The sequence below is a fragment of the Artemia sp. Qi Xiang Cuo genome, chromosome 7 (assembly GCF_049724085.1).
Source record: "Artemia sp. Qi Xiang Cuo chromosome 7, ASM4972408v1, whole genome shotgun sequence".
Taxonomy (NCBI): Eukaryota; Metazoa; Arthropoda; class Branchiopoda; order Anostraca; family Artemiidae; genus Artemia; species Artemia sp. Qi Xiang Cuo.
This window is the reverse complement of record NC_142800.1, coordinates 3,979,052-4,123,230: the sequence shown is the minus strand read 5'-3', so window position 1 is coordinate 4,123,230 and position 144,179 is coordinate 3,979,052. Positions and strand designations below refer to the sequence as shown.

General features: G+C 36.6%; 5 protein-coding genes across 6 annotated transcripts; all 5 read right to left on the bottom strand.

The window, feature by feature from the left end:
- Positions 1 to 30,395: 30,395 nt before the first annotated feature.
- LOC148949880 (uncharacterized) lies at positions 30,396 to 31,138 on the bottom strand. Its single transcript, XM_089091572.1, has 2 exons — positions 31,029 to 31,138; positions 30,396 to 30,909 (listed from the first exon to the last, which is right to left on the bottom strand). Exons 1-2 carry the CDS (start codon positions 31,136 to 31,138, stop codon positions 30,396 to 30,398), a joined length of 624 nt encoding a protein of 207 aa, XP_088947698.1.
- Positions 31,139 to 31,145: 7 nt separating this feature from the next.
- On the bottom strand, positions 31,146 to 31,928 carry LOC148949879 (uncharacterized). Its single transcript, XM_089091570.1, has one exon. The coding sequence runs from the start codon at positions 31,926 to 31,928 to the stop codon at positions 31,146 to 31,148; it is 783 nt and encodes a 260-aa protein (XP_088947696.1).
- A 339-nt stretch (positions 31,929 to 32,267) lies between these two features.
- On the bottom strand, positions 32,268 to 32,930 carry LOC148949878 (protein CFDP2-like). Its single transcript, XM_089091569.1, has one exon. It carries the CDS (start codon positions 32,928 to 32,930, stop codon positions 32,268 to 32,270), a length of 663 nt encoding a protein of 220 aa, XP_088947695.1.
- Positions 32,931 to 61,262: 28,332 nt separating this feature from the next.
- ICA69 (islet cell autoantigen 1-like protein) lies at positions 61,263 to 86,717 on the bottom strand. Of its 2 annotated transcripts, none has more exons than XM_089091350.1 (4): positions 86,699 to 86,717; positions 72,979 to 73,264; positions 64,120 to 64,299; positions 61,263 to 62,667 (listed from the first exon to the last, which is right to left on the bottom strand). In XM_089091350.1, exons 2-4 carry the CDS (start codon positions 73,250 to 73,252, stop codon positions 61,853 to 61,855), a joined length of 1,269 nt encoding a protein of 422 aa, XP_088947476.1. In that variant the 5' UTR covers positions 73,253 to 73,264; positions 86,699 to 86,717; the 3' UTR covers positions 61,263 to 61,852. The 2 variants fall into 2 exon arrangements, with proteins under 2 accessions (XP_088947476.1, XP_088947475.1); XM_089091349.1 differs by lacking the exon at positions 86,699 to 86,717 and adding an exon at positions 86,590 to 86,612.
- An 8,687-nt stretch (positions 86,718 to 95,404) lies between these two features.
- On the bottom strand, positions 95,405 to 130,527 carry Atf3 (Activating transcription factor 3). Its single transcript, XM_089091968.1, has 4 exons — positions 130,129 to 130,527; positions 125,321 to 125,511; positions 120,113 to 120,220; positions 95,405 to 99,852 (listed from the first exon to the last, which is right to left on the bottom strand). The coding sequence occupies exons 1-4, from the start codon at positions 130,352 to 130,354 to the stop codon at positions 99,454 to 99,456; spliced, it is 924 nt and encodes a 307-aa protein (XP_088948094.1). The 5' UTR covers positions 130,355 to 130,527; the 3' UTR covers positions 95,405 to 99,453.
- Positions 130,528 to 144,179: the final 13,652 nt, after the last annotated feature.

The following is a 144,179-nucleotide window of genomic DNA, read 5'->3' as shown; positions in this document are numbered from 1 at the left end:
TGTTTTTCCATTCTCACTGACACTGAACCATAAATTGATGTTGACATCCATCAAAGTGAGAAAGTTCCTGTTTTTTCATTCTCACTGACAAAAACCATAAAACAGACGTAAATTGTTGTTGAAATCCATGAAAAACATCAAATAAATTGACCAACACCCATAATCGTCCATGAAAACATCCATCAAAGTGAGAAAGTTCCTGTTTTTTCCATTCTCACTGACAAAAACCATAAAACATACATAAATTTCTGTCGACATACATAAAAGTGAGAAAGTTCCTGTTTTTCAAATTCTCACTGACAAAAACCATAAAACAGACATGAATTGATGTTGAAATCCATAAAAAACATCAAATAAATGGACCAACCCACATAACCGTCCAAGAAAACATCCATAAAAGTGAGAAAATTCATGTTTTTTTAAGTGAGAAAATTCCTGTTTTTTCATTCTCACTGAGAAAACCATAAACCACGTGGTGGGCGTGGGATCAATTGAGGCCTTTCTACTATCATATCACCTAAACTTCAAAAAAAAAAAATTAACCAGTCAATGTATTAGTGGACATGAAGGCACACTACCATTTAACTTTTTTCTTGCCAAATATCTATCGCTCCCCCCGTTCCAGGGTGTCCTTCCCCCTCTAGGAGACGCTTTTACGGTGGCATTTTTACTTCAATTTCTTAAAATTCATATCCTTCAATTTTCACTAATACGAATTCGAATTTTAAAGCTGGTCTTCCAAAAGGCTTACTCTTACAACTTGAAAATTTTTTAACACAAAACAAAAACTATTTGCTCTCCCGTAGACTGGGTGTCCTCCGTCCACAATAAACCCGTTCTTGCGTTGGCACTTTTTTCCTTATTTTTTTCTTTTTTTTCAGCCCTTTTTAAGACCAACCTTAATCAACAAAAAAAAACAAAATACAACCAACCCATCAACAAAAAAACAAAAATAACCTTAATAACGACATTGCATGAGGGCACAGAACTGAACAGAATCTTGAACCATGTCTCCTACGGACGAGGAGGCCACCCACGGCGGGACTGGTCCTTCCAGCTCAAGTGCGTGTACCCCTCGTCCCCCATTCGCTTGAGTTCTTGATATAATTTTATGAGTCTCGAATGCATTCCGAAATCTTGGGCAGCGGAAGCGATGAATATCATCGGAAAACTTGTTATGCTCAGTAGAAGACTTAGTGTTTATACTTGTGCTAACCGAGCTTAGTTTGATTTACTGAAGCTCATTTGTCCAGTTTCTTAGGGTTGTCATTTGAGCTGTGATTATCGAGATGATTACTGAAACGTACCAATAAATATCTGAGAAACCAGTTATTTTTTTAGTTGGTTAAATTACTTAGCGCTTTTTACTAATAACTCGGTAGTAACAGTTTTTCTGACTGTTGCTTTACAGTACACCCAAAGGCCTGGGTTTAATACCAAGAAAGTTGGATTCTAAGTACATTCGGGAAAAAGGGATCTGTGTTTCTTCTGGATTATTTCGTGTCAAAGCAGCAGATTCCATTTTTTTTAGTATAATTAAGAATCCAATATCCAAGGGTGAGTCTTGGCACAGCCACTAAACAGAAAAGCAGGTATGATAAAAGGGAAAGGGACGTTTGAAGACGTGATAAAAGGCAACTTTTACCACTGGCCAAGCCATATTGAATAGGGCTGAGAAGCGTGACGTCAATTCTTGGGTGGGAAATTCAAATAACGATGAAACGTGGATGCGTAGACACGTTTTTTCGGAACTTTGGCGAATTTTTTTGACCTAAAATACTTGTCATAGAACCTACTAGTCCACCAGAACGTTTTCACATCGAAATAATACTAGGAATATTGACAATCAGTTGTTAGTTGCAACCAGAAACCACGTTTTACGGTACTTTGAATTTTGCACCTTGATTTTTACGTCATCACCGCGCAGCCCTATGTTGTATAGCTTAAAAACCGTGTTCCGGGATTTTTTTTGAAATTTCAGGATTTTTTTTTTTGAAGAAAAATCGGAATTTTATTTTTGAGCTGCTGGCAACGCTACATGTGTGATAGGAAGAAGTGACACCATCAGTGCCATCGTAGGGTGACCTAGTTTTTGCATGGATATCAACAACTTGCAGTCCTCCGTTCTTCTTCTTTAGGTACATATCAGTTGTTTTCAGTCGGGGGCTCTTTTCCTTGCCAAATAAACCCGTAAATGATTTTTTCCAAGTTTTAAAAGATCGCTTTTGAAGATGCTGAAATATTTGACAGATACCGAATAACAGGCAAGCTGTATATATTTACATATTGTGCCCTTTGGAATATGCCTCCAGCGTGCCTCCGGAGGCATGCCTCCGGTGTGCCTCCGTGCCTCAATCCTCCAGGTGTCCATCAAAATGCCCAGTTGTTAACCCCTCGTATAATCCACATAGTATAATCCATCTAGCTTCAAGGCTTTTATATGAAGATTATACTATGTGTATTACTATGTGGATTACTATGATTACTACATAGGTTACTATATGGATTATACTTTCGTATAATCCACATAGTATAACTCATGTAGCTTCAAGGCTTTTATATGAAGACATAAAGACATTTTCTTCGAGAAAAGCACATAAAGTTAATTTTTATTCTACAAGATAAGATTGATTATGGTTAATCTAAATTGTATGTGTGCTATGTCACTAATAAAATGTTGTTACATGGAATCTTAGAGTTTTTCTTGAACCTTATTTTACATGTTAGGGTAACATAAAAAATATATTAATGATTGAAAATCAATTATATAAATATGCAATGCGTATATTCTTTAGAGAAGTAATATTACCATAATCTGATATATATAATGGGTTTGTTGACCGTGGAGCACCAAATGCCATCAATGCCCCGACCGTTGCAGGTCTAGATCCGTCCCTGGAACAATGTAATCACGACTTACTACAATTAGGTTCACTTGATGCTGGGTTACGTTTGATACTTTACATAAAATCTCGTCTTCGTTATTACTCTTTATTGGTGTTGCGTAAATTGATTAGCGGTTACGATACAATCCAGACACATATTGATGTGGATTGGGGGATTAGAGGTGAGTTCCAACCCTCCAGATAATGTCGCTTCAGACTTTGGATTTTACGGATTTTTGACAAATAAGTAATGCCTTTTTGTCAAGGATGAACTTGCAGCCTTCATCGTTTTAAGTCGACGCCGTCAAAAATAAAATATAAATTGACCCTGCGCCTATGCCTGCTGCATCTCTTCATAGGCCTGCTTTTAGCAAAAAGGTCTGTTTACAGAGGTTTGACGTTCCAAGTTTGTATTTGATATACAATCAATATAGAAGGAATTAGTGATCAGATTAAAGAGATTCGTAGGACTTATAGGATTTCTTATCAATCCTATGATAATCATAGGATTATCTATGATTATCATAGGATTATCATAGGACTTATGAATCAAGTTTTAAGAAGTTAATCTTCATCTTAGGTGATTTACATTCCAGTTAGTTATTAAATTTTGTTTCATTGTGCTCCCTGTAAATAATTTTATATACCTTTGCCTAAATGGTTTCAATTTAAACAAAAAAAGTTTTTTTTCTATTTCTTTCTTTTTCCTGTTTTCTATATCTCTATTTTTTCAATTTCTTTTTTTATACTTTCTATATCTCTATTTTTTCTTTTTTTATTCTATTTTCTTTTTTTTTCAAAGTCATGTTTTTCATTCCGCCCAAAACCTCCTACGCTATTGATGTTAATTAAGAATATATGTTCGGGAAGCGTGTATATCCAAAAATTAAAGATAAGGTAAGATTTGTTAATATTTAATTAATCATACAATGAATACATTGTGATAATCCCCGAAGTCTTCTAGGCCTGTAAAAGAGGGGTACTTGTAATGTACAATTATGATTTTTGTAAGCACAAATTATTTCCTCATTGAGTTACATTTGTAAATTATTGGACCTTAGAGGGGTAAGCCCCCAATCCTCTTCTAAATGATATCCCCGTCTGTGCTTTCCCTTGTGGCTACATATTTTATGTCTTTTTTTCTTTTTTTAATTTTTTGAAAAAAATTCTTTTTTTACAGAGATGAAAAATAATGAAGAATCTGGTCAGTACGCATTGACAAGCATGATTCAGTCAGTGTCAGTCAAGATGTAAAATTGGCGTTTATATCAAGTGGAAAATTTAACCTAATCGACTCTAGTCACTAGTAATGTTTCTGTTATTTCTGTGCTGGGGACTTCTCAAAAAGGAAAAATGTATATTGTATGTGGTATCAGTGGCGCCAATCGGGAGAGATCAGAGGCAGTTTTCCCCTAATTTTTTTTCTCCCCTCTTCTATGTTTTTGAAAATAGCTTTTTTATGTTTTAATTGAAAAAATTCGAAAAACAACAAAATTGCCCCTCTCTACATATTGAAAAACTTTTTTATATTCTCATTTAAAAATTATAAATGTCCCTCCTCCCTAATTTTTTTGTGAATTGGTGCCCCTGCATGGTATGTATATAATGTATATTATATTGTTGACATCCTTACTTTCAATTAAACATGTTGGCTTTTTCACTATTGAATCTCCGGCTTATTTAGGAAACGCCGCCTTTTTTTCGATATTCCCATAAGAAAAACTATCTTTTTTAATGGTATTGGTATGTAATAGATAATAGGCGAAGAATACATATTCTGAAGAAGACGAAGAATCATACAATTCTGTACGATTAAATTGTTTACTGAGCCGTGATTTTTTTTTTTCCTACAAAAAAGTAAATCATAAAAAGAAAAGATGAAAAGAAAAGAAAGTTTTTTAAGAGTATTTGTCGGATTTAACCTAGAAAAGCCCTTGTTGAGTCCATTTGTATTTTTTATGGTCTTAATAAATTAAACGATTATAGATAGAAAAACAGCACAGATCGATAAATGTAACTACATTCTTAGACCACACTGGCTATACATGACAAATGAAACTCAGAGAGGAAAGAAAATAACAAAATAAAAAATAAAGAAAAGAAAAAGAAACCAACGAAAATCAAACCTTAAACTTCGAAACTTCGAAAAGTTTGATTTTCGTTGGTTTCTTTTTCTTTTCTTTCTTTTTTGTTTAGCCCTGAGGTCGATTTGGCGGAGGTCCGATTCAGAATATACGTTTTTTTTTCTTTTACCATGGATCGCAAACGGCAGACAAAATCTTAGTTTTTCACCTTTTTTTTATTTTATTTTTCATTTTGTTACTGTCTTTCCTCTCTGAGTTTCATTTAGCGATAAATGTAAAGAGAACAAATAGAAATCTAGAAAGATAGAAATAAAGAGAAAACTGTGTAGAGAAGGGGTGACAAAACAAATGCAAAACTTGGGAATAAAATTCACTGAGATAAAGTATAAGAAAAAAAATCATAAGAAAAGTGCATAAACACTCTTTGTGACTTCAAGCTTTTCTAATCAAACCACTCCATTTAATAAAACGAGTTTTTAAATGAAAGTAAAGACCCACATTATAATTTAAAATGAACAGAAGCTATTCTATATGGGACCCTATGTGCTAACTGAACTAGGGCTTAACTGAAGGCATTTTACAGTTCGAAAATGTAGCCACTCCGTAATTGTAGATATTTTATTCTACGACTACCTTTCAAAACACTTCAACTGAGACTGTTGTTGTTCTAAGCAAATGCAAATATATAGGCCCTTCGATTAGCGAGGCACTGTAAAAAAAACAAAAAAAAAACAGCTTGTTATTACATTCCTTTTTTTTTATTTACTCTTCACATCGATAGGGAAAAAAAACAACAAAAAACAGACAGCATAAAGCAGAGGTTCTCAAACTTATTTAGACACTATACCCATTTTTACACACAAAACATTTTAGGTACCCCTTCTCTGTTACCAGTACTAAGTAAACTATAGCTAAAATATAAATAAAATTGCCAGTCCTAGAGTTAAGGTGCTCTTTTATTTTTTTCTTGACCGGCCGCCTACCCACTAAAGATTTTTGCGTACCACCAAGGGGTACGCGTACCACTGACAGTTTGAGAACCTCTGGCATAATGGTTGGGGATCAAAGGAAGGGCAGCCCTCCTCATATGCAGAATAATATCTCTTCATTTTGAGTTTTAATGTTGTTCTCTATTTTCATTTGAGTAACTTCTTTCTTTTTCTAGGATATCTGTTGTTTTTTTGTATTAGATTTGGTGTAATATAGATATGAGGGAAGTTCCCATTCCAACCCCCCTGGCCTTTAAGTAGAAGGCGAAAAATATTTGACTTTTGCCTGACAATGCTTCAAAAAATGAAAATTGCTCCTGATAAAGGCAGCACCTTAAGAGATTTTTTAACACATGGTCTAAAATGCAAAAGTGATTTATCACGAAATTAATTTGATATTGCTAGGAGACTATATCGTTGAAAAAAATATTACTCTTCGAGAATTGTCCCCCTCCATTTGACTTTATGCAAGTAAGCACATGAAAGATATTTTTTTGTTCTATTTTCAGGAAAACTTAGCCTACTACTTAATATGAAGAGTCTAATCTAATCGCCTAATTTTACCATGTAAATACAATTTAATTTTATAAATATAATTTTATATTCCACAATAAAAATATTTCTACAATGATAGGTGAGCCATTCATTCCTTAGCATCCATATTAAAGAGTTCGTGGTAACGGACTGTTAGTAATTAATAAAAAAAAAAACAAGCTTTTTTAGCTGAAAGTAAGGAGCGACATTAAAACTTAAAACGAACAGAAATTATTCCGTATATAAAAGGGGCTGTCCCCTCCTCAACGCCTCGCTCTTTACGCTATTTTTTTTATTGTTTTAAAAAATAAAGTTGTGTGACAGAGTCAAACTTTAGCGTAATTTTAGCGCGTATCCATTTAATAAATAAATGGATACAAAGAATAAGACAATGCAAAAAAACTGAAGAAACAAAAATTCAAATGCGGAGACTGGGAGGTTTTGGAATTGCAATAATTGTGCAAAATTGCAATCAGTCCAAAAAGGGACATAAATTGTCTGAGATATTATCGCAATAGAAAAAAGACTGAGCTTCCTTAGGAACGTATAGGGACAAAGAGGCAAAGAGGCCTAGGGGAGAGCTATAGCAACAAACAGCGCCAATGAGCGCAGAGACTGGACCTTGGAGGTATGTCTTTTGATTCCCTCTCTTCCCATTGCGCCTTTAAAAAATAGAGATTTGAAGTCTGATGTTTGCATTAAAAGAGTCATTTGCCCCCTTGAGTAGCCCCCCAGGTTGCCCCCTTGATTTTGTCCTCTTGCTTCCTTACCTCTTTCTCGGGAGCCTCGGCTACCAGAGTAAATACAAAAAATATAATTAGAAAACTTGCACCAAATTTCTAGAAGAGCTATGATTTCGTCAAATCGTCCATTTTCATAATAAAACGACAGGGCTTGGTATGAAATTCATCCCAAAAAAGGGTAAAATTTATTCCACAAAAAAGAGGTAAATTCATTTATCAGTTTCTTTAGTTTACTTTTTAGTCTTAAATATTTTTTGTTGAAAACCAAGGTAGTTTCCATGGTAGTCAAATGGAATTTTTTGCCAAGATTTTGATAGGTCCCTAGACTTAGGGATAATAATAACAACTCTTAACTTATGTGGAATCGCGGATCGAGACCCTGCCTTGAATCTATTGCCCCTTCCCCCATAGAAAGAATCCTCCAAATTTTATTATTTTGGCAAAACATCCCTAAGCTTCTCACTTTCAAAGCCAATTGATGTTCTGCCACGGTGTTTGTTTTTCTATCAAATAAACATATGCTTTCTTTCTCCAGCTTGTTTCAGCTAATTTATGCGTGTTTTCTGCTCTCCGCTAGCTATAAAAATGTCTAAACTAAGTATTTATTATCAGTCCACCCCTCTTAGATAAAACAAATGCCTTAGATAAGGCAAATGCCGGATCAAGTCCAGGCCTAGGTTCTCAAAAAATGTAAAACGCAAGAAACCTGGGATAGAGTTATCGTTCTGGGATCCATATTGTTCGTGTGATTCATTGAAGTTCCTTTTTTAACAGCTTTCCATTACATAGCCCATTGATTTCACTCGCTGTATGACGCTTGATTCATGCCCGCTGTATGACGGTGCTCCGAGAATGTCGTTGGCACCACTTCTGAAGATCCAGAATAGGGCAGGTTCACTGGTTCAGTCGTTCTCCATAACTTTCTTCAGTCTGTTAGCGAAAGGTTTGATGAAGCATCGGTGGCTGTTTCATACAAGTACATAAATTCATCTGCTTCTCTAGAATTTTCTCGTATTGTCCCCCCCCCCCCAACTGTCCAATTGGCAAGACCGAAGATAAGAACTTGAAGAAGAGCTCAGTTTGATGTTGCGCTTCAATTTGGAATGATCTTCTTGGGTACGTTATCCCTAAGAATTTCTCTGCCAACTTCTTAAAAAGAAGGTTCAACGGTCATCTAAAACCTCGTGATGGAGCGATGTAAAATACTAGTGGCAAATCTTATGTTTAAATGTATATTGCCCGCGCTTTTAGGAATAGGAATGACGAGATACTAGCTCTATTACATTCAGGTAATTATTACTTTGGATTTTCAGGGTCACTTAAAGTTCAATACTGCATCAAAGCCCCCCCCCCCCTTATGCCCCTAATACCTGGATATAAGCCCTGTGCCAAAAGCTACGTCAGCTTACTGATCATTTGTATTCTGCTTTGCACATCTTTCGATAACAGTGCAGTTCATCTCCTCTCCCAAATGAAACGCTACGGCAGCAAAATTCTTACTTCCTTACATTTAGAAAAAGTCTATTGATTGAATATCAAAAGTTGTTTGCGGCTTAACCGCATCCCAGCCCCCATTCACAGCTTCCTCCCCTAATTCCTAAATACAGCTCAAGGTTATATACCATTCCGAGTCTGCTGGTTGGAATTAGGACTTATTTCTCATCAATTATTCGCTAATAATGCAAAATAATTACAATTTAACAAAGAAAACTACAAAAAAGAAACTTTTATCCAATAATAAGGGATATATACTATATATATATATATATATATATATATATATATATATATATATATATATATATATATATATATATATATATATATATATATATATATATATATATATATATATATATATATATTAATTTAGTGAAGTAAGAATGTTTATTATTGTAGTGTTTACTTCAGAAAAGAGGATGATCGACATAATTTTTTCGAGAAGCATTACTAACGAATATTACCAAAGCGCTTTTTTTTGTATTTCTTATAAATAATTTTTTCGACTTGAGGATTCTGTACAGGAGAGGGGAGAAGAAGTAAAATATCCTGGACCCATTTATGACTTTAATCTAAAATTAAAGTTAAGAAATAGTGTTCCTCTTAAAAAAGATTTAAATTTTCAGTATTTCTGCTGATTCTGTATAATGTTGTCTGTCAGTTTCAGTGGCAGATCCAGAGGGGGCAAGGGGGGGGGGGTGCCCCCCCTAGCGTAGTCTAAAGTAGTGTAATTTACTTAATTAACTTGAGTTTGCGTTAATTAAACTTGCTCCTAACGCAAGTTTATCGGATCAACCTATTTTGCGCCCCCCCCTAAATTTTTTTTTTCAGATCAACCTATTTTGCCTCCTCCCCCCCTCTTCTAAAAAAAAATCCTGGATCCGCCCCTGGTCAGTTCGACCTAAACCAAAATAGCAACTATATTCAGGATGTTTTCCAAAAATCTATTGAAAGAAACATAAATAAGAAAACCAAAATTTACAGCTTTGACAATTATTTTGACATTACACTTGCATTTATATTGTTGCAACTGTAATTAAAATAACTATAGCTTCCTCAACTCTGTTATGTTTTATGTGTTGAAAGTTCAACATAGAATTGAATTACGGTTAAAACTATAATAATAACCTAGCAAAAACAAAATTCGTGATTCCATACTTAGTGGAAGTTTAACCTTAATTTTAGGGGAATTTTAAAACGTTAAAAGAGCTTAGCTTGGGCAATGATTCAGGATAGTAAATGATGAATTCAAAAACATTAATTACTTTCTAGGGACTTTTTGCAGATAATGTGTTTTATAAGGACTGAAAAAAATCTCGAAAATATTAGCACCCACAAGATGAGAGGAAATAAGAGGCTTGAGACCCCAGGGAGGGGGAGGGGTCCCCAGGTCTTCTCTCCCTTCCCCAAATCCAAAATTTTCCTGGCATTTTTAAAATCAAATCATCGAAAAAAGTTTTTATCATTATTGCCCCCCGCCAGAGTCGCCTACGTGTCTGGGTGGAGACATTTGGATCCAAGTGTTTCTTTCCCCTTCCAAGAAAAAATGAACCAATTTTTATGAATTTCCTAAGCTGTGATGGCTTGTAACAGTGCCGTATCCAGTATTTTTTTTAGGGGTGGAATTTTTCTGAGGGTGTTTTAAACAAAGAAACTAAAAAAACGCATTGAAAATTTTTTTATATGTGTTTTTTTTTTGTTTCTACGAGTCGGACAAACATTTTTTTTTGGGGGGGGAGGGTTAAAACCAAACTACCCCCCCCCCCCCCTAGGATACGGCTCAGCTTGGCAAAAATACTAGCTTCTCTGTATCAACTGCTCATCATTGCCTGAAGGCCTTGATTTTCGAAGATTTTTTCGTTGGGTTGTATCAAAATTATGAAGTTTTTTTAGGCCGATGCAACATTTCCATACTACCACGTCGAATCATGAAAATACACGAGGCAAAGTAATTAGTCAAATTTGAGAGCACTTTTTGTCCGTAGAGATTCCAAAATTAACAATTTGTTGATTTCAAAAGACAATTACACCTTCACAGGAAAGCTAGAACTACTTAAGCTATTTGGTACCATATGTTTTAAGCTTACCTTTTGCTAGTCCTTTACCCACGTTTCTTTTCTTCAAATTTGTATCCGCTATAGCCAAAAACTCCAGAGCTGCATATGGAAGTGTTCTTCATTAATAATTGATGACTGTGTCTCATTGTCAATGTCATTGGTACTTCAAGAGTAAAATAAGAGCTGGATACGCTAAGTGGTCCCTAGTGGTGGGTGACTTTATCGACCACGATCGTAATACCCAACCCCCGACCTATCAAATCTGTGGTCTTCTTTCCCCATCTAACGATCCATGATACTTTCCAGCCAATTGGACAACTGACAACAAATATTCCCCCCTTTTTCCGCTATAAAACCAATCTGTCATTAGTTGGTAATTAACATAATCTATGGCCCCCGTCCCAGGGTATAGAGGGGTCGTGTCATCTATGGAGGTATGTTTGTTGAATTTTCAAGTATTCTGAACAAAATTGCTATCCAAAAGTTTTTATTTGATATCATGAAGAGCACGGGAGAAGCCAAGAAGCAAGAAAGGGCACGTCAAGTAACTATTTACCTCCCAATCACTTTCCAATCTCAAAAAGCACACCGAAACTTTCAATTCCCGCTCGAATGAGCCTCTCTCCAATGTCTACGACCATCACTTCCATATAAAGTGTCCGGGAAAAAGGGAAAGAAGTCAATTATCAGACAGTTTTTTTTGTACCAAACTGCTAGTAAAGATCGAAATTTGTCTGTGGAACTGAAGCTCTAAAAACCAAAATTTGATAGCAATAAATACATCAAAAGAGGTTCCTTTTTACACTCATTCAATACATAAAAAACTAGTTGAATTTAAAATTCCGTATATTTGTTATCAGTGGGATCAATTTCACAGTAAAGTCTTTCAAACGGCGTGAAATGGAGTTGTCAACGAGGTAACATCTTTTTTGGTAGACAGCCTGCTCGTGTGCCTCTGCTTGTCCACTCATTTTTGGATTGTAGTGTTTTGCTCTGGCAAACCACCCAGCGGTTGATGTTCCTCTCCGTCAGAGCTTGAGAATGGTAGGTTTCACAAGGAGCCAAATCCTACCCCTTTTGGGGTCACCACCACCCCTGCTGAGGTTAAGTATGAGGTTTGTAACCACTTCTTATCATATGAAGCAAAGCATGCCAAAGGAATTCTTATCTCTGATGTTTAGGCTAAACATACATACAGGTTACAGTCACCAAGTTTTCAAACCAAAGAAAAAATTGCCTGGGACTGGACTTCCTTCCAATAGAGGACCAAATGCGCGTCTTATGTCCATTGTTACGAATAAGTTTACTATAGCCAACTGCAATAAGCGTGGTCTCCGATCCAAGTTGGATCACCTTCAGTATTTGATGAATGAGCTATCCCCTTCTTCTAAATTCGAGACCAACCTAAACTCTGGCGTCATTGATATTGAATTCAATATTCCTGGTTTCCTTTGCTAAAGCCTGATAAAAAAAAAAAAAAAAAAAAAAAAAAAAAAAAATCCAAAAACCCCGACTTTATGTGTAGGCAAAATTGCGGTGAACCTAGAAAATAATTTCTACTTTACACCGCTACAGATTCCTAGCAAAAAGGGGCCCTTTGGGTGAATATAAACATACCAAACAAATATTTTGTCATCGTACAATCAGGGGCGCCATTTGGGGGGGGGGGGCAGGGGGGGCCATTGCCCACCCTAATTTTTCTGGGGGGCCCAAGCTTCCTCCCAAAAAGGCCTTTTTTTTCAAAATATACAGGAACAAAATTACAATTAGCAATTAGTCAAAATTTTGAAACTGCTACATTTATATGCAGATTAACTTAGATAATAGTGAGATTAATAGTACAACTGGGTCGTGCACAGGGTTGCAAACTGGACATATTTTATGTCCAAAGAACATATTTCTATGTGCCTGGACATAATAACATAATAGGGCAAAAATTGGACACGTTTTGACATCTGGGACATAAAGTGGACACATTTTCAAAAATTATTACGTAAAACAAATTACTTTCATAAAAAAATATCATTCATCACCAAATGAGTGCTAAGACTTATATCTACTTATTTAGAAGATGGAAGGACATCTCAAGCGTTCTAGAAGAGCATGCGAAAAGTGACCGCCACAGGGACGGTGCAGTTTCGTGGACGAAGTTCAAAGCTATACAAGCCAAGGAGATGCAACCCATCGCATCTGTCTTGTCAACGGACAGGAATAAGGAGATGAATGAACACCGGGAACACATAAAGGCTTTACTGAAAGTAACGGCCCTACAGGGGCGACTGGGTACAGCCTTTCACGGCCACGATGAGACTGAATCTTCGGCAAACAAAAAACATTTCGTCGAAACTTGCAATCTTCTCGCCGAGTATTCTCCCAGGCTTTTTAACAGGATACAAGGACGATACGGCCATTATACGTCCAACGAATACCAGAACGATCTAATTTCAGTGGTCGGATCAAGGCTTCAGTCTACAATAGTGCAAGAAGTTAAGCGTGCCAAATACATTGCTGTTCTTGTCGACGAGACAAAAGATAATTTGAAGAAAGAACAGCTCGCCATTCTTCTGAGGTAATTCGACGAGGGAAAAGTACTAGAAAGACCAATAGGATGCTACCAAATGAAAAGCCTGGATGCTGTGAGTTTAGCCAGCTTCATTCACGACACAGTGGCGAAACTTGGTCTTGACTGGAACTATTGTGTTGCTCAGTGCTACGACGGAGCAAACGGGATAAGCGGGCCCTTCTCTTGTGTTCAAGCGCGACTGAGAGCGAAAGTGCCACAAGCAACATACATTCATTGCCATGCGCATAGACTAAATTTGGTCATTGCAAACTGCGTTGAAGGTGTTGGGACTGTTGCCTAATTTTTTTCGTGAGTCCAAAATCCACAAACCTTCATTTCGTACATCAACACCAGACATCAGCTTTTAGTTGAATCCCAAAAGGCTAATCAAATGCCAGTCCTGGACTTAGAAAGGAGTGCTGTGACAAGATGGTCATACTGGTACCGATAAATATCGAAGATAAGGCTCCGATATGAATGTGTTCTGGCTGTACTGTCTGCAGTCAGCGAGGGAGCTGATAGTGAAGCTCGAGCAGAAGCAACTGGGCTCCAGAGAAAAATGGAATCTTACACAGTTATATTCCAGTTGCTCTATATGGAAGCAATTCTGAGGACGACAAACTCCCTTTCTGAGCAGCTTCAGGCAGTTGATCTGGTAATATCTAAGTCCCACACCTTGATTCAAGCAATAAGGAAGGAAATAGCTGAACTGCGCTCTGACACTTCATTTGCATCGCTTTTGGAGAAGGCAAAAGTGTTTGCTGAGGGCCTTGAAATTGAAGTACCTGACATGAATGGAACCGCGACAAGATCCTCCTCTGTCGGTCAGAAGGGACGACCTAGAAGAATCCAAAAAATTATCAAACACCTGAAAGAATTCATGACCACTTCGACTTTAGGAAAACACTTTGTTGGATCCGACAATAGAGCTCCAACTCTAGCGGAAAAACTGAAAAGAGAATACCTGGAGATTGTAGATCGTTTGACTTTGGAATCCGACACATAGTTTACAGAAAACCTTCCAGTGCTCAGTACACTCGAAGCTCTGTTCCCCAGCTCTACCAAGTTCATGGATGCAGGGCTCCTCAAGCAATTCTCTGAACTTTATTCTGAAATGCCAAGCGGTTTTTGCTCGAGGAGGAGGCAAAGCCGAAGAACTTCATGGACATCATCGATAATATCGAGAAATTTCCAGTGGCCTATTCAGAAATTATCAAAGTTCTTCATATTGCTGCCTTACTTCCTGTCACGACAGCCAGCAATGAACGCTTGTTTTCTGGGCTGGAAATAGTGAGGAACTATCTGCGCTCGACCACAGGAGACGATCGTCTTAGTCACCTGCTTTTGATCTTTGCGGAGAAGGATTTAGTTAAAAACTCGGATTTCGACCAGCTTGTTGACGACTTTGCGAAGATGAAATCACGGCGGTTCCCCTTGTTGCCTTGAGTGTTCACTGATCTGTTTCAAAATTTTGTTGTATTTTTTGATTTTGTAAATATACTTGATCGAGCAAAGTTTTGCATCGTCATAGCCGGAGCGTGACTCCGACTTAGACTAACGTATGAAGCGAGAAGCGAGCTGAAGAATTCGGCTACAGAACATACTTTAGTCAAAGCGTGAGTTTTTACAGAGGTTCGGCTTTCGTCAAGTTATAGGTTCGGAAAAGTGGAAGATTCCCAAACGGCTGTTTTTTTAAGATCGCACATACCGCTTCCGCTTTCTTCAGATATCTGGGCTTTTCCGAACCTATGGTATAAGAGCGAAAGAAGGAAAGGCAAAGCAATTGAGACCATTTCCTTAATTTTTACGGTAACTCCCACGGAAGGCAGTTTTTTTTCGGATAAAGCTAGAGGCAATTTTTTTTTTATACAAGCCTGCTTCGGGGCCCATGTCGATTGCTTGCCCACCATAAGGTTTGGCTGAAATGGCGCCTCTGCGTAAAATGTACAAGCCACCAAAGACAAGAATCACTGAAGATTCTGAGGATTGCTCGGAATTTTTGAAGCGAAAATTACCAAAAGCAGGAATAATTATCCAAAGGAACTTTAACATCTATCATCGTCAGTGGTTGAAAAAACATAAGACTGACATGGAAGACAAAGCTCAGATAGACCCAAGCCTTACATATGTTCTAGATCAGCTTGCTGAATTCGACGATTACATTGACTCTCTTGCATCATCTCGGCTCAATCTTTTCTTGACAGTTCATTCGGATTCTTTTGTTGTTGAAAATTATTCCTTTGTCAGTGATCATGTGGAAGCTTTAGCTTGTCCCCCTGTCAGAGATAACGCTGTAGCGTTGCCTATAGTAAAGGCCATACGGCTCCAATGTTTTATTATTTACTATTTATCTATATTTTTTTCCCAGAGGCACTTCATCAGGAAGGGGTCGTCGTAGAAGCTTCAAAGGGGGCTCATTGGATTGGAAATCAAGAGTTCTAGTGCCCTTTTTAATAGTCGAAAATGATTGGAGGGCAACTAGCCCCCCCCCACGCCCATCATTCCCCCAAACACATCCAATCAAAATTTTGAGATAGCCATTTTTGTTCAGTGCAGTTGATTTTTAGATTGAAAATATATTTTTGAGGAGGACACTCCCCCAAATCCCTCAGGGCAAGGGTTTTAAGTTACGTCCTGGGGGCATATAAGGTTCTTATAGAAAGCGTTGTCATAGAAACTTCAAAACAGGCTCATTCGATTGGAAATTAAAGGGCTAGTGCCCTTTTTAATAGTCGAAAGTGGTTGGAGGGCAACTAGCCCCCCTCCCCCACGCCAATCATTTCCCCAAACACATCCAATCAAAATTTTGAGATAGCCATTTTGTTCAGTGTAGTTGATTTCCAGATAGAAAATAAATTTTTGAGGGGGATACTCCCCCACAACCCTCAGGGCAAGGGTTTTAAGTTATGCCCTGGGGGCATATAAGGTTTTTATAGAAGGCGGTGTTGTAGAAAATTCAAAAAAGGGTCATTTGATTTGAAATTCCGAGAGATAGTGCCATTTGTAATAGTCGAAAGTGATTTGAGGCAACTAACCCCCTCTCCCGCCCACCTTTTCCCCAAACACATCCAATCAAAATTTTAAGATAGCTATTTTATTAAATGTAGTCTTAAGTTCTGTAAATTAGGTCTTTGAGGATTACAACTCCCCCAAAGCCCTCACGGCAAGGGTTTTAATTTAAGGATTTACTCACTCCTTCATATTAATTCTTATGGAAGGGATGCTCGTATAAACTTTAGAGAGGGCTCATTTGATTGAAAATTGAAAGTTCTTCTTCACTTTTTAAGAGTCAAAAGAGATTAAAGGGCAACTAGCCCCTCTCCCTCCTCCACGCCCTAAATGCATCAGATAAAAATTTTGAGATAGACATTTTGTGAAAATAGTTCAAAGTTCTGATAACAAAAAACTCCGGTGTCGACACAGCCCACCAGGGCCCAGGGGTTGGCGTTGTAAGTTATGCCCTGAAACTTCAAAACAGGCATAATCAATTCAAAATTCTGAAGGCTAGTGCCCTTTGTAATAGTCGAAAGTGATTTGAGGGCAACTAACCCCCCTTTGACGCCCAACGTTTTCCCAAACATATCCAATCAAAATTTTAAGACAGCCAGTGTATTAAACGTAGTTTTAATTTCTGGAAGTTAGGTCTTTGAGGATTAAAACTCCCCCAAAGCCCTCAGGGCAAGGGTTGTAATTTAAGGATTCTCCGAATCCTTCACATTATTTCTTATGGAAGGGATGCTCGTATAAACTGTAGAGAGGGCTCATTTGATTGAAAATTGAAAGTTCTTGTTCACTTTTTAAGAGTCAAAAGAGATTGAAGGGCAACTAGCCCCTCTCCCTCCTCCACGCCGTAAATGCACCAGATAAAAATTTTGAGATAGACATTTTGTTAAAATAGTTCAAAGTTCTTATAACAAAAAACTCCGGTGTCGAGACAGCCCACCAGGGCCCAGGGGTAGGCGTTGTAAGTTATGCTCTGGGGCATAACTTATTAAGGGGGGTTCATAAATTATGGGAAGGGGTTTTGAATGGGGAGAACACATAGGAAATCTATTATAATTATCCAATTATAAGGTTAAAATACTTACTCTGTGATAGATGCAAACTTCTATTAAGGTCAATTCCAAACAGTCATGATCCCTTTGTGTCAGCAAGTGAAATGGTCTAAACTCCCTTATTGGAGCTATTTTTTCAGTCCATTCATTGTTGTCGATCGCTGTCCACAAGTTATGCAAGCTGTCTATTGTTCATATATAAGGTTTTTATCAAAGAGGTAATCGTATAGACTTTGGAAAAAGCCTCATTCGATTTAAATTGAAAGTTCTAGATCCGTTTTTTTAAGACAAGAATAATCGGACAGTATGCACCCCCCCCCCCCCCCATGGCAAAAAAAACTTGAAACTTTTTGCAATAAAAAAATAACAAAAATTAATTCAAAAAAAACTTTCTGAAAAATAATTTTTAAAAAGAAAATTAAAGTCCATTTTAAAATTGAGATATTGAGATACAAAAAAATGTTATATTACAAAAAAAACACGACATTAAATTACTGCTAAAGCATACATGAAATCCAACACGAATGGAAACTCAGTAAGCAAATGTAGCAAAAAACATACGACAAACAATGACATAAATATCTTACCAGAAATTAAGTCGATTAATGATTCGATTGAACATGAAAATCAAGCTTAAAACGAAAATGAATATTCTTCTATTAAAGAATAAATGAAACTTAAAACGAATAGAAATTAAATAAACAATCAATGCGAACAAACATTCAGTATATATTAATGTAAATGAATAAATAAATCTTATAACGAGTGAAACTAAGATTGAATATGCAAATCACGTTTGAATCGAATTAAAATAACTACAAAAAAGAGTTTGGGTATCGTCTCACTACAGGAGCCTAAAACCTAGTGCGTCATTGGCGCTTTACTGAAAACAATTCTTTGAAATATTTTCACTTTTGTAACTTTAAGAAATCAAAAATTAATTAAGATTTTAGGGAATAAATCTCAGCATATGTATATTAAATTGACAATGCATATTTTTTTTCAGCAAACTCATTTGAATTTTTTTTTCAGTAAAGTACAAATTATATTCTGGTTTTTAGAAAGCATAGGGGTTTTGAACCCTACTCACATTAATTTATGCTCGTTTTGAGTTTGACTCTAATATTTATTTTAATTTTTTTTCGTTTTGGGTTTCATTTATATATTGATACTGATTTGGGGTAGTTGTATGCTTGGTAAATTATATGATAGTCCGGACGCCAGGTGTTGAAAATATGAACCACACAACGACGGAATGGGGCTGCTACGAGAATTAGCCTACCCTCCACCCCCTAAATTGACCATGTGGATTCAAAAATACCAATGGCACTTGCTTGCGAGTGGTGGAACACTCCGAAACTTGACATTTTATTATATTTTGGTGTTTCATGCAAGAAAATGCATGTTCCACAAAGTTTGAGGTGCAGTTTTCCGCTCAAATAGAAAGGCCTAGAAGACATAGAATGTTTTAATAACAAAATAACAAGATTAGTTACAAAAAATGGCAGAGTTAAAAAAATGGCAAAACTATATGAGTCTTGAACAGTCTTGGAAAGTATAAACAAAATCAAATTGAATATTAGATATATAATAATAGTAATTGTTGAAAGATCCATCAGTTCAAGATTTTTTTTCACTGTAATTTTTTTTTTCACGCGCAGACTGGGATGAACTTCAAAACTACTTATTGGTAAAGCCATGGAGTAAATTTACAAGACTTAAGTTCCAACTAAAGCAGCGGCACTTTAAGAAAAAGCGATAACAGATAATATTGACCATTTGTCACATCTAAGACAGTAAAAGTCTCTTTTCGACATTTAAAAAGGTAACTAGGGTCAAAAAGACAGCCCACAAGAAATGGTGGTTGAAAACAAGCCTTACCACTTTGCTGATGATATGTCGATAAAGACCTCCGCTGCAAGGTAAAGCAAAAAAAAGGTAAAGAAAAAAAAGGTAAAGCATACGGCATTGGGGTCCCTACCGACGGCGTTGATCTCCGTTTCATGTTTTTTCATCCAGAAAGTGTAATGGGAGGGCTGGGGGCAAGCCCTCTGGTGCTTTTACACCCCCTGCCTGTTTACCTTTCCAGATTTCTCCAGGTACCCATTTAGAGCAGGGTCAACTCTGACTGAGCCTACGGAGTCACGCCACTGACCCCTGTTTCAAACCAAATAACCAGTGATACCAGGACTCGAACCCTCTTCTTCAGAGAAGAAGAAGAATTTTAAGTCTATTATTCCAACAACTTGACAAGGACGGCTCAGATTTGGCTGATTCAAGCTGACTTGGCAAAAATTGAGGTGTAGGTGGATGTGCGGCTCGTTAGGGTCAATGCGTCAAAGGCAAAAGAACCCTGAATTTTGAAAGTATGAAATGTGAAGGCTCACCCTGTTTTCATCTGTAAAGGAGAGCCAGTAACAAGAGTATATACACAAAGCACCCTTGGAGTTCGTTTCTCGTCAGATCTCTCGTGGGCTGAACACTTGTGCAAATTGATATCCTCCTCCTCAATGAAGCTAGAAGCAATCCTAAGATGGAGAATCTTTCTTCCGACGAGTCTGTTTTGACACTATTCATGTCATACAGCAGACCAGTCATAGAGTATGCTTGTCCTCTCTTTTCTGACCCAACTAGCCATACCGTTCCTCTTCAACGTATTCAAAATCGAGCAGTTCACGCAGCAACCTCCAGCAACTCTGATGCCAAACCCCTTGCTATCGATTATGGGTCATCTTGACGTGCCGATACGTCAATTAATTTCCATCAGAGGAATTTTCAAAACTCGTTTCAGAAAGAGCAAGGCGTTTGTGATCATCGCGTCTAAATATAGTTCATCAGGACTATCTTGTGATGGTATATCCAGCCAGGAATATTTAGAAATTAGTTTCGCCCAACGATCTGTCGCAACGTGGATTGTCCTCCCAGCAAAAAAACAAACAGGAAAATCCTTTTCTCAAGGTGTTCAAAAGAGGGAATAACAAACACCTCAAAAATAAAAAGTGAGGTAACTACTAGGACGGACTAGCGGCAGGTCCTGATTTTTTTCAGTCCTGACTATTGGCTCATACGTGGTGCAACACCGCACATCATTACTTGGCAATTTTCAGCGATAGCAAAGCTCGGCACCAAAAGCTGGTTTTTATTATTATAATTTTTTTAAATTTATAGTGCGGATCTTTGAGCTTATTCAAGTTATTTTTCCCTTTAATCTTATTTTAACTAAATTGAAAAAAATTAATAATTTTCTGCGCTGAATTTTATGGACAGATTAAATTAAAGTCCCGCACTGAACTTTATCTTCATGTTCCAATAAAGCTGAATATTTTTAGACTTGTTCAAGATATTAAATAAATAAACCAGTTTTTTTTTTCAACTAAAAGTAGGGAGCAACAATAAAACTTATAACAGAAATTATTCCGTAAATTAGGGGAGCCACCCCTTCCTCAACTCTCACTCTTTACACTAAAATATTAAAGTTCTTTAGAAATCCTTCGCATTCAAAATCAACGGGCCTTGTGTTTGAGCAGTCTTTCTTGAGGAATTGTGACAGAAAGTCAAATTTTAGCGCAAAAAGCGATTGTTGAGGAAGGAGCAGCCCCCTCACGTGCTGAATAGTTTCTGTTCATTTAAGTTTTAATGCTATTCCTTCTTTCGATTGAAAAAACTCGTTTTTTATTTAATTTCTGACCGTTTCTTAAATCATACCAGAAAATCCCCTCCCCCACCTGTGTAAAATTTCCCTGGAAAACCAGCCCCAGAAACTTTCCTCTCCACGTAAAATTTTTCTGTGGAAAATCCTCCCGCAAAAAATACCCCTGCCCCAATAAAAAATATTGTATTTCCCAATAACAAATACTATATGTGATAACGAGCAAACTGTGTAACTTACAACCCTTCCCCAAGGGATTATAGAGGGTCATGTCATACTTAAAGACATAGCTACTGAACCTTTCAACTATGCTGAATCAAATGTCTATCTCAAATTTTGTTCTGGTATCTTTGGGTGAAAAAGAGGGGTAGGAGGGGGTCAATTGTCCTCCAATATTTTTGATCACTTTAAATGGCACTAGAACTTCTGATTTCCGATCAAATGAACTCTCTCCCGATTTTCTAGGTTCACTGGTTTGATATGATCAGCCCTGGAGAATTTAGAAGTTTGTAAACAGGAGCTTGAAACCTCTTTATTAGGATTTTCTGATATACTGAATCTGATGGGGTGATATTCATTAAGATTGCTTGACATTTCGGGGATGTTCCCCTTTTTTGAAAATTGGACAAATGTTCTCAGTCTCGTGGCTTTTGATTCGAAATACTAAACTTGATGAATCTTATATATTTGGAGTCAGCAAAAAAAGCCAACTTTTTTTACTTATACTTTATACATCAAACTTCCGTTTTTATAGTTTTGGTTACTATTGAGCTGAGTCGCTCCTTACTTACAGTTCGTTACCACGAACTATTTGATAGCTCCTGTTCTGGACTTACTGGTTTTTTAAGTATATTTTGCGGCTTTGAATTATTTGATTAATTTTGATGTGTACAACTGGAGAAAACTATGTTTTTAGTGTCAAAATTTCCTCAGCTTTAGAATTCAGCTGGTATTCAGTTTTCAATATTCCACTTGAAAATATATACATGATCTTTTGTTTATGTAGAAGATAAACCTTGTTGGATGGTCTCATATTTGTTTAAAATGAAATACAAGATACTTAGTAAGCAACCATATTTACAGATAAATCTTTGAATAGTTAAAGTATAGTTCTAAACTTCCCCCCACCCTAAGATAAATATAGGCGTAGCTAGGCGTTTAGAAAAGTGAAAGGAACTTATTGTTTTCTATTTAAATGTGGCCTTACACTCGCTTTTGAGGATTTTTCTTAGGGGGGAGGGGGGAGGAATTTTCTAAATAGGGTTCAAAGATCTTTTCAAGAGAAGAGAGGAGGTGTTTGCCCGTCCTTTTCCCTCCTAGCTATACCCATGCCAATACATACAAAGTAGACACACCCAGAAACATTTTACGAGAGGAATGTCAAACAGACCGTGATAACAAACTATATGTGAAAATCAACCTATGCTAGTACTAACCAAAACTCTAAAATAAAATAATTCTGATAAAAAAAAAGTCACTCCTGCTGTTTCTGGTCACACCGAATATGTAAAGCTCATTAAGTTATAACTACGCAAAAAAAATAAATATAAAATTTAGGACATCCCCTAAAAAAACAAAATCTGAAGAGCCGCTACAAAAGTGAAAACAATCATCCTAGGATTCGTTTTTGACATTTTATATAGACAAATATAGACTTTATACGAGGGAGGCCTCCCGTCAACCACCGCTCTTTACAGTACAACTGAATTTCAGAGTACAACTAATATAGCCAGTTAGAACGAAGGCAGAATGTAATTATTGACCAATGCTGTTTACCAATCGCCTTTCAATAAATTTAACCTAAAAATTGTATTCGTTACAGCAAAGACGAATAAACAAACATTTTATTCCCTAGATATTCTGATAAAACAATTAAACTTTTCATCAAATTCCTCTTACCTTAGAATTTTTTTTGAGCAATGAAAAAAGTTGAACCTTACCCTAAAGAGCGGGAGGGGAGTAAACCAATAAAAAGAAGGATAATTTTAGCTTTTAATGGCGTTCTTGGTGCTTGTCTGTTGCACCAAATTGGTGTAACAGACTTGTTTTGGTGCTTGGTGCTTGTACACACTCAAGAATTGCGCTGTCTAAGATCTAACAATAACCGGTTTGCCTCATCGGAATCGGTTATGATTTGCTTATTTTGAATGAGTAAAACTACGATGTAGCCATATTTTAATTAAATATTTAATATATAGAGTTGGTTAGGGGTTAAGTTAGGTTGGGTTTGGTATTTGATATAATGTGTTCTACGCGGCCTGCTTTCCATAATTCTTTGTCGGAGTTTCCTTAATTTTGTTTCTAAAGTATTATATCCTTATCATGTTTTGGTATATTTCATTAGGATTAACCTTGGGTGTGTTTCGTTTAACGGATAAGTACCGTGATCTTTACTTTCATTAAAAAAAATTTATTCGAGAGCCTAATAAAACGACTATTGAAATCCATTATTTTTTACGAAAAGAAAATATTGATCAATAGGAATTAAATCAATTTTTTGAAGGTAAATGCGTCGTAATACACATCTGCATAATTGAAACCGACTTTGCAATAATCAATTGTTCATGGTATTTTCATTTCATGGTTATTTTAGCATCCGCCACTTTGTCAGAAACTTTATGATGCATATCATGTTCCAATTCATGTAATCTTTTAATTTCACACTCGTGAAACTAGCCGTAAAGCATTGTTTGCTTTGTCACGGGCTTAACAAGCATTTTCGAATAAAGCCTGAAAAAAGAACTTCCTGTTCAAGAAATGTCCAGTCCTCTACCCTCAACAGTTGACGTTACAAAATTCTGTATCCGTTGTTTTTTAAAGGCTTTCAAAATTCCACCCCCCCCCCCCCCAGGTTCACACAGATAACAATTAACAGGATACAAAATGGGGGAATTGCTTTAATGAGCAATTGAAGTTCCCACCTTTAGTACTGTAAGGGAAAATGGTTCTGAACCAGAGGTGGTTTTAACTTACCCGGGGCGCAGAAATTTTACGGGCACGAAATTTCAAATAAATAGCCTAACGGTTATAATCATTTTGTATTTTCTGAAATTTTAATTTTAGTGAAGTAAGCCAGAGGGCACAATTCTTTAATGCAAATTATAAATAAATTATAAATTAATCAATAAAATAAAGACAAACCATGAAATGGAAAATGATAATAATTAAAAAATTAGACAAAGATAAATAGAATAATTAATATTAATTAAATAATTAAGTAGGTAATTTTGAAAGCCACACTGCCTTTCCATGACGATAAGTAACAGTTCAAATAGAGATAAATCCTTTTATTAGACAGTGAAAGGAACAATAAAAAAAATATACTGAATATTTCGGTAACACTTTCAGCGATCGTCATCAGCAGAAATACTGCTGATGATATTTCTGCTGATGACGATCACAGTACATGGTACCGAAACATTCAGTGTATATATATATATATATATATATATATATATATATATATATATATATATATATATATATATATATATATATATATATATATATATATATATATATATATATATATATATATATATATATATATATATATATATATATATATATATATATATATATATATATATATATATATATATATATATATATATATATATATTATTGTTTTTCCACTGTCTAATAAAGGGATATATCCCTATTCGAACTGTTATTTATCCTAAATAACTTAAATAATGAACTAAAAAATACATTATTAATTAACTGATAATAATTTCTTTAATAAATGACAATTTTGTTGAAATTTGGCCTGAAAAATTAGTGGGTGACAGGGGGAGGCTAATCAAGATTTTGCCCCGGGTACAAGCAAGGCCAGAACCATCACTGGTCTGAACCGCAGGGAAATTGGGAGGGATGCAACAATAACAGGATGTATTTTCAGACCTATATTTTGAAAAAATTGTCAGAGGCCCTATTTCCCCTTAACGTAAAGGAGAAATTCATCAGTTTGCAAAACGTTCACACAGAAAACACTACTGTTATAAGCAATTATTTGAAAAAAACTACGTTTTCTAGAGAGTTAAAGAGGCTCAGTCACAAGTTCGAACCTTAAAACGTACAGGGATTAGGAGGTACAGTTGGAGGGCTGCCACCCCCAAACCCCCCGCTTTTGCAACCTTAAAATAAAAAAAAAGTTTTTTAAACTGTAAGTAAGGAGCGACATTAAAACTTAAAACGAACAGAAATTATTCCGTATATGAAAGGAGCTGTCCCCTCCTCAACGCCTCGCTCTTTACGCTAAAGTTTTTTATTGTTTAACAAAAATAGAGTTGTGAGAAAGTAAAGAAAGTCACTTTAGCGTAAAGAGCGAGGCGTTGAGGAGGGGACAGCCTTTTTCATATACGGAATAATTTCTGTTCGTTTTAAGTTTTAATGTCGCTCCTTACTTTCAGTTTAAAAAGCTTGTTTTTTTTTATTTAAAGGCTGCAAAAGCGGGGTATTTGGGGGGCGGCAGCCCCCCAACTTTACCTCCTAATCCCTGTACGTTTTAAGGTTCGAACTTGTGACTTGTGAACTTGTTAAGGCTTTTAATTCCTGAATACTCAAATCAAATGCCTTCTCTTTGAAGAGAGAGCTGTGTCAGATTATTTGAGAAAAGACCAGTTATTTCATTTGTTTATTCTTTTGTAAGTATCACACCTAAAGAAAATTTCTTGTGTTAGTCTAGCCTAAACATAGCTTCAAGACTATTGTCTTCTCAAAGTGTTCTCTCTGGGAGCTTTATCTTCAGGATTTGCAGTCAAAACTCTATCCACAGTAAATCCACATTGATTTGTTTTGTTATCGACTTGCGTCATTAAAATCTCTTGACATTCCTCAATCAGCTTTTGGCGGCATGCCTAAATTAACATGAAAACGAGGTTTTTCGTAAATGTAAATTCGGGGGATAATTTTTTCGGTCTGAAAATATCAAAAGGCCCTAACAGGTCGAATTCCGGTTTGAATGAGTCCTCATTCACCCGGATCCGTTGCCAACTGTGGCCTGCAGGCGTGTCAGATAAAAAAAAAATAGTTTGATGAACATTAAGTGGCTATGTTTGGTTTTTGGAAAACAGGGAAGGAGTGATCGGATTGAGCTGAAATTTTGAGGATACGCTCCCAGGCCCTAGGAAAGCTTATCCTCTAAATTTCAGCCTGATCGGACAACGTTAAAGGGGGGCTGTGGTAGGAGGGTCGAAATTTCCGGTACACTTTCCCCCATGAAGATAAAGTCGGAGGGGGATGAAATTTTGCACGTTTCTTAGTTTGAGCTTAGGCTATAAAATTCAATTATCGCCGTCACTCTGCGGCCACTTGGACCGGAAATCGCTTAACATTGTGGTGGGTCGCCTCTTTCAAGAGGCACAAGTGTGCCTCCTTGATATTCTAACAATTGTCATTTTTTTTATTGGAATTGTCATTCACAATTCACATTATTCACAAAGGATTGTCTGTTTTAAGTCTGCTGATGTTGTTAAGAATAAAAAGTCAAAGCATTTATTGACCTGGCTGTTGCTTGTGTAGAAGAAATTTCCTAGTTGCCAGATAAAAGCTGAATTTTTTCATCGCAAAAGATTGCTTACAAAGCAACTAAAATTGCTTCTTTTTTTTTTATTCAGTTTCAAACTACAAGCAAAAATGGAAGGGTCTGAGGGACACTTTTATGAGAGAGACCAAGCTTCAAAAGTTGTCAAAAAGTGGAGCTAAGGTGGAAAGAAAAGGCCATGGGCTTGGTTCCACATCATGAACTTTATTCTACCATAGGTAGGCTGTGGAGACACTTCAACAAATTTTGAAAGTGTTCCTCAAGCAGAGCATGAGTCTTCATCAGAGATCATAGAAGAAGAAACTTCATATGACGACTTATTTGTCATTGAGAATGAAGAAGAAGCCCATGAGTTAAGTGGAAGTGACAATACTCATAAGAGTGAAGAAAAAAAGAAAAAATAGTAGTGCATTTGAAAGTGAAATAATGGACAGAATGGACAATGTGCTTCAAATTACAAATCCACCAGACATTGAAGATAGTGATATGCTATTTTTAAAAAGCATGCATGAGCCTATGAAAAGGTTGAGTGATCAGAAAAAAGCTCTCCTGAAAATAAAATCCAAGAGCTCATGTATAAAGCAGAATTTCGAGAAATATAAGTTTTATTTTTAACAAACAAGTACAATTTATCTGACTGATTACAAGCAACTAATTTCTTCTTCCTGTGTTTGTCACTTGATCATTCTACCAGGGAATAGAGCCTTTTGTACTGTTTAAATAGCATTTTTACAGCTCCCTAACTTTGACAGCAGCATGTGAAGATCTGGTGCAACTTTGTCTATTTGAGGGGTTGAGATTTTCTGTACCAACAATATGTCGCCAATCCCCTAGCTGAATTGTCCCTTTTCTGTCCTCTGTATCTGCAAATGCTTGGGGGCAGTACCGAATCTGACCATCATCTGGTGCAGATGACATCAAAAAATTTGGAGACAAATGCTTGGGGGAAGTACTGAATCTGGCCACCATCTGGGGCAGATGACATTAACAAATTTGGAGACAAATGCTTGGGGGAAGTACCGAATCTGGCCACCATCTGGGGCAGTTGACATTAACAAATTATGGAGACAAATATTTGGGGGAAGTGCCGAATCTGACCATCATCTGGTGCACATGACATTAACAAATTTGGAGACAAATGCTTGAGGGAAGTACCGAATCTGGCCACCATCTGGGGCAGATGACATTTACAAATTATAGAGACAAATGCTTGGGGCAGTACCGATTCTGACCACCATCTGGTGCAGATGGCATTAACACATTATTGAGACAAATGCTTGGGGACGGTACCGATTCTGACCACCATCTGGTGCAGATGACATTAACAAATTATTGAGACAAATGCTTGGGGGCAGTACCGATTCTGACCACCATCTGGTACAGATGACATTAACAAATTATGGAGACATAAATTTCAGTTCTGAAAATCCTCCACCTTGCCACTAAAATTCCAAAGGCATTTTCAATTGTTCTTCTGGCTCTGCTTACTCTGTAATTAAAAATCTTTTTTTCGGTTGTCAATTGCTGTCCAGGAAAAGGTCTTATTATATTAGTTTGAAGAGGGAAAGCCTCGTCTGCTACAATCACAGGACGAAATTTAATATTGGTTTGAGGTAAGTTTGAATCCGGGGGGCATCTCCTTTCTGCATAGCTCTTCTAAATAAAGAATGTCCAAATACACCACCATCACTACTTCTTGGTTCAGACCTTACATCAACCACAATAAACTTATACTCAGGATCGCACATAGCCATTAAGTTCAAACTGAAGTGGTTCTTATAGCAGTAGTATTCCGATCTTGTGTTTGGTGGGCACGGAATTTTTATGAAGCACCAATACAGTTTGGGAAGTTCCATTTTTTCATAGAACCCTTTGGAAGATTGCTTCAAAAGTTCCAGAGTAGGACGAGGTAAGTAATAAGGCTGGAGGGCATAATATATTGCTTTGCAAATGTCTGAAATAATCGAAATCAATGTGGACCGGACAATTCTATATTGAAATGAAAGAGACCTTTTGCTATCTCCTGTAGCTAGATATCTCAAAGTTACTGCCAAACGTTCTTCTGTTGAGATTGGCTGTTTCCAGTTTGTTTTGTTTTTTTGTATTTGAGGTTTGATGAGATTATGAATCATTTTAAACTGATCAGGATACATCCTGAAGTAATCAAAATAAAATCAGCGTCTTTTTTCTGAAGTTCTTTGATACGTAAATTAGACGCACCATTAGCCGATCGCCGCGGAAAAATAGGTCTCACCCACAGTTTTTTCCTTTTTCGTTTGTTTTCAAGAGCAAGCAAAGTAAGGGCGCAAGCAGAAGCACAAAGTAATCTAATTTTTTTCTTCATTTCTAGAAGTGAAAAAAAATTGCATTCAGTGCGAATTGTCAAGATACGTTTTTTTCGCGGACAATTTTTGTCGCGCTCTGTGAGAACTAAGCTTCACTTGGGAACTAAATTGCCGTGACAAATCTATATTTCTCCTATATGAACAACTACGTGAAACTTGGTTGTTTTTCTCTGGGAAGGTTTGGTTTTCATAATCTCTGGCTATCAGAATGTTATGTTTAATACATTTTTGTTTTCTTGTAGCAGTGGTACGCGCAACTTAAGAAAAGGGGGCGTATACCCTTTAAACAATTCTGTTCGTTTTAAGTTTCAATGTTGCTCCTTACTTTCAGTTGAAAAAACTTGTTTTTGTTTTAATAATAAATAATGAATGAACAGAAAATGCCTTTGACAATATTGTATTTGTGTACTTTGCCATCAATTACACAACAAAAATGAAAATTCTGGTTTTTAAAAATTTTAAGGAGCATATTTTATACCAATCGTGTTCATACTAGGTCATTCTGTTTACGCAAGAAGGAATCTGGATGGCACAGAAACTAAACCAATAAGTTGAGCCGGAAACAGTCGCTTATGTAGGAAGCCGTCGATGTCCATAAACCTTTGGTTTTAAGTAAGAATTAAATAAAAAAAAAAGACAAGTTTTTGAAACTGGAAGTAAGGAGCAACATTAAAATTTAAGCGAACAGATATTATAAAGGGGCTGCCCCCTCTTCAACACCTTGCTCTTTACGCTTAAGTTTTTTAGTACTTTTAAAAAAGCTTTTTTATTGTTCTAATTAAGCGACCCTTGTGCTTCAGGAGTCGTTCTGAAATAATTGGGACAAAATACAAACTTTAGCGTCCCAATGTCATGCGTTCCTCCTTCCAATGTCATGGAAGGGTGAAACATTCCTTCTTTAACTGAGTAATTTCCCTGTAAAAATTCATATTTCTTTTGTAGGTGCCTCGAGATGATTTGGATCAACAGAGGATGGGAAGTATCAAGTCGTTCACTTGACTTACTTTGACTTAACGCTCTTACTCAGGAGGGTCGCCAGCGTAGAGGGAACTGGTTGACAGAGCTGTCAGTCTTCTCCAAGCAGCCCTCTCCAGGGCTAAGGATGGGTCCTCATTTGGGTCGATGTTGTGGTTAAAGAGGTGTTGATTTATAACATCAGCCCATCTGATGCGCGGCCTCCCTCGAGGATGTTTCCAAACAATCGAGGGATTGAAGTCCGATATGATCCTTGCAGGGGTAGTTGGTGAGAGTTGGAGTAAGTGGCTGAACCCTCTTAGAGAACGAGCTTCTACTTGGGTGGAGAGGTTTGCTAACTTGAAGGTCCTCAGGACCTTAGTATTACGGATATTGTCATACCATTTGAAGCCTTTAACTCGACACATGTGTGTAGTTTGGATGGCAGACCTTTCTTAGCTGGGTTTGGGTTATCGGCCACGTCTCAGAAGATTAAAACATGATGCTTGAGACTGTGGCGTTGTAGATACAGACTTTTGTAAGGCGACTAATTTGCGGTTTGTGGAAGACTGCTCTCAGGAGCCATCCGAATACAGAGTTTGCCTTGGCTGATCTGGCTGAGATTTTGGCGTCAAGTGTGCCATTTGATGATATAATTGATCCGAGATAAGTGAACTGCCTTACCACGTCAACAGCTTGGCCATTGATTGCAAAAGTTAAGGATGATGCCGATGGGGTCTTTTCTATGGGAATGATCTTCGTTTTCTTCCAGTTGATTTGCAGCCAAACTCCGGAGGCAGTGGAGGTGAGAGTCTCGAGTGCAGACTTAATTTGGTATAGATTTTCACTGAGGACGGCTACATCGTCGGCAAAGTCAACATCAGACAAAGTCCTCCCGGCATAACTTATGCCAAAAGGGTGGACACGGTGTGTCTCGCTCAAAATGTGGTCGATGACGCAGTTAAACAGCTCAGGTGGAGCAGCGCATCCTTGCCGTACACCATTTCTGTTGGGGAAGGAAGAAGAAAGCTTCCCTTTAACAAGGACGGCGCTTTATGTGCTGCTGTAGAGTTATTTAAAGTGGCTGACTATCTTTGTTAGTAGGCCCGCAGCTTACAGGATTACCCAAAGGGTCTGACTGTCAACAGTGTCAAAGGCCGAACGAAAGTCAATGAAAGCTGTATAAGCTTTCTTATTGAATTCCAGTGTCTTCTCAACGATCTGTCTGATCGCATGAATCAGTTAAGTTGTCGATATTCCTGGCATGAATCCGGCTTGTTGGGGGCGGCGCAAAGCACGTAGGAAACTTATGGCACGTTTCAACAGTAGCATTCCAAATAGCTTCCCGGGAATAGAGAGTAGAGTGATGGCACGGTAGTTGCTGAAATCCCTCTTGCTGCCCCTGCGCTCAAACACTGGCACGATGATTCCTTTCTTCCAGTCTGACAGTATAACTTTGGTGCGCCAGATTACGCTGAACACCATCCGCGGCCAAATTATCATTGCAGGGCCGCCCGTAGTGAGTAGCTCTAAAGCGATGCCACAGGTGCCAGCAGCTGTTTTCAGTTTTCTCACTGCTGATTTAATCTCCTCAGGAGAAAATTCGGCGCCGTCGGAGGCAGAGATAGCTTCTTCAGCAGCGGCAACTAGACCTGGGTCAATACAGTCGTGCCGATCTGAGTTTAGCAGCTTATTCAAGTGTTTCTCCCAGAGACCAACCGATGGAGACTGATCGTATATAGTTTCCCCATTCACTGCTTTCAGGCTTGTGGACGCCATGGCATGTTGACCAGACAGCTCGCGCAGGATCTTGAATGTTGCGCCTATGTCTTTCTTTTGGGCAGCTTGCTCGAGCTCAGCGGCTTTACCCGCAATGAAGTCTTTCTTGTCCTTGTGAAGCAAGGAGTTGCGTTGCTTTTCGAGCTGTCTGTAGAGTGTCATATCTTCTCGTAACCTCGCTCGCCGTCTCTGCGCAATTATTTCAAACGTCTGGTTGCTAATCCACTCTTTCTTCTTCCGCGGCATCGAGTCTACAACTTCGGTAGCTGCTCTGAGAATATTATCTTTGAAATTGGTTCATGCTGACTCGCTTTCTGAACACAGCTGGAGAGCCTCGAAGTATTTAGAGACTCGACCAAATACCGCTCGTGAACCAAGTTATCTTGCTTCAGTCGAGAGGTGTCTATGTTCTTGGTGGATGAGGAGTTACTCTTACTGGCCCTCATCCGGAGTTTTATCCTTGTAGAGACGAGACGATGGTTGGCATTGCCGAGCTCGGCACCTCTGTATGAGCGGTAGTTCTGGACAGACCAAAGCCAGCGTCTTTGAAAAATTATGTAGTCAATCATCTTTTTTGTCCTGCCATCATTGCTGTACCATCTTTGCAATGTCTTTTCTCACAAACCAAGTATTTGTGACTGATAGAGCGTGGGTAATGTAGCAATTGAGCTGTGGCTCACCATTATCATTCAGAACGTCAACTGTCACAGGTCCTACAGCAGCATCGTACGGAACAGACCTGTTAGCCACAGCAGCGTTAAAATCTCCTAGGACTAGGAGGTAGTCGTGTGGAGGTACGGAGGAGAGCTCAGAGGACAGTACCGCATAGGAGTCGCCCTTATCTTCATCTTTGGCCTCGTTTGTCGGTGCAGAGCAGGTAAGAACAGTTAACTTCCCGTGCTTGTCGTCGATTCTCGCTCTCAGTAGACGTGGTGAGATAGGCGTAAATGACAATAGGGCTTTCAGAGCGATACTGTTGAGAACAAGGCTGACTCCCTTTCTTCTTTGGGGTCCACCAGACCAAAGAAGTGTCCGCCCTTCTCCAATATCTCCTTCGTCGCTTCCTGTAAGGTGAGTTTCTGTTATTCCTGTGACCGTCACTTTGTATCTTCTTAGTTCATTTGCTAAAAGAAGCTTATAACCAGGCTGGTTCAGCGTCAGGACATTCCAGGTGGCGACATTAATGCTACCTTGGTCAACGATATTCAAAGGGGTATCTCCTTGGGCAGGCAAGGGTTCAATTGGCATATTAGGTGGGGTATCTGAGGCTGTATATCCATTTCCTATCGTAGCAAGTAATTTCAGGTGGAGGTTTGCTACCCCAACGGGCCCTTGGAGCAAGTTGTTTTCGGGGGGCTAGCCGGATATCCAGAGGCTCGTGAAGTCAGCTCTGCATGCACCATGTTGCATGGGAGCAGACTTTGGACGAGCACTATTACCTCCAAGTCATCCACGTTGCCCCTTTTGCCTGAAGTTGATGTTTGTTTTCCCATTCTTCTTCTGCTTAGGTTTTTGGACACTGGGAAGCATAAGGAGGCTTCACAATTATCTGGTAAGCTTTTTCTTTGTCTTTTCAAATATTGTAAGACTGAATAGTTTTTTAAAGGAATATTTTAAACATAATTATTGTAATTAAACATAATTTTGTTGAATAAGTACTTGAAATAGTTTGGATGTTTTTTTTTATTGACAAAGGGATTTCTATTTCCTCAGTAAATTCATTTTTTTATCATCCTTTTTCTATCCTTCTTCTTTTTCTGTTGGATACTTTCTATTCTGTTTTATAGATTGTGTCTTTCTCTTGACTTACTTGACTTAAGGCTCCTGCCGAGGGTTCGGCGTAGAGAACGATGAGACTAGGCGCCTCCAGGTTGACCTATCGCTTGCCAGGATTGCGGATTCTTTCACCGGGATGTGGGCTTGGGTGAGGAATTCATCGGCTCTGTCTTTCCACCTAGTGTGTGGGCGTCCCCTGGGTCGTTTCTATCCGTGTAGGGTGGGATCAAAGTCAAATGCGACCTGTGCCGGGGCGTCTCGTGGCATGCGAAGGAGGTGGCCGTACCACCCAACAGTACGCTGGGAAAGCTGCGTTGAGAAAGGAGTTTGAGCCGTACGTGATAGGAGAGTCTGGTTGCTAACGAAGTGAGTCCAGTGAAGTCTTTCGATTCTTCAGAGATGTTTCGTCTGAGTGACATCGACGGCCCTGAGGATAGATTTGGCAGCTGGTCACGTCTCCGCTCCATACAGCAGGATGGTGCTGACTGACACATTGTAGATGCGCATTTTGGTAAAGCGGCTTATGTTTGGCTTTCGCCATATGCTGCTAAGCCTCCCAACAAGTGCTGAAGCCTTGGCAATTCGAGATGTAAGCTTTTTTGTGATCAAGCCATCATTCGACAGAATAGATCCCAGGTAAGTGAAGTCTTCAACCACATCTACTCGGTTGCTTCTGATATTGACTTCCTTTACATTAGAACAGGACATGGGGGATTCAAGGAGCATAACTTTGGTTTTCTGCCAGTTGATTTTCAGTCCAACTGTCGAGGCTTTTTCTGAGAGCACATGAAGAGCTTTGGTGATCTTTTTGACGGTGCTCGCACCTAGCGCTATGTTATCAGTAAAGTCAGCATCAGAGAGTACCCGGTCTCCAAACTGAAGACTGAATTGAAAGCGATTCATCGTGCTGGCCATAACATGGTCTATGACGCAGTTGAAAAGCTCGGGAGCGGCGGCACAACCTTGCCGGACGCCAGTCTTCACCGGGAATGTGGGACTGAGTCTTCCATTGACCTGCACGTAGCTTTCTGTATCCTCATACAGCTTTTCAAAAAGTGAGCAATATTTATTGCGTAGACCCATAGTTCTTAGTATCTGCCAAAGTGAACAGCGATCAACAGAATCAAAGGCAGCCTTAAAGTCCACGAATGCGATGTACGCTTTTTGATGGAGCTCCCGCGTCTTCTCGATCAACTGGCGCATAGTAAACATTTGCTCCGTCATCAACCAGCCGGGCATGAATCCGGCTTGCTGGACTCTTCTCTTTCTATGCACAAAGGTGGAACACCTGTCCAGGAGTGACATGGCGAAGAGTTTACCAGAAACGGAGAGAAGCGTGATCCCACGATAGTTAGAGCAGATTTGACGGCTGCCCTTACGTTTCCAGAGCGGCAATATGATGCCAGCACGCCAGTCATTCGGTATGCTTTCCGTCGTCCATACAGCAGAGAAGATTATCTGGAGCCACAGAATCATCGCTGCACCCCCATACTTGAGGAGTTCTGCAGAAATACCTCAGACGCCGGGGGCTCGATTATTATTTAACCGTTTTACAGCATTTTGGATCTCAAAGGTGGTAAACGGTTGCGATACGAGGTAGGAAGTAGCCTCGGGTGTGGTCATTGCTGCTTCAATCAGATCAGGGTCGGGATGAGCAACTGCCTCGGCATTCAGAAGCTTTGAGAAGTGACTGCTCCAGGCAGAGAGTTGGCCTGCATCGTCATCCGGCGTGCTTCCGTCAGCAGAAAAAACACGGCTCACGGTGGAAGTCTTCCCTTCCGTCAGCTCGCGGAGGTGTTTGTAGAGGGAGCAGGTGTCTCCTTTTCTCGAGGCATCTTCAAGATCGCTGGCTTTCTTGTCGACAAAGGTCTTCCTATTACTGTGCAGTAGGCTATTGCGCAGGCCAGTGAGTCGTCTGTTCTCTGGCATATTCTTTGCTAAACGGGCCTTCCGGCGCAGCTTGATTACAGACAGAGTTTCCTGGGATACCCAGGGTTTATTCTTGCGTCTGCTGCGGCCAATGGTACTGCCAGCAGAATCGAGTATGTTATCTTTGAAAGACTTCCAGGCTACTTCAGGGTCGTCCAGAACTTGGAGGCAGCTAAACCGGTTAGAGATATCGAGAGCATACTTTTGTTGCATCTGAGATGCAGCCAGACTACTCAGATCGAGCTTGGGAGGCCGTCTTTCTTGTCCCTTTGCTCTCAGGCGTAGCCTGAGTGTGGCGACTACCATCCTATGGTCTGTGTTTCCAAGCTCGGCCGACCTATAAGTCCGGCAAATTGTTATCGACGAGCGCCAGCGACCCGAGATCATAACATAATCGATCATCTTCTTTGTCTGGCCGTCATTACTATACCAAGTGTATTTGTGTATATCTCGTCTCTGAAAGAGCGTGTTTGATATGACCTGATTATGCATATTGCAGAGCTCGAGTAGTCTTTGTCCGTTGTCATTCAGTGGATCGGGAGTCACTGGCCCGAGAACACTTCTCCACACGCCCTCCCTGTCATTTACCGTCGTGGTAAGGTTTCCCAGTAGAATGCCAATGTCGTGGGGTGGGACTCTAGACAGGATCACTGAGAGCTCCGCATAGAACCGATCCTTCACTTCTGCAGGGCTAGGATTGGTGGGAGCATAGCATACAATAATTGTCCACTTTCCATGCTTGTGCTGGAGCTGAGCCATCAGTATTCTATCTGAAATTTGTTTATAGGAGAGAAGGCATCTCTTGGCTCTAGCATTCAGCGCGAGGCCTACACCATTTGTCTTGCTTTTTGGGTCACCAGACCAGATCAGGTGATATCCTTCACCAATATCCTTGGACTCTCTTCCGACAAGGCGGGTTTCCGTTAGGCCAGCCACAGCTATATTGAAGCGTTTTAGCTCATAGGCAAGCATTGACTTAGCTCCAGGAAAGTTGAGTGTGAGTGCGTTCCAGGTGGCGAGTCGTATTCCACCTTGGTCAATAAGGTTCATTCAATGGTCCGAAATCGGTCCAGGGACATGCTGGAGTCGTGGAAGGCAAAGGGGGGGTAGGCCATCCGAGCCAGCATCATTGTTTTTAGTTGCGGTAAAAATTTTCAGGTGGAGGGTTGAAAGCCCAACCGAGCCTAGGCCAGGAATCTAATTAGAGCTAGGACTTGCGTAGATACTGAAAGTCCCTGGGGTGGGCTCCACCCACCTCATAAGGTTGAGGCTGCCCATTAACATGGAGCGTTTAGTTAGGGAAAACCCCATATCCAGAGGCACGTGGTCAGCAGACATAGTCTGCCTCATTCCGGACGTGAATGAAAAAATTCCGGACGTGGACTTCTAAATTGAGAAGAAGACTAACTCAAGTTGCACCTCCCCAACAAAACTACCCAACAAAATTCTAAGGCTAGTTTTCCACCCCTAAATAAAAAAAATACTAGTTCTATTGAGTCAATTGGTCGATTTTAAAAATTTGTGTGGGAGACAGGGGGCACTAGTCAAGATTTTTCCCCGGGTAGAGAGGCCCAAACTGCCGCTGACGTAAGCGCTGTATTGGGTGCAAAATAGAGACCATTAGACTAGTCATTTTTACCCTGTTACAGAATAAGACGAGTTTATTATGAAGACGAGTTAATTTTGACGAGTTTAATAACATGGACTTTAAATCACACTATTGAATCGAGATCATTTATGCCGAGTTCACCGTACGCGCGAATTTCGATCGAAAAGTTAACTGGAAATCAGTCTTTAAAGTTTCAAGTTTCTTAAATTCTTATTTGTGATTTTTTAATTGTGTCTTTACATTTTTATTTTGCTCCCCTTTAAAATTAGGAAAATTGGGCTTAGGCCCTTTTTGCAAAAGACCACTGGAGTTCGCAATAGCTTAGGTAGGCTAAAAAAGGAAACTTTCCAGGAGTAAAACGCCTGGACAGATTTTGGATACGAGTAAATAGTTGTAAAATTCCTCAAATTAAATCCATATAATTTCTAACTGCTGAAATTCAAAAATTAATTGATAAGATAATAATTTAAATTTTTTTTAAACTGGGTTCACCGTCAGCACTAATAAAGAAAAGAACAACCGGTGCCAGTGTTAGAACGCAAATTATGAAATATTTCCCTTTGTGGGGCAAAACAGAAACTTTCAAAAATCGTGCTATTTCATAGGCTTGCGATAAAGGCAGAAAACAGAAAACCAAATAATTTTGTATTCAGAAGTAGACTTTCAAGTGTATAAAACCTCAGGTGTTATAGAAACCATTTATTGGGTTACGAACGATGCCAATTACGAGCCGTACCAGCTGATTGGTTGACGCGCAAGGGCAGTGGTTCGAGTTCTCATGCCGCTGATTCGTTTGGTTTGAAATGGGAGTCACTGGTGTGAATCTGTAAACTCAGCCAAGACGATATGGCTCCAAACGGGTACCTGCAGAAATCGGGGGGTGGGGTGGGGGGGGGGCGGGGTCCCCCCTAGAGGGACTCTGGGTGGGAAGAGGGCTTAGGCCCATCTTCTTTTAGTTAACAAAATTTTGAAATACAAATATTAAACATCGGTTTTTGATATTACCAACTTTTTTTCGGGGGTTTCGACCCCTTTGGTAGCATCTGAGAAGTAGCTTTGGATCCCAGGCTTCCCAAAAGTTAAAGCTTACGAGAATAATCAAACAGTGTCAATAAAGTCGTTCATCCGGTATGATTTACCTCGAGACAGTAAGTCGTAACTACGACTTCCACAGTACCTCGAGAATGAAAAGGTTTACTTATTCGCATTTGCTTTTAACAATAGAATTTGCAGTTCAAGTGTTTTGAAAGACAATATGTAAATAAAGCACTAGCAAATGCAAACTGGTTGGATTTTTTGCACAGTAGAATATGCTCAGCTCAGCTCTAGTTCAAACTTAGCATAAAGACGGGGGATGTTGAGGGAGCAGTAGCCTCCTTCATATGCAAGATAATTTTCGTTCTTGTTAAGTTATGATGTTGTTCTCTACTTTCATTTAAAATACTTATTTTTTAATTCAATCCAACATAAAATAATAAAAAAATTACAATGAAGAATGAAGCCGAACATAAACCAACAAAAAAAAAACACAAATAAGCAGGGCTGTCACTTTGTGCCACGATTTTTACGATGCCATTAAAATTCTTTGTTCGTTTCAATAAAGACCACGAAAACACTGAAATGTCTTCTACAGAAATTTTGAACTTGGTCGGTAAACGCAGCAGTTTTACCGACTCCTGCCGTGATTTTATAGATGGTGCCATAACTTTCCATTTGGTTAAATAAACAACATTAAAATAGTCACATGATATGTAGCGAAATCTAAATCTTAGCTGGTAAATACAGCTGTTTTACCGACTCGTGCAGTGATTTTACGTATTGTATTCGAAACGGACATTACTCTAATTCATGACAAAAACAGTCGGTAAAAATGACCAGCCAGTCGGTAAATATCTTGCCCCCCGCCTCCCACTAACATTTTGGCTTTTAACGACACTGCAAATAAGGGGGTTTGGCGCTCTCCTTAAGCCCCAAAAGACGAGTGTCACTGTACTCTATTTAAAATTAATTTTAATTTTTATAATTTGAATCTTATATATATTTCTTTATATAAATTTTAATTTCAATAAAAAACTTTATATAATTTATTTATATAGTTTATTTTATGATAATAGTAAAACCCAAATACGACCCAAACATCCAGATACTCTTTTTTCCACAAATCAGTCTATTTGTGTTAGTCAATCTATTTTTGTTAGTCTATTATCCAATAAATTTCCGTCAATGTTTTCTCCTTTTTTATCTGTTCCTTCTACAATTTTTATAGATTTTCCAATTTATGGAAAATCAATTGGCTAAAATAATCTTTCGATTTAAATTATTTATTTAATTTCAGCAAAGCGTAAAACCACTCTAGACTTTCCAATGGTTTGAGGGATGACATCATCACACTTACAGCAGTACCTGTGGTTATTTTCGTAAAACCACTCTAGACTTTCCAAGGGTTTGAGGGATGACATCATCACACTTACATCAGTACCTGTGGTAATTTTCGTAAAACCCCTCTAGAATTTCCAAGGGTTTGAGGGATGACATCATCACACTTACAGCAGTACCTGTGGTAATTTTCGTAAAACCACTCTAGACTTTCTAAGGGTTTGAGGGATGACATCATCTCACTTACAGCATACCTGTGGTAATTTTCGTAATTCTCGTAAAACCACTTTAGACTTTACAAGGGTTCGAGGGATGACATCATCACACTTACAGCAGTACCTGTGGTAATTTTCGTAAAACCACTCTAGAATTTCCAATGGTTTGAGGGATGACATCATCACACTTACAGCAGTACCTGTGGTTATTTTCGTAAAACCACTCTAGAATTTCCAAGGGTTTGAGGGATGACATCATCACACTTACATCAGTACCTGTGGTAATTTTCGTAAAACCACTCTAGAATTTCCAAGGGTTTGAGGGATGACATCATCACACTTACAGCAGTACCTGTAGTAATTTTCGTAAAACCACTCTAGACTTTCCAAGGGTTTGAGGGATGACATCATCACACTTACAGCAGTACCTGTGGTAATTTTCGTCTTATTTTGAAACACCTTTCTTTAGAACGTATAGAAAACATTAGGCAGTGTGGCATTGTGGTCATGGAAAAAATACTTTTACTTTAATCAATCGATTTAGTTTTTAGTCACCAGGAAAGAGGAGCAAAAACTGTCACAGCCCCCGGATACAAAAAAAAACCTTATGCCTCTCTCAACTGCCCTTGTATTATAGAAGTGAAAAACAATCGATTGTTTTACTTTTATGCGTCGTATGTTGTTAACATGGGCAACAAGTATAAGTAAAGTTGATCCTATATCTGTTTTTTTTTTACAATCTTTGTGTCTCAATTAACAATGATGGATATGTTGTTAGTCCTAGTAATTTCCTCATTTTATTTTCAGCTTTGACGTATTTGCTGTACCTTAAATGCTTCAAGCGAGGGATATTCAGGGATTACCTCTGCTTGGAGGCTATTCCAAGGGGCGACAGATCGTCGGGCGAAGCTCATTTTAGGTATTTCTGACGTAATGTACCCTCCTCAATGTTGTCCTGTCTGGCTGTGTAGTGGCAAGTTGCCCTTAAAGACTTTGCTCTTTCAGGAACGAGCTTCAATAATCCTTCACATGCGGGGGGGGGGGGCATGTATATATGTAAATGATAGACATACTTATCACACCAAAAGAACATTATATCAACCGCAGGGGTTCACCATCAGGGTTTCCCGGAGTTGCTGCCAAGCTGCGCTCCATATTGAGCAAGTTGGTGACGAGTGACATGGCTTTTTGGAGACCGGCAAAAAGAAGGTATGTGAATTACATGACTGGTCCGATGCACACATGAACAGAGGCAAGATAAACTCGTTATGGAGAAGGATTTTGCATCTTCTAGCTTTCAGGAGCAAGAGGATCTCATTTAGCTGAGGTACTCAGCTTACATGGGATCTAAAGAAAAGTGGAGTCCAAAAAGTCGTAGTGTATCTAATTTTTTTATTGCCATTCCTTTGAATATTTTTACGGATGAGTCTTCACGTTTTGCGCCATGGTAATGTATTACTGAGGTTAAAGATACACTGAAGCTGATAAGCTACACATCCACCCACCCACATCTCAGTAATTTCGAATCGGCTTGAATTTTTTCTGGGGTTCTCTGGGTTCTTCGTCCTTTGTTATGGAGATCATTGTCGTTGCATCATTAACAAAGTGGCGGGGTCTTTTAACATGGTGATCACCTAGGTCGTTGATGAACACAAGGAAAAGAGCTGGCCTAAACATACTTCCTTGGGGTACTCCTGGATTTTCTTTTGAAACGAAACCGAAAAGAACAAATCATAATAAATGTTGACAAAGAAAGTCAGCAAGCACCTCAAGTAGCCGACCATCGACTCCATATGCTTTTCTAGTAGTACTTCATAATATTCCACTTTTCCAGTAGTATTCCATTGTGCTACTACTACTACTTCTGATACCGTCATCACGACTATCCCTATCAAGACTATTACTCCCACGAATACTCCAACTACTACAAACACTCTTACCATAACTGCTTCAGGAGCAACACTTCTACTACATCAACTTATTTCTGAGCTACTCCCACCATGACTTCTCCTTTTGTTTTTAGAGTAGCAAATATGATGTTCTTGCCTTCAGGAGAGCTTAAGGTTGGCAGCAACGCCAAAATTATTTGTGGTAATTTATGTTCGTTTTATTTTCGTTTTGGGTTTCATTTATATTACTTTTTTTCCTTTCACGTACTACTTCTTCAACGAATTGCTCTCTGCTCTTTTTCATTTTGTAGCCTAAATATAAAAAAAAAGACTTTCCGAAAAAGAAGTTTCTCAAAGAAAAGTAAACGCCATATTAAACTTAAGATCAGAAGAAATAGAAACCTACAATAACTGAAACTAAAAAAAAACAGAAATTACTATTAAGGAATAAATAATTCCAAAACGAACATAAATTAAATAAACAATCATAGAAAAAAAAACATACAACAGGTACCAACATAAATGAATAAACAAGTATCAATTTGAACGAGTAAAGCCTAAATTTAATATGCAATTCAAGCTTTAAACCAACAAAATTCTTTTGCTATTGAAGTATAAATGAAACCCAAAACGAACAGAAATTGAATACACAAGTCTTAGCAAACAAACATACAATAGGTAGGCTACTAATATAAATGAATAAATAAATCTTAAAACGAGTAAAACATAAAATGAATATGTAAATCAAGCTTGAAACGAACAAAAATCACTACAAACCAGAGTTTGGGTATTGTCTCCTTCTCTCACTGTAAAAGTCTAAAACCTACTGCGTCATTGGCCCTTTACTGAAAACTATCTGTGTCTTGAACAGTCTTGGAAAATACAAATAAAATCAAACTGAATATTTGATATATAATTATAACAATCCTTGAAAGATCATCAGTTCCAAATTTATTTCGCTGTAATTTATGCTCATTTTCAATGCTGTAATAACTGGAAAAGAAAGTATTTGTAATGTAATTCGTTTTCAATGAAGCGACAATGACGCAGTAGGCTTTAGACTTTTCCAGTTAGGGAAGGGGGCAGTATCCAAACTCTTTTTTTGTAGTGAAACACATACTTCATTTATACTTCATTTCAATCAATCAATCAATCATCAACCAATCAATCAATTTATTAATGCTAAAAAAAACAATTACAAACGTAAGGTTTTTACACGCCCAAGAAGCTCAGCTTGTAAAGGGCCAGTAAAACAAAATAAGACACTATTATAAAGCACATAAAAAAAAAACAAAAAAGACATACATATACAAAAAAAAAAAAAAAAAAAAAAAAAAAAAAAAAAAAAAAAAAACAACACTGGAGCAAGACAAAGACATTTATGAAATAGGGGATTTAGAAGGAAACATAACATATAACTGAAAATAAAAGGAATACTTAAACGAAGAAAAGAGACTAAAAATTAGGATTCAATAAAAAAAAAATTAAATCAGAAAAATATATTAAATGAAGAAAGAGAGACATATAAATTAGGATGGAATCCAAAAAAAAAAGGAAAAGGGGAAAAAAATTACTAAACTGGAACGACCCGGTGATAAACTGCCTTTGTAGAAAGAGATAGAGGGACATCAGGAGGGATGGAGTTCCATAGTAGAATTGATTGATAAACAGGAGACCTCTGCTGTTGATGATCGTTTAGGTAAAATAAATCTGCGATAAAAGCTACGTAAAAAAAAAGAGTACCTACTTGAGCCTGACAGAAAGAAAAACTGCTGCAGAGACGGTGGAAGTGTACCTAGAAAAGCAGAATGCGCTAAATAAAGGTAACTTTTACCCACAATAAGATCCAGCGGAGCTATTCCGGTATCATTATAAAGATCAGAGGAAGGGTAAAAACGGGGTAGAAGAAAAGTAGCCTTCACTGCCCTATTTTGGGCTCTTTGAAGTGAGCAGAGAAGAGATCTATTAGTACTACCCCAGACAGAACAGCAATAAGAAAGGTAAGGAAAAATAAAAGCATAATAAAGAGAAAGCATAACGTCTGGGGAAAGAAATGAGTTAACCCTGTATAACATTGAAGATTGGCGGAGGACAAGGGAACGGGTATGAGTTATAAGGGGTTTAAAAGAAAGAAAACAGTCAAGATACACACCAAGAAATTTCACTATAGTAGCTTGTGGTATAATATCATTCCCACAAGTTTCCCATAATTTAAATAAATACTTCATTTATACTTCAGTAGCAAAATATTTTTGCTCGTTTTAAGCTCGCTTTATATTCAAATTAAGCTTTAATCGTTTTAAGATTCATTTAATCATACATTTTAGTACCTGTTGTATGTTTTTTTCCTATGATGTTTATTTAATTTCTGTTAGTTTTTGGTTTCATTTAGGTCTATTCTTTAGTAGTAATTTCTGGTCGTTTTAAGTTTGAGTTATTGTAGGTTTCTATTTCTTCTTATCTGAGGTTTAATATGGCCTTTGCTTTTCTTTGCAAAACTTCTTTTTAAGAAAGTTTTTTTTTATTAATTTTTGTTCGTTTTGATTGCTAAAGTTTGAAGTTTTTCAAATTCCCTATTTCAAAATAATTTTATATTCCAGAATAAAACTATATGTGTCTGGAAACGGTCTTGGCAAGACCTAATAAAATTAAACTACATAGTTGATATATAATGATATTCATTGCTGAAAGCTCATTAGCTCAAGATTTAATTTCACTGAAATTTTCAGCTTATTTTAAATGTTGTAACAATTAAAGAATAAAATATCTGTAAAATAATTCGTTTATTAAAGCGCCAAATACGGAGTTGACTTTATGTTTTTCCGTTAGGAAAACAGGCAATAGACAAACTTTTGTTTGTAGCGAAAACTATAGATGTCTTGATAAATCTAGGAAACAACTAATAAAATGAAACTTCCCACAATTCACATGATTTCCCTATGAATTCCCATGATTTTTGGAATAATATATCGTTAATAAGTTTTTTGGGGGGGAGGAGGGAGCCGGTTCAATGAGGGAGGTCCAGGAGTCAGATCCCATGATTATCGGAATAAAATTGGTTTAATAAGTTGTTTTTCTTGGGCAGGGAGGGGTTGGGACATGGAGGGAGGGCCGGGGGTCAGCTCCCATGATTTTTGGAATAAAATAACGCTATTAAGATTATTTTTTTCCGGGGGGGGGGGGGGAGGTCGGGGTTGGGCCATGAAGAGAGGGCCGGGGGTCAGTTACCATAATTTTTGGAATAAAATATCGTTAATGAGTTTTTTGGCGGAGGGGGAGGTCGGCCCATGGGCCAGGAGCAGCTCCCATAGTTTTTGGAATAAAATATCATTGGTAAATGGGCTTTTGGAGGGGTATTGAGCCATGAAGGGAGGACCATAATTTTTGGAATAATAAATCGTTAATGTTTTTTGCGGGGGGAGGGGAGATTGGGCCAGGAGGTCAGCTGACCTCAGCTCCCATATTTTTGGAGTAAAATATCGTTAATAAGTTTTTGTTTGTTTTTTTTGGCGAGAGGGGTGGGGGGGGTTCGGGCCATGGAGGTAGGACCGGAGATCAGCTCCAATGATTTATCATTGATAAGTTTTATAGGGGAGGAAGGAGGAGGATTCAGCTGGAATCAGCAGGGGCCCCTTCCTGAAGCCCCTGCTGATTCCAGGTGGGAATCAAAGGTCAAGCTAAGCTTGTATACCTCCATGGCAGTGATGGTAGTTACAGGCAATGAGGCTCAATCTTCCGTTCCTGGGCAGCAGAGGAAATCCGTCAGCGCACCTCAAAGCGGTGGAAGGGTGTAAACACCACTGAGCTCCACGCCGAACGATTTGGTGGCCTACGCGCTCCGGGTGACCCGCAAGACTGGGGACCTTGCGGTCAACTCTATTCCCAAGAAACATCGATGGATCTGAGACCTAGATAAAAAGTTGTAACGGCTACGGCGTCCCCGGCAAGCGACGCGGCCCCCGTATTGGCGCGGGTGTCAAGAAGTAAACAAGCCAATCATACTACGGCGTTCCCGGCAGGCGACGCGACTTCGAATATGGCGGTGAAGTCGAAAAATCCTTTTCACGCCATAAATCTAGGAAAACCTGCTACAGTCTTTAAACAGGCAAAATCTAGAATAAATGTGGGATGCTGGAATGTAAGATCCGTCAAACTAGAAACCACGCAAGTTTTTCTTGTCCATGAGATGGAGAAGTACAACATAGACATACTTTGCATATCCGAGACCAGAATTTCCGGTTCTGGCTCCATAGTTATTACGGCTCCTGAAACGCTACATCCGTTCCATTTTTTCTAGTCCGGAGTAGAGGATAATTCGGGACTCCACGGAGTTGGTTTCATCATGAACCAAAGAACCAGAAATGCTCTCCTAGAATGGGAACCAGTCTCCTGTAGACTTGCCAGAATCAGACTAAAAGGAAACTCCGCAAATGTATCGATAATTTCTACCTATGCCCCCACCCGTGACGCTGCTGATACGACCAAGGATGATTTCTACGGTGAGCTGCAGCAACTGTCTTCTTCTGTTGCCGCACGTGATTACTTGATTGTTGCTGGGGACTTCAACGCAAGAGTTGGTCCGTCTGACCAAACCACGAGAATGTCCTGGGAAAATTTGGACAAGGTCACAGATGCGAGAATGGGCAAAGGTTGGGAAACTACGCCTTGATGAACCACCTTGTTGTCACCAATACCATATTTCAGCACAAACCTAGCCACCTTTTAACTTGGCATTCAAATGACGGTGTCACTAAGGCTCAAATAGACTTCATTCTCGTACGCCAGCGCTGGAGAAGCTCCGTACAGGACTCTCGCTCTTACAACGGCGCGGACACAGGCTCGCAGTCTGGGTCTGACAACAGGCTTGTTGCTGCAAAAATGTTGCTAAGTCTTGCAACTCGGAGAAAAAACAAGCCCAAGGCCGGATTCGACATTGGCAAGCTCCAAGACAAAGAAGTTTGGCAGGCCCTCAATTTGGAACTGACTAACCAATTTAACGCCCTCAGTTCTGATGAAAACCCAACCCCCGAGAAGAGATGGGAGACCTTTAAAACGGTAATGACAGAGACTGCCGATGAGATCCTCGGCCGACCAAAAATAAAACGACAGCACTGGATTACCGCTAGGACCCTGTCAATAGTCGGTGAGCGAAGACAAAAGATGAGCGGCCCTAAAGAAGAAACAAAAGAGCTGCGCAGACAGGTAAAACGCTCTGTTCGTCTGGACTGCCACCAAATGTGGGAAGATGCTGCCGTGTCGTTAGAGAAAGCAGCACGCTCACATGATACCCGCAAGCTTTACCAGATCCTGAAAGAATCCGTTGGTAAGAAAGTTGCTGTCTCAGAAATAGTCAAAGACAGATCAGGAAAAATCATCAGTTGTCAGAAGGAGCGCTTAGCAAGATGAAAGGATCACTTTCAGATCCTACTAAATCCATCCCCATCATCTGCTCCTGATGCTTTCCCACCTGCCGTTTCTAAAGAACCCTACGATGTCAAGCTGGATACACCAACCAGAGCCGAAATACTAAAAGCGATCAAGACCCTGAAGAACCACAAAGCCCTAGGTGAAGACGGCCTCCCCCCGGAAGTGTACAAACAATGCCCTGAGGTCACTGCTGAACAGCTCCATGGCATTCTCGAAGAAGTGTGGAGGACCAATTCTTTCCCAAAAGATTGGAAGACATCATTCATTCTCCCTTTCTATAAGAAAGGAGATAGAACCAAATGCAAAAATTACCGCGGAATAAGTCTTATAGACATTGCGGTCAAAATATTCAGGATCATACTCTTGAACCGCTTCAAAGGGGCAAGGGAGGAAAGAACCTGAGGAAATCAAGCCGGTTTTCGAACGGGTAGAGGCTGTACTGACAATATCTTCGTTTTTCGCCTCATTATCTAGCAGTTTGAAAGGAACAATCTACCCCTGATTTTGATGTTCCTGGACTTCATGGCCGCCTTTGACTCTGTCACTCGCCAGAAACTTTGGAAGATCCTAGAGAATGACGGAATGCCGTTGAAGTTTGTTGAACTGATGAAGGTATACTATGACGCGTCAGTGAGCCGAGTTCGAGTCTATGGCGAAGAAACAAAAGAATTCCTGGTTGAGTTCGGAGTAAAACAAGTTTGCGTCCTTTCTCCGACTCTGTTCAATTATTGGGTCAATTGGGTGCTTGAAAATGCACTGTCATCCTATCCAAGAGTTCAGACCGGACAGAATCTTTCACTGACTGACCTCGATTATGCGGATGATGTTGGCCTCCTGTCAGACCCCGTAGAAGCTCAAAACATGCTTGATAACGTGGTGGCCTGGGGAGACCTGATCGGCTTGAAAGTCAGCACAGAGAAAACGAAATTCATGGCTATTAACCACGACACAGGACCATTCACACTAACTGTCAATCAAGTTCAGCTGGAAAAAGTCAACCGTTTCACATACCTAGGCTCCCAGATCTGTATTGACGGATCTTCCGACGCTGATATCCAACAGAGAATACAGAAAGTGCAGACAGTCTTTGCCTCCCTTCGGAAACCCTTATGGAATCGCCGCGAAGTCAGTGTCCGAACGAAAGTTCGAATCTACATGGCACTAGTCCGCACCGTTCTCCTTTACGGATGCGAAACATGGTCGGTAAAACTACAGCATCAGAACACACTGAAGGTGTTTGAGCATACCTGTCTGCTAAGAATTCTCAGAATACAGCTGCGTGACCGTATCTCCAACGTGGATCTACGTTGAATGTGCAATATTCAGAAAGATGTTGCGCTCACTATTAAAAAACACGGTTTGAAATGGTTGGGCCATGTATTACGGAAGCTGCCAGAGTACCTGCCTCGCCAAATACTTCTAGTCGAGCCTAATAGCTCCTGGAAGAGACGCCAAGGAGGACAGAGGAAGAACTGGTGGAACCTGGCCAAATCAGACCTTGAACCTATTGGGGGATTCAGAAAGTTCGGACACAGATGGTCAACTCAGTGGCTCACTTTTGCAGAGCAGCTGGCAGAAGATCGCTCAACATGGTCCAAGAAGGTCTCCAAGATCATCAATGCCGGGCGAGGTGGAAACGCCTGATTCCCGCCACAAGTACAAGTACAAGTAAGGAGGAGGATCAGGATATGGAGGGACAAGGGTAAGCTTCCATAAGTTTTGGAATAAAATGGCATTTCTAGGTTATTATTGAGTGAGAGTGAGGGTTCGGCATATCTGATCTTTGAACTATTTAAAAAAAAACCTCCTATATAAACCTTATATGCCCCTAGGGTACAACTTAAAACACTTGCCCCGGCTTTTGGGGGTTGTGTCGACCCTGGAGTTTTTGTTATCTGATTTTGAACTTATTAAAAAAAAATAGCTATCTCAAAAACTCAATCGGATAGATTTGGGGGAAAGAGGGCAGTGGGGCTAGTTCCTCTCCAGTTCCTTTTGACTCTTAAAGCAGGAATTAGAACTTTCAATTTCCAATCGAATGAGTCACCTCCGAAGTTTATACGACCACCCAATCCATAAAAACCTAATTTGCCTCCGGAGCATGATTTACACCCCCTGCCCCCGGGTTCTGGGGGGTTGTGCAAACCTCGGAATTTTTGTTATATGATGTTTGGTCTATTTTAAAAAAATGACTATCTCAAAATTTTTATCAGAAGCATTTAGGGAAAAGAAGGTAAGTGAGGGGGGGGCGGCTAGTTGCCATACATCACTTTTGACCTTAAAAAGGGAACTGAAACTTTCAATTTTCAATCATTTGAGCCCCCTTCGGAGCTTATACGACCACCTCTTCCATAAAAACCTTATATGCCCCCAGTGCATAAGTTACAACCGTTCCCCGGAGCTCTGGGGGTTATCTCTGGGGGCTGGGATGTATTTGGGGAAAAGAGAGTGGGTTGGGGGTAAATGCCCTCCGATCACTTTCGACTCTCAAGAAGGGAACTAGAACTTTCAATTTTTAATCAAATGAGCCCTCTCTGAAGTTTATACGACCACCCCTTCCAAAAAACTTCATATGCCCCCGGGGCATAACTTACAACACATTCCCCCGGGCTATGGGGGAGGGGGCTGTGTAAATACCGGAGTTTTTGTTATCTGATATTTGAACTAGTTTTGACAAAATAGCTATCTCAAAATTTTTATCTGATGCTGTTGGGGAAAAAAAGGCTTGGGGGGATAGTTGTCGTCTGATATTTGACTCTTAAAAAGGAACTCCAATTTCCAATCAAATGAATCCCCTCTGAAGTTTGTACGAGCAGCCCTTCCATAAGAGCCATATATGCCTCCAGGGTAGAACTTACAATGCCTGTTACCGGGCTCTGGATGGTTGGTTGTGTTGACTTCAGAGTTTTTGATGTTCGATCTTTGAGCTATCTTTAAAATAATGGCTATCTCAAAATTTTTATCAGATACATTTGGGAAAAAGGGCGTGGGGGGGGGGGGGGCTATTGTCCCTTCGATCACTGTTGACTCTTAAAAGGGGCACTAGAACTTCCAATTTCCGTTCGAATGAGTCCCCTCCAAAACTCATACGACCACCCCTTCCATATGAAGTGCCTCTGGGAAAAAAACAAGATAAAATATTGGATCCTTACGGCCTTTACGACAGGCAACGCTTTAGCGTCGCCTCTGATCAGGAACATACACATGCCTTTTTTTGTCTTTTTTTTTGGGGGGGGGGACAAATCCTTCAAATCCCTTATTCTGTGAGAAGTATCAGAAAAGTATGGAAAAGTAAACAAAATAGTGAGACTTTTTTTTTGGGGGGGGGGGGTCCCAGGGGCCACCCCCCACGCGTACGTGCCAGCCTCTGATCATTACTTTTTTTCAAAAGCTTTGAAATTTAACAACAGTAAAACCTCAATATTCAATAAAAAATAAAAAAATATGTTTCAGCAGCTCAAAGCTCTGGAATGCATTGTTCTTTTGTCACTTTGAAGCATGAGCGATTTTATTTTAGAGATCGAAATGATCACAGTTAATTTACCCTGAAACTGTCATTTTCAGTAACCTGAAAATGAAATTAGACTGTTTGACTTGTTAAGCGGAAACTTCCGCAACCATCTATATCTTTAAAAATTGAGAATAATCAGGAGTTCAATATTTGATGGAAAAAATTTCCGAATGTTGCAGTTTTTGGTTCTCGGGGGAGCCAAACTAAAAAAAAGTTAAACCTGAATTTTACTCCACATCAAATATGACACAAAAGCTAAAAAAAAATATGGCGCTAAAAGATTGTAACTTCCCTGAAACTCAAATTGTTTCTTAATGTTTAAAATCTTACGGACCAAAGGCGTTGTCAAATTTAACTAGTTAATTGTGCTTAGGAATGTTGATGTCCTTAGTACTTCAAATATTTGAACACTAGCTCACCAATTTAAGTTTTTGATGAAGTGATGGAAAGACAGCGATTTCGTTTTCTTTTCGTTCGCGTATAGTTTCCGACGTTAAGTTTAAGCTCCAGATTGGGTATTCAAAAATCGTTCCTAACAGGAGTAAACATAACCGTAAAGCACTCGTGAAACTGCACTCCAGACTGGGTATTCAAAAGCTCCAGATTGGGTATATTACTCGACCTACTGCGACCACTCCGTCCTACCTTTATCTGGTTTGTTTCAAATTTTTCCTCAAAAAAGACATCCCAGCTCTCCGCTCAGTCTGTTTTTGGTATTTGAAATTTTTACTTTATTTACCACATTGTTATAAGAATAGAAAAATTGAGCAGAATTTTAATGCTCCACAAATAACGGCAAAACTGGCTCTGTTGCATGAGAAGTGTTTCGAGTCTGCTATTTCAAAGTTTGAGCCATTTCATGGTCTTTTGCCATGTTTTGTTCTAGTGGATTGTTTTTTGTTTTGATTTTTTTCTCTGTTTTTCTTGTAATTCACTACTACACTTTTGTCTTCCTGTTTATAGTTGGTTAAAAATAAACTACAATTAAAGTTGAACCAGAGCGAAAGGTTTATATTACTTTGAAATAGGTACAATTGAAAAAGACAAGGATTAAAAAAAAAAATACAGGTATAAAATTTTACAGGAAATTTTACTGAAAATTTTACTTATTCAAGCAAGTTTAACTGAAATAGCTATTTTGTGTTCAACATTAATACATTATTCTTAAGTTCGTCAGATAAAAGGAACATCTGTAGGATATACTACAACAGACATTTGAAGGTCACAAGAACATTATCACGTAATAGAGCGGAAAAACCCATACCACCTCTTGTTTACCTACACTGACTACCACTCAATTCCTCACTCTTTACACTAAATTTTGACTTTTTGTTCCAATTCTTAAAGAACAGCTGCTCAATAAGAGGGCCATTGGAATGGGACAAGATTTATTTTAAACCCCGATAAAATGATCTAGATTCAGTGACGATAGACAATAGAGGTTTGGCCGACAAGTAGAAATTTTCAGAGCAAAAAAACAGAACATTTCAAACTAGAGAGAAAAATTGCAGAGCTAGAAAATTCATATCTAAATTAAAAAGAAAAATATTGTTGCAGAGCCTGGTCAAAAACAAGAAAAGAAATTTTGAGATTAAAAAAAAAACAGAAAATAATTTTGATTGCCGTCACAGTTCTTTGTAAACCCGTCAAAAAGTTTGTCAACTCAGAGATATATAGAAAATAACAATTCTTCCTGAGAATGAACGTAAACAAAGAAAGCTAGGCAATAGTGATGTGCCAAAGACAAATCAAACAGTTCGCGTAAGTAAGGAGCGACTCGGCCCAATAGTGCCCGAAACTCTGAGAAACGAAATTCTGATAACGACTGATAAATTAAAAGAATTGACTTTTTATGCTGGTTCCTGTTATATACAGTTCTTTAAGTTTGATATTGTCCATTAAAAGCTACGAGCCGTATCCAGGATTTTTTTTCGGGGGTGTTTTACACAAAGATTTTCTTAGGGGGAGGGTAAACAATCTGAAACGAAATGCTAAAAAACGGACTTTTGATAGCAGTAGGTACATCAAAAGGATTAGCTTGTAATGTTGATTTCAAATACATAGGATTCATTAATTTTAATATTACCCATTAAAAGTTATGAGCCTGAGAAAGATTCCCTTATTTTCGAAAAAGGGGGGAAACATCTTCGAAAGAAATTTTCAGAGAAGAAAACAGAACATTTCAAACTAGAAAAAAAAATGCAGAGCTAGAAAATTCATATCTAAATTAAAAACAAAAATATAGTTGCAGAGCTTGGTCAAAAACAAGAAAAGAAATTTTGAGATTAAAAAAAAGGAAAATAATTTTGACGAGCTAAAATAATTTTTAACGGCGTCACAGTTCTGGGTAAAAGTTTGTCAACTGAGAAAGAAATAGAAAATGACAACTGTTCCTGAGAATGCGATAGGCACGTGCCAAAGACAAATCAAACAGTTCGCGTAAGTAAGGAGTGACTCGGCCCAATAGTACCGAAACTTGAGAAACGAAATTCTGATAACAACTGATACATTAAAAGAATTGGCTTTTTATGCTGGTTCCTGTTATATTATGCCTTAGAAGATTTGCCTGATTTTCGAAAAGAGGGGAAGCACCCCCAAAAGTCAAGCAATCTTAATAAAAGTCAGAACATCAAATTCAGTATATCAGAGAACTCTACTTTAAAGGTTTCAAGCTTATATCTATAAAATTGATATTTTGTATTTTTTTTTTCAGAAGAATAATCACTGATGCGTGTTTTTACTTGTTTTTGTTTTTTTCCTTAGAGGTGATCGCATCAAATCGTTAGTCCTAGAAGATCGGCAGAGGGCTCATTCGAGGGGATATCAAAAGTTTTAGCAGCATTTTTGAATTACCAACAGATTGGAAGGCAACTACCTCCCCTCCCGCACCCTTCACTACCCCCAAAGACATCCGATCAAAATTGCAAGATAACTAATTGATTTAACATAGTTGAACGGTCCAATAACTACACCTTTGCGGATGACATGCCCCTCACATCCCCTCGGGAAAGGGTTGTAAGTTACGCAATTTGTAATTTGAAAAAAAAACTGTTTTTCAACTGAACTTAAGGAGTAAAATTAAAACTTAAAAACAACAGAAATTTTTCCATATACGAGGGGGGCTGCCACTTTCTCGACCCTCACTCTTCACGCTAAAATTTAACTTTTTGTCACAATTCTTTAAGTAAGACAGCTTAAACACAAGGGCCGTTTAATTTGAACGAGAAGTATTTTAAAGAACTTTAAGACTTTAGCGAAAAAAGCGAGGGTTGAGGAAGGGGCTGCCCCCTCACATACGGAATAATTTTTGTTCGTTGTATGTTTTAATATTACTCCTTACTTCCAGTTGAAAACTTGTTTTTTTTTTATTTAATAAAGAATCTTAACGTGAATAGGAAACTTGAAAAGACAGTGAAACAGGAGATAAAGAGAAACCAACTAACGGACTACAGTATCCGCATAAAGGAGAGGTAAGAGATGCAGTGGATAGACTACTACAAAAACTATACAGGCTTTAGTGACAACAACACATGGAGGGCTGTGTAATACCTCAGTATGTGTCAGTATAGATTTTTAACTAGAAAGTTTATTTTTCCAATTAAAAATTCAGTTGCAAAGCAAAACAAAAGATTATTCTAACTAGACAAAAGTTAGAGACCTAAATGCGCGAATTTCCTAAAATATATTGTAACCAGGTCTCTGCTACTCCTATGCCTAGAAATTCCCAGAGGTGACCCCATCTAATCAATAGTCCTAGAAGATCGACAGAGTTCATTCGAATGGATATAAAAAGTCCTAGTACCATTTTTGAGTAACCAAAAAGATCGGTAGGCAACTAGCCCTCCTCCCAAGCCCCTATTTTCCCCAAGACATCCGATCAAAAATTTGACTACCGTATCCGCAAAAACATGGACGTAAGAGGTGTAGTTGATATTACAGAAACCATACAAGTTGAAACGACAACAAACCATGGTGGGCTAGTTACTACACCAGTACCTGTCAGTATAAATTTTGAACTAGAAAGTTTATTTTTTCAATTCAAAATTTATTTGTAAAGCAAAAAATGGGAGCTAAGCGGGTCAATACCCTAAAATATATTATAATCGGGTCTCTGCTGCTCCTATGCCCAGAAATTCAGCAGAAAGTTCAACTAGTATTATTAGTCGAGAAACGATGTTATTCTATAAACAAACGAAAAATTTTGCTACTCTTAAAAAACTTACTGGACGGTAAATTTATGACTTTTATTTAGGCCAAATCCGTTATACGTATATTTCTACACGAAATAAAATAAATATAAAACTAGGTAAACTTTCAATTTTGACAGTGAATTAAAAAAAAAAAAAAAATGCTAACGAATTGCTGAATATTTCGGTTTCACATCTGAAAGCCTTTGTGAACGAAAAAAGACAGAGAAAAAAAAAAAATAATTAACTAATTAACTAAATAATTAATAATTAACTAAATAATTAACATGCTATAAAATCATACGGGAAGATGAGAAGAGGAGGAGAATTTGGAGCATTTGGAGCATTGTCTGAGTCGTTGTCAAGGTCTTTTGGGGGTACGGGAAAATTTATTTGGGAATGATAAAGTGCTGCTTCCTGATGCCGTGAAAAGTACATCGTCACAATTTATTTGTCTAGAGGGAAGATATCTTGATGAGTATTTTGCAAATAGAAGAGAGTAGTTTTTATTTTTTCTTTATTATTGTGAGGAGTGCTGTAATTTGTTAATCTTGTATGTTATTTATGTACATGGCCACATTTTTGCTTGAAATACATGTTATTTTATCTTATTGCCTCCCTTTTTTCTTTAAGCAATGAATGGTTTATTAGAAATTCAAAGATATGGCAAATACGACTGTTTAATATATCTTTAAAACTGATGTATGTTGTCAGGGGTTTTCGCAAAGAACTCTGTCCTCAAATAATACCTTAAAGCAGCGGTATTTTGCATCCCACGCTCTCAACAAAAGCGCAAACCTTGAGTCATCATATCCTGAAAAGCAGCTTGCAACTCAAATACCTGTAAGTTCCAATTTCTAGTCATTTAGAAGAGATAATCTAAGGTGGTGGAACTCCTTCCTAACCGTAATTTTTGAGAATTTCTCTCCTTTGAGAGAATTTCTCTCCTTTTTGAGAACCAGAGAACAAAATCCTGGTCTTGGTGTAAAGAAATGGGTCATATCCATGAAATGTTTACAAAAATAGCTCTTAATAGGACTTTTTACAATTTTTCAGGTTCATAGCTTTTCATGGGTAAAATTAAATTTAATACATTTTGTTCACAGAATCAGGATTTAAAGGGTTTTAGAACTCAAATTGAGAATCTCGAGGATTGAATCATTCGAATTGAAACAAAGCTGGATGAATTTTGATCAGGAGTCCCTATTCGACAGCCTTGTGTTTCATGGGGCCAAACAGTTACCCAGTGTGGAAAGTCGCACGGCAATACTTCAAATTCTGAACAGCAAAATGTCTCTGACTGAACTCTCGCCTTCTGATCTAATCAATGTGTACCGTTTCTGCCTGAATAATCAGGCCCCACAGACTGAAGAAAGTTCTACTAGAGCTGCTTCGATCATTGTTAAATTTCGAAGCAAAGATGTAGCCCGAAAAGTGTTGAAAGCTAAAGCTAGACTTGCATCTACTGGTATTTTTATATCGGAGTCCCTAACAAAGCGTCACTGGGACATTTTGAATGCGGCTGAAGACATGTACGGTCAGCGTAATGCGTGGTCAGATCAGGGTCAGATATTGGCAAAGTCTAGTGTAGGGTCAGCAATAAGGAAACTAAGGTCTATTGCTGATTGCATTTAGTATTAGAAGTTATGATTTTTTTTTTATTCTTCTGTCTCTATTTAATTTTCATTTTTTGTCCCTTTGTGTTCCTGCTTTTTTTTTTTTTTGGTTTGTGTTTGTTATTAGTAAGGAATGACTGAGTTTGAAGTCGGGAAAATTAACATCGAGGATTATCTATCTAGAGGAGTTGGCCATGATGATGATTTCCCGGTAACCCAGTTGAAGCCGAAAAGAAATAGTATTTATCTGCGTGCGCCTTATGAATTGCCGCCATTTCCGGAAAACCAATGTCTGCGTTTAAGCTTGTGGAATGTCCATGATACATCAAGCTACTTAGATATTCTTCAATTATTAGAAGATTTGTCTTCCCATTTTGAGGTTGTAGGGCTATGTGAAACGTTTTTGTGCGAAAACCAGTCTCTTTCGCTTTATGCATTTCCAGGGTACAACCTACATGTGAAGAATCCTGCTTCGTTGGGCCGTGGTGGCATTGCGCTCTTGTTGAAGGATGGGATGAGGAGTGGCATAAGGGATGATCTTAGTATATGGAGAGAAGGCAAGGTGGAATTTTTTCAGTAGAAGTAGACTTTAATAATAAAAAAAATATAATTAATATGTTGTATAGGCCGCCCAGCACTCACTTGTGTAAGTTTACAGATGGATTTAATGAGCTCCTAGAAAAAGTCCTAAATGGTGTTAGTCATATAATGAGTAATTTTAACTTTAACTCGTTGAATCCTTTAATTAAAAATGACGATTTTTCAAATTGGATGATACCAAATGATTTATATCCGCTTGTGAATATTCCGACGAGAATTACAAGTCAATCTGCAACGATCATCGAAATGTCTTTGTTCGTTCAGTTGATTTGAACCGAAGTTTTTCTGATGTGATGTTTCCTGGGTATGATCATCTTCCACTGTCAGTCGCTATTAGTTGTGATGTAAACGAATCTGAAAAAAGAAACTAAATATTTGGCTTATGAAAAAAGAAATTCTTCAAAGGTTCTCAGAAGAAGTAAGTGCAATAGACTGGAGCCCAGTGTTCGATTAGAAGGAATGCCCTATGGAATCCTTGAATCACCTTATGGAAGTTATTACCCCTTATCTATGACAGAACATATCTAGTAAAAGGCATTGAATATAATAATTCTGTTCGCCATAGACCACTGATTTTAGTGGCTATAATTGTGCTAAAAGAATTAAGAAATCGGCTCTATGAATAATATGTCTGATTCATAAAGTGATGAATCATTTATTTTATTTACACAGCAAAGGGGTCTGGCGAATAAAATAAGGAGAAACGCAATGTCCAATTATTACGGCAATAAGCTGGAGGAAAGTAAAGAAAATATGAGAAAAACATGAAATGTTTTAAATGAGATCATGGGTGGCAAGGGAAAAGATACCACGGCAAATATTCATTTGGATGGTTGCAACCGTGATGATACAACTGGAATTGTAAACAAGTTTGCAAGTTGTTTGTTGAATTTTGGTTCTAAAGTTTAAACTAGTTTTACTGACAAGTTTAATTAAATACAGTGCAATACTATCAGTGATGTCCGTGGTAAAACATTAAACATGGAATTCCAGCCGTGCACGTATGAAGAAGTAGAGAAAGCGGTACAGTCACTTAAGTCTAATTATGCTGGTGTTAATGGTTTGTCCCTGTGAGCTCTTAAAGTGATTTTAGGATATATTCTTAACTGTCTAATGTTTATCATCAACCTTTCTCTAGGAAAGGGAAGTTTCCCGGAGCAGCTTAAGGTAGTGATGGTCATTCTCCTACATAAAGGCAGTCGCAAAGCAGATATTTAAAACTGAAGACCCATATCAATTCTACCTATATTTTCAAAGATACTGGAGAATGTGGTGAATAAACGACTCTATGATTTCCTTCAGACTAATAGTCCAGACTACAGACTACTAGTCCTTCAGACTAGTAGTCTGTTGAGCCAGACACAGTTGGGGTTCCGTAACGGTCACTCCACGACACACGCCTTGCAGCACCTGGTTCAAAGTGTAAACTGTTCACTAGACTCAGGTGTCATACCTGTGTGTATTTTCATTGACATCAGAAAAGCCTTTGACACGGTTGATTTGAAAGTCCTGGTTTACTGAGTGAGAAATCTTGGATTCAAAGGAATTTGTCTAAGACTACGTGAGAGTTATTTTTATTATTGGTCTCTCAAAATGTTGTTAAAATGAGGTAGTATCTTTTTCTTTTCCTGTGAAATGTGGTGTGCCACAGGGTTTTTTACTCGACCCCTTATTTTGTCTAGTATATGTGGAAACGATCCATTTTTCTCTGCAAGATGTATTACTTCCTTTGTTGATGACACTGCGCTAATAGTATTTACAAAATCAGTTGACGATTTAATAGAAAAAGCTAATAATGCCCTGAAAAGACTGGAGGTATTTATGAGTTTAAGTATGCTATGTGTTAATGTAAAGAAGACGTTTTTACTGAAGTTCTGTAGAGTGGGTGAGTCTATTGATGTAAGCGGTAAAGTCTTAATGAGTAGAAAGCCTGTTGTTCAAGTAAATTCACTGCGGTATCTTGGTTTCTTCATTGATTCTAATCTTACGTGGAAACTTCACAGTGATATCATTTCAGCAAAATTTGCACGTGGAGTAGGATTACTTAGAAGAGTGAAGCATGTTCTGCCTCAGAGTACTCTTCGTACGATATATTATGCAATCATTCACCCGTAGGCCTGTATATCATATGGATGTGTCGTGAGGAGCAGCAACTTTGATATGAACTGCAAGCGTGTGCAAGTGTTACAGAATAAAGCAGCAAAAATAATTGGGAAGAATACACAAAATGTGAAAGACAACAGTGCATGTTTTAAATATCTAAGGCTGCTTAATGTTGGGCAGATAAGAGACTACCCAGCCGCGATATTTGTTTATAATTGTGTGAATAATCTAGTCCCGCTAATTTTTAAGGAGTTCTACCGTTTCAACAGTGATTTTCGTGATTACGATTTGAAAAGCTGTTATAATTTGGTTGTGGAGCTTAAAAATAGTGTGAGATCAGATTTTACTTTAAAGTATCCTGATCCTTCTGTTTAGAATTCACTTCCTGTGAGCATTAGGGCGGCTGAACAACTTCCTCAATTTAAAAATAGATTAAATGAGTATTTTTGGGTGAATTAGTTGTTAATTGTTTTTATTAGTTGTTTAAGGTTTTTTTTTTGGGGGGGGGGAGTGAGTGGAAAGGCTGTGGGAAGGAGTGGGTGGATGGGCTGGGGGGCGGCTGGGAGTTGTATTTGGTGATAGTTATTGCTCTGGAAGTGTGTGAGTGAAGGGGTTTGTTTTTTTTCTGTCTTTTCGTTTTATTTGTTTTTCCTTATTTTTGTTTGTGGAATTGATTTATTAATTTAGGTTGATTTAGGAAGAGTTATGTATGTAATCACTACGCGTTAGGACAATTTTTTTTTCCCCTAGTGTAGTGTTTTCTAATTACACTGGCTTGATTTTTTGTTTATTTGATGAAATAAAACCTAACCTAACCTATTAAAAACAATTTACAGAGGTTAATTAGTGTCAGATGGTAGTCCTAATTTCCATCCAGAATGTCTTGCTCTCCAAAAAGCTCTGAACTTTGTGCTCGCTCTGGTGCGTTTACGGTCAAGGGCAATATCCAGCCTTACTAAGGGCAGGGGTTCCAGATCAAAAATGAAATTTTTGACCTGGTACCCCTATTGACCTGGAATTTTATGACTGAAATTTTCGAAATTTTTAAAAAAATTCACCTTATATGAAAAAAAAAAAAAAAAAAAAAAAAAAAAAAAAAAAAACACAGATAGCACAATGCTATTTTGAAAAACGTAGCAAGAAAATACTCATATAATGATTTAATGAAACAAAGATATAGTAAACACATTCACACAAGGCTGACTAATAATATTATAATAAAATAAAGTTCAGATCAGACGTAGAATGACTAGCAAAATAAATCATACATTTAAAAGGCAGAGAATAAAAATAATAAAACTGAAGTTCTATAATCGAATGTACTATAACACCACAAAAAAGGCTTGTTGACTTAGTCAACCAATTGGCAAAATTGAGGAGATGAGTGAAAAAAAAAAATTCGCTTATATTAATATAATATATTTCAAACCAAACAAAGCATTCCTATTTTTCTGAGAAGTAGCACCAATGCAAAAAAGTGACTAGAAAACTGATCCAAAGTAAAATGAACAAGAAAATATATATAACAGGAGAAAATACAGATCAAATGTAGAATAACTAGCAAAATAAATCATACACTGAAAAAGCAAAAGAAAAAAAAAAGATAAAATGGAAGTCTATAATATGTGTTAGAGTCTAATAATATGTGTTAGAGGACCAAAATACATTAGAAGAATTTTGTTGAGAATTCAAAAGACGAAAATATGGCTTTAATTTTTACTATATTTCAAACAAAAAATTTATTCTTAGTTTTTTTTACAATCAGAATATCCATTATAAACAAAACTGACTAGAAAACCAATCAAAAACAAAATAAAAAGCAGAATATTTATAAAAATAAACAAATAGTGGAATGATGTAATCATAATTGTTGGTGCACAAGTACAAATAATAAAAAATACATTTTATATTATATTAGTAAGTTAAAAGGCTATTTGCAGTTTAGTAATCCCTTCCCCTTTATTAATTGACAAATGAATATAGCCATGTCAATACATGGGTGGCAAAATAATAATTTCAGTAGTAACATTCAAATCCATATACGCAATACATAAAGGCATTATACTTTTTCCAAATACGACATTTTATCCACTTACGGAAATAACTAGTTACTCTGTAAATTTTTTCGCATCAATTTGCATCGACTACGGCAAAACGCCAACACGACTGCAGTAGTTTAAAAGGCGGTAGCTGGCATTATTTAACAAAGGGGTGTTCGCCCCCCCCCCCAGCAGGGGCAAATCCACAATATTTTCATTGAGGGGGGCAAGAGGGGTCTACTTTCGTATATTCAAGGGTATGGGCTTTATAATAATTTTTTCTCCACATTACTGGGGGGGGGGGGGCAACCACCCCCCCCCCCTTTCCCCTCCCAAACTACACCCCTGCCCCCCAGGGAAACAAAATATTTCAATCGAGTGGTGTAATCCGCGTTCCTATACCTAATTTGCGGTTTGAGACTATAAGGAGTCTCAAAAATGCGTTACATCAATTCAGAATATTTCTTTTTTCAAAATATATTATATCTCTTTTTCTGAAACGCACAAATAGTTGGAATTTTGAGTTTTTGATATTAAGATTGCATTTATTTTATCTTGAATGTTACATAAAGAGTCATCGTAGTACAAAAATTTCACCACAACAATTGAAAAACTGAAAATGTATCATTCGGTAATTTTACTCTAATGAAAATTTAAGAGAAAGGACTATTTTTTCACATTACTACTAATTTTTAGCATTTGGCATCAAAATTCTCTCTCTTATTCTGAATGCTTTTTATTGCCTTGTTGCATAAACAACTATTTGTCAATAACAACTTAAAACCCCAAATTAAACTTTTCAGTTTTTTCACTCGCCTTTAAAACTTATAAAATGCAACATACTGCCTTTTGAATCACCACAGTTGGAGGAATCAGTAGCTTATAGTGCTCGTTCAACAGTCACCAAGACCATTTGGGCGCTTTGCAAGTGGATCTAATTCAGAAAACAGGTCAAACCATTTTACATGACTCTTAGTCTCTGTCTTCTGTGTTGGATTAATTTCTTGATTTTTAACACTTGAAGAGCCATAAATTCCAGGAATACTTTTCAAATCCAACATTTGAGCTAAATCACTTGGTAAGCCATCTACTAATAAAGGGGAATAGACGTCAGTATAATCAAAATCAACCTCTTTGGGATTTTTCTTTGAGTTTTGTCCGATTTGACTTAGACCTAAATCAAGTAAATCAGTTGTTTCCGGTTCAACAGCCTTAAAACCATCGAGAGCATCATTTAGTTCAGCTAAGAGCTGACTGGTATCAATAAGGTCACCATCACCTTCATCTACAGATCTGGTACTTTCATCACTCGGTTTTTGGTCGCTATAATCGAAGTCAAAAAGCAATTTATCATTTGATGATTCTTCATCCCCTTCTTCATTGAGACTCTCAAGAGTGCCTAACTCTTTTAAAACCGAAAACTGGAACTTAACCGGTTCCTTAAGTCTTTTCGCTGCTGTTTCTAAACATTGGCTAGAACTTGTCAAAAATTCTATGAACATTTTCTGATAGTTGGCAATACTGTGTGAAAAAAGGTTACTTCGAGCAGCTGCGAGAAGATCAATTTTCTGTATGGCAATAAGCTTCATTCCGTCATAGGTCTTTTTAGAATCTTTTACTTGTCCTTGAACTTTTCTAAACTTCATCATCTGACGAGTGGCATCAGGATCCAAAGTTTGGGACACATTCGCCATCCACATTAAAGAGCCTAGAAGCAAAATTTGCTATGAGCTTCCAGCCATACGAAAAATAAATACATGAATAATTTTTTTTTTTTTTGCACCTGACAGGTGGCATCAGTATCTGAGTTTTGACAGATATTCGCCATTCGCATTAAAGAGCCTATAAGAAACATTTCTATTTGCTTACAGCCATACAAAAGATATTATATCCTCTTATTGCTTATATTTAATGCTTCGCATGAAAGATAACAAGAGTGAAAGACGAAGAAAAAAAGGGAAGGGTGAGAAAGAGAGATAAAGACAGAAAGAATGAAAAAGAGAGAAATACTAGCAACGAAATGTTAAAATAGAGAAAATCTAGCATATCTTATGGAAAATTACTTTGCCCAGATACCTTAGGTCAATGAAATTAAGATATAGGTCTACATGGCGACAATAAAACTCTCACTTTAGGCCAAATTAATAAAAAAACAAGAAAACGAAAAAATTGAGTTAAGAGAGAAAAAGAAAGGGAAGCCAGTTACGAAAAAGTATAAAAATACGTACGAAAGAGGAAAAAGTACGAAAAGAGAAAATTTACAGGTATGAAAAAAATATACAAATTAGAAAATTTAGCATATTTTTTGAAAAATTCTTTTTGTCAGCTAATGTAGATAAATAAAAATAAGATATATAAGGCGCTTATAAAATGATCAATGTAAGTCAAAACAAAAAAAAGAGAAGAATAAAGCATTAAGTCAAGAGAAAGAGAGAGAAAAGGATAGAGAGAGGGAGAGATTCCAGGAACGAAAAATATAAAAAATAGAGAAAAATTAGCATTTTTATTAAATTCCTTCTTCCATCTAACTTAGGTAAATAAAACAAGATAAAAAAAAACTAACACAGAAGTATTTGTCCAAAAAGAGAGTCATACTTACTCCCTCCATTAAACCGCGCCATTTAAACATTTGACTCTCAATAACTTGGACTATCTGTCTTGGCTTTTCCTACAAATAGCCATGTCTTAATGCCTACTGCAAAATACTTGATTTTCAATTCAGTTAAAATTCCGTTTATTTTGAAAGTCAAGTATTTTGCAGTAGGTATCAAGACATGGCTATTTGCAGAAAAAGCCAAGACAGATAGTCCAAGTAATTGAGAGGCAAATGTTTGAATGACACGGGAAAATGGCGGGAGTAAGTATCATTGAGTCTCTTATTGGAAATGCTCATCAAAATACTCAATGTGGGCAATTTTTTTTGGGAGTTTTTGGGATTCAATAGTTCTTAAAAACCAAACGTTTAAATTTCTGATAACGAAAATAAAGAGTGTTCTGATCATTTTAGCAAAGTACATAATAAATCGTCCCTGATTACGGTACTCAAATTATTGTCATTCATCTAAATTTTACAAAATTAAACGCCAATTTACAAGTCCCCCCCTCCCAAAAGAAAACTTTGGAAAAATCCCGTTAAAATGTATCCAGACAATTACTTTACCTTTATAATCGTCTCTCTTTTTTTCACATGTTGTAACAGTTTTTGCGGAATCAGCTATGGCTCGCTTCTTAAATGTGACAACTTCCTGAAGAAGCCTCATAATGGGATGCCTCAAGGCTGCTCTTTGCTGAGCAACCTCTGCCATAGCTTTTGCAGCAGTGCCCATGACTTTCCCAGCACCTGGAAAAGTAAATAAACGTCAAGACTCATCATGGCTGCCCTATCTAATCCAAGGCCTCCTAACAAAAGGCAAAAGCATAATTCGCTTGGCTAAAAGGTAGTTTTTGAAAAAAACTACCTTTCTTTTTTTCTGCTATATATGAAATATACACGACGAAAAAGTTCGTTACGTTTTTGCTTGGAGATGGCGTTTCAGAGCGCTCAAATGGCAGCCTGGGCGTCGTCCAAGTATAGCTTGATTTGTGAATTTCTCGTGGTTTTTCTGCTGTGAGGGTGCTTATAATCGAAAATTTTACTGTCCTAGTTTTCATTAGTGCCTTAACGATGGCATTAAAGTACGCAAAAGCTGACTTACACGAACTGAATTCATCTCGTCTGGCAGTGGCGCCATCTATATTCGTTAACTTACGAATCTATAGACTGTTGAGAAAGTGCCACTACAAGTCAACGGCGATCCAACCGCAGCCACAGAGGGAAAAGAGGAGGCCAGAGAAATAAAAATTGTGTTATCCCTGTTCTCATTTCTAACACGAGAGCAAGGTCTCTCAGAACGGCAAGGGAACGTATTCTGACAGTAGTTAAATGCATTCCTCCTACGCTCCGTCCGTGGTATGATGACCCAGTATCGTCGCTGTCAAGTACCCCACCTCCCCTACCACCTGAGTTTTTCTTGGCGAAGTGCAGAGTGCCCAATATCTTAGCATGTAATGCCCGATCGTTAAACAACAAAACCAACCAACTTGAAGTAGTTCTCAAACAGACGAGTTCCCCCATTGCTGTGATCACAGAATGTTGATATTAACGATGAAAACGGGCATATCAAAGGGTACAAGTGTTTTTTTAATACGAGACGCGACCGAGAGATTAACCAATAAGGCGGCGAAGTCGGCCTGTACTTTCGGGAAGACTTACCTTGTAAATTACTAAGTCAGCCCAGTGACTCATGCCATGAAGTAATATGGGTCGAATGTAAACCAAAGCGCCTATCAAAGTGATATTCGTGCTTGGTTGTAGCCGCAGTTTACTACCCCAACAGTGCAAAGAACAGGAAAAAACTGATCCAGTATATCCAAAACTGTACGGATGACCTACGCCGCAAACACGCAGCGCCTGCTTTTGTAGTCGCTGGAGCTTTCAATCAGACTAATAAGGCATGGGTGTCCAGCATGCTTGACCTCGAGCAAGTTGTCTCAATCCCAACGCACGTCAGTGGTAGGATATTAGACCTTATTTTCACAAACATTCCCGATTTTTACGAAGTACCCTGTTCTCTCGGTCCGTTGCATAACTCTGACCATAACACACTTCTTTGGAAGGCCAAAGTTGATCTTCCAGCACCAAGTGTAAAAATTGCCACTCGACCTATGACTAAAGAGGCAATTCGTTCCTTCGGACAGTGGATTGAGACGTTTGAGTTTGATGAGATTTGCTCTTTGACAGATATCGACCACAAAGTTGATACTTTTAACTCTTTGCTGTTATGTAAATATCATGAACATTTCTCAACTGTTACGAGCAGCGCAGAAACGGTACGTTCATGATAAAGTCTCGCCTCTCCTTCAAGGTGAGCTCCTTCACGCTGATAAAATCAGCTGAAGTGAACGCCTTTTTCACTTCAATCTGTATACCCGTCCTTCACCGAAGCCGAAATCGAAGCCCTCATTGCTGACGTCTCTGAAGATACAATCGTTGAGGTATCCGAGTTCGCGGTGTATAAAGAACTTCAAAAGTTGAAAAGCAACTGTGCTTCTTATCCAGGAGAATTGCCAGTTAAACTTTTAAGAGAATATTCTATGTTTCTAGCAAAACCACTCATCAGTGATCAATCAGTCGTTCAAGTAGCACACATTCCCGAGTGCTTGGAAAAAAAGCCTACGTGCGCGTCTTACCCAAAGTCAAAGACCCGAAATCCTGTAATCAGCTTCGTCCGATTTCTATTACGCCTAATATGGCTAAAGTGACCGAATCCTTTATATGGTAAGGCATTTGACGTGATCCGCCATTATATCAGCAAATAACCTAAAAAAGATGGGCGCTAGGAAGCACATTTTGCTCTTAGTTGTTGACTTTCTGCGTAACCGCTACCAGTGTCTATGCCCTCTACCCAAGTGACTTAAACTCTGAGTGGGCTGAACTGACGTGTGGCGCACCACAAGGCACTAAGCTGGCAGCTCTTTTGTTTTCAGAGGTAATTAACTACATTATCCTCGAGTTTGAAGACAGATTCAAATACGTGGACGGTATCTCCCTACTTCTGAAACATCTTGCTGAAAAGTCAGACGTGTATCCCCAGTTCAGCAGTGAGATCAGTAAATCCTTTCTCGAGCAGTGTAGCATTAATGACCTCCAGCTTAATGTGAATAAAACAAAAGTCATGAGGTTTAATCCGCTAAAGCGTGACCTCTTATGCCCGGATCCGTGGTACCCTACCTCCTCAACCTCAGTGATTCTCGGGGTTACTTTCAGTATCGACTATTCATTTAGCGGGCACATCGCCGGTCTGGTGAAAAAAGGTAGTTGTGCACTACGGTCGCTAATTACCTTGCGCCGACTGGGTTTCTCACAAAGTCAGCTGAAAACGGTTTACGTCACATATGTGCGCCCTATCCTAGAATATGCGAGTCCTGTGTGGGGCCCTCAGGCTCATAATATTGAGCACCTAAGTGAAGATCTGCAGGTCATTCAAATACGGGCGAAAGTGATACTAGAACCTGAAATACAACTCTTATGATGCTGCCCTTAGTACCTTACGACTGCCAACGTTGCGTGATCGGCGCTTGCAGTTGATGTGCAATTTTGGGCAGTCCTTTCTTTCGTCCCAGAAACACCGTTCGTTGCTTCCCCCAACTGCACCTATCACCGCCAACACCCGCAATAAAAACCAACTAGTGCCTCCAAAGTGTCGAACAACCCGTCACAGCAATTCATTCGTGCCTTTTTTGTCAGTTATTTAAACCGGCAGTGACCAGTTTTATGCATTGTACTAAACATCACCATTTAGTCACGGCTTCGGCCACGGCTACGATAGTTGTTTATAAAATAAATGAGTCTATCTATATATCTATATATTTTTATTCACTTCACCCAAAAAATAGCATAACTGCATTATATAAAAAAACTAAGCAACCACATAAAAGGCATAGGTCCTATGGGTGGCTGTACCTTCTAACCACCCTTTAACCTAAAATTAGCAAACCCCGAGAAAAATAATTTGCTATATAAAAAAAACTAATTAAAAAGAAAATAAATGCAACTAACTAAAATGAAATTTAGTCAAGAAGAAAGACCATTATTAGGGTTTGTCAAATGTCTTTAAAATATTGAGCATGAATGAAGGTGAATCCCTAATTTTATTGGCCCTCAATTTTTGAAAAAGATCCGACAAATCATAATCATGCTAATTTATATTCAATGTTGAAGTAAACAAAAAGTTCAACAAATTCACTTCTTCAACAAAGTTCAAAAAGTTTACTGATGGCGATTGGCCACAAAAGGTCACTCAAGTATCCTAAACGCACATGAGAATATGCCACAGAAAGAATCCCGGTTTTTCTAATTCAAAATTAAATCAAGGAAAAATTAATTGTTGAAAACGAAATAAATTTTTTTTTTATTTCTTAAGGCAAATAGTGCTTATATACAAACTTATAGGCTAAATAATCATCATTCATTACAAAGTACCATTGTTCTCTTTTTGCATGGACCTTTAATGGACCACAATACTCTGACATCCCTTAGCTCCTCCCATACGAATATCCCATATGGTTATCCTCCTCCCATATATCGCTCCTCCCATATGAATATCGCTCCTCCCATACGAAAATTATGTAATTTGTCATATAATGTCTCGAGAGCTTGACTTTTCTCATTAAAGTTTTAGTTAGAAGCGAACAGGCACTGAGACAAATTAAATGGATGGGTAACATTTTACTTTTGGCCATCTCTGGAACCGCATATAGATTTTTTGTTTTTCAGATTCCAGAGACATCTACGTTTACCATGTGCACAGCCTCTCATAATGTTTTTAGGGTGAAATTATTTTTGTCAAAGTCTGCTGAGAGACAAGGCGGGGTGTTTATTAACTGGCACTTGCATGTACTGAGGTGCACATTGAAAATAAATTTCATTAAAAATTTTTTAGGGAGGGGTGGGGGGTTACATTAAAAACCTCAAAAAACGCATACACAATTTATTTATGTCAGGATGGCTTTAGCCCTATGAAAGGTTGAAAATTTGCATATTTTCAATCAGCTTGAATAATATTCTCGCTCCCCATCCATCCATACTCCACTGTAAAACTATTATTATAGTATTTTGCAAAATTTTGTCCAAAATATATATAGTAAGCTCTTAATTCTTAAGCAGGATAACCCAAGAAATACTTCCTTTTTATTCAGGAATAAAATTCCTTTTATTAACGAGTAAAAGGAAAAGTGAATTAGAAACGAACAAAATTGTGGATTTTTTGCCAGAAATCTTGGAACCTTGTTTAGGTAATTTTGTTTAGAAATTGTTTAGAAATCTTGTTTAGAAATTAAGAAATCTTGTTTAAATAACACACCTTACTGATCACTCCACGAAACTATAAAAAACAAGTGATGCTGTCTGTCAATTATCAAATTATAGCCGATTATAGAACATCATTGCATCCACCGTCTAATAACTAATTATACTGAGAAGGTAAGTAAAACTATCCACTTGATCGGTCATCTTGTTACCAACATAATCTCCTCACCTTCATTGATTCCTACTCTAAGCAACAGAGTCTTCCTAACAATAATTTGACACCCTAATCATGCACCCTAAACTCTCAAAACTTCTGAAAATTCATTCATTTTGCTAACATCTTTATCTAGGACACCCAAATCCTCTTCATAATCAAAGTCTAGGAGAGTTTCAAACAGTTTGTGGCAACAAACTGTAAGTAAGGAGCGACCCGGCTCAATAGTAACCGAAACTCTAAAAGGCAGAATAATGATACCAATAGAAATGTCAAAAGAATCAGCTTTTTATGCTGATTTCAAAAATATATAAATTTCACAAGGTTTAGTCATATCTATCAACGGCAACGAGCCTGAGAAAAGTCTCCGAGTTTTTAGAGAAAAGAGAAGAAACCACTTGAAAGTCAAGTGATCTCAATGAAAATCACATCATTAGATTCACTGTATCATAGAACTACTGCATATGTTTCTAGCTCCTATCTGGAAAAATGTGGTATTTTGTATTTTTTGCCAGAAGAAAGATCACGGATTCGTGTTTATTTTTTTTAATTTTTTTTTTCCCCAGGGGTGATCGTATCGACCCAGTGGTCCTGGAATATCGGGAGATGGCTCATTCAAACAAAAATTAAAAGTTCTAATGCCTTTTTTAAGAAACCAAAAAACTGGAGGACAACTAGGCCCCCTCCCCAGCCTCTTTTTTCCCAAAATCGTCCGATCAAAATTCTTATATAGCTATCTTGTTTAGCACAGTGTAAAGGTCAAATAACAATGCCATTGGACATAACTTTACCCCCCCCCCCTCCAGCCCCAGAGGAAAGGTCTTTAAGTTGTAAAATTTGCCTATTGTTTGCGCATAGTATTTGTTATTGGGATGTAGGCATACACTTTCGGGTGGGGGGAGGACAAATTTTCTGCTGGGGGTTTTCCCCGGGGAATTTTCCATGGGGATGGAAGTTTCCAGGGAGTTAACTTGTAAGGGGAAATTATGCACCGGGGGAATTTGCTAGAATTCTTATACAAAATTCTCTTTATATGTCTTGCTTTCTCTTTTCCGTCTCAATTTTACGCGCAGTGGTTAGGAGTAATTGTCCGGGGTAAATTTTTAACAGGATTGAACTGTCTAGAGGATATTTACGTGAGGAGGGGGTTTCTCGGCGGAGGTGGAGCCATATTTCCTGGTATTATTTAAAAAGACGATCAAAAATTAAATAAGAAAAAAATTCTCAACAGAACGTAAGCAATATTAAAACTTCAAACGAACAGAAATTATTATGTATATAAAGGGGGTTGCCCCTCCTCAACTTCTCGCTCTTTACACTAAAGTTTGAATTTGTCCCAATTTTTTAATAATGACTCCTAAAACACAAGGGCCGTTTAATTAGAACAATAAGACGCTCTTTTAAAAGTTACTAAAAAACTTTGGTAAATCTAGCTCACCCTTCATGAAATATACCGACCCTCACAAAAACTCCTCCTTAGTAATTTCATCCAATGTAGAGTGCATCCCCCCCCCGGCAAATTACCTCCAGACAGTTCCACCCTCGTTGAAAATCCCCTCCCTATAAAATTGCTTGTGGGCAATTCAGCCTGAAAAATTCTCTTTAGCATTCTTTCATTTCAATAAGACTTTAATCTCAAGTCGGTTTCTCGATAACTCCAGAAATGACCCTTTCCGTGGAAATTATTTCCCGGAAATCAAAACACGCGGAAAATAGCCCCCAGATAATTCCCCCGGAACATCTCCATATGCAAAATTTGGCAAGGAGAATGTAAGACAATTAAAAATAATTTCGTATAGTAATTATGTCAAATCCCCCCCCCCCCGTGTAACATTTCACCTGGAATACTTAGACCCCGCCTCGGAAATTTTCCACCTAAAGAAAATTCTATCTGAAGAAATCCACCCCAATTACCCCCCCCCCCCACCGAAAAATGTCTATACTTTTCAATAGCAAATACTATACATAAACAAAGGACAAATTCCATAACGTTCATAACTGCCTCTCCCCACGACTATGGGGGGTCATTTTATACCTAAAGACATAGTTATTTGATCTTTTAACTAAACTGAAAACAAAATGGCTATCTCAAAATTTTGATCAGATAACTTCGGAAAAAAGGGCGTGGGAGAGGGGCCATTTGCCCTCCAATCTTTTTGGTCACTTAAAAAGGGCACTAGAACTTTTAATTTCCATTCAAATGAACCCTCTCCCAATCTTCTATGCCATTATTTCAATACAATCACCCCTGGAAAAAAAGATGAAATAAAACAAACATGCACCTGCAATCTGTCTTCTGACAAAAATAGCAAAATTCCACATTTTTGTATATAGGAGCTTGAAACTTCTACAGTTGGGGTCTCTGGCACGCTGAATATGATGGTGTGATTTCGATTAAGATTCCTTGAATTTTAGGGGGTGTTTCCTCCCCCCTATTTCAAAAATCAGGCACATTTTCTCAAGCTTGTAACTTTTGAAGAGTAGACCCAAACTTGATGGATCTTATATATTTGGAATCAACATAATAAGCTGGTTCTTTTGATGTATCTACTGATATTAAAATTCCATTTTTTGAGTTTTGGTTACTATTGAGCCGAGTCGCTCCTTACTAGTCGCTCGAACTTACAGTTCGCTACCAGGAACTGTTTAAAAAAGGCAATAACATAAACCTTCCAGCAAAGACATAAAAAAGGTATTAATGAACTGGGTAAAGGATTATCAGCATGTACCCCACACATCAAGATTTGAAATAAAAAAAGGGGATGATTTCCTGAAAACAGAGTGAAAACATAATTATTCTGCCATTTTTGACCCCCCCCCCCCCTGTCAAGTACAAATTGAAATAGCATAAAGCAATGTACCTGCTATCACCAACTAAAAAGGGATTTTGATGTTTTGATTGTTTGATAGACATTCTACTAAAACTTAGTTGATAAATTAACAACTTCCATATGAACAATATTGCCATCTAATTTCAATTTCCCCAGATTGTATGTCATTAGTGAGCATGCCACCTTTTCAGTGGCACTACCTTATGAGTATGCTTCAAATGAATAAAAAATACTGCTGATAACATATCAGCTAGCTAATAAATGCTAAGAAAATCATAGAAATCTGGTGGTAGGTAGCCACTGTAATACCACTGAAAATATGGAATAGAAGTAACGGGTACATTACCAACAAAAACCTTGTTTGGAGCTGTACCAGTAAAGAGCCAGCCACAGCCCATAGTTACCAAAAACTTAAAAAAACGTTTTAAAAAAAAATGTCAAGTGAAACAATTTTTCATCTAAAAATAATTCAGAAACAAAAAGTATTACATAGATTTATCTAATAATACAAGTTCATGGAAAAACCTTTTTTTTTAATTTTGAATAAGAGCTTAGAACTCATCAAACAAGACTGTGGGTCAAAATTATGCATGTACCATTGAAATAATTATGTTTGAAAACCCTGAGCTGAAGGTTTAGTGCCCCACAGCTTGAAAAACAAGGAATGCCTTTTTTTTTGCATGGGTAGCAGTAACTTTTCCCCTTTTTGATTTTTCATTTTTTCACTAACACTAGCAGGCAATCAGAAAACTGTAAAAAAGTTTGTAATGGCTTGTTTAAAAGCTACTGATCATATCTACATGCCTTTTATCAACTCGTTCTGATAGCACTAAAATAAGACACAATTTTTTATAAAAACTGCATTTTTTGTAATACAACCATTATTTAAACCAACAGTTCTTTCATTTGTGTAAAAAAAAAAAATAATCGATGATACAGCACACATGAAGAGTAATATCACTAAAAGGTAGCACGCTGGTAAAGGGTGCATTATCAACCCAAATTCAACCCAGAGCCCCTTTTAAGGTGTAGACAAAATATGTTCAACAAAATACAACATATGTTCAACAAAATATGAAATATGTTCGACAAAATATAAAATATGTTCAACACAATATGTATTCATACCTGTTTTGTCAGCTTTACCAACATCCCTCAGAAAATTTGCCAGTGCTGCTTCTTCTGATGCTAAAAGGCAGAGTCTATCTTTGTAAATTTTCATTATTATTTCAGTTTGTGTGGTTGTCTCATCAATTGAAGAAAACAATTCAAGTCTTGATTCTAGTTCTAGGTCACTTGGAGCCACTAAGGTTTCTTCAGATTTTTTAATCTTCCTTGTGACAATAGATTTAGTTGTCCAAAGAGTCTGCTCAAGCTTATTGATGGCTTCCTCAACTTCCATCTTTTTAGGCACCTACAAGGTCATAAAAAGATTACCATAATTTAAAGGTTGGCCGGTGTTTATCCCCCCGAAAAATAACCCACCTTGGAAAATAACCACCGCGGAAAATACCCCCTGCGGAAAATATCCCCCCGGTACATAACCAGGAAAGAGAGTTTTCAAAATTTCAAAGGACATAAAAAATATGAACGAAGAACAATTAGATTTACAAGTGGCTGAAATTATGCAAAATGCAACAGTGGGCCATGACAAAAAAAAAATATATAATCCGCCTTTATAAATTTTACAACGAATCTATAACTTCTGTAGTTTTAACTGTGTTGTTAGATCGAATAAGTGACGGTGACAAAATAAACATTTAAAATGTGCCAATAGGCATTAACATCTTCATTAAAGTAAAATGACTTGGTCCAAATAAAGCCCCCAACAGGGGGACGGAAAAAAGAGACAAATACACAGAAGTCAAGGTCTTGAAGGGAGAAGAAATAACCAATGACAGCCGAAAACCAGTTTTTTTAATGTGCTATACTACTTATTACATCTAATGATAATTTGAGGAACTTGTCAGAGGCCACAAAATACTATTTTTCCTGGGATTTTGTTTTGCTTTTGGCCACCCTTATTGGATATGCAAAAATAAAAATCTTTTTATATATACCTTGCAAGTTTTGAAGGTAAATTTTGCAAGTTTACGACCTAACTGAGAAATTCCAAAATTATTTTGTAATAAGACATAATGGATGACTAATATGAGGATGTAATCTCATCCAAATGCAGAATATTTTTGAGGCGTGGGGGGGGGGCAGCATCATTGAGAACAATAAAAACAAATAGGCGAATTACATGAAAAATGTAAGAAATTAAGGTAAAGATATTGAAATCTCAGAGAAGAGGGGGATTGGCACTGACCCTAGGTCCCTCCCCAAGTTACCTACCAGATTATTGTAAATTTCTATCAACAGACCACTTATTTTTCTTCCAAAAGATAGGTGCCCAACTTTAAGCACCACAATTATTCTTGAATCTGAGTCATCTTCTCAGTAGAGGCCTCCCAAAGACCACTCAGCGCGTCCCGAGGTGACGGATAGGGGAATGTCCGACAGATATGTTGGGTACCTCCACAAGGAGGCGCAGAACAGGGGGGAACCTAGTCTCTGGGGGTCCATAAACAGAAACTGGGGCATCCTCACCCGGGGGTCGTAAATAAAGGCGGAGGAGGAAGAATACCCCTTGAATGTACACTCAGCAGGGCCCACCGGTGTGTAGACACGTACCGTTAGTTACAAACCTTCTCCCAGCAATGGGTTAAATTGCATGGTGAAGTAGAATTCCATCGTGGGAGGTTCCCCTATAGGAGGACAACTGCAGAAGGGCTGAAGATCTGGATTACGAACAACAGCCTCTGCAAGGTGGTGGAGAGGAGTGGCTTGCCGCCACCACCCATTTAGCCAAGAAACCACCTCTCTTGAAATCATGAAAAAAGGGCTCAATATTATGCAAACATCTGCTACTGCGTCCGGGGTAACTAACAAACAACCAATTTTAAATGATGATAATGCGATTTTACATGCTACTGCGTACGGGGTAACCGACGAAACTACCGCGTCCGAGGCAACCGACGATCCTAGGCCTAGGACGACCCCCACCACCACCCAGGGCGAAACCCAAACGGTTGTTCCATTCTGACAAAAACCACCCTACACTTTGGCACATTAAACAGCCAAACACTTGCCAAACAGGGAAAACTAGATCTTGCCCTTCGAGAACTACAGAGGAACAATAGAGATGTTATTGGCCTCTCTGAGACTCACCTCCCCCGAACAAGTGAGGAAAACCTCTCTGGATCCTCCCTCTTGTTGTCTGGATGCAAGGACAGAGTTCATTGACAAGGTGGAGGATTTGCTGTATCACCAAATGTCAAAAAATCTCCAATCTCTTTCACCCCAGTCTCAGAAAGAAAAGCCATCTTATGACTGAAGGGAGCTGCCAAGAGTATATCTTTCATCCAAGTCTATGCCCCAGACTCCACCAGAAGTGAGGAAGAATGCAATGAATTATATTTTACACTACAAAGCGTCATCGACCAAATCCATAAGGAAGACGTACTGATTGTTATGGGGGACTTTAACGCTATAGTAGGTACGGATAATATCGGTTGGTCCAATATAATGGGGACTTTTGGTCAAGGAAAACTCAATGCGAGAGGCGAACGATTGCTCGACTTCTGTCCAGACAACGAGTTATTCGTAACAAACACAATGTTCAAACACCACCACCGACATAAAGTGACCTGGAAATCCCCAGACGGTAAAACCGAGAACATGATTGATGCTGATATCAAAGCGCTGGAAGTCCTCTGTACTAGACACAGTAGCTTTACCTGGAGCAGACTTCAACTCTGACCAAACTCTCCTGATGTCAAGGTTCAAGCTAAGAATGAGAAAATTGCAAAAAACAACAAAAATCCCAAGACACTGGGTGGATCTGCAGCAGGATCCCGAAAAAAGGCAGACCTACACTTGCACTCTATCTGAAAAATTCCGAGAGATTCTGGAAAATCATTCTCCCTTGGTCACCGCTAATGAGATAGACTCCCTGACTAAGTAAGCCACATCAGCAATCATATAGTCAGCAAAGGACGTCTTTGGACAAAAAACTCCCAATGAAAAACCATGGATCATAGATGAGATCATTGCACTATGCGAGGATAAGCGACTTTTTTGCAAAAAATCTGACTGCCACAGCTGGGATACTTACAAGCTCCTCAAAAAAAGAGTAGAGCGAGAGATCAGACAGGCAGTGCGTAACCACCTGCGGAAGAAATGCAAAGGCTCCGAAGTACTGTTCAAGAAGGGGAACCTCAGAGCAGTTTTCAGAATGGTACGAAAGTTAAGCTGAAAAAAAAAGAGCCGCAAACGTCAGTGATCCTGGACAGAGACGGAAATGAGATTAGCAATTCAAAGATGAAACTTGAAAGATGGAAAGAATACTGTAACAATAAATTGAATCCCCCTGTAGCTGTGAATCCTGAAATACTAACCCACTTCCCCATACCTGACCAAGAACTCAAACGACCACCACCACTCAAGTCAGAAACCGAGTCAACAATCAAGTTGCTGAAGCATGGAAAAGCCCCTTGTCCAGACGGAGTCACCGCTGAACTCATTATTGTCAGATTGGATGATGTAACTGATCTGTACCTTGTGATTGTATCTGTGGTGTGGGAAATCGGCCACGTACCCCGTCAATGGTGCAAGGCTGCCATTATACCCATTCACAAAAAGGGGTCAAAGAAAGAGTGTAGAACTACCGTCTGATCAGCCTCACAAGCCAACAGTCATGTGTCCTGACAAAAGTCCTACTCCAACGCATACAAGCAACAACAGCCTTTGCCATTAGAGAATAGCAGGCCGGCTTTTGCAATGGGAGATCAACGATCAATCAGATATTTGTTGTTTGACAACTCATGGAACAATACATTGAATTCAACCAACAACTCTACCAACTATTTGTTGATTCCTGTCAGGCATTTCACCTGATATGGCGCAAAGGAATCTGGCATATGCTCCTTCACTACAGGATCCCTTTTGAGGTAGTCCAAATAATCAAGAGTCTGTACAACCAATTCCAAGGCCATTGCCTTGGAAACATTGACTTGCACTTGCTAGCTCTAGCTTCCAAAGACTAGCCAACCTCTGGAAAAGTGTCCACCTATCCAACAAACTCAAGTTGTGCCTATTCAACAGTGTAGTAATCCTTATAGTTATTTATGGATGCAAAACATTGACCCTGAAACAAAAGACGAGAGAAAACTACTAACTTTTGAGATGAGATGCCTCCAGTGCATTGATAGAATCAAATACACTGACTGAATCACAAATGTGGAAGTATGTCAAAGGCTCCAGTCCACTGAAACCATTATCAGTAAAATCAAGAAACAACAACTGCACTGGTTTGACCATGTCAAGTGAATGGAGCCAAGCCACCTCCCGAAAATCGCCCTCGAAGGATCCCTTCATGGCCTTCATCCATGAGGCAGACCACAAAAACAATGGATGGAGAGGTCCACTTTGACAACGTCAAGATAGCCCAGTTATCACATCACACCAGACAGAGCAATGCACCAAGCCCTTACGCATGAGCTAGCAGGAGGAGTGGCCCCAAAATGTCCCACAAGGATGGCTGGGACCTAAGTAAATATCACTCTTGAAAATATCCCACAAATCCTGCATATATGAATGGCCAGAATCTTTTCACCCATACCACACAAAAAAAGAGCTGTATGTTTAAAATATATCACCATGTATAATCACAATTTTCATTAAAATTAATCTGTGAACAAGGGAGGTTTAAGCTACTTTCCAAATGCACACAATCTGTATATATGTCTTACAAGATACAAAAAAAGAGGCAAAATCATCAAATTTTGAATAGCTGTAAAATCAAGACTAAAAAAGACAAGCATTTTTTTGTATGGCAAATTACATCAATGAAAAAAATACATCTACCAGTTGTTGTCAAAATCTGATACACAATGGCCCCATTTTTGGCCCTCTCATCATACTCAAAACATGACTGATGTCAACAAAATGTGGCATGTTTAATGTATGAAAAATCTAGGAACTTTTTTTTCATATTGGAACTTTTTTTCATGATCAACATTACAGTATAACTCTCAGATTTTCTATTGGTAAGCTAACAAATCCTTAAACACTGACTTTGGTAATAACCAGACCATCCAAGTGAAATATGTACTTTGTAGGTTTTGATTTTAGATGGTCATTTCAATCTTAATGACTTTTAATGATCAACACTTCATTATTTAGAATCATCCCTTGGATAATTCCCAAACGATCATGAGTTGGAAGAGATAAAACCTGTATATTTGTGTGAAATTAAGGGTGGGAGAGTTAGGGGAGCACAGACCTAATGGTCTCAGTTTGACCCCAGATTGAATTCAGGATTCTAGACCAAAGTATGACTATTATTCCAACAGGGTATAATATGTACATCTTTCTATTAAAGTCTATTCACAAAGCCCCTGATTAAAATGGACACTTTGGGTAATTTGGGACTTTTTCCCCTGGGAATGCATACATCAGGTTGCTCCTACGGGCAATTTTTTCATCTTTGATGCACAACTCCAAATTTTTGTCTATAGGAGCTTGAAAACTCTACAGAAGGGTTCTCTGATACTACTAAATTTGATGGTGTGGTTTTCATTAAGATCACTTGATATTTTGTGGTTGTTTCCTCCTTTTTTCAAATTTGAGCCATTTTTTTTTTCAGGCTTGTAACTTTTTATGGGTAACATTAAACTTGATGAATTTTATATATTTTGAATTAGCATCACAATTTGATGCTTTTGATGCATCTATTGTTATCAAGATTCTGTTTCTTAGAGTTTTGGTTACTATTGAGCTGCATAGCCCTTTACTTACAGTTTGCTTCCAAAAACTCTTCAATATGTAGAATGTTTCTATTAATCATATTATCAAGTTCTATTCAATTGTTGCCCACTTTTAAAACCTTTTCAAATAATATTTTGGTAAATATTCCAAACAAAGGTTGAGTTGTGACTTCAAAAGCCCATTTCAACAAAGACCTTATTACAGATCATGAGAACAGTTAAAGGAGAAATATGTTTATCTTAAAAAACTTTTGTCCAACATTGAAATTCAGACATAATTCGCCCCTACAGCCTAGCTCATTCAAATATAATTATCCTGCTTCACAACACTTGTCTTAAATTAACTATCCAAAATTGGGTCTGTCTATGATTTAAAAACTGTGTTTTAACTTCAAATCCCTGTGTCTATGATTAGGCAGCATTCCCAATGACATAGTTTATCCTCTAAATTTGATCCTGATGTTTTATTTTTCTGTCTCTAAGCACTTTAGAAATATTTAGTGTTTAACTAGAATTTCAGAAATTTTCGAGTTGGGGGGAGGGGGAATCAAAAACATTTTCCCATGACATAATTTATCCTCTAATTCAATCCCAATGTTTTTATTTTCTATCTCTATGCACTTTAAAAATATTTAAAAAGTGTTTTGCTAAAATTTTGAAAGTTGTTGAGTTGGGGGGGGGGGATTCAAAAATGTCTTCCAGTGCAGGACCCTTTCAAACATGGAGTCCAATCACCTTTAATCAAGCCCTGGGAGGGCAATTCAAGACATTTTTCCCATGACATAATTTAACTTATAATTTTGGAAATTTTTGAGTTGGGGGGAGGGGGGAGGAATTTTAAAACAATTTCCCCATAACAGAATTCTTCCCTTGAGATAATTCATGATCTAAATCCGTTTCTGAACGAATTTAGATCATGGGGGGATTCAAAAATGTCTTCCAGTGCAGGGCCCTTTCAAACATGGAGTCCAATCACCTTTAATCAAGCCCTGGGAGGGCAATTCAAGACATTTTTCCCATGACATAATTTAACTTATAATTTTGGAAATTTTTGAGTTGGGGGAGGGGGGAGGAATGTTAAAACATTTTCCCCATAACAGAATTCTTCCCTTGAGATAATTCATGATCTAAATTCGTTTCTGAAGTGTTCTTTATTTCAACTCTTGTCAAATCCTAGAACTACTTAAGAAGGTTTAAACAGCAGCCAATTAGATATAGCTGTCACTTAAAAAATAATCCTTCATTTCAACAAGCAATACCCTTAAGCAGTTATGTTTCACAACCAAAGAACAAGGGGTACCTGTTTTCTGACATCACAAAATGTAGGTATTTTTATACCATAAGCAAGGTGTATAAGCAGTTAAAGGGAATTACTATAAAATAAAATTATTGAATACACTTTAATAAACAAGGTTGAAAGCTGAAGTTTCTTAAGTTAAGCACAGATTTATGTTTATAACAGTGATATAGGATAAAATGTGACCAAACAATAAGCAGTAATGTGTAATAATCTGCATTATATAGAGGAGAAGGCAAGGGCATAGCTACAGTATTTTTACTGGGGGCAAGAGGGAGTGCCATTGAAGTAGGTGCTATTCAAGCAGTAGTTAAGAAACTATTTAACAAACATGCTACTTAGTGAACTTAAACACATTATGCACTACATTATAAACAATAAATACACATTGAACAATCATAAATATTAGTGCTGGTGCTTGGTTTTTACAAGAATGTCAGAAATGAGCTGCTGTGAATGACAGTAGTATAGTGTAAACAAGCTTTTGGGTGGGCAAAGGTGAATGTTGTATACACTCAGCTTTTTTCAGCCAGATTCACCACTAATGCTGCAGAACATATCCCCCTCCACTTCCCCCAACCCCCATGCCCAGCACAAGAAGTTCAATCTCATAATTGAACCAAGCTCTTTTCTAATAGCCCAGGGTATTGTGCTCTTCATTTGCTTGTAATTTTGATTGGAATTTGATTATGTAAGATTTCATTTATTGTGTATTAAACTTATAATATACATGATTTATTGAAATATTATTTAAGATTTCTTATTAAATTGATTTGTTTGTGGGTTTGCCAATTTACATTAATAAATAGCATTGATATCAGTGGGCCAAAGCCGAAACAAAAAATCACAGGCAGCACAATAGTGCTGTCTAAGTAAAGTGACAGATAAGTCAAAGTATTACTACTTACTGTGCAACATTACATTGTGACATATTCCCCCCATTTAAATAACAACCATATTTTAAATTTGAAAGCATTAAAATAAGTTAGAATTCTTAAATTATCCATTGGGCATAATTTGACAAAGAATATCCAGAGAATTTGAACAATTCTTGGCATCATTGCACCAGAAACCTTAAATTAATGAAAAATTACCAGGGATGCCAAATGGAAGGGAAAACTGACTCCTAGTGTTTGACAATTACTTTCTTTTTTGTATCTCTGTTTTAAAAAAATGAATTCTATAAAAATTAAACAAAATTTTTTCTTTTGTAAATCAGGAAATGTAATATTTTCTTGTGATGCACAAATAAATTTCCCATGATTAGTACTGGCATTGTGTAAAATGCAAATAATTTCAGTCATAATTCTTAGCACATTTATGTCAGTTGTTTCTTTGGAGCTGGTTAAAAGAAATATTTAGAAAAGCAAAAATAGCAAGAATTCAGCATGTTGTTGTACATAGAGGTGAATTTTAATTTGTGTGGTAATTGCAATAGCCATGAAAAGCACTGATACAATGCCTGACCCTGTATATTCTCCAGTGCTGAATTTCATTCAAAGCAATTTGCTAAGCAGAATTGACGAGGATATTATCAAAGGACATGGTATGGAGTTTTTTGACGTAACCATAGTCAAAGAAGCTAAAAGTTTACTGTGGCAAATAAGTGCACCTGAATCGGATTTCCCAGTAATTAAGGGGAACAATGCACTTTCTAGTCATTTTAGTGACATTATTTCTCTGTTAAGATCTCTTGACAGTAGTGACACTTTTGTACCTATGTTTGTGATAAAGTGACCTACTGAGGTGCCATGTCTCCCTGCAAATGCTTACACTTCTTTACTCTCTAAGTTTAATGAGCTACAACAAGTGGTTGTTGAAATGTCAGGGAGACTTGACAATTATCAGTTGAATTTTCCTCAACTACCCAAACCTACCCCAGCAATTGACACTCATACAACAGTTATTGTCTTTAAAGTGCCTTCAGATCTGTCTGATCTGATTAAATGCAAATCTGTTCTTGATCAAATAGCTGGGCATGAATTAGTTTGTAGTGTAAACCTGCTAATGACAGATGGTATGTCAATATTGATAAATCTGCAACTGAAAATGTTTGTACATCAGTTCAGAACTTACCAGAGCAACAGTTAAAGTACAATCCAAGTGCTTTTTTGGGATTTTTAGAGGTTTCCCAGTTGATGTCGACCTCTCAGTTATTAATAGACTCCAAGGTATAAAAAGCGAAAATCGATTGGGCCAGACTATGTCTGTCACGCTTGAATGTGAAGATTCCTTCACTCATTCCGCTTTTTTCAAAGAGGGAATTAAAGTTGGATATGATTTTTTCGAATTCACGAATTTAAGGAAATACCTAAATGCTGGTCATATGATCACTTTCAAAATGCTTGCACCAGCAATGTCCCGAAATGTACCAGATGTACTGGGCCACATCTTTCTACTAAGGATAGTCCTTGTAGTGCTGTTCCCAAGTGTGCTAACTGTGGTAAAAATCATGCTTCTTATAGTCTGTCCTGCCCAGTATCTAAGGAACTAATATTGCGCTCCCCCATTTTGCAATGACTTTGGAGTTTTCAATAATATCGTTTAATATTAATGGTACAAAGGATAAGGAGTTCGTTATTGATGAGCTCTACAATGATTTTGACTTGGTCTGTCTACAGGAGCATCTTCTTACAGACTTTAGCATTAATGTTTTGCATCAGAGCCCTCATCATGATGTATTTTTTACTACTGCCAGAGCCACAAGAGGCCACCCATCCAGTGGGCTAGCTTGTGTTTTTAAGCGCAATCCTAATTTGGTTGTGCTGGTGATTTTTTACTCAGATGAGTTTTTTTTTGGCTGTTCATATGGGCACTACAGTTTTCACCAATTCTTATCTGCCTTATCATGATTGTTCTGCCTTAGCATGATTATTCGTCCTATCGCTAGCAAGTGCGATTTAAGGTAATTTAAGGTAATCAATGACTAGATATGCTAAAGCTTGTAACACATTGAAGTTTTTAGTGGAAAAAATTCTTTCTATTTCTCTAGATTATATGATCATTGGTGACCTCAATATACATATAAATCATTCATCAGTGAGAAGTGATTCACTGTTAGATTGCCTTCCATCTTATCATATTATACCCCAAACTCATCGGTTTTTTTACATTCACTATTCAGGCAGTAAGAGCAATATTGATCACATTATTTGCTCTCCTAGTATTACTACATCAATAGTGTTTGTACATGCTGAAGAATAAGACTTAGACCATCTCCCTATTTCACTTACTCTTATTCTTAATATAAACCTTGCAAATATTTGTGAAGTATCCTGGTCTTCAAAATGGTTTGAAAAAAGTAATTGGAAGAGAGCTGATGTCCCTCTCTATGCATTTACACTAACAGATCTGTTGTCTGCTATACAAGTTAACTATCATCTGCTCTAGTGCTCTATACCAGTGAATTGCAAAAAGGATCTGGATTGCTATTATAATCAAATAATTAAATGTCTAAAAGATGCCAAGGCAGTTGCAGTGCCACTGCAATGTGTTAGATTTTGTATGCAAAAACCTGTTTGGTCTTTAGATCCTAATTTAAAAACTTTGAAAAATAAAGTAAAGTTTTGATTAAAAGTTTGGAATGAATGTGATAGACTGCCTTGTGGAATTTTATCTGACTTTAAGCATAAAATGCACAGTGAATATATAAAATATCTTAAGTCATTGCATTATTGTGGAATGGATTTTCCAGTATCAAAGAGGGAATGGCAAAAAGTTATTAATTCTGAGTTGATTAGAAGTGATATGCTAAGTAGTGATTGTCTTCCTGCATCTACTTGGCATGGCCATTACTTGTCTATTTTTTCTAATGTTAATTACCATGTGCATTCTTTGTATACTCATTCTCTTTCTGCTATTTTTAGTACCCTCCCCCCTCCCTATCTCAGCGTCTTTGTATTCCCATTTCTCTTTCATCTGTAGTTGAAGCAGTTGAGAAACTTAAATCAGATAATGTTGATAATGATGGTATACCTAGATTCCACCTTTTATAAGGTTGCTCCCCTCTTATTGACCATATACACCTACTTCTCCAGATGTGTATTTGTACTTCTAGTGTACTGGAGAGTTTTTTGTGTGGTACTGTCTCTTCAATTTTAAAGAGGGGAAATTCTTCTTTAAATTGAATTTTAATTTATTTTTAATTTTAATCTAAAGAAAAAAAATCTTCTTTAAAAAACCGACCTATTACTGTCTCTTGCACTTTTAGTAAAGTTCTTGAGCATGTATTACTACCTTTTGTGACTAATAATATGCTTGAGAGAAATAACTAGTTTGGATTTAAGCCCAGAGTAGATTGTCAGCATGCACATTGTGTATTATCTTCTTTGCTCCTTGAGAATTCTTCTAAGGTAAAGAGTATATATCTTTGTGCTTTAGATCAATCAAAAGCTATTGATAGTGAGTCATAGTCAGATTTTTTCTGCTCTTTGTGGTTGCAGTGCCAATCTAACAGTTATTTTGCTTCTTTTGTATTGGTACTCTAATTCTTTTCTTTGGCTGAAATCTGTGCCAGCTTCTATTATTAAAGTGAAAAGAGGTTTAGGGCAGGGTGGAGTGTTATCTCTGACCCTATTTAAATTATGTATTTCAGGAGTTCTGGCAAAGATATCGGCAACCTATCTCTCTGGTTTTTCTGATGTTTCATACCTTGCCTATGCTGATGATCTGCTTCTTATAACCTATACTAAAACTGTAGATAAATGTAAATTTCTTTCTTTTAACAGCAATTCTAGCACTCCCCTTTGTTGTAGTGGCTTTACTATCCCTCTTGTAGATTGTATTCAATGGCTAGGTATTTCTATTACTAATAGTCTTCCAAGCTTGCACCAGCACACAGTATCAGATATCAACCTCAAGCTTCAAGAGGAAAGGTCACAAAAGGACATTGGCTGTTGGGCATTCAAGAACCAAGTAACAGAATACTAGAACAAGCTCCACTTTGAAGTCATCAATGCCAACTCATTAAACTCGCTGAAGCAGGAACTGGACAAATACTAGAGTGAAATTGCCTATAATTTTTTTCAATTAAAAAATTTTTTGTAGATGCCCTGTAGCCTATTTGTTTTGCATTATATTATTATTATCAATATGAAAATTCAATTAGGATATGCTAAGATTGTTGTGAATAGAGGTAAATATAATAAACTTGCGTTGGCCAAGCTCTACTCAACTTTTTGTGACCATTTAATTTTTTTTACTTCTGGAATTTTTTCCCTTTTTAAGAAAAGTGAGTTAAAAAGAATCCAGATTAATTATTTTAGATTTTATAAATTTTTGTTGTTTCTTCCACCTTGGACTAAAAACCAGGTGATTATTAACAAATTTCTTTTTCCTGATATTACTGTAAAACTGGAAGCAATACACAGAAAACTTTCAAATAGGCCTACCGCTTGTATCTGTTTTTCTCTGCACCATCACCTTATCAGGTTTTTTCAGTCATAAGTTATTTTCCTTAATTTGTTTGTTTGTTTTTCTCTCTTTGGTCACTCCACATTTTTTAGTATTGTAGAGAGTGAGTAAAAATCAAATAATGATAATAATAATGACAGCTTGTGTCCATATTTCTGTATGTTACTGCTTATTAGATTCTGCAAGTTGTGAGTTTTTTTCTCTTCTTCTTTTCTCCTTCCTTTCATGTTATTTCTCTTTTGTTTTAGTTTCTTTTAAATTTTATGTGTTACTCTGAAACTGGTAATCTTTGAATTCTATATTGATTTGTGTTGCATTTTTATGCAATTTTCTTCATGATACTCCATGTATTGTACCTCTGTATAGTATGGGTTAGAAATAAATAATAATAATAAGCTGCCCCTCCCCTTCTCAATGATGCCACTGGGAGAAGTAGGGAAGTTAGGGACTCCCCTTCTCTCCAAGATATAGCCTACTATAGTCTGTAGATCCATCCCTGAGAGTTTCATTTTCTTATCCTAACCCCTTTCCATGATAGCTAAACCAGAATTTTACCTGATAGAATTATGTTTTGGAAAATCAAAGCCAATAGGCTAATAAAGAGATTGAAAACAGCAAATTAATGCATGTTTTTGTCAGAATTTAGATATAGCCTAACCTAAGTCTTCTAAATCCTAGAAATAAAAAAAAGGTAGAAAAAGAAGCTTGGCATTACCTTTGCAGGTTATATTCTAAGCCCTGGATTGATTTGTGAAGTCTTATTCACCAAACTCAAATAGGCCTAAACTCAAATCTTATTGAGCAAGATGTTTAAACAATAGACAGAATGTAGTCTAGTGTAGATATATTCAATCTAATCAAAGATAGCCTATGTGTTATGAAATTAATTAGGCTAATTCTGTTTAGATAGCCTAGGCCCTAACCCTAGGCTAAAATTTGTTTAAGTTTAAATATTAAAGAAAATAATCTTAGATTTAAATCAACCAATAATATCCCACCTAGTCCCAACCATCAGTCAATCCTATCTACATTATGTTAAGATTAGGAACCTAGCCTACTGTCCATGATTAGGCTAGCCTAGTCATAAATACAAACTTAAACTGAACTCAATAATCTACTAAATAGGTCTATAATTTTAATGAATAATTCCTATTTTTAGGAATTATTATATAGTTTAAGTTGCTTAACATATATCTTACAAAAGCATTAAATGCTCACTTTAGTCTAGCATCAAATCAAAATAAGAATTTTGTTGTGTTGTTTGCCATCTAATTTTAAAATTCAAACTGTTTTAGATGGTGCTATTTCATTTTTGTAAAGGTCTCACTTTAAGCCAATCTCCTTTTTGCAATTTCAGCAAATCTGCGAACATATTTTTTCTGAAACCAACTCTTCTCTATTCCTCCGTTTTCTGCATTATTGTTGAAAACCTGAATTTCTTAGTATTTTTTCTGACAAATTCTAAGCTAAAGATGGGGCACTAGTCTCTATTTAGTAAATAAATGGCATTTTTCAGTTTCAGTTTTGTGGAAGTTACAAAAATGGGGATTCACCTTCGGACTACGTCAAGATTTAGCATTTTCTGGAAAAAAGGCCAGAAATCTTGGAAACTTTGCTCATGCAGTTGTATCAAAACAAGGTGGTTATATCAAACCCTATGCATGCGTTTATTGATTGGTTTAAAATACAAATAACAAAAAACTGAATTTAATCAAGTTCTATTACAAAGAATTCAATCGCCATTTATTATTCCATAAGGAATCACGATGATAGTACAAGGAAAGAGGACAACGAATGAATGAACCTTCTAACTTGGTAAATGCATCTTTAAAGACATAAAGCGGAGTATCGTAAAAAAGAGAAGGACAAATAGGCCCTAACTAAAAATTTAGTGCCTAGCATTATTTAAATATTTAAACAAATAGAACCTTCAACCGGACTTTTTGTAAAATGTAAATGATATTTTTTGTTGATAAAGAAATTAGTGCATGCAAGGCCAATGAAGAGTAATATAAAAAGAAAAATTTCAAATACGGAAAAAATATAAGGAAAAAAATTCACAAGGCAATTTTAAATCTCGTGTTAGGAGAGGGAGGGGCAATTGTTCTCCAACCGTTAAAAATTTTATGCACCAGGCTCTTTTGTTATGTTTGTCGTTCGACAGGCCATTTGCTAATTTCAAATATAGAATCACTATATGAATTTTTTTTTCTCTGGTTTAAGGCTTTACTGATAAACTCTTCTATTTGAATCAAAGGATAAATGGCGATAAATAGCTTGGAAAAGAATACCCTAAAAAAGAACCTTAGAATAACATGGTAAAAGGAGGCTTACGAAAATGTCTGAGGCAGAGCTGGGGAGTTGATAAATTAAAATTAATTTGAAACGTTACCCTAGTCGAAAAGACTGTATATTGCAAATAAAAAGATGGAAAGAAAATTTAAAAATAACAAGTAAGGCTTTTAGTTAAAGCAGTAAAAAAACATAATTTATCAAATGTCCGAATGTTCTGGCTTTACGTCCGAAAGCCTTTTGCAGACCAAAAAATAATGCAAACCATTAACAAATTCAAGACAGCAAGATAAAGAGATAAAACACGCCATGCTAAAAAAGGATAAAAAAAGAAGAAAAACGTAAAGACTAGCAGTTGAAAAATAATAGCCACCGTTTTTTAATTTTTTTTTTTTAAAGCTCTAATAGGGTGACAAGATACAAGACAGGTCTAGTAGATTTAAAAACGTGTAGATTAGATGTTTAATATTGTCTTTCGTTATGAAAGTTAATAATAAAGTTGGGCTCCTGCCTCTTATCCATTCCTGAGTTTTTTACAGTTAACTTTTGTAAGGACTTTCCTGAAAGTATTTTAGAATTAATTAAACATTGCTGGATGGTAATTGCAAATTTTTATTTAGTGATTATCATTAAAAAATTCGAACTATAAATCCTTAGGAAATATAATCGTGGAATAATTAGAACAGAGGTATATTTTCTATAGAATTCGAGTTAGGAATCCGTCATATATTCTAGTTTTCTATGAAAAACTTATTGCGTTTCACTAGCAAAAACCAAATATAAATCTGAGCCCCGTGAATTATTGCTTTCTTTAGGTTCTCTTGGTGGGTAGAATTTTATCTCTAATCCCCGCTCATTCCGAGGAATAAATTTTGACTAAGCCTTTGTTGCTCACCAAATGTTTTTAGCAAATGAACATTTGCAAGATCTTAGAAAAATGGGTGTTAAACTCCCCCAAAAAGTGGCATTAACATCAATTATACAATAAGATTAAATTTGTCTAAGATCCCTAGAGCCAATGTTATGGCGTTTTATAAGGGTTGGTAATATTGAAAACTAAGTGCGAATAAGATAGATAAGATAAGATAACGTGTATTTCAAGCCAAAATGGGGCCATGTACACAAATAACATACAAGATTAACAAATTACAGCACTCGTCACAATAATAAAGAAAAAAATAAAAATAAAATAAAAACTATTCTCTTCTTTTTGCAAAATAGTCATCAAGATATCTTCCCACTAGACAAATAAATTGTGACGACATACTTTTCAATATGCTATTTTACCCAAAGAAATCTGAGGTTTATATGTTCTCGAATTTCGAAAAAAAGCCAAAATATACTTCCTCAAACGACAATTGAATTTTCAAATGGATCATAGAAAAACTTTGAAATGGCCAGAAATCAGATGCCCCCCCCCCCTACTAGACGATCCTATTCCACCAAATACAGAGATAAATGCCTCAACCTTATTAAAAGATTTGGTCCTGATACTGAAGCAATTGCAAAAGAAGCTGCTTCTCACAGAGATAATGGAGAAACGAAAAAGTAGATAACCTGGATGACGGCTTACGAAGAGGATGACAGTGGATACCACGTGAAAGAAGAAGAACCATTTGTAAGTTTTGAAAGCACTTTCATGAATCCGCATTTTACCGATAGCGCAAGAAGTTAGGAGTATATGTATGCTCCCTATGTTCCAATAGACAATCTCGTTTCTTGAGAAATGAAGATGAAAAGGGTATTCTGCCAGTTTGGAAGTGGTAGATTTGGACCATGGGCTCCTCAAGCGTAAAGCAACTGAAGGAAGCCATTAGTTAGTTTTTAATTAAAATGAAAGCTATGGTATGAAGGTTGAAAGTGACGAAGAAAAGAAGAAGCTATAAAATTTGACATAAATTTGGAGTTGGAGATGAAAAAGAAATTACTGGTGATATGTTATTTGAAACATGTGTCATTATGTGTCGAGAAGAAGGAAAAGAAAAAAATGGTCTGTTTGGATGGTTTTAAGAATTTAATTGAAAGGATAATTAAATTATTGAAAATAAGTGACAAGCGGAGAAAGTTTTCTTCTCATTTTTAATTGTGTTTGTAAATGTATGAATGAAAACGAAATTGAGGAAGAGAGTTGAAGAGAGATTTTGAGTTTTGGCCTGGTGAAGGATAATCTAGAATGAGTCCATGGGCGTAGGCAGCATACTGTCTAGGGGGGGGGCAGACGATAGTGTGATGGAGTTTTATCAACTGCTTTTTCCAAACCATCTGCTTTTCCAGCCATATCTAATTTAAATTTGAAGGTCTAGAGGGGGGGCACCTGCCCCCCTCCCTACGTCCATGAATGAGTCTGTGTTTGAGCTAGAACAACTTAGCCAGTCAAGTAGGAATTTCAGGTATAAAACCAGCTAGAAGAGTTCTGTTCTTGTGAAGATAATTGAATTAAATATTTAAAAATGGTAATGAAAACCCTCACTTAATTATTAAGTGTATTTTTTTTTCTAACATGATGTAGAGACATGTCTTTCATTTCGGTGAACTTAGAGAACTTGGAAGTAATTTGAAACAATGGAAATTAAGGTAAAAGGAGGGATTTTGGAATTATCGAAAATAATTTTTGTGAAGTTTTTAGTATTTATGGCTCCACCGTGGAAAAGGTGCCCTACGGAGGACAGACACCCTGAATAACGGCCGCACAGATAATTGATATTGGTAATTAGTTAAAAAAAAGTCCCTGAAAATTAAATCTGTTTAGTTTTCAGCTGCCATATCTTCAGGATTAATGGATAAGGTAAAATTTTTTGCTTTGATTGTTTTGAAATGTAGGTGATACAAAAATAGTGTAGGTGAAGTGTAGGTGATACTATTATTTTCAAAATTTAACGATGTTAGTACCAAAACAAGCCGATATGTACAAGTTATGAAAGTTTCCAGAAAAAAGGTTCTATCACTTCTTTTTTTTTCCAAACAAGGATGATCACGCATTCGTGTTTGTTGTTTTTCCCCCCAGGGGTAATCGCATCGAGCCAATAGTCGTAGATTATTGGACGAGAAAATCCGAATTAATGCATTTTGGCCCATGGAAAATGTGTCTTTGCCCGATCAGGGCCAAAATCTTATCCAGCAAAAATCCTGTGAACTACAGAAATGTTAGTTATATAGCCTCTTAGTCAGCCACACTTGCGGGTAGTATAACGTTCGTCCCTAAAGATAAATTCAATAAAAAAATTAACTTTTTTTTATAGACTGTCTCTCCTACAGAAGCAACGAGTGTCCCATTGTTACACACCATCAGTTAGGGTGTTAGCCAATAGTTTTTTTATGGGGAGGGGTAAAAAGGCCAGAAAAGCGATTGAAGGCCATATTTTCAATTTTTTCTATTAAAGATACTTCAATGAATTAAATAAATATTCAGATATTTACGGATTGAAATACAAAATGAAGTGACCAATATGGGTACTAAGGGGCTCCACTCTTACTGTGGAGACAGTGGTTTACTTAAAAATATATACGTTGCTGAAAGAAAATGATCTAAATCAAATCTTTTTTTGAAGCATTGTTATCCATAGGCTGGATTTTGACGTAAAGAGTGGGGCTTGGGTAATAATGGGCATGGCTGTTAAAAAAGAACAGAAATTTAATAAAAAAAAAAAATTTTTTTTCAAATGAAAGAAAGAAGCAATATTAAAACGTAATCTTTTCTGGTATACCTATACCACTATTTAAGATGTATTTTTAATCGTTCACTGGTATCAAGCTGAATAAAAGGGTGACATTTGGAAAAATGCATGGAAAATATATAACTTGGGCCATATATTTGCACATTAGGGGGTTTGGGTAAAATACAGTGACTCGCTGTTAGGAATGATATGAGTAAGTAAATTAGGATTTTTAGGATTAAGCTACTTATATGCTTCTTAAGACTGCATCACTTTGGCTCCCCCTCTAATATGCAAATATACAGCCTAAATTATTTATTTCCATGCATTTTGCCATACATCGTTTTTTTCACCTTAATGCCAATAAATTGAAGCTACTCGATCCACGACTAAATAGTGGTATTTACTAACAGAAAAGATAAAAAAGTTAAAACAAATAGTGATTATTCTGTATGTGATGGAGGCTACCCCCTCTTAAACCCCCATTGTTTATGCTAGATTCTAACTTTTCCTCAAATGCTTTAAGAACGACTGCTCAAAGACAAGAGCAATTGGAATCGGATAAAAAGTATTTTTCGCTTCCTCAAGACTAGAAGGTGTAATTGATGTGGATTTCTTTAAAAAATAAAACTCTCAGTTCAAATGTTTAAAGAATTGGACTGGTAAATAAAAAAAGGGCTATTACCCATTAATCCACTCATAAATGCTTCCAGTAAAGCACTATGGGATTTGAAGAAGGGGAATCCCCCTTCATATATGGAATAATTTGAGTTCGTTTGAAGTTCTAATGTCATTTTTTACTTTAATTTGAAAAATGTGCTTTTTTATTTACTCGTTATTCTTGAGAAAAAAAAGTAATTATTTTTCCTAATACTCTAAAATCTTAAAATATATCAAAGAAATATAAACAATTGAAAATGCTAATTAGAAAACTGATAGCGGTTTTGTTCTATTACAATCACAAATAGCAATTATTTAATGATTGCAAAATATTTCAAAAGAAGATAAGTGTCTCATGAAAATCCCGCAATATAAGTCGAACAGTCTTAACTCTTATCTACTCCACGTGTACTTCCTGCAGTTAGTTGCAACGAGAAATATCCTGTGTCCTAATGAACTCTGACTTATCTCTATTCAAGAAACGAGACTATCAAATAGACATGAGAACAAACTTTTATTTTATTAAATAAAAAAAAAAAGTTTTTTAAACTGAAAGTAAGGAGCGACATTAAAACTTAAAACGAACAGAAATTATTCCGTATATGAAAGGGACTGTCCCCTCCTCAACGCCTCGCTCTTTACGCTAAAGTTTTTTTTTGCTTTAAAAATTATAGCTGTGAGACAGAGTCAACTTTAGCGCAAAGAGCGAGGCGTGGAGGAGGGGACAGCCCCTTTCATATACGGAATAATTTCTGTTCGTTTTAAGTTTTAATGTCACTCCTTACTTTCAGTTTTAAAAATTTGTTTTTTTTTTATTTAATTTCTGATCGTTTTTTAGTCAATGCAGTTTTTATTTTGGCTAACCGTCATTGAATAAGTAAACAAAATTTGTATAAAAAATTTACTTTTCTTTTGCTAAATGGATGTCTTTACAAATTAACTTACGTAACTAACTTCTATATTCGTATATTTTTCTTCTGGCAAAAAAAACAAAGTTGCAGATTTTTGCAGATATGAGCTTGAAACCTAAGTAAAAGGATTTTATGATACGCTGAATCTGACGGTGTGATTTTCATTAAAATTCTTTCACTTGTAGGGGATGTTTCCCCCCTCTTTAAAAAACCGAGTAAATTTTCTCAGGCTCGTAGGCTTTGATGAGTAATACTAAACATAATAAAATTTATATATTTAGAATCAGCATTATAAACACATTCTTTTGATACATTTATTGACATCAAAATTCCTTTTTTAAAAGTTTCGATTACTATTGAGCCGTATCGCTTCTTTTTTTATTGTTTTTTTATTACGTATACGTTATTACGTATATGAGGGGGTTCTCCCCTTAGTCAATACTACGCTCTTAAAGTTAAAAGTTAAAAAAAAATTGATTAAAAAACACCAGAATCACAAAGGCCGTTTAATTAGAATATATAGCTCTTTTGAAAGCACTAAAAAAAAATGTAGCGTAAAGAGCGAGGTATTGACTTGGGGGAGAACCCCCTCACATGTAGTAACATTTTAAAAAAATTTAAAGACTATAGCGTAAAAAGCAAGGGGTAGGAATGGGTTTCCTCCCTCATATACGGAATAATTTGTGTTTGTTTTAAGTTTTAATGTTACTCCTTATTTTCATCAGAAAAGGTTTTTTTTTAAATTGCAACGAGGACTATCCGTGAATTAATCGCTGCATTGTTCCCACAGGACTTTTAATTCATCCAGTTTATTTCGCTCTCAACACTTGCTCCCTCCATTGCTGTTATTGCTGTTTAGAAGATATTAAATAACATTTTCCAGTTGCTACAGCGTAGAAGAAATTACCAGCAAAATTACCAGGTTATCCAAAAAACTTCAGCTTTTCAGTTTAATACGTTGCTTGAAAAAGCAAATTACTAAAGTTACCGCCATAATAAACAAATATTGCAAAGGTCACAATTTCATTCTACTAACAAGCGGGACATAAAAATTTACATATTTGCCATTCTTTGCTGTACTTCGTACGGCACTTCATATATTTTTCTACAAAATATATTGAGCCAGAGAAGCTTTAAGAAGCCCCTGTGCCTTTAGAAAAACACATTTCCCAAAAAGTAAAGATGAAATATCCCGAATTTTTGTTTATTTTATCTATTGACAAGTCTGTATTTACAGTACAGCAGATAAGTCTCACACGAATACTCTAAGAAGTGCGGTTAAGATGCTGTAAGCTGTTGTGCTGGCATTATGTAGTTTTGTGCTGTCACGAATTTTTGATTATTCATTTTTATTTGACTATTTATATTTCGTAACAAAATACGTTTCGATAACTTAAAATTGAACAAAGTTGTCGTGCCTGAAACAAATGGTGTTTGTGACGTTTCCACAACTTTACAACAAAGTGAAAATAATTGTTTCACAGTTTTAGTGGTAAATTACAATATTTTAACTCTCTTTTCAAATATTTGAACTTTTAACATACGTAAAATAATTTTTACTATATTAAAAAAAATTATGAAATCAAGCTTCATAAAATTAGGTTGGGCAGTTTTTGAGCTTCAAGTATTGAAATCTTCATTTTAATCACTTAAATTTGAATCACTGAAATCTAAAATTTGAGTGAATTTGTGATAGTGAAAAATTGAAATTCAAATATGCCCTAAAATATAAGGAGCTGAGTTTGCAATCAAATCAAGGCAAAAAGACCAATTGTGGAATTGAAACCAAATTTGGATTCATTTATATTCACAAATTTACGTAAAATAAAACATTAGTAATTTACGTAAGAAACATACTTACAAAAAACTGCGTTAAAATTTAGTTGTAAAATTCAGTTTCGTAAATTTAATTTGGGTACTTTTTGAGCTTCAAGTAGTAGAAAATTCACTTTAATCACTTAGATTTGAATCACTGAAATCTAAAATTTGAGTGAATTTCTGATACTGAAAAACTGAAATTCCAACATGTCCTGCAATTGAAGGAGCAGTTTGCAATGAAATCCAGGCAAAAGGACCAACTGTCGGTTTGAAACCAAATTTGGATTCGTTCATATTTGCGAATTTACGTAGGAAACAACATTCATAATTTAAGTAAGAAACATATTTGCTAGATGTGATCGTCATAGATAAAAACAAACTTTTATGTAGGCTAAAGCTAAGCATCCACAGAACACAAAAAGCTTTCCGCTGAGTCCATTGTCCAATTTTCCTTGATTAGAGTTTGCATTAAAGAACTTTATAATTTCTCAGTCTATGGCAACGATCGCCTTGTAGGGTGGTTTGAAGGCCCCTCCCAGCCAAATGGGGAGTTGAGCCGTAAATAGAATTTTTATTTTTGTCTTGATGCCACCAATTGTCATTATTCTGTCGGTACTTGACCTAAAACATATCTTTTAAAATGACGGGTGCCTGAGCCTTTTCGAACTATGAAAATTAACCTGAAAAACAAATTATTCATTACAATAAACAATTTTATTTATATAAAAGAAGACTTTGTACAAAAATATCATCCTTTTAGACGATTCATGTCGATAAATCGTATTTAAAATCTACTATCGTAAATTTGCTCCAAATAAAAATAAATTTAAAAACCTCACAATACACACGTTTCATAATATAAAAATGCCCGAAATAAAAAAAAAGGGGAAAATTCGCCTTTTAAAAGCGTAAAAAGAAGATCATTTTTCTAGAATTCAAAGAAAATGGAATAAAAATAAAAAAGGAAGAAATACTAGGAACAGGTACACGGTAGTAGAGCGCTGCATTGCCTGATCAGTAAAGAATAAACCAAAGAGTCAAGTTGGGTATAGAAGAAAATGTATTGGCGTAGCTAGTTAGGGACTAAAATGAGAGAAGCTCGCAGCAGGATTGACCTAGTCCCTTCTAAAATATGCTGGGCCCGACAAACAAATCCTGTAAATCAAAAAATCTAGTCCTTTCTGAGCTTACGTACATGATTCTGCCAGATAACTAAGAAAAAAAGCATACAAAAAGACAGTTTTGTTTTATATCCTAGTTTATAATTTAAACCGAGGGCGAGATGATATATTTTACAGCAATGGTAAGTTTAGAACTTATGGCAGCTCACTGATGTGTATTTATAGCTTTGTGTATTAAACTGTTGTGCAGCAAGAAGTGTGGAGTAAGCTGTTTGTGAAGCAAGATATTGCATTGTGGCTTTGTGCAGAAATGAGTTGTTAGTAGTAATGTACGGGAAAAGAGCGAAGATCTTTTTAGAACTTAAATATTTAGGTGTTTATCCTCTGTATTACTCCTCGTGAGAAGGACCTTGCCAAAATAAAACTATCCGGGTGTGAGCTGTTACATCATTTCTAAGATTTCGTTTATCGTGTGCTATAGGATTAAGAGCATTTTATTTGAAGTTAGTTTTTACTTATCAGCTATTTTAACCAGTGCAAATTTATAAATCAGAAAACCATTTCAACACAAAAGGAATATTTCGGAAGTGCCAGCAGAGAAATGAAAAGGAATATGTAACATTAGAATACGTTCAAATAATGCTGTTCAACTGTTTTTATAGCCATGTCTTATTACCTTAATACTTTTTGTTTTTCAACAAGAGATATTTCAATTGTTGGAACACGGAAAACCAAAACCAAAGAGAAACCAAACGGGACATATAATGTTAAAATATATTCAGCTAATGTTTGACCATTTTTGTAGCCATGTCTACTAACTTTAACGCTATCAGTTTATCAATAATAGATAGCTGTATTGTGAAAATATGGAAAACCAAAGAGACCAATGGGACACTTAATACGGAAACATTTTCAACTAATGCCGTTCAGTTGTTTTTATAGGTATGACCTCTTACCTTAATACTGTATGTTTTTCAAAAAAGGTAATTAAATTGTAGGGACAAAGAGAACCAAAACCAAAGAGAAACCAAAACGAACATACGTTATTAAAATACATTCAGCCAATATTGTTTGATTTTTTCTGTAGCCATGTCTACTTATTTTAGAGCTGTCTGTTTTTTAGTAAAAAATAGTCACAATTGTCACAATATAGAAATTGTCACAATATGGAACACCAAAACCAAAGAGAAACTAAACAGGATATACAATATGAAAATATGTTCAACTAACTTTGTTCTATTGCTTTTATAGCTATGTCTACTTGCTTTAGTACTGTTTATTTTACAAAACAAGAGGGTTGGAACTGTGGGAATATGAAAAACCAAAGAGAAACCAAACGGGACATATAACTTTAAAAAACGTTCAGCTAACATTACCGAAATATTTTTGAGGCTAAGTATGCCTAATTTTACACTATTTGTGTTTTTGATAAAAGAGTGTTGAATTGTTTTAACAAGGAAAACAAAACCGAATAGAACATATAACGCTAAAATATCTTCAATTAGTATTGTTTAATACTGCTATGTCTACTCGCATTAATCCTCTTTGTTTTCCAAAAAGGGATAGTTGGATTGCAAAAAAAAAAAGAATTAAACTCTTGACATTTCGAGGGGGACTTTTCTAACTGTACTAAGAATTTACATTGTTTATAAGAAAGGTGGAAGTAAAGGAAGTTACATTAGATTCGTAAGGTAAAACACTGTTTTTAGGTTGGGTCAAATTTGATATTTGAAGCTATTAATATATTTCAAAAATTCGATATTGGAAGTTATTAAGATAATTTCACACTTCAACTGTACCAGAGACAACTTATTTTATCATTCTATTGTGCATATTCGTGCTATCTGCATGGTGATACTGGAAGTTATTAAGATGTGAGTTTTGTTTACTGTTTTTTGCTTTCCTTTTCTTTATTATTTTTTTTTTTAATTCAGCTTAATTCATTTTGTAGTGTTTTTTTTCGTTGATAAAGGGTTCGGACGTGGAGCCGAAATATCAAAACGGATTCCTATATTATTTGAAATTTGTAACTTTTTTTTTGTTTTGTCCACTGCTTTGTTTAAAATATTATACCTGTTTTCACTATATTTTCATTTTTTTTAATTTATGTAAATTGAAAGCTTTTGTGGTTTAAGAAATTATTTTAGTGAAATTTGGATTCTCAGTTTCACAGAATACGTAAAAACTTGCAGTTAATTATATTTAAATCTGTCTACCCCATGCTATTATTCTTAAACACTAAAGGGCAGTTTTAGCTGCTGCTCAGGGGGGCAAAGGGCTACTTAGATAATTAAGATTAATTTTTCATATATAATTTAGTAGGGGTAAGGCCTGCGGGCAACCACATTTTGTAGGGAGTTGGGGCTGGAAACAGAGTTTTTTTTTGTCAGAAGAGTAACTTTCTTTTTACTACCGAAACGTAGTTCAATTTTTGCATTTTCGGTTGTCTGGGGGCTCTTAAAAAAATCACTTATGGGCTTCGTTAAACTTAGAAGATTTTTAAGCTGGTCTTTAAGCTTGTATACGCTTATTCATCCAATTATTTGTTTAAACTGCATTAATTTAAGAGGACAAAAATATGTAAAAATCTGAGTAGCTTAACTATGTAACAACATTAATCCTTTCAGGCCCTAATTACCACCGATTTCGTATAATCATTGGACTTTAGGGAAGAGTTGTAATTCTTTTTTTTTTTGTATGAAGTTCTGAAAGATTTCTTAAAGAGTTGCCTAACCACATATTAACCTGGTCCAACCTGAAAAAACTTGAAAAACATCATAATTTCGAAGTCTTTAGATTATCAAGCTTATTAGAATAAAATCTTGATTATGCTGGATTTTGCTGTCGGTGTAATGATAAGGCAAAATAGTTTGAGATATTTTTCTAAAGTACATAACTTTTGGGTTGTTGTATTTTTGGGGATGCTAACACTGTTCGGGATGCTTACTGATTTTGATATTTGTGAACCCCTGTTAGGTTATCTTACATCATAATTTTTTAACTTTTTAGCAAAAAAGAGAAGAAACAAAGTCTTAGATGAAGCTTATAGAGACTGAAAAACAAGCCACTTTATACGAAGCCTCAAAGTTTGCTCTCGATCAAGAGTCAATATGAAACTTCTTAGAATACAAGTGATCATTTAGCCCACCCCCTCTGTTGATAATTGCAAAATTTACCTTTTTAACAAAAAATGAATTAAAAAGGACATTTTGCACATTGTCACTTTTTATTCATAATAGACCCCAAAACTGAAACTTCTCTCCAGAAACAAGTTCCTAAGTAAAATCTTAGATAGAAGTATAATCCACGCTGGATTTTGAGGTAAAATATAATAAGAGGGGAAGGAAAAAATTGGAGAGGAAAAGGGGGAGGGAGACCATGGGAGATCTGTTTGATGAGGTCCCATAAACAAAAGTCAGACGACAATAGTACAATATTTGGTGAATATTGTATGTGATGATTTCTTTAAGCAACAGTAGAAAACACCTTTAAGAATCACACCAAGGTAAAACATTCCTGAAACACAAAACTATCGAAAAACAACCAGATAACTGTGTTTCAGATCAAACTGAAGTAAAGATAGTAATCACTGGGCTTGGCAAAATAAAAACAAAATATTTCTACAATTCATGACATTCCATCATTATAGAGATTTGACATTATTTGCTGAATGTTAAAATGGCTTGATTCAAACTGAATCGCAGGTTGATCTGGGGTTCGAATGGGGGTCGGTTGTTCAGGAACAAACTGATTTGTATTGTAAAACCCTCCAAAAGATTGCTGCGAGTAATCTTGATAAACTTCTGGATTAAAACTACACCCGAAACTTTCAGCTGGGGTTGGCGGTTGCGTGGGTGTATAAACTGGTGTAGGGGGATAGGGGTTGTAAAAAAACCGTTTAGACTTTGACCAGGAACATGTGGAACTATGAGTGCGTAAAACATCCTTGAGGCGGCGTTTTTCCTCTTCCCATCTTTGAATTTCGGCTTTCAAAGTCATGTTTTGACATTCTAGAAGTTCGGCTTCCTAAAAAAGAAACAAAAACATAAGGAAATTAAAATACAAAATACCTAGTCCCAAAACACTCCCTTTTTTCTCGAGATTTTTATACCAATTGATAGAGAATCAAAAGTAGAAGAGACATATTTTAATCATCTTGGCGGGCATTCTTGACATTTAATTAATCATATAATTAAATTTTAATCACCGGTTCCAAGAATTAGAAGTCTTTAAAAATTCTAATAGGCTCAAAGATTTTCATCCAGTAATACACTGTTTTATTAACTGAAAGCTCCGGCGCCTCTGCTGGGCTAAGTCAGTAGACGTGATGTTTTGCCAACATGCAATATAAGCTGTAAGCTGGGCTAATATGCAATATATAATAATATTCCAATGGGCTAATATGCAATATATAATATGCAATAATATGCAATATGCTAATATGCAATATAAGATGTAAGCTGGGCTAAGTCGGTAGACGTGATGTTTTGCCAACATGTTAAAAGAACTGAAGCTAAAAAAATAAAAAAAACTATCTATACCAAACGAGGCTTTTCTAGCATCTTACAAGATGGTTTACTGAAAATTAACTCTTTTACTGTCACAGAAGGTCTTATTCTACCCACGGCAGTAGATGTATAGTAAATATCACGACTAACTATGAGCGGAAGCTGCTTTTGAAAGTCTGCTTAAAAGATTATAATAATATTATTATAATTATACAGATAAGTGTACTTAAAAGATTATAATAATATTATTATAATTATACAGATAAGTGTACTTAAAAGATTATAATAATATTATTATAATTATACAGATAAGTGTGCTTAAAAGATTATAATAATATTATTATAATTATACAGATAAGTGTGCTTAAAAGATTATAATAATATTATTATAATTATAAAGATAAGTGTGCTTAAAATATTATAATAATATTATTATAATTATACAGATAAGTGTGCTTAAAAGATTATAATAATATTATTATAATTATAAAGATAAGTGTGCTTAAAATATTATAATAATATTATTATAATTATAAAGATAAGTGTGCTTAAAAGATTATAATAATATTATTATAATTATACAGATAAGTGTGCTTAAAAGATTATAATAATATTATTATAATTATAAAGATAAGTGTGCTAAAAAGATTATAATAATATTACTATAATTATACAGATAAGTGTTCTTAAAAGATTATAATAATATTATTATAATTATAAAGATAAGCATGCTTAAAAGATTATAATAATATTATTATAATTATAAAGATGTGCATAAAAGAACACTTTTAGGATAAAATTCAGGAAGGAAGAAGGGAAATGTACCGTTTTATTCAAAATTCAATACTCTTTCCAAATATAATAATCACTGCCGACACAATTGCGTCTTGTACCCCCCCCCAGTTAATAAACCAAATATAGCCATAGGCTATGCACGATTTTTTTTTTTTTTAACTTGGCTTGATCTGGCATTATTAACCAACTGCTGATGTGAATTAGTACAAGAAAATAGTACCAGACAACAAAATTAGTTAGCTTTTGTATTTAGCCAAAAGCTAAATCTGCCCCCGTTAGGGGGTAAGGGCTGGTATACCATTACGATGGTAGTGGTTATCATATATGGGAAGGATATTGAATGGGACTCAAAAGCTATATTTGATTCCTAGCTGAGTATGTCCTTTAAGCGACCTTAATCCTTTTTGAAAGCTGAGTTTTAAAACCGGCTTCCAAGCACACTCATCAATCATGACGTTCACTTTTTCTGCTGCAGCCGGTAGAATAAGATCGTCCACGATAATAAAAGATTTGTTAAAACCCTGAAAGGCAATTTGTAAGATGCTAGTAAAGCTTTGTTTCACATAGATGGGGTTTCAGAAAATACATTTTTATTGTTACTTCTGTTCTTGTAGCCTACCATGGGCACACGTAGCTTCTTCTCTAGGCGGGTGAGGGGCAGCCGATATTGTGATGAAGGGCGGGGGGGATTTATATTGGCAGTTCACAAATGCTTACATTGCCAGCAACTTCTATCATGCCTACGAAATCTTTATTAATAAGTAATCATCAAAAATTATAAATCATCAAGAAGCTTCAGCATTAATCTTCTTGGATTAGAGCTAAATATTTCCAAGATATTATGGATAATTGCTTCTTGTTTGAATTTTATTCTGTCATTCCAGCTGTTTATTTCCTGATTTTTCAACCATCTACCTTTTATCAACTGCTTTTTTAGCCATCTACCTTTTTTCAACTGCCTTTTCAGCCATATTTAGTGTAAATTTGAAGTTTTAGGGGGTGGCTGCCCCCCTCCCCTCCTTCTGTACGCCCATGTAGCCTACTGTTGAAAATTCACAGGGTTTGCCAAGTATGCTATTGTAATTAGCTCTTCAATAGTGCTTGAGCCTACTCGAAAGCACATACTCTGTTGAAAAACTTTCATACACAATACACACTGTTTTTCTATTAGCTATTGGTTTATATGACGCTAAACCAAACTCTAAATATGTCATTATTGTCATTATTTACGTCATTATTTACGATATTTGTCATTATTTACGATATTTTGTTTTTCATCTACTACCGCTTATTCAAGGTAAAGTTTACTTATAAACAATATTATATTTTTAGCATACATATCATTTTAATCATATATATTATATTATTGCATAAACTATATCTAGAAAATGATTTTTGTAATATTGAATTTTTCTTTACTTCAATTTAATTTTATTTAGGTTTTAATCTTATCTATTTTATATAATAGTTTGATAAGAATTAATTTGTATAATATTTAATTGTATAAATTATAATTAATATAATTCTTTATATATATATTTTAATTAAATTTTAAATAATAAGTAATATTAAATTAAGTTCGTTAACAAAAACTTAAAAATGTAACATTTATTAATGTACAAAATTCGGCCTAATATAACACAGAAAAATCATGAAACTGTTTGTTAAAGACTGTCAGGCAGAAGCTATTTTGTGCAATGGGAGCAGGTTATTTATCTGGGAAGCCCAATTTTTATCTGGGGAACCCAAACTCTTATCTTTGTTGCTCTTTAGAGAGAATAATGGCTCTCTCGTGGCAAAATTTTATACCGTACCTTTGAATGGAGTAATTTAGCATTTACTGCTACACAATAGAAAGACGTAAAATATTGCGTTCAAACCAACTTTTTAATAAAACTGTTCGCATGTTTATGTGATATTATTTGAATGCCGAATGGCAAGGTTTCTGGTGTGATGATATTTCAAACACGGAGCACAGTTTTCCATTGAAATATTTCTATATATATATATATATATATATATATATATATATATATATATATATATATATATATATAGAAATATTTAGATATTTTAGAATGCTTAAAAATTCGAAACACCAATTTCGAAAAAAAAAATTATTTCGCAAATACTAGAAGCAAAGACAAAACTCTAATTGTATAGTTCAAAATCAGCGTAAAAATTGAATTTGATGCACAAAGAAAGTTCGTTTTTGGCAAACACTATGCCTAATCACACAGAACAGGCCTAATCATAATGAAATTAGAATTGTGCGAAAAGCCTGACAAGTCCAGAGGTAATGACGACCCTTTTTTTTTTACCTGAGAAGTAATACAGAAGTAGGGGTAACATTAAAAAAAATATGTTGCTCTAGAGTAGGAGTAGCCTAAGTCCAGAATATTAACTTCTATTATATATTATTCATAATATTCTAATATATTATTATAATATAATAGATATTATTATGTCTTCTATTATATATTATTCATAATATTAACTTCCTAGCTTTTTAAAGTTATTACAGCAGAATATGTTTTACGAATCATGTGCCAATATGTGACTACCCCGCGCCGAGTGTTGCTTTATGTGTTTCTTTAATAATTTTGACTCAAATATTTTCAACCACATCACAAAATTTGTTAAATTCCCAAGTTGCTGGAAACAAGGTTTTATAATACCTGTCCCAAAAAAAATGCACCAGTCTGACTTTCGCCAACATTCGCCCCATTACACTCACTTCAGTTTTTTTCAAACTTTATGAAAGTTTCCTCTGTGACTGGCTTAGGGACATAATTTGTCCGTGCATTGACACCCGGCAGTTTGGTAATTTAAGGAAAACTTCCACCACCCTTTACTTTGTACACTTAGTACATACCATCGTAAGTAACCTTGATAAACCAAATGTTTGGTTGAACCTTGTCATAGTTGATTTCCAAAAAGCTTTTGACCTGGTTGACCACACCATCCTAATCCCTTCACTACTGGTTAACTTTGAACTTGATCCTCTGTTAGAAAATATTGTTATATCATTTCTTTCGAATAGATCTCAAGTTGTTAAATACAAAAATATTTTCTCTGACCCCCTCCCTATATATTGTGGAATTCTTCAAGGAACCTTATTGGGACCACTTTTATTTCTAGTCATGATTAACGATATTGGTAGGGATTTTCCCCAAAGGTGGAAATACATGGATGACTTGTCGATCCTTGAAGTATGTCACAGGAATACTAAAGGTGACCCCCTCGGAATCCTAACCCACATTTCAGATGAAGTTAAGAACCTAAATATGAAAGTAAATTCCACCAAATAAAATATAATGAATATAAATTTTTTGAAATCCACTCCCGCTTTCCTTGACCTTATCTCACCCGAATTGCTAGTGAAACATGTTAAACTCCTTGGCATAACAACTTCAAATAATTTTAAATGGGACATGCATGTTTCTAATATTGTTAAACAAGCAAACGTTTCATTACCTATGTTAAAGTTTTTAAACAAATTTAATTGCTCTAAGATGCAGTTCCTCTGTGTTTATTTATCATTTATCAGGCTGCTATTAGAATTTGGATGTCTTGTCTGGCATTTACATCTTTCAAACGAACTTGGTGACAAAATCAAGTCGGTCCAAAAGCATTCAATCAATATCATGCATAAAAAGAGCAGAATTCTATACTCATTCCTCATTAAATCTGCAGGTATTATCAAGTTAAAAGAAAGGAAAGTACAATTTTGTTTTCGTTTTGCTAAATACGCAATATCTAATCCTCGTACTGATGACATCTTTCCTGATTTACATGACCCCATTAGACCCCGTCTTCCCCGCTTAGCTTCCTTGGCAATTCCAATATATTCACCAATCCATACCGTTACTGAGAGGTTCCGGAAAAGTTTTATCCCCTTTATTTTGGCGCTGCTAAATAATCCCTGAATTATGCTCTGTACCAAAATTAACCCCTCCGTCCCTTTTTTATTTGTTGTGTACGTTCACAATAATCATGCGTCTTTTTTTCCTCTTTATCTTTGTCCCTTTTATTTTCCCTTTTGTTGATACTTATTTATGTTAAATTTCTTTTCTGACCTTTAATTTTAATTTTTGTTCCTTTAATTGTATTCCTTTCTCTAATTGTAAATATTTCTTTTGACAACTAATTTGGCTTGATTTTAAATGTTTTTTTTTAATTTTATGTATTTGACCTTGAATACGATTTCGGCAGTGTTTTTCTTCTTGACTGTGATTATGTTTTACCCCCACCCTTTATCCTTCTATTTTTCTGTTTCTATTCTAGTCAATTGTTAAATTCTTATCGAACATTTTTATGCTTGATTGGTGTTTCTTTTCTTGTTGTATTATTTGTTTCTTTGTTTCGCTTTGTCTATTTCTTTTGACATATGAAGCGAATTCTGCTCTATTAGAGCTTGTGATAGGCTTTGGAAAATAAATATTATTTTATCTTATCTTAACTTCCGATGGAACGGCTCAAGGGAATTCAAACACTGCTTCAATAGTCGATACCCAGCAGTTGCATCAATGGGGGAGGGGTGTTGCGCCCTCTAGATTTTTTCCTCTAGAAGATTCTGAAAGATATCTTTCGGGGTATTCTATTGAAAAGCGTCTTTATTTATGTTTTATTAAAAAAAGACAGATTCGCCTACCTAGATATGGAAAAATACATTTTGCTCCCCCCTTGATTTCCGTGAATTGAACCCATTGATACCACGATGGTTAAGGCCAGTAGCTAATGCTAAGTGATGGATAATGGTAGGGCTTAATCTGGACTAACCGACATATGGTATAAATGTAAAGATGCACTCATCGCCGGTATTGTCTGTGTGCTTCATTCAACCTTATTTGGTTGTATATTGGGCCCCTTCCTGAAAAAATTACCCAAAGAGTATGGGTTCGGTTTTACATTGAAAGTCTATGACGTATGTGAGCAAATTAAATAAAGTAATCCTTCATTTTCGTGTGAATAAGCCGTAAAATGTCAATTTATTCAGACTCCAAAACACCATGTGTTACACGAAATTATCCAAAGTTTGGTGCATATGCCACGGTTTGGCCACTCGTACATCACAATATTCACAGAAATATCTAAGAAATAGGATCTACCGGTAATTACACACGACTTTTTTTCAAGAAGGGGGACGCTTCTGTCAACATAATAAATAAATATTCATTATTCATTATATGAATATTCAATATTCACAACGAGAAACTTCCTGAAAACAATGGCAAAATCGTTAAATTTTGGGTAGGACTAAGACTAAGACCTTCCTGGATATATATCATATACCCATTATCAGGGTGCAATTGGAAAGGGATGACAATATTGTGACGGTTGTTTCACCCCTAAATTAAAAGTTTCACCCTTTATTATATTTGGATTCTATATTACTTATAAACGAAAAGGCAGTGTGGCCCAACAAACTTTATATTTTCTTACGATGAGGAGTTCTACGAGAACTCTTGGGGAAGAGGAATTTCCATTCTTCCCACAGTATTGTAGGTTTTCCAACATGAAAATTCCCAATGAAAAAAATAAAATCAAAATAGGATCCTCTATGAAACGAATTTTCCATCTGACAATATTACTCAAAAATTTGAAAACTTCATCCATGGCTTTGTTCCGAATTATATCCATTAAAAACAACTTCATGAAAATTATAATACATAAAAAAAATAACAATAAGTAACATCCTGTCTACGACCCTAATATCAGTCCAGTACAAACAAACACAAAAAGGCCTTGGATTCCTTATCATATCGGACATAAGTTTTTAGTTGCTTCACTCCCGGAAACACCCTATCTACATTATCAACAAGCTTGATAATCCTTTTCAATTTCTTATCTTTCCGTTTTTACTATACAGTAAACACGTGCCACTTTCTGTCTTTTGAGGTCCCGATCTCCAAGACATATAAAAGAGGAATTATAGATAAAAATGACCAAAGATTTACTTTATACAATTTTCAGGACCAAAATTTGTCACAAAAGTTTTCAATTCTTATCTTACATTACATAATTTTTCAGTTACAATTCATCTTCCACCCTCTTCTTCCATTGATGATGGAAGTTTTTACAATTGGTGTGTTTGAAGCAGATATTTTTGCTATCTTCGAGAAAAAAAAGATTAACAGAAGATGTTATTTAATAAAAAGTGAACTAAACCTCTAATTTGATTTTCCACCCACTCCTTTCACCTGTGACAAGAAAAACCCAATTTTTTTATAATCGGGTAGGCTTGAAGTAAAAACAAATTGCTATCTCTAAGAGATAATCTCTAAGAGATTAAAAGAAATTGACAGAAGACTTTCTTAATAAATCTAAATTGACCTCTAAAGCAATTCTTTAAAAAATAATCTAGAACAAAAGCAATTAATAGAAGACTCGCCTTAATAAAATGTCAATTAGGGGAACTGGCGTTTAACCCCACCCCCACCGGAAAATAACAACTACGGAAAATACCACCCGCGGCTCGTTGGCCTCCAACCACTTCAGATTATTAAAAAAGGACTAACTCTCAACTTCTGGCGTAATGAGCATCCTCCAAAATTTCTGCGACCATGAGGTGAAGGTGGAGATTAGGAAGGAGCAGCCCCTCTCCTATACGGAATAAATTCTTGACGGTTTGGGGTTGAACGTTATTCTTTACTTTCATAATAACAACGTATACAAGAAACATACCCAGAAATCAAGAGAGATTAAATATCAATTCCACATTTTTGATGTGTTTTTAAAGTTGTTTGTGTCCCCCCCACAATAAAAAAAACACCCCACCAAAAAAAGGTCCTGGATACCTCCCTGGGGATTATATTATGTTTAAGAGGTAATTACTCGGCAAAAAAAAAAAAAAAAAAAAAAAAAAAAAAAAAAAAACTGTCGTCCTAATCCAGCAATTGAGACAAATGTGCACTTGAACGAGGCTTTCACCTTACCCATCTATTCAACTACCTAGGACCAAACAGTATACCCGAACCATCAACCAAATAGAAATGTCAAAATCCACGCAAAGTCGTCATCAATAATTGTAAGTCGTTGTAAATTTATAAGCAAAAGCACCTTAAATCTAGCAAAATATTTCCAAGTAGAACCTTCCATTTAGGGCTCATCAGAGAAATTTATGCCTCCACCTTCCCCTCGTCTCTCCCTTAGAACTAATTCTGCATTTATCTGAAGGCTCAATGAGAGTTGGGATGTTTTGGGAATAAAATGTACCCTTTGAGGCATCTCCCTCCCTCCCTAACTACGAAACAATCAGAGAACCCCATTGCAGAAGTTTAAAGCCCTTATATGCAACTCTTTGAAGTTGTAAAACGGCAGCAAATTTATAGGAGTGGGACTGCCCCTTCCTCATCCCACCTCCGCCTCATGGTCATATAAACTTTGGTGGATGCTCATTACGCTAGAAATTGAGAGTTACTCCTTTTTTATAAGTCTGAAGTGGTTGGAGACCAACCGACCGCGGGTGGTATTTTCCGTGGTGGGTATTTTCCGGTGTTGGGAGGGATTTCCCGGGGGCGAACGCCTAGCCCCCTAATTTATACCTCTAAAATTATGTTCTCCCAGCTCCTGTCTCTTTGGACAAACGAAAGTCAGAATTTTTTACCCTTTGGTTTGAAGCATTCAATTTTAATATTTTAGAGGCAAAAAAAAAAAAAAAAATCAACCAAATGTTTTCTTAATCAAACCTAAATTAAACCTCTTATCCGATTTATTATTATTATTAGTATTCTAAAATAGAAGAAACTAACATGACGCTTTTCTTAACAAAATCTAAATTAAGCCTCTAAACTGATCTCTAAAGTAAAATGAACTAAAAAAAACATTTAGAAAAAAGAATGATAAGTCTGCGAAGTAGGATTAGAATATTGGATGCCACGTTCATGACAGTGGTCAAACGTGGCCCTGAAACGCTCTGCGTGCATTGAAAATGCTGAGGAAAATTTGTTAAATCTTTTCCAAAGCAATATTTTTATACGAATATTAAAATTGAATATAAAAAGCGCGTGAGAAAGGGTAAAGGAGATAGTTGCAACCTCCCTCATTAAGCTAGTTTTAGATAAAACAATTTTTAGCAACATAATGTGAGTAAAGATCGACAATTGTCGGTAGATACCGAAACTAAAACCTAATAAATGATGACTGGATTCCAGTCTATGCAACAACCAAACATCCCATTTAGGTACTTGTTTGACTGACCGTTATATCAAACAGTAGGCTCTACCAAAAGTGTGGTTTGACCCCACTTTGTAGGGCTGTCGTCAAGGCCGTATCCAGGAGGGTTTTGGGGTTTGACCCCCCCCCCCCCCGGCTAAATGTTTGTCCGACTCGTAAAACGCAACAAAAATGAACATAAACAATTTTTTTATGCGTTTTTTGAAGTTTTATATCGTAAGCCCAATTCGGAAAAAATATTTTTGTACCCCCCCCCACCCCCCCCCCAAAAAAAAAATTATGACAGTGTCATCTAATCTATAATGACAAGATAATGATACTTGTCGATCAGTTTGAAAAATCCTGTCAATATTTGTATAGTAGTAAAGATAAATTTTGTACTTCACAGCAAATCAAGGATGCACACTTGTGCCTCTATAAAGAGGCGACCCACCACAATGTTAAGCGATTTCCGGTCCTAGCGGTCGCAGAAAGACAGCGGTCATTGCATTTTGTAGCCCAAGCTCAAACTAAGAAACGTGCAAAATTTCACCCCCCTCCAACTTTATCGTCATGGGTAAAAGTTGGCCGGAAGTTTCGACCCTCCGACCACAGTCCCCCTTTAAAGTTGTTCGATTGGGTTGAAATTTAGAGGTTAAGCTTTCCTAGGGCCCGAGAGCTTATCCTCAAAATTTCAGCTCAATCCGATTACTCATTCCCTGTTTTCCAAAAACCAAATATAGCCACTTAATCTTCATTTCTCTTTTTTTTTTTGTTATCCACGCCTACAGGCCACAGTTGGCAACTGATCGGGGTGAATGAGAACTCATTCAAAGCAGAATTTAACCTTTTAGGGCCTTTTGAGATTTTCATACCGAAAAAATTATCCCCTGAATTTAAATGTACGAAAAACCACGTTTTCCTATAGGATCCCATGTTAATATGTCCCACCACAGCCCCACTTTAAAGCTGTCAGATCGGAAATTTAGGGGATAAGCTTTCCTGGGGCCTGGGAGCTTATCCTTGAAATTTCAGCTCAATCTGATCACTCCTTCCCTGTTTTCCAAAAACCAAATATCAAGTTTTGTGGGGATTTGCTTGCGTCAAAAATAGATTCAAGTTACTAAAAAACAATTACAGTTGTGTCTCTTTAGTACAGCGGTCGATACTCCTGACTGTCAAGCGGAAGACCCGGGTTCAAGTCCCCGTCAGATGAAATTTTTTACATACTGAATTTAAAGTTTAAAAAGGAAACTCAGTTTCTTTTTTAGATTTTTTGAAAAAATTACGTTTTCTAAAGAGTTAAAGAGGCTGAGTTACAAGCTCAACCCTTAAAACGTACAGAGATTAGGAGGCACAGTTGGGGGGGGCTGTTAAAGAGGCTGAGTCACAAGTTCGAACCTTAAAACGTACAGGGATTAGGAGGCACCCTGTACGACGTGATTTGAGTATTCAGGATTTAAAAGCCTTAACACAAGAATGTTCAAGAGCGGGGGGTATGGGGGGCGGCAGCCCCCCAACTTTTACTCCTGACACGATCAGCTTACAGTTAATCAAGCAATAATAAGTAATAAACTGTACAAAAACGTGCAGAAATTATTTGAAAAAAACTACGTTTTCTAAAGAGTTAAAGAGGCTGAGTTACAAGGTCAAAACTTAAAACGTACAGGGATTAGGAGGCACAGTTGGGGGGCTGCCGCCCCCAAACCCCCGCTTTCGCAGCCTTTAAATAAAAAAAAAATTTTAAACTGAAAGTAAGGAGCGACATTAAAACTTAAAACGAACAGATATTATTCCGTATATGAAAGGGGCTGTGCCCTCCTCAACGCCTCGCTCTTTACGCTAAAGTTTTTATTTTTTAAAAAAAAGAGTTATGAGAAAGTCAAACTTTAGCGTAAAGAGCGAGGCGTTGAGGAGGGCACAGCCCCTTTCATATACGGAATAATTTCTTTTCGTTTTAAGATTTAATGTCACTCCTTATTTTCATTTTAAAAAACTTTTTATTTTATTTAAATGCTGCGAAAGCGGAGGGTTTGGGGGGCGGCAGCCCCCCAACTGTGCCTCCTAATCCCTGTACGTTTTAAGGTTCAACCTTGTAACTCAGCCTCTTTAACTCTTTAGAAAACGTAGTTTTTGTCAAATAATACTTATAAGAAGGATCACCTTTTTTCAAACAGTTCGTGGTAACGAACTGTAAATAAGGAGCGACCCGGCTCAATAGTATCCGAAACTCTAAAAAACAGAATTGTGATGCCAATAGATACATCAGAAGAATCAGATTTTTATGCTAATTTCAAATATATAAGTTTCACCAAGTTTAGTCTTACGCATCAAAAGTTATGCACCTGAGAAAATTTGCCTTATTTTAGAAAAAGAGGGAAACAATCACTAAAAGCCATAGAACTTTATTGAAAATCACACCATCAGATTATGCGTATCAGAGAACCCTACTTAGGAGGTTTCTAGCTTCTATCTGCAAAAATGTGGAATTTTGTATTTTTTGCCAGAAGAAAGATCACGGATGCGTGTTTTTTTTTTTCAGGGGTGATAGTATCGAGTCAGTAGTCCTAAAATATCGCGAGAGGGCTCATTCGAGCGGAAATTAAAAGTTCTAGTGCCCTTTATAAGTGACCGAAAATTGGAGGGCAAACTGGCCCCCTCCCACGCTCATTTTTTCCCGAAGTCACCCAATCAAAATTATGAGATAGCCATTTTGTTCAGCATAGTCGGAAATCTAATTAATATGTCATTGAGGATGACTTAATCCCCCACAGTTCCCGGGGGAACGGCTGCAAGTTATAAACGTTGCCCATTGTTTACATATAGTATTGGTTATTGGGAAGTATACAGTCGTTTTCAGGAGGATATTTTTTCTAGTGGGGGGGGGGGGGGTCGGGGTTGAAGTAGGGGTTACGGGGGAGGATTTTTCCCTAAAGGATATATTCTTGGGGGAAGGGACATTTTTATGAAGCATAGAAATAATAATGCTGCCCAATTTAAATTTAATTCTTTTTAAATTTAAAAATTTTAATAATACTGGATATTCCAAGCATTATTTAAAAAACGATCAGAAATTAAAAAAAAACAGTTTTTTCCAACTGGAAGTAAGGATCAACATTAAAACTTAAAACGAACAGAAATTAGTACGTATATGAGGAGGTTCGCCCCCTAGTCAATACCTCACTCTTTATGCTAAAGTTTTTTTTAGTACTTTCAAAAGAGCTATCTATTCTAATTAACCGGCCTTTGTGATTCAGGGGTTTGTGATTCAAACAAAATTCGAACTTTAGCGGAAAGAACAAGGTATCGACTAGGGGGCGAACTTACTAATATACGCAATAAGAACATACAAATATAGCAGTTCGCTTCGTAAGTTAATTCGTAAGTTACGTCAGAACGAATTTTTGAGACAGCCATTTAGTCAAAAACAGGAAAATTAAAATGCGAATTTTCTTTTGAATATTCATGGACGGTGAGCCAAAATCAAAGCTGCATTAATTCAAAAACGTTCAGAAATTAAATAAAAAAGCAAGTTTTTTTAACTGAAAGTAAGGAGCGACATTAAAACTTAAAACAAACAGAAATTATTCCGTATATGAAAGGGGCTGTCCCCTCCTCAACGCCTCGCTCTTTACGCTAAATTTTGACTCTGTCTCGCAACTTTATTTTTTAAAACAATAAAAAAAACTTTAGCATAAAGAGTGAGGCGTTGAGGAGGGAAGAGCCCCATTCATATACGGAATAATTTCTGTTCGTTTTAAGTTTTACTGTCGCTCCTTACTTTCAGTTAAAAAAACTTGTTTTTTTTAGTTAATCCGAATAAAGCACGACGGTTAAGGCTATTACTTTATCCATTATGTTGATATTTGGTTATATGCATTAATAATCTTATACAATATATGCATATGAATTAATATATGCATTTGCATTAATAATAATATAATAATAATAACTGATAATGGTAAGGAAAAGAGGGACTAATTGTAATTCATCCATGAACAGCGCTGGCCTGGAATATGGTCAAGGGGCGGGGGTAGAAAATACATTACTTCACGAGTGCTGGAGGAGTATAGCACGGGCCAACCGTCGAAGGTGCGCACTCCGGTAGAGCTATTGGGACAGGAGACCAGGGGTGAAAGCAATCTGAAGTTGCACACACTTTCACGTACAACGTACATTGCGAAGTTACATTCGAGCCAAAATAGATGGTTTGCAAAGTACTTGTTTTTTGAAAAGTTTGAATAGTAGTACCACATTTACCGGAAGGCCGTTTTATTTTTGAACCTTAACGTGTTGCTTAGCCTATATACTAAAAAAAAAAAAAAAAAAAAAAAAAAAAAAAACGTGGGCTATTTGTAAAATATCTTGTGACCCCAAATTTTTTTTATTGTTTTTAATGACTTAAAGCTTCATACAGGAGGACCAATCAGGAGGAATTTAAGTAAACTCTCTTTCTTTTTACTTTTACTCTCTTTCTTTCTTTATACTGACTTAAAATTTTATGGAGGAAAGCTGGTGGCCAAATCAGGCTTTAAACATGCCTCAACGCCTCGCTCTTTACGCTAAAGTTTGACTCTTACTCACAACTCTATTTTTATAAAACAATAAAAAACTTTAGCGTAAAGAGCGAGGCGTTGAGGAGGGGAGAGTCCCTTTCATATACGGAATAATTTCTGTTCGTTTTAAGTTTTAATGTCAATCCTTACTTTCAGTTAAAAAAAAACTTGTTTTTTTTATTTAATATACTTAAGGAATAATGTTACTGGCTTAAAATAATGAGTCACAGGAGTGAACTAATGGAATTAATTTTACTACAGAATTATAGGGAAGTATTTCTCTTTTTCTCTTTGTACCAAACATACAAGGCAGGCGAGGCTTTGAAGACCGAAATAATGTAATCTTTTCCTAAGAGAACATTAGATAGACATCATACAAAGGGAATACTTTAGAAAAAAGAATAATTCGTGGGTGTTATTCCAAGAGACGACCACCCGTCCAGATCAAAATGACCATGTGTTGCTAAACGGATATTCAAAAACAATAGACATGCTAAAACCTCATAAAAAGCTCAAACATATTTTACTTAACATCCAGGTTGTAGAGAATCGCATGCAAAACTAAATTAATGGAGGAATAATAAAATTAGAACAGCTATAAAAACTAGGAGCGATAGACGGGGATTCAAAAAGGACAACCATGACTTACACCCTGTTTATCCTACGTAGTCTGTTTTACTAAATTTCGATAATCAGATTATTTACTGAAGTCCAAATCTATCTAGGCATGAGCGCCCATAGGCTGAATTCCAGGGGGGGGGCGTACCTGGTCTAATTGGCACTGTTAATGCTATATATTAGAACTCTCAAAACAAAAATATAAAAAATAAGGCAGCATCATTCGGCCAGGAGGGGGCTGATGCCCTCTCCTGCCCCCGCTTACGGGCACCCACCATCGTTACCATCGTTACCGACCGTCATGTCCTGCAGCAAGTTGAGCAGCCCAAACAAATCCCTGATTTCAAATGCAAAAAAGGACTGATTCAGTTCAGGGGAGCTTTTATATTTTTCACGCAAATATATGCACCCTGAAGTCTTGAAGCTTGGAGTCTTCTATACCTGAGTTTTTTGCTGTGAATGAAACTTCTACTTCAAAGGAGAATTTTCTATATTAAAATGAATTCGGTTTGCATATCTTTTTCCAAACACTTGTATAGGAATTCAAAATAGATTAATTAGGCAATTTATATAAATTTAAGGTAAAAAACAACTTTATCAAACAGTTCGTGGTAAAGAACTGTAAGTAAGGAGCGACACGGTTCAATAGTAAGCGAAAAAAAACAACATGGAATTTGATATAAGTAGATATATCAAAAGAATCGGCTTATTATGGTAATTCCAAATATATAAGATTCATTTAGGTTAGTATGCTCCATAAAGGGGTACGAGCCTGAGAAAATTTGCCTGATTCTCGAAAAAGGGTAAACACTTCCTAAAAGTCAAAGAATGAAAATCACGCCGTCAGATTCAGCGTATCAGAGAACCCTGTTGTAGAGGTTTCAAGCTCCTATCTGCAAAAACGTGGAATTTTGTATTTTTTACCAGAAGAAATATTATGGATGTCAATTTATTTGTTTATTTGTTTGTTTTTTTTTCCCAAGTTCGACCGTTTGTCCTAATTCTCTTAACAACGAATCCTGAAACACAAGGGCGGTTTAATTAGAAATGGAAGCTTTTTCAAAATTACTAAGAACTTTAGCGTGAAGAGCAAGGTATTAAGGAGGAAGGTAGCCAATTTATATACGGGAATAGTTCGTTTTGAGTTCTAATGCTGCTCCTTACTTTCAGTTGGAAAAACTTTTTTTATTTAATTCAGTTTAGGATCATTTTATTTCGTTAAGCATGATGTTAGAAAAAAAAACACTTATATCTTCAATGAAGGGCAATTCGTTCCCCTCCCCTTGGAGGGGGGAGGGGTTCCGTTAAATTTCAAAAACTTTATTGAGTCTGGGATTTACACTATTACGGAAAGCATGACTTAAAAAAATGAATGTTTGTGTTTATTGATTCAGTGCATTATCGTGTTATTCGATTTATCGACTCGATTCCCAAGTGAAGCGGAATTGGGGGGGGGGGAGATTTTCAACGGAAAATTATCCATGGAGAAGCTTGGAGTCTTCTATACCTGAGTCTTTTGCTGTGAATGAAACTTCTACCTCAAAGGAGAATTTTCTATATTAAAATGAATTCGGTTTGCATATCTTTTTCCAAACACTTGTATAGGAATTCAAAATAGATTAATTAGGCAATTTATATAAATTTAAGGTAAAAAACAACTTTATCAAACAGTTCGTGGTAAAGAACTGTAAGTAAGGAGCGACACGGTTCAATAGTAAGCTAAAAAAAACAACATGGAATTTGATATAAGTAGATATATCAAAAGAATTGGCTTATTATGGTAATTCCAAATATATAAGATTCATTTAGGTTAGTATGCTCCATAAAGGGGTACGAGCCTGAGAAAATTTGCCTGATTCTCGAAAAAGGGTAAACACTTCCTAAAAGTCAAAGAATGAAAATCACGCCGTCAGATTCAGCGTATCAGAGAACCCTGTTGTAGAGGTTTCAAGCTCCTATCTGCAAAAACGTGGAATTTTGTATTTTTTACCAGAAGAAATATTATGGATGTCAATTTATTTGTTTATTTGTTTGTGTTTTTTTCCCAAGTTCGACCGTTTGTCCTAATTTTCTTAACAACGAATCCTGAAACACAAGGGCGGTTTAATTAGAAATGGAAGCTTTTTCAAAATTACTAAGAACTTTAGCGTGAAGAGCAAGGTATTAAGGAGGAAGGTAGCCAATTTATATACGGGAATAGTTCGTTTTGAGTTCTAATGCTGCTCCTTACTTTCAGTTGGAAAAACTTTTTTTAATTAATTCAGTTTAGGATCATTTTATTTCGTTAAGCATGATGTTAGAAAAAAAAAACACTTATATCTTCAATGAAGGGCAATTCGTTCCCCTCCCCTTGGAGGGGGGAGGGGTTCCGTTAAATTTCAAAAACTTTATTGAGTCTGGGATTTACACTATTATGGAAAGCATGACTTTAAAAAATGAGTGTTTGTGTTTATTGATTCAGTGCATTATCGTGTTATTCGATTTATCGACTCGATTCCCAAGTGAAGCGGAATTGGGGGGGGGGAGATTTTCAACGGAAGATTATCCATGGAGAAGGGGGGAATTTCCGTTGAGGTGGAATTTCTTGAGGGGAAGAATTATCCGCGGGGAAAATTTTGAAAATGCTGTAAGTTTGAAAATATTTTAACTATTGATGCTCAGGGAGGAATTCTCAGCAGAGGAGGGGGAATTGTCCACGTATGGAGAGTGTTCCACAAGAGGAAAAATTCTAGGGGGATTTCCGCTTTTATATATAAAACCAACTCCCCAACTAGCTTCAAGTTTCTTTGAAGCAAATCTATTGATTTACACCAAAGTCTTTCCTGGTTACCATACACCGATAATTAAATAAGAAATGCTTCTCTGCAGATTTTCTCCAATAGAACCCTATGGTTGCCAAAAAAAGAAACTGTCCTACATAAGCCGCCCACAGAAGCCTTATTAGCCATTTCAACTTGTCCTAAACAATAACGCCTTTGTTCATTCCAAATTTTAGATTTGAAAATTCAATACATGCTTAACACTCCGTTTTCGACTTTAGTTTTATACCATATTTAGCGTAGGTGGGAACTAAAATTTCGATAAGTCATATACACTTTTTCTCATCTTCTTGAGTACCATGTGAAGAAGGAAGTTTACTAGATTTCAACAAATAGTCGTTAATTTTTTTTTCGGATTTAATAATTTGAAGGTTTTTGCGTGGGTGGTTCAACTCTAAGTAATACGCATGACTGAATTAGCTGGCTTTGACTACCTTTAAAGCTAAGGAGTGTCTAATAGCAGCTTTTGGAACGTTTTTCTTTTTGAGTTTCCTCGTTATAGATACAGTGAGCTATAGCCATAAGGTACAACTCCCCCCCCACCTAATATGTAATTTTGATGTTACTAAAACAGTGAAGTTGAAGAAAAACTAATTGTAACGCAATGATTGCCTGCACTTGACCACCGAGTGTGCACCTCGGAGTGCAACTAGTTCTGCCAAGCTTGGTATACTTCCAACATGCCATGCCTGTTTTTCTTACTTTGAAGATATAAAAGTGCAAAGCACAATGGCGCATCTCATCCACACTCCTGACACTTTGGGTAAAAATATGTAGTTAGAAAGTTAGTAAAACAGCGAATTTGAGAGATTAAGCATAATTAGAATCGAGGGTTTTCTCACTATTATGTAGCTAGTGAACGTTTCGGAGCAGCACCAGTTACGCCACGCGTGGCAGAAATTCCTCCATGCCATGTTTTTTTTACTGCAATGGGGATAGGAATTTTTAGGGGATAAAGGTATAACTCACTCACATCCGCCTCCCCAAGAAATCTATAATTTAAAAGTTAGCAAAGCTGCATGGCTGACTAAAAAAAAAACATATAATTATAATTAGGTGGTTACCCAATCGCTGGTTCTCTAGAGACTTTTAAAAGTAATCGTTACTTTTTAGAGGGTCCCAGCATCTACGCCTCGTAGTGCCTTTTTTTGCCATTTGTGGCACTCTTCTGCTACCCCCAGGGATGTACGCGCGGGACAATTAACCTACCCCGAAATCCTACATTTTCCCGAGTTTCTGGGCACCTGTTATAAGAATTATCAAATGAAATTTTTTTTTTAATTATTGTCCCCCCCCCCCTACCTAAAAAAAATCCTGCCTATAGGCCTTTCCATGTCATGCCTCCTGTTTTATTGTTACGGAAAAATTAATTTGAAGTAGTTGAATTTAAAGGTATAACTCCTCCACACCCCAACCCTCCCTAAACAAAACCTCCAATATTGAAGTTGATAAAACCTTAAGGTTAGCAAAAAATGAAGTCAGGTAAAAAATATTTTGCATATCGTTTTCCACGATGTCATGTCTTTGGTATTCATTATCTGTGGCAAGAAGCGTAAACTAAAGAGTTAGCAAACAACAAACACAAAAGAGAGGATATAACTAAGCTATCTAAGGCTCAAGTACACGAGATGAGCTTACAAGACGACATTATCACAAGCACCTCGTAAAGCAATCCAGTGGACTTGATGAACTTGCTGCGATTGCGGCTTGCAATAATGCTCTCAAAAAAGCTGAATTGCCGGCAACTTTATAAACCACTTGACGGCTTTTGATTGAGCTAGCCATATGCTTATTAGCTTATAGCCATGAGCTTATAAACTAGCCATATGTATTCATATACATACATTAGCTTATGCACACAGTGGTCTTGAAGATGTTAGACGACCTGGTCCCAGTGTGAGTTGCAGTTGTAGCCAAAGTGATCAAAACGAGTTAATTAGACGGCAAAACGCGAAATAGAAAGTGCTAAATAGAAACATGTGGGTGAAACCGAGGATATGAAGACGTACTGGTTATGGCGAATCTAATTCTTTACTGAAAAGGTTGAAGAACGGATATCCTGTGGCAAGGCCGTATCCAGGAAGGGGGGGGGGTTACCCGGTTTGAACCCCCCCCCCCCCTAAATTTTTGACCGAGTCGAAAATAATTCGAAAATTAGTAAAACCTAGGTAAAAATCAGTAAAATTATACCTATGCAACCTATGCAATAGGTTGCAAAGGTTGCATCAAGACTAAAATAGTTCTATAAGCCACAGGACCTGTGGCTTATAGAACTATTTTAAAAATTAATATTGAACAGTTTGACGAACTACTGGGAATTGTAGGCAAAAAGTTGGCAAAACAGGCGTTGTGCCAATTTACATTTTTTTTTTTAGAGAATAACGCCAGAAAAAATGGATCAGCGAACTTTTAGATCTTTTTTCAAAGATCACTTGGAAAAAAAAGTCTGCTGACATATTAAGTTTGAGAGTAGAATCTATTTGCATAGGAAAATATTGCAGTGAATTTAGGAACATTAGCATTAACAGCAGACGACAGCATCCGTTTTCCACACGTGTACAAGCCAGCTTGTTAGCTTGTAAACTACGCTCCGTGTACGCTTTAGTAAGCTAGTACTTTTTTTTTACTTATTTTATCGATTAAACCAAAATTCTCAAGTGCCCCTGATTAATGATTTCGTCCTAAAATGCACTCCTTCGGATTGTCAGCCCTACTTCACAAGTAAATGCTGATACCCTCCTTAGGGATCAGATTTGACTACACTTGTGACATAAATGGTTCACAAAGAGTGAACTGTAACTTCAGTGCCCTTCAGTGGTTAAATTTCACTTACATCGATGAGTAATTTCGTCTTCTCCTTCTTCTTTTCACGGCATTTGGTTGCTGCAACTTTGTTCCTTTCTCGGCGCTTCAGCCGTCGAGCCTCATCTTCTGGAGTCAGCTGTAATTAGATACCATTCTTCATTTTTAAGTCTACTTAATGAATCATTAATGCAAAACACAGTATGCCTAATGCCTTAATTAGTCAAAACATACGATATATCGCATTTTCTCGTTCCGCTCTGTATTTTAAATTACTTAAAGAAAGATATAAAATATTCGTAACAGGCACGTACACAGCAACTTGTTTCAGACAGTAGCTGGAGAAATATGTGGGAAATTAGGGTGTGAACTTTGAAAATATTCAAAGTTGGTTTGAGGGCCCCTGGCCAACATAAACATGAGCAAAAAAAATTCCCTTCTTTAGGCGGAGTTAAAATAGACACACTTATCGAAGAAATTACAAGAACAATTTTAAAGATTTTGAGAGTTGTAGTTGCTAATTGTTGGCGAGGAGCTGAAGCTCCTCTCACGTCCACGTCCCTCCTGGGATTGGCAGCTCAGCACATGAGTAGATAAGGAGAATGAATCGATACTGTTGTACTAGTTGGAATCCACGCGATACATTATATAGGGAAGATACTTGAGAAACTAGTCAAACGGGTTTCTTTCAATAGAGAATTAGATTGTTGCAAACCGTGGTTTGTCAATGTGTTTACAATATTTAAACTTTTTTTGGGGATTTAGGTGGAAAAAAGGTACCTAGGTTAGGTTAAGTATTCAATTTATGCTATGCTTTACCCCCATCCCCCGTATGTGCAAATAAATAGCCGAAATTTGTTTATAAACTATTATATTTTCATCCTATTTTGTTTTATTTCATTAGCATTAACCAAAATTCACTTCTTGCGTGGGTTCCAGCTAATACAACAGTACCATTGAATCAACCATCTAACTTGGCCACTTTCAAATGTGGTATAAACCAGTTGGCACGGGCCACGCATGATGGAGGTTTATCACGGCTGGTACGAAAGGTGCCAACCATTATGCGGAGAGGCAAAGCTTGGTAGAAGCGTACCACATGTGGTGGAACAAGTAATGCTTTGGAAGGAAACCCCTCTATTTCAATATAACCTTGTGAAGAAGTAGTACAAAAATTCTTTTTATTTTTTAGAATAAAGAACATTTATTATATTTTTTATAATTATATTATATTATTTAAAAATTTTTTAATTATTTAATTATAAATTTTATAAATAAAATTAATAATTTTATAATTATAAAAAAATTATATTATAAAAATATAAAACTATTTTTTTAAATATTATAGATAAATATTAATAAGAAAATCGTTATTTTTTTGTTGTTGTAAATTGTGTCTAAAAACACAATTTTTTAAATATGAGAAACTTTTCTATTGTTCTAATGAATCTGCATTCGAATAACACAAGCACATTCCTGGATTTAGCGTAGAAGGCGAACCTCGATGTCTAGTTCTTGTTTTTTTTGTTTTTTTTAAATATATAGGATTAAAATTAAGCTGTAGTGACTATCAGGGGCGTCCTGAGGCTCATTTAATTGGGGGGCAATCTTTTTAAATCTTGCCAAATTGCTACCTGATTTATGCCAAATTTTCTGCAGAATTCAAGATTTTGCGAAATTCGGCCAAGATTTTGCGAATTTTGCAAAATTTCTACTGAAATTTTCACCTTCGGCGAAAATTTTTACCGAATACCAAAAACGCCCCCCTCGGGAAGCCCCTGGTGGTTATGGTAATTGGGATCATTAATTACTCATAAACTGAAAATTAGTTTCCTTGAGATTTCTTTAAGTTGATGTTCATTTCACAAATATGGCGCGGAAGATATTTCGCAAGCCAAGATCGTTGATGGCATAAAACATATCGGATTCTCCTTGAACATGCTGCGTTCGATAATAATGCTCCATCCCTCAGACTTTAGAAGATCTGATATTCAGATATACATAATGCACTGTAAGTACAAACAAAGACATGACATATAAAACAATTAGACGAAACAATTAGCAAAAGACGAAACGGTAAAAGTGCATTAAACTTACTCTTTTATATACTGTATATGGAATGTCAAACTGGAGATGCTACAGATACCGGGACAGATACCCGCCAGACTGGTTATTTCAAGACACCGCTATTAAGAATTGGAACGCAAAGAGTAGTTTTCATTGCGTTTACGATATTTAAACTGTTGTTTTTTGGTAGTTAGGGGGGGGAGGTACCTAGGTTAGATATTTAATATATGGTATGCTTTACCCCTCAACCCCACCCCCATCCCCCCTAATATGCAAATATATAGCCCAAATTTGTTTCTAAACTATTATATATTCATCCTATTTTATTTCATTAGCATTAACCAAACTTAAATTTCTTAGCAGTATATAAAAGAGTACGTTTAACGAGTACCGACGAAATAAAATGAAAATAAACGGAAATGAAAGTAAATTGCCCTATTAGAAGCACTGAAACAGCATAAGATTAATAAAACGCTCAACTTATGTCTCAAAACATATTTCACATAGCTTGAGACAAGAAGAGAAGATATATCAATTGCCTTAATGAAGGCAAATAACTCGTTTTTTATGCTAAAGTTTTGTAGCGCTTTAAGAAAGCTTCTTATTCCAAATCAACGGCCATATATATCATATGATATATCAAATATATCATGTGTTTCAGTAGTCGTTCTCAAAGAATTGGGACAAACTGTCACAGTTTAACGTCATGAGCGAGGGATTGAGGAGGGTAGGACCCCCCTCATATACGGAATAATTTTCGGCCATTTAAAGTCTTAATGTCGTTCATTACTTTCAGTTTAAAAAAAAATGCTTTTTAAAATTTAATTTCTGATCGTCTTTCAAATCAGGCTAGAAAATCCCCCTCCCCCTCTGTGGAAAACTACTCCTAGAACATCCTCCTCCCCCGCAGAGAATTCACGTAAAATTTCCGTAAGTTTCTCGTTAAATAATACGGTGTGTAAACAATGGGCAAACTTCATAACTTAAAGCCCTTTCCCCAGGTGCTTTGATGGTCATGTCATCCCCAAAGCTATAGTTCTTTTGGCCTTTCGAGTATGCCGAACCAAATGCTATCTTAAGATTTTGATTTGACGTCATTGAGGATGAAAGGGGAATGGGAGGGGAGTATTGTCCTCCAGTATTTTGGGTCACTTAAAAATGGCACTATAACTTTTAACCCCCGTTTGAATGAGTCCTCTCCCGATCTACTACAACCATTGGTTCGATACGATCACCCTGGGAAGATCGTACATTTTAAATATATATATATATATATTGTAAGTGTATCTAGGTTGTCAAAGAGCATAGACAGAATATTTTGGGAATGATATTAAGTTTTATTTTTTTTCAAGTCAACTTGAAGAGGCATAAAATAAATCAAAAAAATACTATCTGTGTCAGGATTAAAAATTGTTGAAAAAGTTTCTCCCAACATACAAATAGCAAGCCAAACTATGGATTCTTATAGAAAAAAAAAACCAAAAAGATATATAATTATTTTTTTTCATGAAAATTACATTGTCAATAAAAAACGAACATAAATTAATCTAAAAAAACTTTTTCCACAAAAAAAGTTTTTCAAAGATAAGTAAAGAGTCCCATTAAGCTAAAAATGGGCAGAAATGAAGTCAAGTAATAACCCAAGCGTAAAACTACCACAAATCAATATCAATAAATAAATGAGACTCAAAATGAACCGAAATTAGAAAAATAGCCGAGTGAAACTCAAAACGAGCAAAAATTAACATTAGTAGGGCTGATAGCCCCCATGCCTTCTCAAGACCAGAACATAATTTTCGTTTTACTTAAAACAAAATATGTTTAAATGTTTTCAATTTTTTTACTTAAATAAGTAAAAAACTTATTTTACTTACTTTTTTTACCCTTTTTATATTTTAAGGAATAAATTTCAGTATAGGTGTATTAAACTGACATTCCACGGCCATTTGTTTTTTGTTTTGTTTTTAGTAAAGCCTAAGTTATATTTTGGTCTTGAGAAGGCATGGGGGTTATCAGTTATCAACCCTAGTAATGTTAATTTTTGCTCGTTTTGACTTTGACTCGGCCATTTATTATATTTTCTGTTTATTTTGAGTTTCATTTAATTGTTGATAGTGATTTGTGGTAGTTTTACGCTTGGAAGATTATTTGACTTTATTTCTACCCATTTTTGCCTTAATAGAGCTCTTTATTTTTCTTTGAGAACCTATTCTGTGGAAAAAGTTTTGTAAATTAATACAAATATATGACACCGTCATTCACTGCCCCCCCCCCTTATGGACGCCCATGACAAGCTTCTCTAGTATGCAGAAATGTGATTTGCACTAAGATTGCCAGACTTTTTGAGGGTAGTTTCTCCTTTTTAGAAAATCAGGAAAATTTTATCTGGCTCCTAACTTTAAATGGGAAACATTAACTTCAATGAATTTCGCAATGAACGTGACAATTTTTTCCAAAAAAAGTATAAAATAAATAGGAGAGGGAAATTCAAATTTTAGTTTCTCTAAAGACTAATTATATTTGATCAAACTATAATCTAATTGGAATTAATTGAATTGTATTTTAATAATGCCAATCTTAATTAAATTTAAACGTTGACAATTAAGTCATGGGACAACTTTTCACTCCAAAAACAAGGATAAAGGAAATAGCAGTGAAGTTAAATTTTAACTTTTTTTAATTTTTAATCAAATTTAATTAAATCACTCTTTAATTAAACCTGACTTTTGACAATTTCGTTACATGCTAAATTCTTCGAAAAAAAATTTGGATAAAAGAAATAGAAAAGTGAAATTAGATTTTTGATAAACAAAATTCCAATGTAAATAAACGATAACGAATATATACAAAAAAAAATATCGAAAACTAAATTTTGAGCTAAAATATAACAAAAAATTAACAAAATTTAAACCAGCCCACTATATTTAGTCCCTATTTACCTATCATCGTTGACATAGGTGTAACGAGAAAAATACGATAAACTTCATTCTGTTAAACGGAACAGCGTAGCCTGTTAATATACGAACCTAAAAATGAAGGATATCATTCACGATCGTATAATATAAAAAAATATTGCTTTTAAATTAAGTTCCAATTTTATATTTATTCAGAGTAGACGTTGTTACTCTTTACTGTTTGCAAACCCGCACTGCACTGGGTTCTTCAAATTTACCTTTTCTTCAACTTTAATTTTGATGTCACATGCTTCATCCCGTGGTTCAACCTTCATTCTGTTGATAATGGTTCTCTGAAGAGATGCCTTTGCAATCAGACTGGTTGCTTGCGCCAAAGAAGGAGGAGGACACGAAGGGGACTTCATCGGAGGGCAAACCGCAGTTTCTTTGGGTGACATTGGTCCATCGCCTAAAATTGTGTGACTTATCATCTAATGACCATTACAGTCAAGAAAATATCGCTCGGAAATTAATCTCTGACAAACACTTCGATGCCAAGTCACCCCCACCCTACAATTACACTTCACTCTATTCTGTGTTGAGTTGTAGCACGTAAGTGATCAATTAAATCTAAAAAAAGGATAAAAAAAGAGACTCGATCTCGAATGCTCGGCTGTCTGTCATAGAAGTGACACTAACCAGATTTCTTCAGACAAATTGTCTAATGTTTAGTCACTGTCTGATAACTGGACTTATTCCCATTCGAACGTTTACTTCTTCTTTTAGACTGTCAGCTTTTTTTAATTATTCAAAATTTTCCCTTATAAAAATGGCCGAGATACCCTTTGCATCCGTACTTTTTAAAAAAATCTTCAGAAATTCTTTGATGAAGATTGATTTAAAAGTAAAAGAAAAATCTTCATTTCCAACAGACCTTTGCAGGTCCTTACTCTAAAGATTTGACTCAAGGGAATCGTCAAGTACTTGCGTAGCACAAAACAATAAACACGTCTTGATTGGCATAAAGGTGCCGAAAAGAAAAAAAGTACAAAAAAGAACCCTTTCAAATTCCTATCCTGTCACTACTATTACTACTACTTCTAGCACTAACAACTCACTGCAGCACGAAACCACCCGAGGCCAACACAGCTGCACACCCTTTTTTCTCCATCCCAACCTATTCAAAGCTTCCATCTTTGCACCCTCTCAAGAAGTTCCAATTTACTTTAAATTTTTTTCAGCAGGGGGCGACCTGCTTTTCCTTTGGGCCTAGATGGATGGACGAAAAGGACAATCTTTGGCAATATGTCGTCCTTCACTCGCAAAACGTGTCCTAGCAACTCCTAGCCATCCCGACTTTCCTAGGATCAGTAAATTCAAACGGAACCGTGGTTTTACATACGTTCGTTAAAGCATCAGATGTAGGCACGGCCTTATCGAAGGAGGGATTATGGGGTTTGACCCCTCCCCCCTGAAATGTTTGTCCAACTCGTAAAATTGTAACAAAAATCAATGTAAACAAATTTTTGATGCGCTTATTAAAGTTTGTTTGCCCTTCCCCCTCCTAAAAAACCTTTTTTAATCCCCCCCCCCCGAAAAAAATCCTCAATACGACCCTGGATGTAGGTAACACATTTTGTTTTGTTTTTTTCCTTGTTGACACTGAGTTCTCTATCCCTGTTAATCTTTTCGGTTTTTCATTTACTCTGCTCTTGATGCTTTGTGTTTTGTGGCTGATATGGCTGATGGGGCTGTGTTTGTGGCTGATAACATGGAGGTAATAACGGCCATCTCACTTGAGGACACAGTTCAATTTTCTTGGACACACAACATACACACATATAAGTATTGTGTATGTGTGTAATAAGGGGTAATTCTCCCCTGAATATGATCTGAATTTTTCCTTTCATTCCCCCCCCCCCACCTAAGAAAGATCGTCACAGTTCTCGGTACTTTCGCATTATCAGGGCCTCTCTAAAAAGTCAAGTTTGATTAATGCTAATGAAATAAAATGAAATAGCATGAATATATAATAGTTTAGAAAAAATTTGGGCTATATATTTGCACATTTGGGGGGGGGGGTAAAGAATTGCATATATTAAATACGTAACCTAACTTAGGTAACTCCCCCCCCCCTAAATCCAAAAAACCACAGTTTAATATCTTATAAGCAATGCAAACCAAGCAATCATTGCCTAGTCTACAGTGGTTATCATGTCAAAAACGGGTTTTATAATTGCCTTCTCCATAGTGATTAGGCCGAGAGGACCTGATAATGCGAAAGTACCCAGTTCTCCCTCAGGGACAGGTTTGCATATGTACACCGCCCTATATAGTAGGTTTCTAAAATTTCAGATCAGTAGTGTAGCCAAGACTCCCGTTTGGAGGGCAAAGTGGGTCCATTTCCCATATGAAAGGGGAAAATGAACCGTAAATCGTTCAGCTAATAAATAAAAGGTGTTCATCTCATTGAAGGGAGGGAGCCTATATAGGCCTACTCATGGCTACCGACTGTATAATGCTGGGGGTAATCGAATGCCTATATTTCGGTAATGAGGATGGGGGAGGATCTACTGAAAATCAGTGTTAACTTCAGGCGACAGGTGGCAGGTGGCACTGAGATTCAGGTGGCATATGCTAGAAATGGGAAAAAATAGGGATAAATAAATGCTCCCATCAGTCGTCTAGAATGGAAACACTTTATATCCCCTTCCCATTCGCAAAACAAAAAAAATATACACAAAGGTGAATTTGGAAAATCGTAATTCTGTCCCGGAAGTTTTATCAAAGAAAGGAATTGAGCTTGAATTGAAAAATGTAACAATAAATCACGGAGATTGGAAATAATGACTGGTACTGGTGCATTATGCGGGCCCACCGCTATAAACTGTATCAACGAAACCAGTCACGAAACCAGTTAAACGGGCTATTTGCAAGAGACCGCTGTAGATAAATGATTGAAAAGCCGTGGTTTCTCAATGAGTTACAATATTTAAACGATTGTTTTTTGGAGTTTAGGGGGTTAAAAGGTACCTAGGTTAGGTTAAGTTACTTATTTAATATATGCTATGCTTTAGAAACTCCCCTGAGCGATCCCCCTTCCATAATTCATTGTTGTAGTTTTCATAATTTTGTTACTAAAGCATTGTATTTTCATCATATTTTGTTTTGTTTAATTAGCATTCACCAAACTTCACGTCTCAAGTGTGTTTTATATAATAGACATGTACCTTACAACTTTGCAGTTTAATTACCAAACTTATAATGTTTCACCATATTTCTTGTTGAAAAATGAGGAGACTCGTAGCTAGAAAACAAGACATTTTGTAATATTTTGGGGCAATCATTTTCCCTAGAAAGACAGTAAGGGAGGAGCTCTGAGAGTGGATCCAGGTTGTGGTTTCTGAGGCACCCCCCGCCCCCCCCGCAAAAGGTGGAAAGTTGCATTAATTATAGGTGTTGAAGAGGAAAAATACCAATCGACGACCCCCATGTTTTGTTGCTACTCCCTAAACATAAATTCCGTATCTACCCCTGGTTCTCCATCCCTCTGTGCACCCTGTGTATATATATATACCTATTGCTAAGCCAATATAGTTCAAAGCATGGTTGTAACCAATGGAAAGGCAGCCACGCCCTCTGCCCTTAAAGCTAAACTGTAAGATCTGGGCTACCCTATTGATGGGAGGAGAAAAATAACAAACCAGGTATTTTTTTTTCGGGATAGAAAAAGAACTTATCCTATAAAGCTAAACAGTAGAATACAGACTGTCCTCGTGAAGAGAGGAGAGAAAAAAAAAAAAATACAAATCAGGAACTCGAACGTTTTGAGGGGATGAAAGCTATTATGCTATATAGCAAAAATAATGTTCTTCAGTAGATCTGACGTATCGGTTGAATTTAGACACCTAAGTCAGTAGCCAAGCTCACTCCCCCCCCCCCCCTTGTCCATGGAAACGCACGGGGAATTTTCCTGAAAGATAAGCTTACAAAATTGGCGGGTAATAGTACCGCTCATATCCTCTTCTGAACTAAATGTTAAAATAACACAATTCTTGCTTTTCTAAATTCAGGAAATTTCTATCTATGATACTTGCAGAATCCCTTCCAGTTAACGTCCATCCGAGTCCCCCTCTAATTCCTGGATATAGCCTACAGCTGTACACAAAAGTTTTCTGTCTATGTTGGCTTGTGTCATTTCTTTACTTATTTCTTATTAACTGTTGGTTTAAAGTCTTCAAAGTCCCAAAAATGCCAACAAAAAGAAAAACTAACAAAATCATCAAATTTTCGTATGTGGTTTAGGGCTATATCAGGGGCATGAATTGAGGGGAGTAGTTTCAATAAAAAATATTTTTTGGGTATTTTCATTAAAAATATTTTTTAAAAGAACCCTTATTCCCCCCCCCCCCAGATTTCGCAAATTCATTTTGCCCCTTCGCCGTTTAAAATTTCTTGGATTGACACCACTGGGCTAAGTCCCGGCAAAGATGCGATAGGGGCTGAAAATCTAAGAGAAAAACAATTCTGGGTATAATAAAGTAAGAATTTTGTTAGTGTAATGTTTATTCTAAAAATACAGCACTCTTGCTAGATTTTGGGAAGGAGGAGGATAAAATTAAAATTTTTTTGCGAAAAAAACTGAAATTTTTCATTTTGTAATTTTAGGGGGGAGACAAGGGTGGATCCAGGATTTTTTTATAGGGGAGGGGGGCACAAAATAGTTTGATCCGATAAACTTTGGTTAGCAGCAAGTTTAATTAACGCAAACTTGCGTTAACTAAGTAAATTACACTACTTTAAACTACGTTGGGGGAGGTGCCCCCTCCCCTGGATCCACCACTGGGGGGAGAGGGAGGAAAATCCTTATCACATCTCTCCTCTACCTCTAGCTGCGTATATTTCTGCCCAAATAGTTCTATTTAATAGTCATTACCCCCTTAACCATAACGCATGTCACATTTCTAAAACTTTACTGCTGCCTTAAGGTCTCCTACACCACCCCCTATTGTCCAAAATGCATTGGGTACATACGGCTAGCCCAGCCCACAAAAGTCCCATCCAAGAAACGATTAAGGGTTCCTACCTGCCGTTGATGCGACACCTGCCGTTACTCCCTCTAATGAACATTTTAACTCTTGCACCGGGTCGTCAGATTTAAGGGTTGTGGTTTTCCCCAAATATTTTTCAAAAGCCGGACTAGAGAGCAAATTGAGAATATCCGGTGTTCTTGGGGTGTTACACATTGATTCATTGCCATCTTGAGGCAAAGTATAATTCACGTTAAGGAACATAATGGGTCCTCCTCTCATGACGCTTCAAGACTAACTAACGCGCGGGTCCATATTCAAATTTCCAAGTTGACTTTGTGTTAAAAATAAATATTACATCAGCATTCTCTCTGTTCATTGGTTGTTTATGACGCGTCCTAAAAGAGCTGATTTGTTTTTAATGACAGTTGTTTTGAATAGGATGCCAGAAAAATTTAGGAGTGGTTTAAAGCACGATCTTGTCCGACCAGGTTTCCATAGGAAACTGAACAGAATTTGATTGAGGCTGAACGCTTTTATTTTTCATTTTAATGAGTCATTCAGTTTTAGAGGTTGAGCTACTTTTGCAGAAGTGGCGTCCCATTCATCGACTTTTATTGGCTGAGACAAAATCGTCGGCCGTCAACAAAACCAATGTTACTTTAAACTGCAATATTAAACAAAACTAGAGATCAGTAGGCACGTAGTCTGGAACGTACCTTGTACAGGGTTGCCACCGTCCGGGATTAATCCCGGTTTTCCTGGATTTTTTTTTGCAGTCCAGGATTTTTTTTGTGTCCGGGAATTTTTGAATTTTTTGTAAAAAAAACGGGATTTTTCGCTAAAAACTGGGATTTTTGCTAAAAACCAGGATTTTTTCATTAAAAAGAGATTTTCAACGATTTTGGCTGATAGTCTACTTTTTTTTCTGTAAGATATCACGAATATTCTGTTGTTGTTTGTTCCGTCTGGATTTGCGCTTGTACACTGGGGCAACGATCTTTTCGTTCGGGATTTGACTTTTGAAAATTCGACTCCAATGTAACGACGGGCGGCGAATTCAAAACAAAAACAGTGGGGATTTTCTTTTCTTGTTATTGTAGTTCATTTTGCCCCATGTAATATCTCGGGCAAAGTGGATCTAAGAAAAGTTATCTAAAAGGCTTACGGCATTATGCTTATTCTGATCAAAAGGATACTTATTTCAAAAGGATGGTTTTGTAAGACAAGTGATAGTTCCTCTGTCCGCTTCTTGATTGGTGAGACTTTTCTTAAACAAAAAAACAGGTATGGTAAAAGGGAAAGGGACGCGTGAAGACTTGATAAAAGGAAACTTTTACCGCTTGCCAAGTCATATTGAATATTAGCGCGTCCAGACTATCCATTTTCTGGAAAAATAGGACGGAAATCTTGGAATCTAGACAGGTCTCCCATCTCATTTTTACATTTTCTGGGCAGGAAGAATCATAGGGTCAGAAAATGGTAAAAAGGGGACGGAAGTGGTAGTGTGGACAGCTTTTTTGGAAAAAATGCCAGAAGAAGGAGACGATTAGATACAACAAGTGATAAATAAAAATAGTTGTCTAAGGTGGTTTTGAATAGAAAAAAGGTATATTGTCTAACCGAAGCTCTAAATTTGCTTTTTATAAGTTTTGATTCAGAGAAACAGATTTGATGAGGATAGCGCCGATAAATTTGTACAGATATCTTCTGAAAAAACCATCAAGTTTTTGAAAAAAAACGCCAAGTCTGGACGACTATTCCTGTTTCCAGATTTCCGTCCCCTTTTCCAGAAATTGGATAGTCTGGACGCGCTATATGGCTGCGAAGTGTGGCGTCAATTCTTGGAAGGGAAATTCAAATAACGATGAAACGTGGATGCGTCGACACATTTTCTCATTTTAGGCCTAAAATATTTGTCGTAGATCCTACTAATCCACCAGAACGTTGTCACAGAAATTAATTAAAAAACTTTTTCCACAAAATAAGTTTCTCAAAGAAAAGTAAAGAACTCCATTTAACAAAAAAAGAGCAAAACTAAAATCAAATAATCTACCAAGCGTGAAACCGCCACAAATCAGCATTGATAGATAAATGAAACCCAAAACGAACAGAAATTACAATAATTAACCGAGTCGAACTCAAAACGAGCAAAAATTAACATAAGTTGGGCGCAAAACTCCTATGCCTTCCCAAGGCCACAACAAAATTTGCACTTTACTGAAAAAATATAAATGTTTTTACTTCTATAACTTTAGTAAATCAAATAGTATTAACATTTTGATTACTAAATTTCAGTATATGTATATTAAACTGACAATGCACATTCATTTGTATTTTTTCAGTAAAGTGCAAATTTTGTTCTGGCCTTGGGAAGGCATAGGGGTTTTGCACACAAATTATGTTAATTTCTGCTCGTTTTGAGTTTGACTCGGTTAATTGTTGTAATTTTTGTTCGTTTTGGGTGTCATTTATTTATCAATGCTGATTTGTGGTAGTTTCATGCTTGGCAGATTATTTGATTTTAGTTTTGCTCATTTTTGGGTTAATGGATTTTTTTACTTTTCTTTAAGAAATTTATTTTGTGGAAACAGTTTTTTAAATTAATTTCTGTTCATTTGAAATAGACTTTTTAGGGAAAAAGAAAATAATACTTTAAATCTTTTCGTTTTTTAAGACTTTATAGTTTGGCCTGCTATGTGTATGCTGGAGAAAAATTTTCCGCAATTTTTAACAGCATACACCCTTTTAAAAATCTGGACACAAATACCACTGTTTAATTTAGTTTCATACCTTCTCTAGTTGACCTGAAATAGAAAACTTGATACTATTCTCAAAAAAGTTTGTTTACTTTCTTTGATAGCTTGGATACACTTACGCTATTTTAATTTGGTTAAATTTTAAGAGCAGATGTAGCCCCGAAAGTTTGAACATAATGCCCTCAGTCGTTCTTGGGATACTGCTGAGATGCCTTATTGGGAATTAGCATTATCACAGTGCATTTTGTTTTAATCTTAAGGCAACATTTAGTTTTTAAACATATCAATCAATCAATTCATTCAATCAATAAACTTAACAAAATACACTTCAATATAAAATCCCCCGTAAGGCTCTATGGCCAGGAAAAAAAACAGGGGAGAAACAAAATGAAGCAAATACATAAAAAACAAAAACATTTTCAGCATCATGCATTCACAACTTTAAGAGACTCAACACAAGAAAAAAAAATAAATAAACAAAAAAAAATAAACAAGAAAAAAAAATCATAAAATACAAAGATCCACATAAAAAAAGAAGAGAGAGAAAAAAAAAATCAAAAACTAAACAGGGAACTACCAAGCAATCAATTTATTCCATGTGGACTACCCTATGATCAATCAATCAATCAATTTATTCAACCAATAAATATACGACTAAATCACTTCAATATAGAACCCCCCGTAAGGTTCTATGGCCAGGAAAAAAAACAGGGGAAAACAGAACTAGCATAAATACTAAAAAAAAAAAAAAAAAGGCAATTTTAACATAATGCATTTCAACCTTTCAAATACTCAACACACACACACACACACAAAACAAATCAAAAAAGGGAAAAAACAATAATTAAAAGACCCAAACAAAAAGAGATTTTTATGAGACCCCACCCCCACCCCCGAACAAAAAAAAAGAAAAAAAATGATGTAGGACAATCCTATAAATTAAACCAAATTCCAAAAATATAATTGAAACAAAGCCACAAAAAATAACAGACAAACTCAGTACCCCTCACAACAAACGTTTCCAACCCAGGCTAGTCACCCCCGCCCCCCCCCACAAAAATAATAACATTAAAAAAATAATAATTAATTTAAACATGAAAAATCAAGACATTAAAAAAAAATTTAAAATTCTTTTGTAACTACCAAACGAGTGAAATTCTTGAGCTGACTCAGGTAGGCTATTCCAAACGATATGACAAGCAGTTAATGGATTAAAGTCAGACCTCAAAGATGGAGTAAATAAAATATTAATATTTCTTGAATTGAGAAGATGATGCGAAGACCTATCAGTGACGAAAGAAGGAGTAATATGAAGGACTGTGGGAACATTACCATGAATTTGATGAAAAGTGAAAGATGCGCACGAAAGAATTTAGAGAGACTGTAAATCAAGTAATGGGCTAGTTGGGTTGGATGTAGAACCATTTGTTTCCTGTATAAGCTTTCTTGCCTTATCATATAACTTAGAAAGTGGTTTCAAAAAAGAAGAGAAAGTTGATATCCATATTGTAGGGCAATAAGAGACGTAGGACTGAACTAAGCAATGCAACAGAATTTTTAAAACTGATCCTGGAAAAATGTGTTTTAGCTTCCTCAAAATTCCAAGACTCCTTGAGATTTTCATATTAATTAGTCTAATATTATACTTGAATAAAAGATTTGCATCAAGAAGAGTACCGAGAAATCGGACTAATTGATCCTTAGGTCTACTGAGAGAGCCCCTTGAAGGCTGGATATAAGTAAAATCAGGGTACGTCTGAGAAATAATAGAAAGAATTAGAAAACTTTACTTAGCAACATTTAGGGCAAGGCAATTTGCATCAAACCAAAGAACAACTCTCTCAAAAAGGTCAACTAATTTGGGAAGCATCTCAGACTCGGTTCCTACTACAGTACCAATGGTACTGTCATCAGCAAAAGCAAAGAGAGTGTCCACATCCTGAGACGATGGATTTTTTTTTAGCATAGAAAGATTCAGGATGACATAGGCGACAGCACAGTGTAAGTTTTTGATTCTTAACCACAAATATAAGGTCATTAACATAAATCAAAAGAAGAAACAGTCCAAGAACAGAGACTGGAAGAACACAAATCTCAACTTCCGATGAAAAGTGGGAAAGGAAATCTACGGAGATAGTTTTGCCTGATAAATAGGAACCAAACCAAGCATGAGCCTGTCCTCTTACATCATTGTGTGATAGCTTATACAGCAGAATCTCATGAGTTAAAGAGTCAAAAGCCTTACAGACATCTAGGAATATAGCTGCAGGAATCAAACCAGAGTCAAGCGCGGCGTGGAGAAAATTTAAAAGTGTTACACACGCATGCTCCGTAGAATGTTTAGCTCGGAAGCCAAACTGAAAATCATGAAAAAATCTTTTAGCCTCTAGAAAAGCAAGTAGACGGGAAAGCATGATCTTTTCAAAAATTTTGCTAAAAACAGACAGCAAAGATATAGGACAATAATTGGCTGGGTCACTTCTTGGTCCACCTTTATACAGAACAATTACTCTAGCTCGCTTAAGAGAACTGGGGAAAATCCCATTTTCAAAAGAAAGATTTATAAGCTTTGTCAATGGAGAAATAATTGAAGGAAGAATGAATTTAACTACCATAGTTGAAATACAGTCAGGGCCAGACGACGAAGAACCCTTCAATCTATTTACAATCATGGCTACTTCAACAACAGAAGCAGGATATAACACCATCGATTTGAGACAAGGCGGAACTAGAAAAGATTTGTAATCTGGTTGTGACTGTGAAGACCTGACTGAAGAAGCAGTGGTTTTCCCAATATTCGCAAAATAAGATGACTGATTCATCCTCACCTGCTGTTAAAAAAGCATTTGCCGAGCTTGCAAATACTTCTGAAATTTATCAGACTCTTTCGAAGACATTTTTAGCCCTGAAAGCTAGAGGTAAAGTAGGGTCCACCTTGGTTTCTTCCACCGTTGCCCCAATTTATGAGCAATTAGTTGCTACTGATGCCCAGCTAGAGAAGACAGAAAGTGATTTGCTTCAAAATATTACGCAGAAAAGGACTGAAAAGTTTAATGGTGCAAGGTCAATAAAAGAGCCTGCTGAACTAATAATCAGCCAGGTTCATGATGCAATCACACTCGAGTTTAATCTGAAGTTTGCAGAAATTGAGCAGGCTTTAAAGGGTCTGAGAACTCAAATTGAGAACCTTGATGACAGAATAATTCGAATTGAAACAAAGCTGAATGATTTTGATCAGGAGTTCCTACTCGACAGACTTGTATTTCATGGGGTCAAACAGTTACCCAGTGTGGAAAGTCGCACGGCAATACTTCAAATTCTGAACAGCAAAATGTCTCTGACTGAACTCTCGCCTTCTGATCTGATCAATGTGTACCGTCTCCGCCTGAATAATCAGGCCCTGTCGTATTTTTGAAGATTCGCATCAATGAGCCTGAATTCATCGTGACTTCCGTAGCAAAAAACGAGGTCCGTAGGCTTCTCTTTTGAGTCCTTTCCATTCTGAATAACTCTTACTGGCCAAAGGGGGTAGTTCTTGAATTTAGCCAGCGCAACATCAAACTGCTCAAAACGCTGCATAATTAATAAAAATCTGATTAGAATGAGCCGATAAACAAGACAAAAAGACTTATCTTCAAGTGAGGGCCGAGCCTCACTAATGCATCCGAGTGGATTTCAAATCCAACCTGTGTGAAGTCGGACCACCTGCCTTGACTGCACGGTACTGACAGTGCACGTTAACGCACAGGCCTTAAAACTGCCAGTTTACACTAAAATAGTCCTTCGAAATAAGACAAACTAATCAAATATAGTCAATAACAATCCAAAAATCCCAGTTATCAGCTATCAATAAAAATTGGATTTGAGGAAGACTAAAAGACTAAAATCTATATACAACAACTTTCTATATAAACCTTATATCCCCCAGGAAATAACTTACAACCCTTGCACTGAGGGCTCTGAGGGGGTTATCATCCTGAAAGACCTAATTTCCAGAAATTTCAACTACTTTGAACAAAATGCTGCTACTACTACTAACAATTTACCGCAGTATCTAGCTACCTAAGGCCAGCAAAGCTACGCACAATTTTCCTTAATTTCTATGTATCCAGAACATCCCTTTTTACAACGAGTAGAGAAGGTCCCATTTCCTTTGAGTCATTCTTTATGGCGTCCTTCAACCCCAGGCAAGGACAACTTACAGTCCATTTATCCCTAGATGGTTGGCCAAAAAGAACAACCTTCGGCAATTTGTCATCCTTCATCGTGACAACGTGCCCTAGCCACCTCAACCTTTCTTTCATTATAGCCCTAAAGAGTGGTATTGAACCACATTTTTTGTATAGCCTATTGTTTGAAATACGGTCAGTCAGCCGGTTACCTAAAACAATCCTTAAGTAATTTCTCTGGAAAAAATCTAGCAAGTCTCCATTCGCTTTTCGGAGCGTCCATGCTCCAGAACCATATTTGACCACTATCATCCCTGTAGCTTCTAATATTCTAATCTTGGCTTGAAGACTTATCTTCATATTCTTCCAAACTTTTTTTAACAGTGAAAAAACATCCTGAGCCTTGGCTATTCTAATTTTAACATCTTCACTGCTCCCAACGTCTTTACTAATAATACTACCAAGGTAAATGAAGCTGCCCACCTGATCAATCTTTCGTGACCCAACGTCACTTTTTCATCTTCACTTATTCCTAATCTCAGTAACTTAGTCTTCTTAACATTAATTTTCAAACCTATTCAAGCATCCTGAACTCACAAAACCTCTAAAACTTCATTCATTTCGCTCACACTTTCATCTAGGATGCTTAAACCATCAGCATAATCTAAGTCCAGGAGACTTTTTCCACCCCATTTGATTCCGTGGCCTCCCATTGCCTTTCCTGTGCTCCTTAACACAAAGTCCATCAAAATAATTTATATAAAGGGGGATAGAACACAACCCTGCTTAACTCCTGATTTAATACAAAACCAGCTGCTTTTACCTCATTTCCTACCTTAACCGCAGCAGTGTTATTCTCGTACATAGCACTAATCACTTTAATGTATTGTTCTGGTATACCATTCAAGGATAAAACCCTTACTAAAGCTCTTCTATCAACAGAATCGAACGCTTGCTCATAATCTATAAAACTGAGGACTAGCGGTGTTTGACAACACAGGCACGTCCCAAATATTAACCTAAGAGTGAAAATTTGGTCGACACATCCTCTACCTTTTCTAAAACCGCACTGTTCTTCTCTTAAAACTTTGTCTACAGCTTCTTTCGGTCGTAAAAAGTATCATATTACTAAGCAATTTGCTACCTACAGAGACCAGACTAATGCCTCGATAATTACCACACTCACTTTTATCACCTTTCTTATAAAGTAGCTTAATTAAGGTTTTCCTAAAACCGTTAGGTACTTCCCCTTTTTCAAAAATCATATTCATAATCTTCAATAACTTATTTTTAACCCCAGCGCCACCATATTTAAGAAGTTCATTTACCACCCTATCAGCACCTGGAGCCTTATTATTCTTTAATCCTTTTTACACTGTTGCTAATTCCTCCTCACAAAACAAATCTTCCTTCACATTTAAGGTATAACAAACTTTTTCATTTTCCTCTATATTTTTTCCTGCAACTCTATCTCGGTTAAGCAAGTTCTCAAAATGTTCGACCCATCTCGCTTTAGTTTTTTTCTTATCGCTAATTGCGACCCCATTCCTATCTTTAACTGGGACAAGTCTGGATATCTCAAAATTTTAATTTGACGTGTTTGGTAAAATGGTGGGCGTGAGAGGGTCGTTAGTCGCTATCCAATCACTGTCAACTATTAAAAAAGGCACAAGCCCTTTCAATTTCCAATTGAATCAGCCCTTTTGAAGTTTCTACGACAACGCTTTCAATTAACTTACAACCCTTGCCCTGAGGGCTGTGGGGGGAGGGGTTGTCATCCTTAAAGACTTAATTTCCAAAACTTTCAACCATCTTGAACAAAATATAAATCTAAAAACTTTGATTAAATATGTTTGGGGAAGTGATGGTCATGAGAGGGGGGTTAGTTGCCCTTCGAATCACTTTCGACTATTAAAAAGGGTACTAGTCCTTTGAATTTCAAATCGAATGAGCCCTTTTTCAAGTTTCTATGGCGAAGATTTCAATAAAAACCTTATATGCCCCCATAACTTATAATCCTTGGCATACCTTATAATCCTTGCCCTGAGGGTTGTGGGGGAGTGTCCTCCTCAAAAATATGGAAAATATCTGAAAAAAATAAATCTGGAAATCAACTACCCTGAACAAAATGACTATCTCAAATTTGTATTGGATGTGTTTGGGGGAATGATGGGTGCGTGGGGGGAAGCTAGTTGCCATCCAACCACTTTCGACTATTAAAAAGAGCACTAGCCCTTTGAATTTCCAGTCAAATGGGCTTTTATTGAAGTTTTTACGATAATGCCTTCTTTAAAAACCTTATATACCCCCAGGGCATAACTTAAAAAAATTACCCTGAGGGATGTGGGGAGGTGTCCTCCTCAAAAATATATTTTCTATCTGGAAATCAGCTACGCTGAGCAAAATGGCTATCTCAAATTTTGATTGGATGTGTTTGGGGGACTGATGGGCGTGGGGCGGGGGGGGGGGGTTGGGGGGCTATTTGCCCTCCAATTACTTTCGACTGTTAAAAAGGGTAATCGCCCTTTGAATTTCCAATTGAATGAGCCTGTTTTGAAGTTTCTACGGCAACGCCTTCTATAAAAACCTTATATGCCCTCAGGGCATAACTTAAGACCCTTGCCCGGAGGGTTGTTTGATAATGTCCTCCTCAAAACATCTTCTATATAATGAAAACCATTAGCCTCCGCTTGACAATATGTCTGTCTCAAAATTTTTATGTGATGTGATAGGAGAACTAATGGGAGTGGGGGGGCTATTTACCCTCCAATCACTTTCGACTATTAAAAATGGTACTATCCCTTTGCATTTCCAATCGAATGAGCCTGTTATGAAGTTTATACGACAACAGCTTCTATAAAAACCTTATATGCCCCCAGGGCATAACTTAAAACCCGTGCCCTGAGGGTTGTGGGGGAGTTTCCTCCTCAAAAACATATTTTCTATCTGGAAATCAACTACGCTGAACTAAATGGATATCTTGAAGTTTCGATTGGATGTGTTCGGGGGAATGACGGGCGTGGGGGGGGGGCTAGTTGCCCTCCAATAACATTCGAAGATTAAAAAGGGTACTATCCCTTTGAATTTCCAATCGAATGAGCCTGTTTTGAAGTTTCTACGACAACGCCTACTATAAAAACCTTATACGCCCCCAGGGCATAACTTAAAACCCTTGTCCTGACGGTTGTCGGGGGGGGGGGGGGGTGTCCTCCTCAAAAAAATATTTTATATATGGAAATCAACTACGCTGAAAAAAATGGCTATATCAAAATTTTGATTGGATGTGTTTGGGGGAATGAGGGGCGCGAGGGGGGGGTAGTTACTCTCTAATCACTTTTGACTATTAAAAAGGGTACTAACCCTTTGAACTTCCAATCGAATGAGCCTGTTTTGAAGTTTCTACGACAACACCTTCTATAAAAAACCTTATATGCCCCCAGGGCATAACTTAAAACCCTTGCCCTGAGGGTTGTGAGGGAGTGTTCTCCTCAAAACATATTTTCTATCTGGAAATCAACTACGCTGAACAAAATAGCTATCTCCAAATTTTGATTGGATGCGTCTGGGGGAATAATGGGCGTGGGGGGCTAGTTGCCCTCCAATCACTTTCGACTATTAAAAAGGGTACTAGCCCTTTGAATTTCCAATCGAATGAGCCTGTTTTGAATTTTGTAGGACATTGCCTTCTATAAAAACCTTATATGCCCCCAGGGCAAAACTTAAAATCCTTGCCCTAAGGGTTGTGGGGAAGTGTCCTCCTCAAAACATATTTCTATCTGGAAATCAACTACGCTGAACAAAATGGCTATCTCAAAATTTTGATTGGATGTGTTTGGGGGACTGATGGGGGTGGGGGGGGGCTTGTTGCCCTCCAATCACTTTCGACTATTAAAAAGGGCACTAGCCACTCCCATTTCTAATCGAATGAGTCCTTTTCGAAGTTTCTATGACAACTCTTTCGATACGAAGCGCCCGGGTATGGAGAAAAAAAAACACATTGTGCACACATCGTTCTTTACTTAGGCAGCGCTAGCGCACTGCTTATTATAATACTAGGAATATTGACAATCAGTCGTTAGTCAAACAGTTTGTGGTAACGAACTGTAAGTAAGTAAGCGAACCGGCTCAATGGTAAGCGAACCGGCTCAATGGTAACCAAAACTCTAAAAAACGGAATTTTGATAGCAATAGATACATCAAAAGAATAAGATTTTAATGCTGATTTCAAATATATAAGTTCCATCAAGTTTATCAACTAATCAAAGTTTCATCAACTAATCAAAAGTTACACGCCTGAGAAAATTTGTCTGATTCTTAAACAAAGTGGAAAAGACCCCCTAAAATTTACAGAATCTTAATTAAAATCACACCATCATATTCAGCGTATAAGATAACCCTACTGTAGACTTTCAAGCACCTACCTACAAAAATGTGGAATTTTGTATTTTTTGCCAGAAGAAAGATCACGGATGCGTGTTTATTTGTTTGTTTTTTTTCCCAGGGGTGATCGTATCGATCCAGTGGTCCTAGAATATCGTGGGAGGACATATTGAAACGAAAATTAAAAGTTCTAGTTCCCATTTTAAGTGACCAAAAAAATTGTGGGCAACTAGGCCCCCTCCCACGCTCATTTTTTGCCAAAGTCACCCGATCAAAATTTTGAGATAGCCATTTTGTTCAACATGGTCAAAAATATGATAACCATGTCTTTTAGGATGACTTAATCCTCCGAAGTCCCCGGGGGGACGGCTGAAAGTTATCAACTTTACCCAATATTAACATATAGCATTGGTTATTGGGAAGTATACAGGCGTTTTCAGGGGGGATTTTTTCTGGTAGGTGGAGGGGGGAGGGTCGGGCGTTATACGGGAGAATCTTTCCATAAAAGAAGTTTTCATGGGGGAAGGGACATTACTATGAAGGGGGTGCCGGATTTCCCATTCTTATTAAAGAAAAAGATCAGAAATTAAATAAAAAAAAGTTTTTCAACTGAAAGTAAGGATCAACATCAAAACTTAAAACGAACAGAAAATATTACGTATATGATTGGGTTCACCCCCTAGTCAATACCTCGCTCTTTAAGCCAAAGATTTTTTAGTACTTCATTCGGAGCAAAGTATTACAATTAATGAGCTTTGTGAATAGGGCGCCATTTTTAAAGAGTCCGGTTAAATATTAACCTCTAGCGTACAGAGTGTAGAATGACTAGAGAACGAACCCCCTAAAATGTGCATAAGAGCCCACAAATATAGAATTTTGTTACTTAATTTAACTTTTAAGTTACGTATATTTATTACTAATAAAAACGTTCTTAAATAAAATTAAACAAGTTTCGAGAAAGCCATTTAACCAAATAAAAGTAAAATTAATATAAACATTTCCTTTTAATTATTCATGTACGGTGAGCCAATATCAAAACCTGCATTAATTCAAAAAAGTTCAAAAATTAAATAAAAAAAAAAGTTTTTTTTTAACTGAAAGTAAGGAACGACGTTAAAACTTAATACGAACAGAAATTATTCCGTATATGAAAGGGGCTGTCCCCTCCTCAACGCCTCGCTCTTTACGCCAAAGTTTGAGTTTCTTACAACTCTATTTTTTTAAACAATAAAAAACTTTAGCGTAAAGAGCGAGGAGTTGAGGAGGGGACAGCCCCTTTCATATACGGAATAATTTCTGCTCGTTTTAAGTTTTAACGTCATTCCTTGCTTTTAGTTAAAAAAAATTGTTTTTTTCATTTTTATTTTATTATTATTCTATTATTTGTTTTTTTTTATGTTTTGCTTTTTCTGTCTCTTTTCGACATATTAAATAAAAAAAACAAGTTTTTTTTTAACTGAAAGTAAGGAACGACGTTAAAACTTAAAACGAACAGAAATTATTCCGTATATGAAAGGGGCTGTCCCCTCCTCAACGCCTCGCTCTTTACGGTAAAGTTTTTAATTGTTTTAAAAATAAAGTTGTAAGACAGAATCAAACTTTAGCGTAAAGAGTGAGGCGTTGAGGAGGGGACAGCCCCTTTCATATATGGAATAATTTCTGTTCGTTTTAAGTTTTAACGTCGTTTAAAGGCATTAAAAAAAAGATACTGCACCCCTAGATTTAGAACATTACATTTGTCCCACCCCCACTAAGCTTTTACGCCACTGGCGAGAGGAGTTGTTTCTGTTACGCGTCTGCTATAAGTACACTCAGTGTATGGTTTTCAGAATTTTCATTAGAATATAAAATGTTTAGACTAGATTTAAAATTATACGCTTAACGAGGCAGTTATACTTTATGGAAAACACTACAGTCTTTGATTGGACTTTTGGGTCAAATTATATTTTTTTGTGAAAATGAAAAAAGGGAAAGTCATTTCCAGCTCATTAGAAAAACCTGATTCAAAATAATGTTTTAGAGAGCTAAAATTGAACAAGCGAACGAATCCCACATTACAGGAATAATTGGATTTTTTGGCAAATACTTAAATTTTGGAACAACTCTCCCCACGAATGCCGGCCGAAAGTTTTCCTTGAAGAAACAAGACTCATTAAAAAAGTCTCTTTCCTTGAAGACGCAGGGCCCATTTAAAAAGTCTCCTTCCTTGAAGCCACAGGGCTCATTTGAAAAGTCTCAAAAAAGGGCTCATTTAAATAAATTACAATAGTTAAGAATACTTCAAAATTTTGACCTTCTGGATATTTTTGGTCTCCCCAGCGGGAACGGGGGACACCAGCACTCCTCTGGGAGGGCCACGATTCTCTCGCACAAAAATGTTCTTTATGGAATAACGCAAATTTAATGTTTCTCTTCTGTCCAAGAAAAAACAAAAAAACAAAACAAAAAACTATTCGACACAGTAGCTCATTCTAATCGGTTTTCTGCTAATTGGCTTATTCGTGATTGCTCTTTTTTGGAATTGTGAGATCACCACCTTGCTTAATTGGTACATTATAACAAGGAAATACACGAGCATAAGTAATTTGTTTACTTTGAAAAATACATAGTCTTGTTAACAACAGTTTTTGCTCTTAACAAGCAATCAAAATAAATAAAGACATTAAATTAACGGGTCTACTCTTTACTATACGTCGTACTTTAATTTAATTGGTTCAAAGCAGTGACGTATTTTCGCTCACTAATGACAATATTCTTCATTTTTGGAGAGGCAAATAAGACTGTCTATTTAACAAGGCC

Coding starts and splice junctions, on each gene's coding strand:
- LOC148949880 (XM_089091572.1), bottom strand. CDS start 31,138: ATGCGATCAGACAGATCGTTGAGAAGACACTGGAATTCAATAAGAAAG. Junction 30,910..31,028: donor TTGACAGTCAGACCCTTTGG/GTAATCCTGTAA, acceptor CTTCCCCAACAG/AAATGGTGTACGGCAAGGAT.
- ICA69 (XM_089091350.1), bottom strand. CDS start 73,252: ATGGAAGTTGAGGAAGCCATCAATAAGCTTGAGCAGACTCTTTGGACA. Junction 64,300..72,978: donor TGGTAAAGCTGACAAAACAG/GTATGAATACAT, acceptor TTACTTTTCCAG/GTGCTGGGAAAGTCATGGGC. Junction 62,668..64,119: donor AAAGAGAGACGATTATAAAG/GTAAAGTAATTG, acceptor TTTTGCTTCTAG/GCTCTTTAATGTGGATGGCG.
- LOC148949878 (XM_089091569.1), bottom strand. CDS start 32,930: ATGCCAATTGAACCCTTGCCTGCCCAAGGAGATACCCCTTTGAATATC.
- Atf3 (XM_089091968.1), bottom strand. CDS start 130,354: ATGAGAGGAGGACCCATTATGTTCCTTAACGTGAATTATACTTTGCCT. Junction 125,512..130,128: donor AGGTGTCGCATCAACGGCAG/GTAGGAACCCTT, acceptor ACACAATTTTAG/GCGATGGACCAATGTCACCC. Junction 120,221..125,320: donor AAATTAAAGTTGAAGAAAAG/GTAAATTTGAAG, acceptor ATCTAATTACAG/CTGACTCCAGAAGATGAGGC.
- LOC148949879 (XM_089091570.1), bottom strand. CDS start 31,928: ATGCCGCGGAAGAAGAAAGAGTGGATTAGCAACCAGACGTTTGAAATA.